Genomic DNA, 144179 nt, shown 5'->3' with positions numbered 1-144179 from the left:
TTCTTCAGTCAGCTTGGTTCTCTATTGGCTATCATTCTTTCCCACGTGACTGCGTCATCGGCTCTCCTTTTAATATTTACCATTGTTCAGCCAGATGGACTTCCGAGCCAATCTGGGGGATGTAAAAAACACTCTTAACGTACCTCACATCACAGGAGTATCTGGAAAGATGATCTTTAGAACCATCAAAAACTCAGGGCTTTGCTGACGAATGTCGGGAGGGGGGACTTCTTGTTTTTCCTTCCGCTCCGCACTCAGAGCGGAAGGCAAAAGAAGAATTTCATTGTGCAGGAAAGCTTCTTTTAACCGTGTATATGACAATAAACACTTTGACTTTGACCTGACTAGCTGGCTACTTTCTCCTACAGACTGGCTACTCCTTATCCTTGTGGAAAGCCCTGATAATCACAGTGGAGTAAACCATTTTGCAACGCCACTTTGAAGGAGGTATTTATCATGTTTCCTCTCTCTTAAACTACCGTTATTCCCTCTTACTCATGTGTGTGATCGGTTGTGGTTGGCCGGGACGATTTCTTTGTCCCAGTCCACCCCTGCTTGAGTGTTTCCATTGTATGTTACTTTATACTCCAATACTTTCACCACAATGAGGCTTTTTAGCAGACGCAGTCATAGTAGGAAAAGCCCAGGTAGTAATAATTACATTTACGATGATCTATTCAAGTGTCTCAGTCAGCCGTGAGCCAGCATGAACAATAACAGGACCCTGACACTGAAGCAGCCAAATTGAATTCAGCTTTTACAAATTTTATTATTTACACATACACTTTTATTAATGTGACCTCTATGAAAAGGTCTATTACGTTGGTATGTGAATAAAAGATGTCAGAAAGAGCAAACCAGGACAGCGGCCTTGGAACATACCAGGAATAATAGATACCCCTCGCTGTGAGCTCCGTCCAGGGGGTCCAGGATTTCTACCAGTATCTGGAAATAGCTCAAGATTAGAATTCTGTACGGCAAAATGTATAGGTTCAAACAGATGTGAAGTGGTAAAATCCCCCCCCCCTAAATGACAGAAGTTGCTGCAAAAGAGATGATCCAATTACAAAAAAAAAAAAAGTTGAGGCACAGCAAAGCGCGAAGACAACATATGGAACGGTGAGGCGTCTTCTTTGTTGGACCAAATACTTTCCTCTGGAGTATGAATCAGCGGATGGTGTGTGTGTGAAGGCAGAGATGAAGCAACTGGCATAGAGATGTAGAAGAGAGAGGCGAGGTAGTGTCAGGATATGGGGTGGGTGAGGAAGGAGGGAGTTTGCACACAAGAAAGGCAGGAGTAGGTGAGAGAAAGAAGGAGCGCAGGTAAAAAAGGAACGACAGGTGGACGCGGAGAGATGTTGGCAAAAGCACCAAGGCTCTCAGAGGAGGGAAGATTTCTCACACCTTTTTTTCATTTTTTGAAACACCCCCTCTGTCAGCCAACGCTATCACGAATCCTTACGCAGAGGAGCCATTTAAAAGGCGAGCAGGTGTGAGCTGCGATGTCGGACCACACAGACAACATTTTGATTACTTCTCTCGGTAACTAATCAGCCTTTAGGAGGGCTGCCAAGCACTCTTGATACTGTGTGGAAACAGTTTACAGAGCTCAGATCAGTAGCTGACCGTGAACGTCTCTGTGTGTCAGTGAATGTGTCCCAGCAGACTCAGCTGGACTAGCTCCGACAACGACGGGTGGTTTTATCCCACGGGTTGTAATTTCCATTTCATAAAAGAAACGCAGGTGATAAAGAGCGCTTTGTGAAATACCCCCCTGGTGCCCGCCCTGGCATAATGAAAAGCAGAAATCAATGGGGGAAAGACTGTTCATTGCTCATTGGCTGTGTGAGTGTGTGCAAAGCGTACAGCGCATGCATTTTGCAGAAATCCCAATTAAAAGCAGAATCAAAAGGGAACGGGAATCCATAAATAAACGCTATTTCGGTAATGCTGCCTCTGTGCTGTTGAAGGCAGCAGCATCTGGTGTAAGCCACTGAAAGTGGTTGTGATCGTAATCAATCTGTGCACTCAGAGTTGCCAGGTTAATTTTGATCCTACTGCATTCTTCTAGCCAGAGGGAAAAGAAAAGCAGTGATAATAACTTTTTTTTTTTTTTAAATGAAGAGAACATGAAAAACACCGTCTCCGTAGTGCGATGATAAAAAAATGTCCCCATTGTTTCCCAGAATGCTGATGGCTTCTAATTGCTTCTTATCATTTCCTTTATGGTAGAGCTACTTATTCTGCATTTTGCTTAATGCTTCCCAAGGTGGAGCTCCCAACACTCAAAGTGTTCACTTGACTGGTAGGACAGTATTTGGAAGCTGCAAGCCTGACATATTGAGGAAAATCTGATTCTAAATTGCATTCTTCTCTTAACACATTTGCTTTATCAACTGCTCAAGAAAGGTCATATAAACATATATTTATTAAAGGAACAGCCGAAATGGAATATAATGTTAACCCACTGAGACCCGCCAGCGATCCCGACTGACTTTACCGTCTTTCAGAGGCTGTAGAAAGTTCACTTTTAGAGCTATATTAAAGGTTTGTTGGGAAGGAGGCTAAATAACGCTCCAAGGTTAGACTAAATTTTGGCGAGGAGAAACTGGCAGTGGGGTCCCTTGACCTCTGACCACCCACGAGTGTCCCCTTTACAGACATGCCCACTTTATGCTTATACCGTGCAGTTTTCTGCATGCAGTATACATTTTATTTTTTGCTATTTTCGCCTATTTTGAAAATGATGTGTTCGAATATTTCTGCATACTGGGGTCCCTAAACAGTCTTGGAATTACATGAATTGGGTATCACTGTAAAGCTGAGACTCTTGTGGATCCAATGAGCCCAATTGTATTCATGTGTGATGATGTTAGTCCCCAAAGTAGACATTTCATTGTATTATTTTTTTTAAGTATCAGGACTTTCAACAAGAAGACCAGTGTTCGTGTCCCAGAGTTTTGTTGTGTTATTTTGAAGTTACGTTAGAGACGTGTTTCTGTCACAACATTGGGCCAGAATGTCCTTAAGATGTTGTGCTATTTATATGCCATCTGAGATCAGGCTGCAGATGTGCTGTGAGTTTAGTGATAATAAGCAAATGTAAGAATGCTAACATGCTAAACTAAGATGTCGAACACGGCTGCAACTGCTAAAACACCAGCACTGCTGTGCTTATATGCACCACGTAACAGAGCAGCGGTTAGTATTAGTTAGTATAAATCCAGTTTAGTTCAACTTGTGTCGTATTTTTGTAGTTCTCTCGGTTATGTACTCACCAAAGTATTGTTGGGATCTGAGTTCTAACTAAAAGAAATCCAAGTTATAACAAACCTGAATTATATTTCAAAGCAATACTTTAAATTTTAAAATGTTTTTTTTAGCGTATTCTAATGTAATGTTGAACAAACTATTATAGGATGGTTAGGTGTCATCTTGCTTGTGTAGATGTGTGGCGTGAATGTGCAAAATATCAGAGCTATTTAGTCTTCATGAAGTGCACGATTCAGGTGAATAGTCGTACACCTTATAGTGAAATAATAAAGGAGTGGATGCAGACAAACGGGCACATGTTTGAAAGATGAATGTGGGCTTGCGTTCAGCACACAGAGGGGACAAATGCACTCCACACGCCCCATAGACTCAACGTCAGGTGAAATACAATCTAATATTTTGCACATGCTTGCACATATAGCCACTGACAGTCGTACACACACACACATGTAAAACACGCAGTACACCTCTCCTATAGCCAATTTCCCGTAGCACCAAACCTATACATATGCTCAACACCATACATGAATCAATTTAATGTAACTTCATGTTTGAGTGGTCACATGCCACCAAAAGCCCGGCCGGCAATCAGGCACGTGGCAGCCGAGCGATCGCGTCGCCATAGAGATCCGACATCCCATGAGCTCAGTCTCTGAACATCTGAGGGAGCCATCAGCGTGCTGAGCGTAGATGTAGTCTTCCCTCACCTGAGTTGGTTGGAGGCCATTTGCCACTGATGAGCCCCTCAGGCGCAGCGCACACACAGCGAAAGAGACATTCATTCCATGTATGTGGTTTCTCCATCGGATGGAGGCTGCGGATGTTTGACTCTGTGACTGTTCAGCTTTTGTAGCAGAGGTAGAAAAGACAGTCTGTTCATTCACCTCAACTGCATCATATATTACTATATTACAACTTCACATTATATATTATCCAATCCAGGAGCTCCATGGCTCGACATTCTCAGTGGAATCCAACCCAGCCTTGTGATTTCAAAAGTCATAACATCAATCATAATATCAGCTCTTTTATGTTCAGTTTTTCCATTTTCTAAAGCAAAGCTGAATTGCTGTTATATCAGTGATGCATCTTCTTTTCTTTAAAAATCATGCTTTACAATGATCTAGAGAGTGCTTCTGTATACTGTTATGTACGTGTACTGCATTGTAGACTTATAACGTTCTGCTATTTTATAACTACAACGCACTTTGTTATGCTCTACCCAGCACATGCAAAAAAAAAAATCTGAAACTGCACAGTGGAGCCTCAGACTTGTATTTTAAAACACAGAGCAAGCTCATTTGAGCAGCTGGTGCTGAAATGCTTTGCTCGGTGAAGCAGTGACTCCTTCAGATATGGATGAATCAGGAATAACCTCGGCTCTCACGCTGGATTCTTTCACAGTCGGCTATTGAAACTAAGTTAACCAGGCAACTTTCCCGTCTCTTCACACTTACACAAATGATTCTCATCACTTTGATATGAAATAAACAGAAAAGAAATGCTGCTCTGGTTTGCCGGCAGATATAAAACAGCAGTGTTGCCGTCTACAGTATAGGCCATATTTAGTTCATGCGTTTTTAATTTTTAATAATAAATAATATCTGGAGGGTAATATAACATAATATTTGACTACGGTCACTTTAACAGAATAATAACACTTTATAATGACAACCAGCATTTATAACTGGTAAATTAATAGTTAATTACCATGTATTTAATAGTTATTTTACTGTGAACAAACCATGAAATTATAATTAATAATGTTTGCTAATTATTATTATTATTATTATTATTATTATTATTATTATTATTATTAATATTATTATTATTATTATTATTATTATTATTGTTATTTTAACAGTTTACTGTTGCGCACATTATAACACTTTATATACTATATTAATTATTTATTAGTGATTACCAAATGATTTGTAAACCTTTAAGAAATTGTTATAACATCCATAAATATTATTAATTATAATTCCATTGTGTGTTAACAGTAAAATAACTATTAACTACGTTTAATTAATTCTCAATTTACCATTTATAAATGATGGTTATTATAAAGTGTGACTGAATACGGTAATTAATGCATTTAAAAAAGAGAAAGAAAAAACAAAATAAAGCAATTTGTCATTAAACATTTGAGATTATCATCTATCGAGAAAAAAGGAACACTGTTTTCACAAAGAGATACATAATATTGTTAACAATAATAATCTACAGATTGATGCTGTAATGAGCAGATGAATAAAATATCACTGAAATCAGACACTGAAAATGTAAATGAAGACACACTGAATGGATGATGAATGTGTAGATGGATGGATGGATATCTTCTGAATCACACTGAACCTGAATACAACCAAACAGGCTAAGAGATTCTATAGACAATCATATTATATGTGGAGCATTAAACTCAATCCCATTTCCAAATGATCTTCAGCATATAAAACATAGATTTATACACATAATGCATCGACTCAGTTTTAGAAGCATGTGACACGAGGTGTAAAAGCTCATCTAATGATGGTGTCAGGCCATGACGAGCTTTGTTTTTCATTATCTACGCAGTGACGGACACTTTTTTTTTTTTTTAAAGCAGCCATTACTCCACGTGCCGTTGTGCCACACTGTATTTCAGTCTATTACAAATGGGGCTGTTTGAGAGTGTCTGACAGTAAACACTGAGCACGATGAAAGCGTAATTGCCAAAGCACCCGTGATGCGATGTTGTGACAACATCGGCGCTGACGGCGGATGAGAGGAATCACTTGTGTGTTAAAATTGCCATTCAAACTTGGTCAATCAATCGTAGCAGCCATTTAAATGTTAATGGTTAAAAATGAACTGCCGCATTGTTGGTGGAGGAGTATAGCGCTCCGCAGCCAGTGCAGTGTTTATTCTTTTAATTGCTGACAAGGGCATGTACCTTCCAGCAAAGCGACTACGGAACAAGAGACATTGACAGCTATTTTTTCAGCTGAGAAATCACTGAATAGAAAAAAAAGAAAAATCAATCTAGCTTAGAGAAGTCCTTTCATTTATCATTGTATGACAGAGATGTATGTCACAAATGGGAACGGTGCACATAAAGCTCATTATCATATGTCACGTCAGGCATGGAGCGTGAGTGCAGTTTCGATCTGATGAAACATATCACAGCGTGATCTCTAATACACAGTGTTTAAAATGCCACAAACTGCTGCTTGTGAATTACACACCCATACAGTATGTCAGAGCCAATCGAGATCATACAGTCCCAACAACAAAAGCATTTCATATTAACGGTCATTTCATATTAGAAGCGACCACTGTTACTTTGAGGCAGCGAGTCGTGACGGGTGTCCAGAGTTTTCAATATAAGCTGCGGTGGACGGGGATGTGTTTCAGACAGGATGAGGGCTGAACAAGAGAAATCCATTAGCTTCCCCCTCTAAGAAGACTGTCATATTTATATTTTGTACCATAACTCTATATCTCATCGCTCTCCCTTTTGCCCGCACACCACTTTTACTTTTATACCACCTCTTTCAACTTCCAACCACCCACATTTTCTCACCTTTCTCCCTAATCTCACATCCTTCTTCCCCCATCCCCTCCTACTTCTTAAGGAAGAATTCAGACTCTGTTCCCACCCAGGTTGTACCTTCACCTCCTGTGTCCTACTTCCATTTTGCCATTCTTTGCGTATACTTTGGGTCACATCACTACATGATTTAGTAGTGTAGCGTGCAGCTCAAAGTAAAATTTTACTGAAATGGTTAACTCGGAAATACTCTAGTAAAGTACAAGTATGTCAAAACTGTAAAGTACAGTACTGGAGGAGAAGTACTTTGTTACATTCCACCACTGTCCTAAACCCAACCTAGTAGTTTTGTTGCGCAAGTAAACCTAAAAACCTGTATGCTAGCCGAAACGGTACGCTTCCTGTGAACACTGGCATTTATTTTGCAAAGACACCGTATGCATGTAACTAGTCGAAACTATATGCTTCCTGTGAACACGGAAATTTATTTTGAAAATCCATCGTATGCATGCAACTAGCCCAAACTGCATGTTTCCTGCAAACACGTACATTTATTTTGAAAAGACACTGTATGCATGCAACTAGCCAAAACTGCACGCTTCATGTGAACACTGCCATTTATTTTGAAAAGACATCGTATGCATGTAACGAGCTGAAACTGTATGTTTCCTGTGAACACAGACATTTATTTTGAAAAGACACTTTAGGCATGAACTGTAACTAGCCAAAACTTTACATTTCCTAAAAACACTGACGGAAATTTATTTTGAAAAGACACTATTCATGTAACAACGGGAAACTGACACCTCCAAAACTGACACTAGAGGGTTACCTAGAGCGTCATAGTTTGAAGCGTAGGGCCACTGACAAAGCGTTGAAATTTGTTGAGTTGTGAATTGAGAAGGTGTTGCAATGGCACTACTACCAGAGAGGGTATTTTAGTCATCTGCAGCTGTTAAATACAAATACAATATTTAATGTTTCAGGAATCTACCCCCTCAATCCTCTACGGCCTCCCCCGTTTTCCTCACTCCCCCTCCATGTCCCAGCTCTTTGACAGGCCTGTCTGCTTTGCATGTTGTCCTTAGCTTCACCGACACCGTGGGAAAAGAGGGCTAAGCTGAGACAAATAGGTGGGTGGAGGATGAGAGAGAGAGAGAGAGAGAGAGAGAGAGAGAGAGAGAGAAACTTTATTTTGAAACGTTTGACTGCAGAGGACTGCTGCTGTGGCCACCCATGTACTGTATGTAGATTTGTTCCATTCTCAACGCTGCATTTATCTTCAATGCCATAAGCCACTTTAGATTGAAGGAAGGATTGTTCGGAATGCGATTACTTGTGTTTATGGCACAGAAAACAGAGCAACTTGCCACGTTTTTGTGTAGGATGGCAGAAAATAGACATAGCGATGCTTTTCTCCAGGACACGATTACAGCAGTCAGGCTATGCAATAGGATGCAACATGCACACAAAGAAGAGCCCGCGCTCACGTCAGGGAACGAAAAGGGTTAACTTCACAGTAAACAAGCTGTAATGAAAGAGGTGGATTGCCAAGACGGAGAGAAGAGATGGAGAGAAAGGGAGGTAGAGAAAAGGAAGAAGGGGCAGGAAGGATGTTCAAAGGGTTTGTTGTAGCATGTGAAAGGGGAATTTACAACAGGCAGGCGAGCAACACACAACAGCGGGGCTTTGAAGTGTCTGGCTATGTGTGGAGATGCCGGTGCTTACATGCCTTGATTAGCCGGAGTGAGTTTTACACCCCCTGCTGCACATGTTGCTGCTGTGATACTCTCACCAAGCAGGGGATGTGCTGATAGTCAGGGGCTCAGCTGGAGCTGTCTTCATAGGTGTGTGTGTGTGTGGAGATGTGCCTATAAATGTCTGCAACGCGAGTATATGTGTGTGCATGAGCAACTCATGTGGGTGGAGTGTCGCTCCCTCAGAGCAGCGGCGGAGAGTGTACGTACTATATGTGTGCGTTCACGGGCCAGACTGTCGGCATGATTGGATTGACAGCTCCCACTGTGAAGGGTGCAGCGGAGTCAACTGGTGTGTGTTCCTAGAGAGCTCCCCCGATGCCCTCTCCTCCCTTCCTCCACCCCCTCCTCGTTCCTGTTCTCCTCTTCCCTCCCACCTCCTTCTGCTCTGATCCTAATCGGGAGAGAAAGGCCGGCTAAGGAGCTTCGGCTCGTGGTCGCTGGGCATCTTCCTCCCGTGGAAACAGAAATAAGACGGCGGATGAGAGACTTTGAGTGTTTATGCAGATATCTTTCAAATGGAATGTTTATTTGAGATGTGATTTATATGGAAAATATAAAGTTATATCAACTATGAGATTAGGGCGTTAGGGTGGATCTTGATTTAATTGTTTAATTTCTATTAAACTAGTCTGACGATTTCTGACTGTCTGACCACTCACGTCACATCCTTTGCCCTGTTGGACTTGGATGTCCGATGTCCAGATTACCAATATGAATGATAGCCCAAACTAAAACAAACCTTGCTACATGTACAACATGTTGTTCGACTACGTCAGAAGGCAAAAGTGTTTATAGTTGTTCCAAAACGCCACATTTGTGGCTGAGTGAAAACGCCATCCGTCAAAAAAAGCGGTAAGTTGTGATAATCGTTTAAATATGCGGCGATAATGGCGCACATTTTAAGACAGTCTTTTCTGGAAGAGAAGAAGACAGTGGTGCACTTGATTGTTAACACAAAAAGTGACGTAAAAAGGGAGCTTGAGAGAGAAGTTCAATGCAGAAGTGCCTTTAACTTGCATTCTTTCAAATGGCCAGCAGGGGGCGACTCCTCTGGTCGCAAAAAGAAGACTGATTGTATAGAAGTCTATGAGAAAATGAGCCTACTTCTCACTTGATTTATTACCTCAGTAAACATTGTAAACATGAGTTTATGGTCTCAATCACTAGTTCCAAGTCTTCTTCAATACAACATGATGTTCATTTAGTAAATGATGGTCCCATTTAGAGTCAAATACACCATAAAGCAGGGGATGTTTTAGGGCGTGGCTACATTGTGATTGTTTGTTGGGTGACAAATGAAGATGACGTGATGTCGACGATATCAGATGAAGTCCAGCTACAGTCTTGTGCCATTCTGTGAGCATGTATGTATTTCTATCTGGTGCTGAGGTCACCAGTCAGCTAATAGTTGTGCATTATCCCAGCTGGATCTCCAGGGAGCAGGGTCAGCATGTTGAGAGGCAGCAGCTGAGGAAGACATGGGAGGAGAGTGGGGGTAAAAGGCTCTGCGATGATGGACTACATGATATACTCGGACCATGTGGTGAAGGGTGTTTCGTGACAAGACTTCTACAGCTGTGGTTGAATGGAGAGGGACTGAAAGTGTGTTGTGACCGCTCTATCGATTATCATGAGAACTCAGTGTCTTACCACCCCTCGACTGAAATGCGTATTCTTCCTCCGACCCTTGTTACTCTCTGCCCCACCATGCTGATGCTGTTAAGGACACTGTCATACTGGAAGTGGAGCTGTGGGACGCTAGTTAGCCACTCTGCGTGTGACTGATGTTCGGGGCCTAACAAGAGCCATGGGTGATCGAGACTGATGGTGGGAAGATGGGACTTCAAATCCCTTTACTGTTGCGTTTCATCCCTACTTGTCAGGGCCTGCCAGTTCCTGCCAATTGAGCGTCACATTTCTCTCTGCGCTTGTTTGCTTGCGAGGGGTCTTTGTTTGTCACTATTCTCTGCATCTCTTTCACTCTCTCACTGCTTCTTTTGCTTTTCCCTCCTCCCGAGTAATGCTGTCAACATTTCCCCATCTAGTCTTGTCCCGATCTCTGACTCCTTCATTTGTGGAGTATCTGACACCAAGACCTATACCTCTAAAGTTTGCTAAGTCATTCACACTCTTCTGACAAGTTCCAACACAGCTGTGATAGGGGCAGACCTGTTGTTACCAGCATATAAAAAAACATCTGTAGATTGTACTTGACCTCTTGAATGCACCATTGTTTTTATGATACTGGTATAAATTCAGTGACAGCTGTTTGTTGCCCTGTGGCTTTGGCAGTGGTCCAATCCAAAAAGGATGCGCACCAAAACCTTAAAGAGATAGTTCAGGTGTTTTGAAGTGGGGTTGTATGAGGTACTTATCCATAGTCAGAGTATTATCTACAGTAGAGGATGGTCAGCGCATCCCCAGCTTGGAGAAACAGACAGGAGTACCGACACCGAAGCAAAGCAATACAGTGTAGTGGATGGGGGCAGCAGCAAAACTTATTTTAGCCACCTAAAAAATCAATATCCGTTTAAGTTTATGCTATCTTTAGAATATTTTCTGACGGCAAATTGAATTGAACTGAACTGGCTTTGGAGAGAGCATAGATAAATTTCACTTTCAGTTCAGTTTCCCGTGGGAAAGCAGAAGGAAAGGGCAGTCTGACGGCAAGATAAAGCGGTGAAAATATGATAAATATAGCGTACACTTAAACTAGTGTTCATTTTGGCAGCTGTTTCAGATTTAGTCTTAGCCTAAACCGCCAACTTTATGCATTATAGTAGCACAATTGTCAGGACTAAGGTGTGAGACAAGAAAGACAGAGAAGGACAGAGAAGGACTGAGCGCCGTCGGTAAAGTTTGATGTCGTCACCATTAGCGTTTAATGACGTCAGTGTCGTCTCGTCATCGTCTCGTCTTAGTCATGGACAAAAAGGTCATTGACGAACATATTTCTTCATAGTTTTTGTTGACAAAATTAACACCGACTTAAACAGATATATATTTTTTTAGGTGAGCCTTTCTTTAGGGTGCCGTCCCCGTCCACAGAGCTGTATTGCTTTGCTCTGGTGTCTTTGCTCCTGCCTGTTTCTCCAAACTGGGGAGGCGCTGACCGTCATCTACTGTAAGTAATACACTGACTATGGATAAGTACCTCATACAACCCGACTTCAAAACACCCAAACTATCCCTTTAATCTCTGCTCAGGCACTTGTGCAGTTATCTTGCACCATGACTGGAGATTTTTTTAAGTAGGTGTTCCTTTCATACTTGCATCCTCCACAGTTGTGGTATGCAATATACTGTATATCCAGAACAAAGTAATGTTGAAACGTTGGTAGAAAAGGATAAAGATCTTGCAGGGTTATTTGAAGATATATCAGTATACAGCAGCAAGTCTGTTAGAAAGCAGCAATGGCTACATGTTTAGATCTAAGTGGCCTGTCAGTGATGTGAGTGTTCTCCATTTACGAGATAAAAAAAATAAGTCACCAATACATTTTTGGTCGGGAGGAGTAAAGATATAGCACACAGTTGTCACTGTCATCAGCTTACTCATAATGGCTCGGCTGTCCCCCAACTGTCCCTTCCACACAGTCAGTCTGTGTGTGTGGTGCTTATTATGTTCCTCTCTCATGCTCTCTCTCTGACAGCCTAATTACTACTTTCAGCGATACACTGACACACAGATCGAAAACTGCAAATGGGAATGCGGCACGTTTTTGACAGCATGGTGGTTTATGAGATGTTTGTGTGGGAGGAGATTTTTTCCCCCTGTTTTTGTTTTTCACTCTCACTACTATAGGTAATTATTTACATTGCTGGTGTCACTGAGAAAAAAATGGGACTGATAAGGCAGGGAACGAGAAAGAAGGCGACTTTAGCGAGTCACTCTCAGCGTTTGTACTGCAAACAACTTTGGTTGATGGATTGATCTATTCTCAGCCGTGGTGGCAGGTGTTCCTTTTAATAACATTTTGATGAGGTAACATTGCAAGTGAGGGATAATTAGGTGAAATTAAATAGTGAAAGAAAAGAAAACGACTTTCCAGCAGTCTCTTGAACATTTGTCCCTGTGTCTTTTCCAATAAAAGTAAACAACTGGCAAGACTAGAATATTCTGTGGATACAGTTCAGTGGCAGCCATCTTTGGCTGAAAAGATGTGTTGACTACTTCAGCTCTATACTTGAATAGATCATTGATTTGATGCGGTGTGAAGACACAGCAAGGGATTCACACTGTAGGCTTCTTGTTATGAAATGTGGTAGTGCCACATTCTCAAATAGTTTGTCTTGCCAAAATTTGATTTAATATTTTGCTATTCTTTTTGCTTCACCCGATTAAATAGCCGTTATCAATCGCTAATCACACCATAGATGTGGGTCAATAGAGGCCTACTACATTGTAAAAGTGAATGAAACGTTAGGTTTTGAAAACAAACAAAAAGGTTTCTTTAGGTTTAGGAAAAAAACAAAAAACAGGTTTAGACAACGAAACTGCAACTTCTTTAGGTGTAGACAATAAAACTACATCTTATTTAGGTATAGACAATAAAACTACAACTTATTTAGGTTTAGACAATAAAACTGCAACTTCTTTAGGGTTAGACAATAAAACTACAACTTCTTTAGGTTTAGACAATAAAACTACAACTTCTTTAGGTTTAGACAATAAAACTACAACTTCTTTAGGGTTAGACAATAAAACTACAACTTCTTTAGGTTTAGACAATAAAACTACAACTTCTTTAGGGTTAGACAATAAAACTACAACTTCTTTAGGTTTAGACAATAAAACTACTACCTCTTTAGGGTTAGACAATAAAACTACATCTTATTTAGGTATAGACAATAAAACTACATCTTATTTAGGTATAGACAATAAAACTACAACTTATTTAGGTTTAGACAATGAAACTACAACTTCTTTAGGTTTAGACAATAAAACTACTACTTCTTTAGGTTTAGACAATGAAACTACAACTTCTTTAGGTTTAGACAACAAAACTACAACTTCTTTAGGTTTAGACAATAAAACTACTACCTCTTAAGGTTTAGACAACAAAACTACAACTTCTTTAGGTTGAGACAATAAAACTGCATCTTCTTTAGGTTTAGACAATAAAACTACAACTTCTTTAGGGTTAGACAATAAAACTACAACTTCTTTAGGTTTAGACAATAAAACTACAACTTATTTAGGTTTAGACAAAAAAAATACATCTTCTTTAGGTTTAAGCAAACAAAAAAAAAATTAAGTTTAGGGAAAATACCATGCTTTGGGTTGAGATAGCTACCAACACAAAGACAACTACACCTAGTTAGTTTCACACAGGAAGCAAACTCCGGTCTCCTGGATGAAAGCCCTGTGTTTTATGAAGTTTCACACTGTCTATACTACAGCACCTGACTTCTTCTTCTGCTCCTGTCATACTACGGTCGCTAGAGGTCGCTGTTTTGTTCTTTTATACCTTCTTTCAGTGATCTACCATGTGAATAGATGATAAAAACCTACTTCTGGGTGTAGTAGGGCCCTATATTTACCAACATCTATGGGGCTTATAGCTACTGATAACATCTATTTAATAGCCTGACAAGAGAGGCTGTAGAACAGTAAGCACTGGCTTTCAGTTTTCAGTTTTATTAAAGCAAGTACAAAAGCACAGTAATGCACAACATTAAATTAATACTTACAGAGGAAAAGTTTTTAGAATGCACTTCAGGGCAGCAATATTTTAGCACTGTTGTTGTAATCCCAAACTTTCACAACTTAAGTTGAGTCTCTCTTTATTACCGGTTGCAAGCGATGCCCAGCCACACTGCTGCAATTTTTTACCAGCCTAAAATGTGCAGGACAACTGACAGTGGGAATGGAAAAAAAAAAATCAATGAGTGGATGGGTCGAATTTCTCTTTCTGGCTCTGAGTGGCTGAAGGTGTTTCAGTGGTATCAAGATGAGTTTTTGCCTCAATTGACGAACTTAAACAGGGACTGTGGCCACCCAAAAATTGAATGAAAGGACTTGTAGCTATCAGCTCAATACACAGAACAAAAGAGAGTGAGTTACTGTGAATCAGGGGAACAAGAATAGCCTATACAAACTACTATATAGTGGAAGGATAAGATGAGGCAGCTGTTTAAATGAAGCACTCTAACGCCAGCTGCTGAATAACATGGCTTTTAAACAGAATGACTGGCGGAGGAGAGCAAAACCTACACGCAGGTGCGGTGGCAAAATCAAATTAAGTATGTTTTTTAATCAGACGTTTGTGATAATATTAGAATATAAATAACTGCATGCAAAATTGAACCCAGTTGACCCAGTCTTATGCCAAAAGTAAAAAAAAAAGTTTTTGCATGACTACCTAGTAATTTTATGTACATAAACAGAAAGATGTGTTATGAACAGATACCAATATAGTTTAACATGTGTTAACATATGTGTGTACATTATACATGCTAGCATGCTTACATAACTAGGGCTGCAAAGGTCAATAGATTTCCATTTCCAAGGGAACTTAAGCTTGGGAATATGGGGAATTTCGCAATATAAATTGCATCTTATGTCATGCTTTGGTTAAATGTATGCCCATTTAATTGAACTGTAACTCGTGCTCGGTGATATAGATGAAAAATGTATCACCATAAAATGTTTAATTTCAGTCAATATTGATAATTAATCGATCGACAATTTTTAATGACCTATTTTGTAATAACTACCAGGAGAGAAAAAAGGTTGAATTTAACCACTTTATTTTGAAATTATTTGAATATGTCAGTTTTATGATTAAAAAGTTATTTTTATTATTGAAATTAAAAGTGTAAGGACTTAAGAAACTGTCTGCGGATGACTATGAAACTAAAGAAATGGCAACACTACTCAGCAGTAGCTGAATGCAAGCAGTGGCCAAAACATTGCAGGCGAGTCTAGTTATTAAGTGAAATGGCTTTCACTATATTCGCCCCGCTGTCTGCGGTGACGCACACCTGGTTGTTTTCATTCAGACCCCATGAGACCAGTGCATCAGTCTGGCCTTATTCAATCAATTCCCCCATGTGGTCCTCTGGAAAATATGCTGTTTCCAAGCATTTACTCTTCAGACCACATTCGCCTCCTATGAAATGAACATTCAATATAACTAATATACGGCTCACATGTGCGACTCCACCAGATGTTGGAGGTTGCACTCATTTTCTCACTCCAAGCTGTTTCTGTTGTTGTGTCACATGTCGATGGAGCAACCGAACAGCGGGTCCCAGCTGGGTGAAGGTGGGGTATACCCTGGATGGGTTGTAATCTATTTACATACATTTCACATTGTATGTCTTTGATAAATTAATGTATTTATTTGATAACTTAATGTATTTATTTGGCAAAATTAATGGATTATTTCTGCTTATGATATGGTAAATGGTTAGTTTCTTTCTGCATACGACATGGTAAATACAGCCTGAGCAAATAACCCCTATATTACCATTTTATTCCCTCTATTTCCCATTAATTCCTATGGAAGGTTTCCACCTTGAATATTCACAGAATGTTGCAACCCTATACATAACACAATACACATGCCAATGCTGAACACCACAGTCAATCTGCTTGCTCTCTAGCTGAATCACTTTGACCTGTATTTAACATGGAGCTCAGTTCCAGCTCATACATCATTAATCCAAATTAACCTGTGTACTTTTCCTCATGAACTAACTACTCCAACTACAGTCTCTCATGTCTGAATTAACATACCGCACCACTTAAGGCCATATTTGAGATATTTGCATTGATTCACCCGGGAGACATTGCAGGAATGTGATGTGTCATGAATCAGTTTGACTGAATATAATAACCGAACCACGGAAATAACCACGGGAAATTATTCTGATTCTGTCACTATATGGAGATCATTTCATGTTCATCACTGCAAGTAGATTTTAAGTCATCTCATATTGTAAGGATAAGATCTGAAAAATCTTTCATTTTGTGTTTTAAAGAGACATTTGATAGAAAATGCCCCAAAGCAATTTCACAAAGTGGTGTTATTTCTCTACTTTGCCTGCGTTTACTTTATATTGTCGGAAGTAGACTTTCCAGAGCAAGTTCAAGCCGGGTTCCACGGTTCAGCAGCAGCAAGCTATTTTCAAAAGCAGATACATGGACCTCCTCACCTGAGTTGCAAAGGTTATTTTGGCATAAAAGGGTTTAAGTTCAAAATAAAGTCAAGATTCCACACTGTAAAGAATTCGTTCGACTCACAAAGTCACTGCTAATGGAAACGTAATTGAACCAACAAAGAACCTTTTCAAGACCTATAGACGAGGAGGATGCAGTGTCTCAGGGCTATTTGCCACATGCTATGCAGTGCTTTATATAAGGTGACTGAGTGTCCTTGCAGTTATTACCTATGTTTAAAGCGACTGTTTGTAACTTTTTACAAACAGTCGCAATCATTTTTTTAATTGCCAATGTGTGAACAGGTTGTAACATAAAAACTGAGACCTTTCGCGACTTTCTTGGTTTCCTTCATCAGCCTTTAGATTGCTTTTAACGTGAAGAATGCGGGCTGTTTTTTTCTGGGAAAATCCAACAGATTTGATTGTCATGCGCGCTTGCATGTGCCTTATTTTATAGCTAATGCCAACAAATGACCAGCCCCCACCACAACTCAGATTCCAGCACAAAATAACACAAAGTTATGTCTAGTGAAGCAAAAAAAGGAATGTGTCTCCAGCAGCGTAACATAATTGTGGTTGACCCCAGTGCAAATTCTTTTCTTGGGCCCTTGCCGCAAACACAAGCGTACACTCTTGCAGACAATTGCCACCATGGAGAGGCTCCCCATGCAACTCCCATACTGCAAACCAGCCTCAGATCAGCTCCACGGACAGCAGCCGGAGTGACAAATGTTTCAATGCTAAATTAATTTAAATGTTTTCACAGACACAGATTTCAGTAGGTGCACATTTTCCAACATATGAAAAGTAACAATTACAGTGTTATTAGAAGCCCATTAGAAGTTTATCCTACAGGTCTTGTGCTCCGCAAAGTCATTAAACAACACTGCTTAAGAACCATGTCCTTTTTTATTGGAATGTCCTGTCCGTGAGCGACGCAGCGTGACGTTTTGAGCTGAACTTTTGTCAGACGCCCAGCTGTTTCTACCTATTCCTGTCGCTCGCTTTGAAATCGCCTCAATGGACCTGGAGCTGCTGATTGGTGAAGTTGAAATGAGGAATTATCTATACGATAGCGCACAGCTGACAGGTAGCCCACGTGTTTTGTTTACATGACGTAACAGATGTGCATATAATGGATTCAGTTTGGACACGGTGTAGAAAGGTGATTTTTAGGCCCCGGACAACTTCTGGTACCGGTTTTACCGTGATATTCATGCCACTGGGTGTCTCCCCTGTGCCTTTTGACGACGGTTGGGAGGCTGTAGCAGGAAAGTTAACACTAGGATCAACATTGATTCATGGAGGGACCTTCATTTGGCAAGCTAACATTACTGCCAGGCATGTGAAATATAGTGATATTGTGGTTTTAGCTGGCCGATGTTGAGAACTTTAATCAACATGATGCCTGTCAATCATCAGTCGTGTGTGTGTCGCATCTCTGTTTTGACCGATGCTCGTTCGCATCTAGTAGTACGAGCAAAAGTGCGAGCAACAGGACGCTGGCTGACGTTGACTTAACGGCCACATGTGCCACTGTTAACAAGCAATTTCTCATTCTTATATTGAGTCCCTTTAAAAAAACAACATTCATGTAGTGATGACAATTTCATGGTAAATTTCACTGTATGTTTTATGTTACATATGATTTCCCATCAGATAATTGCTTTCCTCTGAGTCAGTGTTCAGACAGAAAAAAAAAAAAAAAACAGTCTGTGAGTCATCAGTATGAATAATGACACCTTGGGCTGACTGTTTGTTCACAGTTCCCCAAAAGAACGTCAATTTAAAGAAGGCAAAGTGAAGGACGGCCTGCTCCTCGCCTCGAGTGTTTGAAGGGTGGCGGGCGGCGACAATACACACACACTGATCAGGAAAGTAATATGTGCTGTGGGTGGAAATATATACTTGGAGGGTGCCTGTGTCCTCAACTGGATTAGAAAGTTAAGAGAGAGAAAACACAACGCCGCTCCCTGCAGAGACTTACTATTTTAACCAGGCGAAGCAGATTTACACATATCTCACTGTTTATGACTGTACGTCTGTGCTGCTGTGCACCGATTCATAAACATGTTTCAGTATGTGTGTCTGTTTGTGTTCATCTCAGCACCACCTGCATCTCAGTCACCTCTCTGCGGCAGATTTTCCACTTAACATGATAGAAATGCCTTTGGCCATGAATAACACATTTACTCTCTACTGTACCTCGGGCGAAAGCATTACATGATCGGTTTCCTCTGCTGGAATATGTTAAATATGGAAAAAGCCGGCGTTCGTTTGCAGGAAGCAGAAGCTAGGGAAGCGGCGTGATTTTAAGGATTGAGGAGAAAAAAAAAGTGCTGGAAGACACAGAAAAACAGGGAAGATCAACAAAAAAAGGAAAACAGCTGCAGCAGTCAGCAATGATTTGCGTCCCCTCTAGAATTACTGGGAAGGGGAGGGGAGATGGTAGTGTGCATGTGTGTGTCTGAAGGCTAAGTGTGGAGGGGCTAATGGAGTGTTGATTGCCTGGCGGTAAGCAGGCATCAGTGGGTAATTGCAGCTCTACGGTGTAACAGCTCTGAAATGAAGACGCGTTTCACATTTGATCACTGAGCCTGCAGTATGGATGCATGTGGTGGTGGGTGATGGAGGGTTAGAGTGTGCATGTTGTCCTATAACTAGCCTATGGAGCCAGATTTAACAATTGGCAGAGTGATACTGAGCAGCAGGCCATGTGCAAAATGACACTGACAACTTGCCTGCCTGGCTCGGCGCTCATATGAGTGTAATTGCGAGCTGTTTCCAACATGCCGCCGAACTGAGGGTTCAGAACGGGCTTAGCCAGATTTTAAGAGAGTGAAAAAAGGCGTTAGAGCTACGCCGGAGAAAAGGTGGAGAGCTAGAGGTGGAGCTAATGCGTCCTGCCCTTTGTTTTTCCTTCTGTTTTCTCTCCCTTCGTGCCTGGTTGAAGTCTCCCCTTGGTGAACCTCACTCTTGTTGCCAGGCGACAAGGTTGCCTGGGAGCAGGGCTTTGATGAACAGTCACAGAGTAATGGAGGTAGCCCTGCCAACACGCCGAACACGGGGACGGACAGGCGGGCAACACACATGCGTGTGTGCAAACATCATGCCAGAGTGTGGCATGTGTGTGCAGCCGGAGCAGACAGGGCACAAATGCACCCAGCGGAGCCATGTCTGGGTTTTTTTAACTGCAGCTTTGGCTCACATTTCTACAGTATTCAGTGCAAATTTATTCTCAAGAAATCTTAATAATTGGTTATTATTATCTATTTCACAGTTTCTTTTTAATTAATGCCTGTGATGAATAGAATGTAGTTATGACAGTCCTCCTGAAATCCTTGTGTTTTCAAAAATCTATTAACGCTGCAGTGGCTAGAATTGGAGCAAATATGATTTTAAAAAGTCATTTTTATAAAACGGTCGCTATATCTTAACAGTATAGTGCATGAGACAGGTAATCTGAACAAAATCTGTGTCCTTCGGTGCTCCTAACGGCATCTGCAAGATTTCACAAACCGGAGGAAAACAACCAGTCAGAGCCAAGCTGGAGCCTTGCCGTCTATCTTGCGTCTTGCCATCGCAATCAAATATGAATCAATATTCTGTTGCATTAATGAGAAAGGTTGTGACCCGGCACAACAGATCTGTTGAGGAAATACCAAGCACGGCCCACCAGCTGGAGCATACATTCTGATTTTACAGCTAAACAGTACACTACAAGATGTTTCTGAAAACATTTTATGCAAGAAATAGGCATTACAGTAACAGAATATTGATTCATATTTGATCAGCGCTGTCTAGTATGACCGTTTGATCAGAGTTCGCGAGTGATTGACAGCTGCCTCCGTTGATTGAACAGCCAATAGGAACGCGCTCTCTCTCTGAAATGACCTGTGATTGGCCAAAGTCTGAAAACGGAGCCATGAGGAGGTGCAGAAGTGGAGTTTTCTCTCATAACACTTGAATTACAATTTTTGCCCAATGATGCCCAAAACATACTGACTACTGAAGCTTTAACACATTTCACAGAAACATTCTGCTGCCCTGGCAAATGTAATCAATCATTTTAAATGCAAGAGGCAAGTTTTTTTTTTCTGAACCAACATTATGTTGTACGACTTATCTGTCTTTTCGGGGAAAAATAAAGGATTGCAACATCCCTTAACAGCCACAGAATGTGCACCAATGGCTCAATAAACCTCATGTCAAATTCACAGACAACCGATATCACCGCACACAATCTGACAGTAAGATGGATGGAGAACAACATGGTGCAGTGGTCAACACTATAAAAGCTTAGCATCACTGCTTAAGGGAAAGCATACCAATGCATGTGGTAATTAAAGAAACGTTTGATCAACCCAAGTAATGAAGTGTCTAACCCACACACGCCACTGCCTGAAGCTCGCCTGCTAACATGCGGTTTCTGTATCTCTTTGCATTCTTAAAGTAATAGCCTAATCTACCACTTTTTCAAATAATTGCCCACTTTCTTACTCTCACGCTCTCCGTGTCGAGCATGGTAGTGATTCAAACTGTGACTCCGGTTCATAAAAGCTTTTACTCTAGGAAAAGTTCCTCTGGCTCACATAAGAGATGTGTTTTACATTTCCAATGGCTCCAACAGCATTTCAATTATAGCTGCAGGCTCACAGCTCACACAGCCTTTCCAGTCCGCCACATACAAAGATGCACACACCACTGATTGTTATGTTTGGGGGTTATGATAAGGGGCTGCGAGAGAGAGAGAGCCTGCAAACATGTAGCTGGTGGAGGAGAAAGTACTGAACTTGACTTGTAAAAGTATTAGTACGATCCCTGGAATAATGGTGAAGTCATACAGTCAAAGTTTTACTCAATCCTTTGGCAATTTAGGGGCAACAAGCTGTAAACACAACACTGAAACATTATTAGCGTTGAAGTTGATATTGGGAACTTGTTAACTATTAATACATTCAGCAGATATGGAGCTACATTAGCATTCATCTGGAGTCGTGTTTCTGGCCACCCGAAGTCCAATATTCGCTCTGTTTTGGTCTCCACCAGCTTCTGAGGGAAATATTTGACTCTTTAGCTGCTAAATGCTCCACTATGTTCACCAGCTAGTAGCTATTGTTTGGGGCAACACATTCTCTCACGTACAGGGACGCTTGGTCAAGACCCCTTGGCGTCACTTTTTAACTCACTACGTACCTCTTTAGCGTCATTTTTCAACGTACATGGTAGTCCGATAGACTTCAACACATGGTTAATAACGTTGTTAATTCAAACAAAACTACTTGGTTAAGTTTATGCAACAAATCTACTTGGTTAGGTTTAGGAAAAGATCATGGTTTTGGTTAAAGTAAGTAAGTTTGTTACATAACTAAAGTTATGTATAGTAGTTAAGTATATTACGTACATGACGTAAGTTAAGTACGCAACAAAACTAACGTTATCTAACATGCGTAACAATGTTACGTAAAACAACGTCACATAAATCGTTGCGTTAAACAATGCTACATTAAAAAACATTATGTAAAACAGCGCTAAATACAAAAATGCGACGTACAAAAACGCAACGTACAACAATGCGACGTACAACAACGCGACGTACAACAACGCGACGTACAACAACGCTACGTACAACAAAACTATGTATAACAATGCCACATAAAACATGCCACTGATTTCTATAAACACTTAATATGTAACCAATAGTTTGCATAAAATTCCTACATTATTATCTTTCCATACCTCCCTACGTGAACAAAAAGTACTCCATCCATCTGCTATATCAACAAATTGCAAAAGAAAAACACTTCCTATATCAGTATACATTTGTAAAACAGAGAAGACATAACTGTAAATTTGCATTTCTAAACACTAAATAAGGAAAAATTATGTGGCATTGCTTGATTGACAAGTATCATTTATCACACATTAATGAGACAAAGTTACTATTGAATAAAAAAAACTTGAGTATTACCTCTTTATATCCTCAACTGTAATTTCACCAACGCTGCTAAATCTGACAGTCCAGTCATGTTGCAAAATATGTTTAATGCCTATATTAGTGAATAAATTGTCAATCTGGTGCATGCAGATGGATGGGGTGAAGCGGTGTGTGTATTGCTGTAGTGTGGAGTGTGTAGGAACGTCTGTATCCGTCAGTCTAATTGTGATTATGGCATTTAATTAAGCCAGATGATTTCCACTTCTGTGCTAATCATTAGTTATATGTGTGTGTGTCTGTGTGTACATATGTTAGCATTTAGGACTGTGCCATTCCTCTAAAACCACGGATAAAAACTCTCTCACTGTCTGTCTGTCTCACTGCAGGATTAGATCCATGTCATGTTTCCACGAAAAGACAAACTCTGTTGACACTGAAATCCTCATCAAATCATCAAATGTCCTCTTGCTAAAAATAGTCACCTCCCGTCAAGCCGTGAAAACATTCCCTTCTCCTACAGCAGCAACTCAGACAGAAGACAACAGGATAACATGTCACTGTCATCGCTCAGATCCGCTGCATCGCCCACCTCTATAACCACATATAACCTCTGTCAAAGGAGTTTCAGCAATACTGTAATACAACGACAATAGAGTTGTTTGTGAAAGCTTGACTCGCTTCTGGCTTACTAAATGACCTGTGACAGCTGCTATAGAGAAACACAAAGCTGTGATACATATGGAATTTTTACAGGCGTACACTGCTAACTAGCCAACTGTGAATACAACTAATTGGAATAACAGCAATGTAAACATCCCCTCCACATATGGGCTTGTGCATTTGTAGGTGTGATATGCATGAGTGGTGAATTTAATGGAATATTTATTGTCTTGTTCGTCGGTAAATGTGTAAGGGCATTTTTAGGGAGAGCCCGGTATGTCCCACATCATTTATCATCTAACATCACATCTACAGGCATACAGTACTTGACTCACTTTGTTGGCTTTGGTTTTGCAAAGACACAGCATGACATATATTAGCTTAAAAAGTTCAAAAGGTGAAAGTGGACCCCCCTCCAATGAAAGTTTTTAACCTTGTTAACATGTCCATATGGTGTTTTTTTATATGCTACATGAGCAAAATAAGCAGTAAACACCGTGGCTGAGCATTTCAGCCCCGGAACAGCAGTGTGCCACTGACTCAGAAACACAGTCAGACATACCGGCTTAGCATAGAGTGAAATGAAGGGTATCAGAGGAGAAGCCAGGTGTAGCTACGTATTGATATTTTGCAAGCTAAGTAGGGCTGTCAAAGTGAACGTAAATTTGTTTTAACGCCACTAATTTCTTTAATGCAACTTGAGATTTTTAGGTTGAAGCTAGAGTGAAGATACTGGTATCATGTGAAACTACAAAACCAAATGAATCCATTGGTACCAACCATGTCATACTAGCTTGTCACGAAGGAGTCTAAATAATGCTCCAAAGTTACACTAAATTTTGGCGAAGAAAACTGGCATGACCATTTTCAAAAGGGTCCCTTGACCTCTGACCTCCAGATATGTGAATGAAAATGGGTTCTATGGGTACCCACGAGTCTCCCCTTTACAGACATGCCCACTTTATGATAATCACATGCAGTTTGGGGCAAGTCATAGTCAAGTCAGCACACTGACACACTGACAGCTGTTGTTGTCTGTTGAGTTTGAGTTTGCCATGTCATAATTTGAGTATATTTGTATGCTAAATGCAGTACCTGTGAGGGTTTCTGGACAATATGTGTCATTGTTTTGTGTTGTTAATTGATTTCCAATAATAAATATATACATACATTTGCATAAAGCATTCTTGCCCACTTCCATGTTGATAAGAGTATTGAATACTTGACAATTAATTTGCAATTAATCATGATTAACTATGGACAATCATGCCATTAATCGTGATTAGATCTGACAGCCCTAAAGCTAAGTTTCACTATTTTCAAAACAATGGCAAAGTTTCAAAAGGAGAAATGGTGAGCCTTCATGTCTTCATGTATTACCAAAAGATTTGAACAAAAAAAAACAGGTTCAACTGCAAGTTTCAGTTTCAGCCAGACTTATTTGCATATCCATAGCTATGCGCATACTAAATGAGGCAAGGTGTAGAGTTAGATCTAAGACATGAAGGGATTTTTTTCATGGAAAAAACTTCTAAATATTGATGAGTAGAGATGTGCTTTTTTAGGATAAGTGTGCATACAACATACAAATAATAGCTCGCTGAGACTGAAAAATGTCTACAGCAGTTTTTTAAACAACACATCTAGTATACTATAAATGTACTAAAGGTAAAAAACATTTTGTTTCAGTGAACAATGTGCACCCTTTCAGATTATTACCCTTTTATTGTACACTAGGAATTGAGTTGGCATGATTTAATTGGACTTTGTGCGGTCAATGTCAATGTGAAAAGTACATTGTTCTTAATCATTTACGGATATGAGAGTGAAATTAATCATCATGTTTAATTGGTTATGTTGGTAAAATATTTTCTTTTTTCTCATTTGGGATAAAGTTTTTCTCGTTAACAAAGTCATCTTAACCCTCTGAGACCCACAATAGACCCGTTTTTGTCTTTTTTTTAGGGGGGTACAGGAGGTCTTTAGGGGGAGATGACAGGTCAACAGTAGATGTCACATAGAAGTGGTGTACATCATCTGAAAGCTGGGAACCTAAAGATTAATCTGAGATGCAGCTCAGCACTGTGTGTCAAATTGTTCTTGTCATAAATCAAGATTAGAGGAGGAGCAACCTCCTCTGCCTCTACAGACCAGCCTCTACTGTTAAACCTGGCAATGCAAGACTACCTTATGGTACCACGGTCCAAACCAAACATGAAGCCGCTCACACGTCTTACAATTCTTCGGTATATGTTTCTATGTGTCTCCCAGGCCTTGGAGAGCGTGTTACCCCTGAAAACATTTTGTTAGTAAACTCCAAATGAAAAAGAAAAATATCAAATAAACCAGAGGCAGTGGAAGAAGACTGAAACTGACATTTGGCTTCCTTGGCTAGAGGCAGAGACAGAGAGAGTCCAGCCTGAGAATTAGAGAGTACAGCAGTGAGGGGTGAGAGAGGGACACCCTGTGTCTCTCACTCAGCAGTTAGCCCGGCGGTACAGTACAGTACAGTACATTACAGTACAGTATATATGCCAAACTAAATCCAATTTGGCGTGTTGGCAGAGGCTGCTGTTGAATAATGGCACTGCGAGCTGATGCCAGTATACTCACTGCGACTGGAGGTCTGTTTGTTTATCGCCCAGAAATTAAATGTTCCCGTTTCTAGAAAAAAAACATCTGAGTCAAAGTTTAAAGCTTCAGTAGGCAACACTTTTTGGGCATCATTTGGCAAAAAATCCATAATAACCTTTCAGCATTTTGTAATTCAAGTGTTCTGAGAGATAACTACAGTAGCCCAGAACGGACAAACTAAACACTGGCTCTAGATGTGTTCATTCGTTTCATGTTTTCATGTCAGCCACCTGCAACTGCAACCTCACCGCTGGATGCCGCCAGATCGTACACACTGCACCTTTAAATATAAAATGCTTCAGTCAGACGACCTTCAGGACATTTTGGGATTTAAGAGTATGCTTTTGGGTGCTTAAACAAATCCAAGGTGTATGTCTGCAAACATTTTTCACTTCTAATTAAGACCAACTTGTGCAAAGTGACAGCGTTTCTACTTGAATAAGATATTTTGGTCGTCTTCCCAATCAGCGGCGCTGCCCTCCCTAACCCGAACCTCCCTTGTTTTCCTCTGTTTTTCTCTGTCCTGTCGACGTCTGACAGCAACAACAACAGAAGCGGCACTGGCGGCGGCGGTGGTGACAGTGCCAGAGGCCACACAGCGATCTGGCAGTCTGTTGCCTCCCTCCTCCTTCTCCTCCCCCCTCAATTCCTCTCGCCTCCTCCCACATCTCCCTCTCTGTCTCAGCTGATAGACACCTGAACAAGACAAGAGGTCAACCTCGCCACCGTGCATGTTGGCCCACCTCCACCGTTTGATGGAGCGCGTGTGCGGCTGATGCGATGGATGGGTGTTTATATTTGGCAGGCCTTTTGACTTTCTGTCCTCTTTTTATTTTGTAGATATGGCCCTTCTTCAGATCCTGTCCCTCTTATCTACGTTAGGTAAGCTTTGTTCCGCCTATTTTTAGGCACATTTTCAATTTGAAATGCCAGAAATGTAAAAAGAAATGCTAAAAAAAAAGGTTTTAATGCTTGACTGAAGTGGAAAAGGTTGCATATCGAAAAGTAAAGATGTGATGGAAACACATTTTTAGAATACGCCTTGACATTGCGGTACCTGCTCCTGCTTTTTCTGACAAAACATTCATGTCATTGCTGGAACCATAACCTTGGGATTCAAACCAGGGTGCCTCTAGTCACAAGTCTGCATTTCTAATCTGCCGCCCTGCTGCTTCACCACCCTCCCTCTCCCTCTTCCACTCCACACTAGTATTTATTTTCCCTCCCCGGGCCAGACAGATGGGAGTGTTTAGGAATAAAAGCGTCAGTATTTACCATATTATTTACTAGCATCAGTGCTAGCCCCTTTGGCCACGCTGGCCTGAGAAAAAAAACCACCTCCTTTTTCTTCTTCCCCACCGCTCCATCTCCTCCTCGGCTTACCTGGACCACTTAGGATTTATGTGGGACAACTATCCTGTTGGAGCCATTCTGTAGCTTGATCAAAGATGTGTCAGCGCCGGGGATTCACTGCACTGACCCACAGGTTAAGAGTGTATTTCGGCACACTGTGTAGCACATATATCATACTGTGACAGACGAATGGTTCTGTATCTCCGTGGACAACCTGAAACCAAATACGGACACTAATGGATTTGTCTCTGCAGTGTGAGTGTGACAAAGTGAGTGACTGGAATGATATTATAAAGAAATATATTAATCTGGAAGGTTTTATAGTATTTCATGCAAACACACGGGGAGACAAAGTGGACAAATAACTCTTTTTGGTTGGAAGAAGCAGAAATATAAATATGATGCTACAGGCTCAAAATAACCACATATTAGTATGGGTCAATAAACCAACAGAAATATAAAGTTACAACCCGTTTTGGTTTGATTTTTGACCCAATATACAAATTCAAAATAACGTTACATTGGGTAAAAGTAACCACCCTTTTTGGTCTAATTTTTGACCCAACAAAAATGTAAATATGACATTGTTACTGGGTCAAAATAACCACATATTGGTATGGTTGAATAACCCAATAACATATAATACTAATTCTGGGTCAAAATAACCCAGTGTTTTGGTACTGGGTAAACTTTTGGTGCTAGTTTTATCCAGTACTGGGTACCACGGTTGACTCAAACTGGGTTAAAATTGACACAGTATTTCTTAGTGTGTGCAGACATTGTGTCATCAACGAGATAGAAACTTCATACCTGCACACACAGGTTCACCTACACAGGAGCTAATCTGATGGGATTTTGGAGCGCCTTGATGCACATATTTGCATATTTATGAGGGAAAACTGCTTTCCTCTGATCCACTGTAACTTCTAAAGATAGACAATCCAGAGGGCATAGCACCATGACATAAAAGGTGTGACATCATACATGTTGACATAAAGAGCTAATTAGGAGTTTCCGAAATAAACTATGTTCATAAGAAAATATATGAATGTGTTTATAGTAGCATACTTGTTGTGAAAACTGTCCACAAAACCACATATGATTTCAGTTACCATGGTGACAAAGCACAATCAATAACCTTAAGATGAACTATTTTTAAGGCTGAGCAAGGCAGGATGTGTACAAGCACAACTTTGTACGTGTGTGTGTCTGATGCTGGGAGTGTGTAATTATGGGCATATTATGGGAGAGGCGGACGGCATGAAGCAGTCTTTGATGGGATTAAGCACTCAATTAACCAGCTAAATCTCCCCCCCCCCCACCTCTTCCCCCTGTCTCCCTCCCCACAACCAGCTCTCAGGTTCAAACATTTCACACACATGCATACACAAGCTTCAACAAACACCTTTGTGATTGCAGAAAATCACACAGCAGGCAGAATGCTTTCTCTTTTCCTGCAACTAAATGCATGATCCATGCACACACCTTATCCAAAACATCAGTCCAGCTGTTAATGAGTCCATGTGTCTCATTTTGGGTGTGTCAGAAGTTTTCGTATTCCTATAATGATGGGATTTTTAACCAGAGAAGCCATTCTAAGAAGGTTTGTGTCTTCCACAGATTTAAATTGTATAACTATCTAAAAAAAGTTGACTACACACTAGGTGTTGTAGACTCAAATGCTGTGAATAGACTAGTGTCATCTGGGAAATTTACCATTGCAGAGTTTTGGGTAGTGGCTGTGTGCTGCTGATTGGAAGTGGGAAAGTTAACCTGAGAAACGTCAAGCCTTTTCTCTTCCCTTAAAGCATTAAAGAGAACCTATTATGCTTATTTTCAGGTGCATATTTGTATTTTCAGTTTCTACTAGAACATGTTTACATGCTTTAATGTTCAAAAAACGCTTTACTCTTCTCATACCGGCTGTGCTGCAGCACCTCTTTTCACCCTCCGTCTGAAACACGGCTCCTTCCCCGCCCTCCCGAAAAACCTAGTCTGCTCTGATTGGTCAGCTGGCCCAGTGTTGTGATTGGTCTACCGAACCAAACTCTTCGGACTCCACTCCAGCTCCGCTCTAACTAGCTTTGTTTGAGGGCGTGTGCCAAACTAGCTGCTAGGCAGCTATTTTTCCAATGTGTTACTTGGTGACATGACCACGTTACGCAAGAAAAGGCGGGACTTCAATCAAGGCTTTTCAGGCAGTTCAACTTAGTTTTTTTGCTCCAAACCAGTTGATGGAAATGCGTCTAATTTTTCACTTAAAATTCTCTTGATATTGAATGGAAACACGGCTTATGACATGTTAGCAGTTCCAACAATGAATGATTCCCCCTCTAAGCTTCTCTGGTGATTTCATTTGAATAACTCTTTCACACACAAAGAGGTAATATTATATAATATTTGACAAAAAAAGCAAAGATCAGAGAAAAGTAAAAAATTTGTGTAGCAGAAATTTGTAAAGGTATCAATAAAACTCAATCAATAGCTTTACCTGTTGATATAAAATGCATTTTGCATTTAATCTATTGCATTATATGTCAGTTGAAACTCTTTGTTTGGGGTATGAATGTACAACTTCAGCTCACTTGATGATGATCAATGATGCCGGTCTCTTTGCATCTAAAGTGCCATTGAAAACATTCCCCTCTTCAATAATGCTCCTAGAGAGATATCAAGAGGATATCGGCTTCAGTCGCACACATGGGCAAAGCACCAGCCAGCTATGTCTGCAGTATTTTTGAGTGAAATGATGAAATTATCAAGTTCATCAGAGTCTGTGGTGTTCAATAGTGCACTGTGAAATGGATATAATCATGTGAATTGTCTCAGCGGGGAGTCCGGTGTCTGCTCTACAGCAAATGGATTCATAATGTCACGGAAATCTGCAAGGTTATTGTTAAAGCCATCAGCGAGCTGTGACGTTTCTAAATGTGGTCTAATTGAGACCGAGTACAGCATGGTGCCATTATAAAATAGAGTAGTCATACACACACACACCGGTGAACCAAAACCATAGCAACTACATGCAGGGATACTCAATTTCTTTGTATTCTTGTTGAAATCCTAAAGAAAATATTTCACCAACTGAGCTGTTTGGAAGGTTTACAGTAGCAGGCAACACTAATTTCTGCACATAAAGGCTGAATGGTTTGTCTACTTTCAGTTTTCTCATCATGTTGAGTCTTTTTCAATAACAATGCTTTCTACATGCATTGGTTATGGTTATTCTTGAGAGTGGTACAGCGCGCATTCATGACAGAGAGAGAGAGAGAGAGAAAGAGAGAAAGAAAGAAAGATTGCTTGCCAGGCAGGGGTCGTTTAAGGGTGGCCAATCATCCAATTATCTGGATAAAACAGGTGGCACCTCATTGGGAAAGCTCATTAAAATGGCGTTCAATCTTGGCTCTTGGCTGCCTCTGGAAATGAAAGCACATTTCCTGTTTGGCCTGTTCAAATTTTTCAAATAAAGTCAGGCTGGGAAGAGGAGAGGCTTTCCCTGACGCTGAATAATTGGATGTTTGGATCCGAGCCAGTCAAGGTTTACTTGCTATTTCTCTTGTGGAATCCACGCTGGACTGGTCATCATGATAGAGTCTGGTCTCAGGCCTTGGGCTTTGTCAGCAGAGCAAAGCATCCCATCTGTTCTGGGGTCGTCCTTTTAATGCAAGAGCTGTCTTTTCCTCAATCTCACAAGTTCACAATGTCCGCTTGATGGCTATTTATGGTGCGTGAAAGTTCAAATTGAACTTCTGGATAAAGGTACCCATACCGAACACACACACACACACACACGAGCACTGCAAAGGCCTTTTACGGCCATGTATTCTGAGGGCTGTTGGGTTTTTCTTCAATACGCCGCGGTAGTTAGAGGAATCACACTATGACATTTTTTTTACCATATCGCAAATGGTCTATAAAAGCAAAGGTCAGACTTCTTTTTTTTTCTCATAGCGATTGCTCACCAATGTGGAAAAGAGAGGTCGATTGGGGAAAAAGTGGGAATTGGTTTGCAAGCGCCTTCACAGTTACCATGTCAGGGACAATAAGTCTTAACGGCTGTGAGGGGCAAACAGGAGAGAAAAGTGTACAGTACTCACACAGCTTCTTTCCATTTGAAAACAAGCTGTCCAGTTTTTTTGGAAGATTAAAATGAACACTTCATGCATTCATAATTACACACATAGCTTATTTGCTTATACAGTGAAAACTCTACGTCACCCATTGGTTTGTGGACTGCCGTTTGGAAGCCTCGAATTTGGAATTTTGGCTGTCGCTCGTTTGGTTTTTGGTCGCACCATGTTGTTGTTTTTTGCAACCAGAGAGGACACGAGAGGGTGGAGCTAACTACAATGAACTGAAATCATACTTTGAAAGGTTTAAGTTCAAAGAAACTAGCCCACTGGGTGCTATAAACCTCAACAGCTTTGGCGTGTTCACTCGCCTCATTAGCTGCGCAACAAATCTCACCTCAGGACTTGAACCAATGACACCTACAACGTGTCAAATATGACTACATCTCATTATTTAACTCTAAATTACCACCAAGGAATAGACACATCACGCACTGCAATGCAGTATTTGGAAATGAAACAATGGATCTCATCGATAGCAATAACAATGATTTAAATGTATTTAAAATAATGAATATTGCAGGCGTTATATGCAAATTATGCACTTTTTCCTGTAGAAAACCACATGGAATTCAATTCAATTTATCCTCTACAGGAAGCGTATTAGACACTGGGACTTGAGCACATGAATAAATAATAATGGCAGACTAATAGCAGCACTAAACAGTCAAGAATACATCAACCTCCTCCATCACTGGTGTCCAAAGCACAGTGTGCAAGCTGTACCACGACTACAAGCCATCGACGCTTTAGAATATGGCCCGCTTTGGACAGTTTAGTTCTTCAAACCACACTTGTAAGGGGACTTCAGAAGCCTGAGGTGGTTCAGGTTTATGTGGACTGACTCTGTTGTTACACAGGGTGACATTCATTGTTGTTATGGAGTATAGGAAGCAGAAACTTTTTCTTTTATGATGAGGTTTCTACAGTATTTACAGCTGAACCAGGAGTGTTCATCTCACAGTTGTAGAAGGTAATCGATGTTCTGTCCCAGTATCACTTGTCACAATGTCGGCCTCAGTTGTTTTTATTTCACTCCGGCCCCTCGTCTCCAGCCACTTCCCACTTCCCCTGCTCCCTGCATTGCCATTCTCCATCCATCCAGCAGACGACCTCAGACTCTCCCACCTGTCCCAGTCACAGCTCACCTGTTTCCACCTTCCCCTCATCAGCCCTGCAGTATATAAACGGTCCATTTCCACTCATTACCTGCCAGATTGTCAGTGATTCTTGTGCCTCTGCTTTCCAGCCATCTGAACCAGAACTTGAACCTGTACCTGATCTGTTCCTGCTTTTCTTTGTTGCCTGTTTCCGACCTTTGCCTTGAGTGAATGTCCCTTGATCCTACCTGCTTGCCTTAAGTGTATTTATCTGCATTTATCTGCCGGCACTGGTCACCCTCTAAAATAAAATAATAATAATAAAAATGTTTTTTTTTTAAATGCAGTTTGGCACCCTTCCTTATTATCTGCATTGATATAATAAATAAATAAATAAATAAATAAATAAATAAATAAATAAATAAATAAATAAATAAAAATAAATAAATAAATTTACTTTTCACCCATGCGATTAATTTGCGCTTAATTTGCGATTAATCACGATCAACTATGGAATCATGCGATTAATCAAGATCAAATATTTAAATCAATTGACAGCCCTATTACGAACATAAGTTAGCGTACCGTATTATTATGTTGAGCCGACCACTGTGGTATTCAGCTTTCTTCCTGCTCTCCTGTCTGTGTATGAAAACTGTATCCTCTATCTCTATTTCCTGACACTATCAAATTAGTCTTACTTGTCAAAATTAAGCCGACATGAAAGGTAAACCATGTGGTTTCCTCTCTAAGAGACATTGCTATTTGCCACACGATCGATTAGGAAAGAACATCATGTGTATCATCTGGATTCTGTGGAGAAGTCATCTCACACATTACCATATTACTATAGTATGTATGCCCAAAATGGAATCAGCCAGTATGTAAAATTCAAATCTCAAATATCGTGTTTTGACGCCTCTTACAGAAAAAGATTTGCATGTGAAACACACGTTGAGTCCCATTTATTTATTTATATATCTATTCAGCCTCAAGGTATTTGCAGGGAAGACACAATGAGACAGAAGTGAGATCACTCGTCTGCATAATTCTTGCTCTGTTTGCTGTTTTGAGCCATTAAGCAGTCCACAATGTACAGTATAATATAGTGTGAACGGTGGTAGGGGGCTGCTTGTCTTCTTCTGGCACTAGTCTTGTTTGTGTACAGTAATAATGTCTCACATTAGCACGGTAGTTTATTTCAGTTAAAACAAGAGGATGTAGCACCTCCAGTTAGCGCTGCGTTCACACCATTCTCATATGGCTGGCAAAGTAACACAAACGAGCGCTGTGCATTTTTAAAAAAAATACTTTTATTGCAAAATACCCATGAATTATACATCCACAATATGTGCAGTATATATTTGCATTTTTTTATTATATTTAGTACACCCAGAGGTACACACAGAACAGAAGAGTAAGATAGAACAACGTGTGAATGGATAACTGAGAAGAAAAGAAAAAGAAGAAGAACATATATACACACATACATATGTACACATACACATACTGTTTATACATATACACACACACATACACACATATAGTCCATGCATACACATGCAAACATTTATACATATATACATATTATATGCACAAAAAATAGGAAGGGGGGTTGTATTTGTGTCTTCTCCTCCTCTAAGATGTGTATATCGGTTATATTTATTTATTACACAGCTTTGTTGAATACTCGACTCTGATTGGTCAATCACGGCATTCTACAATCTGTTATTTCTTTATAACAGACCGTTGCTATGTATAAAAGGCCGTTGCTATGGCCGCAGTTTGAATGTCTGACTCTGGCGGACCGTTTATGTGTCAAATTATTGATTGTTTTTAAGTAAGTAGCCGTGTTATAAGCGGGATAATGTACAGCTAGCGAGTCATTGTTGTGAAAGAAACCCCTTCCGTTCCGCGTCGAGGTGTGGCATTGCCCTGTCGGGGTTTCTTTCACAACAATGACCGGCTCGCTGTACATTATCCCTCACTTGTTTTCCTAATATCTGCCTCATCTCATTAATAAATCATTCTGTTAATCTGAGTGTAGTTAATTTCGTAACTTAATTGCCGGCCTCATATTTCATCTACTTTAACCAGCGTCTTTTGTACTTCGACTCTTCATTTCTAACTCTATTTAATCTGGGTAATTTCCTACATTAAATCATCGTCTTATATCTCGTTTGACCTCTTATATTCTGTCTCCTCATTTCTGACGCTATAAATTATTCTCTCCATTTCTGAGATGTCCTGTATTGTTTCCTTCCATCTTTGAATTGATGGACTCGTTTTTAATTGTGATTAATCACTTTAAAATATTCATCATAAGTGCATCATTTCCATCGCTCATCGTGTTGTACAAAGTCCACAGTGGCCCATTGTGCCCTGTGATGTGGAGGAGATCCTATAGAAGCCAGGTATGGGGGCCAGGAGGCATCCCCAGTCACCCTGAAGAAGGAGCGCTAATGCTCCCAGACAGCGGGGAACGGCTGCTATCCCGGCCTGTCACAACCACTCTGGGCCCTCACAGCTGAGGCCGTCACACCGAACGCCAGTGCTCCGCAGAGAAGAACAGGACGCGGGGGAGAGGAGGAGGGACAAGGGGGTAGAGGATTTACATGCGTGGCTGTTCTTTTTATGCCACCCAGAGGACTCAGGTGGAGTAGGAGGATTTATGAGACCACCTGAGCGGGTAGAAGGTTGCACTGGGCGTGAAGGATATTCGTAATTTTTTTTTATTATTTTGGCTTTTATATGTGATACACCTTCTGGTCTTCTTGTGTCCTTCTAAGTGCACTTTCAGAAGTTTGTGATTCAGATGACACAGCACTATCTAAGTATCATCTTTGTCATATATTGGACTTGGATATTCCTCAGGCGGCCAAATATAGGGCTCCAATGTGGACGCTAATTTGGTTCTCTATCTGTTGGTTTTATAAGTTCATTCCTATTTGTGTCACACTATGTCCCTCCCTCCAGCCTCTTCCTCAAACCCATTCATTGCCATTCTCTACCTGTCAACCAGATGCCTTCTGACCTTTCCTCCTATCCCAGCCACTCCCTCCTTCCCTCCAATCCCGGTCACCTGACCTTCCCCGCCCACCCGATCAACTGTTCCCACTTCCCCTCATCAGCCCTGCAGGTATCTAACCAGCCATTTTCCACTCACTGATTGCCAGACCATCAAAGTTGCCATATTAGTTTTTTTGTTGCTGCGTGCCTTTGCTTTCAATCCTGTGTTATCTGAGACCTGGAACTTGTTACCAGCTGGTTTTGAACCTCTGCCGGATCTTTTTAGACTTTGGATTTCCTGCCTGCCCCTCTTGCATTTGTTTGTTTGGACTACCTTCCTGGTTCTGACTCTTGCCCGCCTCATTACTTGGTAAGTCTATCCAGTTTTTACAATGAATCTCTGAAATGTATCAGTTTGCCTGCATAGGCCTTTTTCACAGAACACATTTTGACATGTCCCAGTAGGTAAATAAAGATATTAAGTAGGTAGATTAAGAAATGAATGATGGCTGAATTCCATTTAGCTGCTTTGATTTCAGGATCCAGGTATTGTGCACTATGACGAGTCAAAATGTCTTCTGTGAGAAAGGACTATTGTCTATGTATGTTTGGGTCCTATCCATGTTGCCTTGCACTTTTTTTTTTTTGCCTGTGTATTCAAACAAGAGGACTCAATTTGACCCATAACATAATGGATGTAATTTCTTTTCAACATAATAAGAGGGTTAAAAACTTGAGGAAGGCAGAGCCCCAAAACAAAGTTGGACTGCACTACTGATTTAAAGGTCATATTGATAACATTTTTATGTAGACGAATATTTAAAAAATATTTTCTAAAATAATTATGATTGTGACTTAATCATTTAAAAAATGTAGACAGGTCCGAAATGAAAATTTTGTTTATCTCTGTGGAAGATATCTGACATTTGTGGCAGTGGTTGGTGTATTTCTGCAGCGTTCCTGCTTGCTCGCATATATTCTGGGCAACATTGTGGAGCCTCCTCTTTACGTAGCGCTGCATGTCGTTTAGCAGGTGGAGATTGGGCACGCCTCAATCCACTCTTCCATGCAAGTTAACCTTAAATGTGTCCATTGTGTTGCAGGTTTTAGCAGCTAACTTTGTTCCGTATTGGTGGAAGTGATCCCCCCCCTGTGACCCTGTCGCTAAGCAACCATGACACCACATTAGTCATGGTCATGGTCTTTTTAGATGTCATGGCAGTTGTATGTGGATATTATATAATGGCCATGAACGCATCCTATTGCTTGATTTGAGCTACGCGTAATATGCTGTCATTCTGTATATATGAATTTACAGCTTTGTCCCATTTTGGTCTCCTACTGTAGATGCCTCATTCTTATAAGCCATACAGGGAGTGTAGCCATGCTGTTGCAGGCGTGCAATGTGCAACTGTCACTGCACTGAACAGAGTGCAGTGAAAAGCACAAACCATTGGATGAATGGACTTAAGGGTACAGGGGGAGAGTTTTTTTTTTTTGCTCCCTAACACAGCTTACACCCGACCAGTCACATTTGAAATTCCATCACTAGTGGTCTTTTCTATACAAAAAAAGAAGCAGAGTAAAAAGAGAGGATGGGGTTAGAATGGAGAGAGAAAAATAGATCAATATTTAATTTTCTCCCCAGGAGATATGTTCAGGCACTAATCAGCAGCGGCTGGAAAAGATGACACCTGGAATAGCAAGCAGCAGAGCCGAGCTGTCCTCTCCTTCCACCACATCTTTTGCCTCCCGGGGCAGTCTCTCCGTCAGCCCTGCGTTCATCCTTTTGTTCAAGTCAAATCCATCACTCCATCTCTCTCTGTGCTTCCTATTAGCTCTGCAGCTTCTTTCTCTCACTCCTCTCTCTGTCATCCTCTCATTCTCCCTCTGCCCTCCCGTCTCGCTGTCTCTCTTTTCCTTCTGCCACGTCTCTCGCCTTTCGCTCCCTTCCCTCTCTTTCGCCCAATCTCTTCTTTCTCACTTTCAATCTTTTGCTCAATAACTACTTGTCCAGCACGACAGACCAGCAGAGATTGGTCTCGCCGGAGAAAGCAGAGATTCACTTAACAGAACCACTGTATGTGCAGCAGGTATCACTCACACTTGGCTTTCCAGCTGTGCGTGGAATTGGTAATCCTGCATTGTGTGCTCTCTCTTCATTACAAAGCTCACCAACATGCTTCATGCACACGTGCAGCACCTTTTGTTGGAGATACATGGCACTTGAGGATGGAATAAACAGTCACACTCCGGCGATGTTTCCTCGACAGAAGAATTATAACCCAGAACTGAAGTGATTTCACCAGACCAGTTGTGATTTGATTTGCAAGGCTTTCACATTTTCATTTAGTAAAAATGGAACAAGCCATCTGTATTTCAAAAGCATTTCCAATCTGTGTTCCTTCTCTCACTCAGGGTTTAACAAGACCTCAAGCACAATGTGCTTCATTTACAACTTGAACAAATTCATACAAATTGGATCTTATCGCTTCAAATTACTGCTCTGATTTTTGTGCAAGAGATGCCTGCCTGATAGCTATCGTAGCATTGTTTTTAATATAGACCAGTGGAGGAGGAAGTGCTCAGATCACATACTTGACTAAAGCAATGCCACAATGTAAAATGCATTACAAGATAAAGTACTGTATTTAAAACTTTACTTAGTAAGAAAAGGAAAGTGCTTTCAGCTAAATATACAGTGCTTAATGTATAAATGAAAAACTACACATTGTGCAAAAACTAATTTCTGTAATGCATTAACGCAACTTGTGATGTTTAGGTTGTAGTGGTCTTAGTTTTAAATCTAGAGTGAAGATACTGGTATCATATGAAACTAGAAAACCTAAAGAATCCTAGTTTGTCGTGAAGGAGGTTAAATAATGCACCAAACTTATGCTAAATTTTGGCGACGAAAAACTGTCATGGCCATTTTCAAAGGGGTCTCTTGACCTCTGACCTCAAGATATGTGAATGTAAATGGGTTCTTTGGGTACCCACGAGTCTCCCCTTTACAGACATGCCCACTTTATGATAATCAAATGCAGTTTGGGGCAAGTCATAGTCAAGTCAGCACACTGACACACTGACAGCTGTTGTTGCCTGTTGCGCTGCAGTTTGCCATGTTTAGCATATATTTTATGCTAAATGCAGTACCTGTGAGGGTTTCTGGACAATATTTGTCTTCTTATTAATTGTTTTCCAATGATAAATATATACATACATTTGCAAAAAGCAGCATATTTGCGCACTCCCATGTTGATAAGAGTATTAAATACTTTACAAATCTCCCTTTAAGGTACATTTTGAACAGATTAATCGATTGACAGCCCAAACGAAAGCACAAAATGTTTTTTGAGCACATTTTTAATATGCATAGTATATAAAGAATTCTATCAATAGTATTAATGTTGTCAGCAATGCGGGTAAACACTAAATGCGGTCCTGCTATGGAAATGTAACAGCTGCTGGAGCGCTGACTCCTCGCTGCTCGATGATGTCTCATGAAGGTAGTCTGACCTAAAGGTAGACGCTCACAGAACGCAGCGAGGCCACCAGGAACCGCCCACGCTCTGCCACCTGTCATCAGACCAAGCCTGCTGTCAATCTAAATGCAGTTTCCAGACAGTGTTGTTGCTGTATAGACTCATGATACAGATAATGATACACATTGGTGCAGGAGCTGCGTGTGGTACTGTAGGAGTGTTATTTCAGGGATACACAGCTGCCACTTTCATTTATTTACAATAAATTTACAACTAATATCAGGTGTGACTGGTAATCACACTACCATTTTGCACAGCTTCCAGGTCACAGTTCATTTATCCCAAATGAATAGTGTGTTTTCATCCTCCAAACCCAGCCCAGTGTTGCCAGCTCTTTTCCAATGAATGTAGCTAGCAGCACTAGATACACAAGCCCTGAAATCCAGCCGATTAGACTGTTGTCAGGATATTTAATAGGCGTTATCCTATAAGCCCCATAGATGTGGGTCAATAGGGGCCTACTACACCCACTAGTAGGCTTTATCATCTATTCACATGGTAGACCACCGAAAGAAGGTATAGAAGAACATGACAGCAACCTCTAGTGACCGTAGTAATTATGACAGGAGCAGAAAACGCAGTGTTTTCAGACAGGTTTTTTTATTGTCTAAACCTAAAGAAGCCTTTTTGTTTCATTCAGTTTTACGTCATGTTAGAACATGTTGCTTTCAAGTTTCACTTTCACTTTCACAACATAGTAGGACCCTAAAGACCCACATTTATGGTGCTTGTAGCGACTGATAACACCCATTCAATGGCCTGATAACAGTCACATTGGGTAACAAAGTTGCCAAGCCTGCAACACTGACAGTCCGTCCTTTCAGACCTCCCTCCAAAGCTACTCCCCCAGAATGATCATTATGATCATAAACATATCATAATGAATGTAAACAATGAACATGGCTATTGTTAGTACTACCACCCCTACCCCCACCCCAAGCAGCCACCCAATAGGGGGAACACTGGTAGTACTTTTCAAGCCGAAGCCCTTCTGCAGTACCTCTCTGCTCAGTTTTTTCACTGCAGTGAACGAGTGAATGAGATAAGAGCTTTTGGCGGTAAGTGGACCTTATCAAGTGGACGGAAAGGTTCTTCAAGGTTGATCTGTTGTGGGCGATTCTGACATCGGACAGCTAGCTAATCAAGCTGTCCTGCAGATAGCCAGAAAGCACGCACACACACACACACATACACACACACACACACATAACCAGAGCGAAACAGAAACTCAAGAGACAGAATTACCATACTCGACTTCCCTTTCAATATTTCACTTTACAGTGTATTTCTACTGACACTCCGACAACCATCTGCGGCCTGTTGGTGGGCATAGTATTGGTCTCCGATGGAGGAAGAGTATTTATATGTGTGTGTGTGTGTGTGTGTGAGACGGAGGTCTCTACTGTTGACACAAGGCCTCTGGGGGAGAAGAAAGAGAGGCAAAGAGACAGAGAGAGAGAGAAAGAGAGAGAGAGGCAGGACCCCTTGGCCCCAATGGGAAGTCCCAATACAGCTGCTGCCTGCCTGCCTGACTCTTTCTCTCCGACTCCCTGCATGCACTGTCAACCTGTCTGCCAACACACACACGCACACACACACACACACACACATACACACACACACAATACAATGAAAACAGACAACTGTGTGTGATAAAGGGAAAGTGCAGTCACAACTCAGAAATAGTCGATTTCATACTTAAACCCTCTGCTCGGCCCATGAGACAGAAGGTGACTGATCTCTTTCTCACTCTCTCACACACACACACACACACACACACACACACAGCTTCTCCCCTAGTGGGAGCCAACGTGTTTAATTAATACCGACACCATACTCATAGCAGGAAACTGCACGTGTGTGTTGGTGTGTGTGTGTGTGTGTGATTCTATATCTGTATGTGTGCGAGCCCAGTAGTCGCTCCAGCTCCACTATATGGAGCATGAATGGCCATTAAATATTATGTAAAGCTCATTCCCACACATTGTGGAGCCAATCTCCCTCTCAATGTCACCTACAAAGTCCTAAGAAGCCCTCAATTAACTTATTAGCGATTCTGCAGAGCTTAACATGGGCGCTAATGAAGGGAAGTGTGGAAAGGAAATGAACTTAATGGTAGGAAATAGGAATCTGGGGCAGTGCATTTTGCAGTGCTCTAACTCATTTTGGATGAGTGGTCAAGAGCTATACGTTGTTTATCTTTTGAAATGTTTGCTGGCATATTTCAAGCTAAAGCAATAAGACTTGTGTTGTATCGGACGTCAGCGCGGGTGAATTCACTTGTAGCAGCGGAACTCTGTGCCGTCTCAGCATCTCACGGAAAGTGAAAAGTCAACCTCTCTTTCTTTTTATTTATTTGTCTCCCATGTCCTACCACCACATTACCCTCCTCTTCTCTTATCATTTGTCCAACGCCGTCTCCATGTTGCTCCAGTTTGGTGATAATGGCCACTGCGGCAGTGTGTGTGTGTGTGTGTGTGTGTGTGTGTGTTCTCCTGTTGGTGCTGGTCTGGGTGTGTGTCGATCTTGATGCGGGTTTGATATGAATATTCAGTAACACTTCATTTTACAGGTCCGCAAATTTCATGGTAATTAGATGATGATTAGCAAGTAACCTATTTGAAATTTCTTTGGAATTACTACCAAATTACCTCAAAATTTACCTCAAAATTTATAGAAAATTACTTAATTATAAACATGATTTAATAATTATATGCAAAAATAGCATATAATGGTTAAAATGGGGCCCTTAGGCTTGAGAAGCGGCTCTTCATCAGAGGTGGAAAACTAATAGAAGATCCTTCTGATCAGGCACAAATCTCACCATTGTGTGACTTATTGTCTACACAAATGTATCCTGGTAGCTGATGTCATGATTCATTCCTGGAAATGTATTAAATAAATTACCAGCTATTTGGAAATACCAGACTATAGTTATTAAATAATGTTTATAATAAAGTAATTTTTGATCAATTTTGAGGTAAATATTGGGGTAATTCAAAAGAAATTTCAAATAGGTTACTGAAATTTGCGGAACTGTAAAATGAAGTGTTACCGAATATTCTTTCTACACACAGTCCACCTTTTAGTGGACTTTCTCGCTTGTTGAACTCGTTATTATACCAGCTAACGTTCATACACGTAATTTAAATAACGGCTTCTCGATATACGTTGTTGTACTACATCACTTGCCCTGACCGACTGCAAAAAACGTCTACATTCAACGTGTCCGTGGTTTGCAGAAACGTACAATGCCAACTTTCTCTCCAGGCAACTGGGCTGAAATGATCCTGTAATCAATAGAAAGTATTAGTAAAACCAAGATTGTAAAAAAACTGAATTATCCTTTATGTAATCCTGCCCTCCCTCCTTCACTTTTTGTCATCTCCTCCTGCACTTCTTTCCTTCTCTCTCTAAACTGTTTGTCAGCTCCTCCTCGCTCTCTTTCTGCGTCTTCACTCTCTCCATCCATTCTTCTCGTCCTTTCTCACAATTTGTTCCCCTCCTTCTTCTCCCCCCCCCCTGCAGGCGGTAACCGTCTTGCACAAAGTGACGCAATGGTTGTAATTGGCTGCCCTCTGCCACAAATCAGATCACAGCTGGCGCTGGGAGTGCTCTGGCGATTACCCATAACCCCCCTCCCACCCAACAGATCAGGGGCTAACTCCAGAGAGAGGCGGAAGACAGGCAAGAGGGAAAGGGTTAGAGACTAATTCTGTTCATCTACTGTGGTTTCTCCTCTCGTCAGCGCCCCACCACCCGCCATTTCACCGCAGTAATAGTGGTCATCTATCGATTGAAGGTATTACAAACAACAGCTCTTTCTTAAGTGGCTCCTTTTCAGATTAGCCCCGAGCTGATGAGACGGAGCATTGAGAGGGCGAATGATGATAAAGACCTATTCTGTTTCTAAAACATCGGCTGTCAGTTACCTTTCTCCTCCCTCTTCTGCCTCTTTTTCTCATTCCCTCTCCCATCGCTTTCTTTCTGTAAAGAGAAAAGAAGCTGATGAGATCTTTGGGCCTGTGAGCAATTGACTTGAGATTGCATGGTCCTCTCAGACACTCCATCGACCCTCCATTCTCAGCGAGGGGTCACGCTTGATGTGGTCCTTTTATTAGCTCAAATTAGGCCTATGTGTCTCCAAGAAGGGAACATCCATCTCCTTATTCATTTGTTCGTCTTGTCCCATTTATTTACTTAGTTGGCTAGGCAGCGGGCTGTTTGGACAGAGAGTATTGGTCGCCCCAGGCAGGGACACAAATAACGTCTTATGCACATTAGTTACAAATCACCAATGCAAGGTGAAGGTCAGGAAACGTGGCATATATGAGGCTAAAAGAGGAATAGGAGGATATGAAATGCAGTCCGCAGGAGTACAAAACATTTTGCAATCTTACCCGAGAAAGTGCATTATTTAACACTCTCTATATTTGCCATAGACCGTATGAAAGAAGTGGACATGTAGTCACTGTGACATCACCATTGGTTTGTGGACTACCGTTTTGAAGCCTCAAGATCGTCATATTGGCCGTCATCATCTTGGTTTTGCTATATTTGGACGAAAGGTTGGAGCGATGCCCGGCGGGGTCGGGTATGGTTATCATATTGCATCCGTCATTCATGTTAACTGTGATATTCATTGGGATGCTAATTTTGGCTAACAAAAAAACATGCGTAAAACAAATTGTAGGCTAATTACCTGGGAAAAAAATTAATAGCCGACTGTCTTTTAATGCAACTGAACGTCGTGGTAGCGGCTTGTCAATCACAAGGTAGCCACGCCCTAAAGCATCCCCTGCTTTATGGTCTATTTGACTCTAAATGGGACCATAATTTACTAAATGAACATCATGCTGTATTGAAGAAGACTTGAAACTAACGATTGAGACCATAAACTCATGTTTACAATGTTTACTGAGGTAATAAATCAAGTAAGAAGAAGGCTCATTTTCTCATAGACTTCTATACAATCAGACTTCTTTTTGCAACCAGAGGAGTCGCCCCCTGCTGGATATTAGAAAGAATGCAAGTTTAAGGCATCGCAAATACCATTTGATAACTTTTTAAAGTATTTCTATTCACTTCACTCTGGTATAAATATCCCAGTGAAATGTAGTGATTTGTGCTAAAGTTACCATCATGGTGTGATATTTCAGTTGTGATCAGGGGCCAGTCTGAAAACTGTCCTCGGTGGTGCCGTCAAGGAAGGTTGCTCATCCTTTATTTGAGAGTCAGCAGCAGAAAAGCTTTGCATTTATGAGCAGAAGACGGCACCGGCCTTTCACATAAGTACAAATATAGAAGTTTTCTATGTAGTTTACATAAGTAAAAGTAGTAATACTATTGCATTGTACTTAAAGTATCAAAACTAAAAGTGTGCATTAGACAGCAGAGTGTAATATTATTATTTCATTAGATTATCATCACCGCTGTGTAAACACCATTTTAATGCTCTAGCTGGTTGAGCTAATTTTAACATACTGTTAGAGATTAAACTATATAGAAATGCATCATATCATATTAGATCATATAAAGTAACTATCATCAAGCTTTCAGATAATTGCAGTGAAATAAAAAAGTATATTATTTCCCTTTTGAAATGAGGTAAATTCAAGTAAAGTTGTTTTTATTGTATTAATTTAATCATCATTTACAGAGGTTGCTCTAACATCCCAGCTGTTGGACTGTCCTTTAACACGACAAGTATACAGTTTATGTCTTTTAGTTAATGGGCTTACACATGCAACACCTCAGGTAATGCCTAAAGATGCTTCTCTAAAAGTAATGAAACTCACTCTCCACATATGAGCACCGAAATGAATAGACTCTGCTCTAATTCAAATCCCGCATATACAGTGTTTATTGTTTCCTTTGTTTCTGGCCGAGGGGTATAGAGAACAGATCTTTCATCAACGACTTGCCGTTGCCCATTTCCACAGCTGATTCACGACTCACTTATTGGCTCAATAACTCACCATATCAATTCATAGATTGATAGCTGTGAAAAGCCCAGAGGCGCTGAGGGGATCGGGTTAAAGAAAGCGAGTTAAACGTGAGCAATTTGGTAGATGGCAGAGCATTTCTTTGTAAATGGAGGTTTCAGGTGCCTTGTGGCTTATCTGCATCTATATAGTGAAACAGATGGTAGTGATCGGGTGGGGCAATGCCGCTACAAAGATAGATTTTTATGTGGTGTATTTGTGGAAAGTCTCTGAGTGTAGGTTTTGCATGTCTCAAAGTCATGCAATGCATCAAATAGCATCACACACATAGAAACACGCTTAACAAGCCTCCGAGCTATTCATACTCAACAATGACATGTTTAACCCCCACCCCTTTGATCAGAACGATCGCACCGCTGCAACCGAAATCCCACTCTCTCATCCCATAGAGCCCTTCCTCCGCTAACAGGAGGCAAGATGTCACCCGGCAGACTTTACTCTGGCCTTGCGTCTCTTTCAAGACAGCGGGGGGGATCGAGCCGAGTGATGAAAGGTGAAGAAGAAGTGAACAAGTGTTATTCTATGAGCAGTGATTTTTGCTCGTGGTCAGAGTATACGGTCATCTCCAGAGGCCGGGTCGGTGTTTTCTCCCTCAGCTTTGATTCTTTTAAAGGTCTCTATTTGGATTTGGATGGAGTGAAAGGAGAGGTGGAGGGAGAGCCTGCTAGGGGCTGATGGGAGCAGACAGAGAGCACGGGGGTTACTGTCAGAGAGAGAGCCTCTCTCCTCTGCTTATCTCAAATTCTCTCTCCGTCTGATCACGAATCATAGCCCTGACTCAACTCGAGCAAAGAGGAGAAGAGCCAGACCCCCTCAGCCATCTTCATTGCTTATACCCCCTCTCGTCTCTCTTTCTCCTCTCTGCCTCGCTTCCCAGCCACGCGACTCGGGGCGGCGCGTTGGCCTTTAAAAAGGCAAACTTGTAATCTGATAATTAACAATCTGCTAAATTTCTCAAAAGGAAAACAGTCATGAGAAATGTCTGCCTCATGCCTGTGAGTAGGATGACCTTTTGCCGAGGCTGGAATGGCAGGCGAAGGCGAGGCGACTCACTTAGAAGCATTTAATTAGCTCCGCTCACGGCTGTGTGCGCTGCCAATGGACAGAGAAGGGAGGACGAGATGGAGGAGAGAAGGGAGGAGGAGGAGGAGGAGGAGGGAGATAGTTGGGCTGCGACGGAGGCATGATTAAAGAAAAACACACATTCAGATATCTCCTATTTAATACTTATTATCTTTATGCAGCCAGTATGTGACCTAGTAAGTGTGCTACCCAGTCAGTCGCCAGAAAAATGTTGACATTGTATGTTTCTGCAAACCTAGAGATACGTTGAATGTCATATCAGCCTTGTATAACGCTTGCAGTAACGTGCAATGCCACAACGTTGTGACACAATTGGTTAGGTTTAGGTAACAACACCATTTGGTTAAAGGCAGGGTTGATAAAGATTTTAGAAAAAAAAAAAATGTATTAGTTGAAATAGTCATTACATCCCGACAACAATCAATAAATCAAATGCTCAGACAAAAAAAAAGGAAAAACAAAACGTATCTTGCAGGACTGTAATAAACCTGTCCAATCTTTTCATTCACGTTGAATCATGGTTTGTGTTAAAATAGTAACTTAACAATGTAATTTGTCAACTGTAACGTGACAACCGTAACTAGCGCAAATTTAAAAACAACCACCCTGCGCATACTTTCTCATGTAACGCTATGTAACAAGCACAACAAACGTAACAGCGTTGCATAACAACATTATAAAACAAGTGTAACAACGTTACGTAACAGCGTAACAATGCTACGTAACCAGCGTAACAATGTTACGTAACAACCGTAACAATGTTATATAACTAGTGTAACAAAGTTACCTAACAAGCGTAACAACGTAATGTAACAATGTGACCTGGCAACCGGAACGTAACAATGTAACGTGACAATCATAACAATGTAACTATCATTAATAAATAACAACTGCCCTTATTGGTTATTATTATACAACTTAACTTTCAATAACGGGCGCTCCATATACTACGACACTTGCTCTTATACCAAATTCAAAAACGTCCACATTCAACATATCCGTGGTTTGTTGAAACGTACAATGCCAACATCTTTTCCCTGGAGACTGGTCTGAAGTGTGGAGTGAAGGTAGAAGAGGAGTGGTGGAAAAAGATATCAGGAATGACTACAGCCTCTCTGGGCTCTGTGATAGTTTTCTTCCTGTTGTTGTTGACTCCACAGGGAGTTTTCTGCCTCGAGGTGAGCCTCTGAGGTCATGAAGCATGCCTTTAAAGTGTGACTCCGGAAAAAAAAAAAATGGATCAGGACTCTCACCACTTTCATTTTGTCCTCTTCTTCTTCTTCTGTTGCTCTTTGTCTTTCTACATCCAGGCCTTGACTCTAGCCGGAGCAGCAGAATAGGAACATATCAGCCCTTTGGCATATTCAGTGCTGTTCCCCTTACACGTCAGCGTTCATCCGCTGTAAATAGAACAAAGCAGTAAGAAATGTTTTGGGCTCTTTTGTGGAGACTCTCTCTTCATTTTAAGGAAGCTCTTATTTCATTCTCCATACGCTACACCTACTGTTGGGAGTACAAGTTGATGAACCCCATGTCTCTCTTCTGTTCTTTATATATACTTACACACTGTGTCCTTTCACTATTTGCGCTGTAATAACAATGTTCCCTCAACCGGGATCATTTAACTTTTTTTGCTCCACTGCTTTATTGCTTTATGGGACACAATATGGAAATGTATTTCTTAAATCAAACAGAGCACATTGTCATAATGTCAGACGCAAACTGAAGCTTCCCTGTGATTTATTGGCGGAGGAAAGGAATAATGAAACTCGGAAAATCCATAAACAATACAGCCAGAGGAAACCAATGGAAGTCAATTCAACAAAGTCAATAAAGGATCATTATTCCACCTCATTTCAAGCACACATAGACAAACGGAGAGCGAGATATTAGCACTGAAGCCCCGAGAAGCAGCCAGAGCTAATGCACTTAGAGGGTTAATCACTGCATTTGTATGCAAATATGTATTTAAGTGTGTCTGCCCTTATGGGAGGGTTTAATGAAGGAATTGGGCCCAGGCAGTAGGTGACATTCAGCGCCTGTGTAACCTCAGCGGATAGCTTCCCTCACGCTATTTGTGAATGTTAATTGCTTTTCGGCTGCCGCCGCCTCCCCAGTCTCCACCTGTCCCTCCGTCCCAAGCAACACGGGACTCTCCCTGTCCTTTAAGGCGAAGCTGTTGTTTAAAACAGAGACCAATCCTCCCAGGAATGATGTTTGTTGTGTCGGAGCATCACGCCAAAACTGATGCCTGTATGATAAAGAGTGTCCCAGTGCAGAAGAGAAGGGGGGGGAAGCAGAAACTTCAATTATCGGAAGTATGACCCCTTTGCTGTGTACCTATTGGAAAGGATGGAGTGAAATCTTCCTCCTCTGCTCACTTGCCTTCCTTTCCTTGCACCAGAAGAAAAAGAAAAAGCGGTGTAAGATTTGCATATCCAATTGAACCGAAAGTTAATCTGTCCAAATATAATTTAGTGTGAGATGACCCTGTTTAAAGCTGGAGTAGGCAGATTGGAGCAAATGTGATTTAAAAGAAATATATATATTTATAAAACGGTCACTATATCCTGACAGTAGTGCATGAGACAGGTAATCTGAAAAACATCATGTGTCCTCCGGTGTCCTCTGTCCTTCACAGAGAAGAGGAAAACAACCGGTCAGAGCTGATCTGGAGTCTGCCGTCCAGCTGCCATCTCTGAGCAGCTGTCAGTCACTCGTGAACTCCGATCGAACGGTCAAACTAAGCAGCCATGTTGAGATCAGCTGAGGAAATACCAAGCACCGCCCACCAGCCGGAGCAAACTTGCTCATTTTACAGCTAAACAGTACACTACAAGATGTTTCTGAAAACATTTTAAGAAGAAATAGACATTACAGTAACAGAATATTGATTCATATTTGATCGGCGCTGCCTAGTTTGACCGTTTGATCGGAGTTTGCGAGAGCAGAATGAACAGCCAATAGGAACGCTCTCTCTCTGAAATGACCTGTGATTGGTCAAAGTCTCCCGTCACGGGCTAGATGTTTTTAAAGCCTGAAACCAGAGCCATGAGGAGGTGCAGAAGTCTCTCAAAACACTTGAATTATAATATGCTGAAAGGTTATTATGGAATGTTTGAGCAATGATGCCAAAAATATTCTGCCTACTGCGGCTTTAAGACAAAAAGAGACCGGCCTCTGTATATTAATTCCCACAATTCTTCCAGTCCACAAGTGCACACAACAACACGAGAGAGGAGAGGAGGTGAGACAAGGAGAGAGGAGACGGGGAGTGAAGATAGAGATCTTTCCATTTATGTCAGGGAGCTTTGAATTGAGGTAATCCACAGAACTGTGAAAATTAAAACCTCATCTGTTCAAAAAAAAAAAATGCAAATAGACCTTTTGATTCCGCTGCAGAAGGAAATTTGCCCAAATCAAAAGATTAGCACCAATACTTGTGGATTATGTTTCACTTTTATGCTCCTCACTCCCTCTCTTTCTTATTTCTTTTTTTACTCTTTCTCCCTCATCCCCATCCCCATTCCCGTCAGGGTATTAAGATCTCTCTGTTTCAGAGAGAGAACAAGAATTTGATACAGACTCTGAAATCTACCTGTGATCTAAATATGGCCTTTAACGCTGATATCCGGCACAATCCATAAGTACTTTTTTCCTCAGCCTCTTAGCAGTATTCACATCGGCAAATTAAATATTTGACATGGTAAATCAGGACTCAACATCTTGTCTTAGTCCTATAGAGTAAGGCCCAATCTGCATCTGTCACAGAAAGTATTTGCTCATAAATAAACCGTGCATAAATCCTGAAATTACCCCGGCTTGTGATTGGTTGAAAGTGACACTAAACATTTATGAATGCCATGAATCTGTGTTAGGACACCGAGCATTCAGTGTTGGAGTGGTGTTTAATGGGCTTCGTTAAGTGGACAACATTGCGAAGTCTGTTTCATGGCTATCACCTGCTACGGCTAACAACCTCTCTTTTTTATTTTGTGTCTATTGCTTGCAGGCTCCCTCTTAGCTAGCGATATTCAAGCAAAAGCCATATAAATGCTAACAACGGCCCATTGATTTTCCTGCGCGCGTGTGTGTGTGTGCGTGTGGTCGTATCTGATACATCAATCTCATTAACATTGGGAGCTCAGGGCGAAAGCCTCAGCTCGGAACAATGAAAGACGGAAATTCAAACTGTCTCCGGCACAAAATAATGCAGTGTCGTGAACAGCGGTGTCCACAATCTGCAATAATTTGACCCCATTAAAGCAGTAAACCTAAACAGTAGTAAACAGAGAGAGAGGAGGGGCGGGGGAGCGCGAACGCATCAAGCTTAACAACGTGTGGTAAAAAAGCAGGCCGCTGCAAGTTGTCACCGTGGCATGGTGACATTAGCGAGAAAGGGCACAGGGATCAGTGTGTGTATGTGAAAATAGTGTCCTGCCAACAACCTTTTCACACATTATTGAGCCCAGAGAAGTATGTTGCTCTGGTGGGTTGTCAGGCAGGATGCAGCTCACAACAAAGGAAGGTTAGATAAAGGGACAGGTTCATGAAAACAGTTCCGATAACATTTGTAAACCATGCATCACAGAGCCACATAGCAGTTGTGGAATCCTAAAGGGTTGCTACAAACATGGACTTTACATGTTTTTGTGTACAGTTTTTATACATGAGAATATTCTTTTTTTACCCGACGAACCCATACTGTTTGTTAAAACACTGCTTTTAAAAACATAATGAAATGCTGTGGTGTTTTTTTTCTGAATTGTTTCTAAAAGACGAGGCCTTAACGCTGCTAAAACAACACTCCAAGTGTATTTTGTCCAAATAATGTTTGTTTTGCGATGATTTCAATATTTTAGTTGCAAAATAAACGCACAAGAAATTATATTTTTACTTTATATTGTTGACCGTTTTTATATCGAATGTACATATTTTACTTTGGATTCTTTTTTTGTTATCTTTAGGGAGGCACAATCAAACTTTTTGAGGGTAAATGTCATGGCTCAAAGGCTCCATTGTGTGCACATAGCCTCCTGTAGTGGATATCAATAGTATTTTAGAGCCAGTTCCCTTTCAAGAGGTAGAAAAACCCATTGGGCACACTTTGGGTATCCAAGTGGCCAAATGGAGAGTCGGCCTGGTCCTATCTTCACTAAAACCTTTGTAGAATCTATGTGCTTTGTGTTACTTATATCTGCTTTGGCACAGTTGTAGTAAAGGGGTTGCTGAATGAATTAAGCGGCATCTCTGTGCATGGCTTCATTGCTATAATGGTGTTATCCACTGTCTAATCCTTTTCCTTTAGTTCATCACAATTTACTCAGGCATAGTAACAGTCACAATGCTACTTACACTGGGCGTGAATCATCTGAGGTCTTACCTATCCATAGAGACTAAGATCATGCATATAGACCTGGCAGTTGTGGAGCTTTTTGTGAAGAAGTAACAATGTTGACGTCATGTCAAGACATCTATATTGTGTTGCAGCGATATCTACTGAAATGAGCATGCTAACCAGTAACCCAGTAGTGGAGGTGAAATGCGGACCCCTATTTGTTTGGAGCATGTGGCTACATCTTACACATTGCACCTTTTAACCTAAAACTCATCTTATTGTCAGGATCTTCTGAAAGAGCAGTTGTGGCCGGTCACACCAGAGAGCTGCAGAGCAAAACACATTCACATGTCCTTGTGAAACAGGTGGTAGAGGCTTGATGATGTACTTGCAAGTGAAGCACTGGCTGCTGGTTGTGGCAAAGAGGATACATAGAGGAAAGCTCTGTTGGCAAGGCTTCTCATTCAGCAGAGCAGGGTTATGTAAAATTGGATTTTGCAAACATGGTTTATTTATCAATTTTTCACTCTCTGGTTCTCTGCATTCCCTAATAGTTTGACTTTTACTATCAAGACAGTTTGCGTTTGGTAAACGATGTGAATTGATGTGTAAAGGTTGAACCTCCACGAGCAAATCCACTGAGCGCAGCAGGTAGAAACGCTGCTGCGACCGAGCCCTTAGGCCGCCATGTGACTTAATGTCTCCATTAAAACCTAGACAAATGAGAATTTGTCTAATGCAGATTAAACATTTATTGCACGCCACACTGTGCGAGATGGGAGATGGATCACAATAAAGTCCCAATCTGGGTCAAACTGAACAAAATGATTTTTTTAGGCATGTCAGATGCTATGCTGAATGCCAGATGCATCATAGCGCTACAGTGTAAATAGGAAAAGAAACAGATGCATGTCACAAACTTGCATCATCCATCTGTGCTGGAAAATGTAGGAAAACAATTAACAAGCTTTGGCCTCAGAGCTGGCGCTGCTCTGCATGGAGGGGGAAGTTTTAAGCCGGTTGCAGCCAGGGAAACGGGGGCAAGATGAAATGTAGATATTGGAAAGTGAGTTTGAAGTATTTTTTAGCAGTAGCATTACGCTAGCCCGCCAGTTATTGCCAGCCATTTGTTTATCACCATGGGTCATAGTAACAGTCGCATTGTTCTGACACCGTCCCAATTTTGGATAGCAATAAGATGAATAAATAAGCACCCACTTCGACTGTTATCAGCTCATTAAATGTGCGTTATTGCTAGTTCTAAGCCTCATAGATGGGGGTCAGGAGGGGCCTGCTACACCTACTATGTTGTAAAAGTGAACCTTAAAAGCATTTTATTAAATTCTATGTTTGAAACAACTTGAAAGGTGAAACTTAAGATTGTCAAAACAAAGACAACTACACGTTGGTGTCCCCAACCACAGAGTTTCATGCTGTCTATTTGTCACTTTTGCCCCTGTCATAATTACTACGGTCACTAGAGGTCGCTCTCGTCTTCTTTAATTCCTTGTTTTGGTGATCGCCTATGTGAATCGATGATAAAACCTACTAGTGGGTGTGGCAGGCACCTTCTGATCCACATCTTTTCACAAGCCATAGTTCGTTTGTCTAGTCCGAATCAGAGTGACTTTGATTCGTTTTGGATTTAGTCTGGTTCGGTTTCGCAGTGCAGAAATCAGTGGACCAAATTTATTTTTTTAAATTAGTTGCTGAGAGGCGTATAGGGAGCAAATTTATCTTTTTCATCTCGAGATCTGCCACTTCGAAGCAAGGAATCGGCGAGTTTTTTCACTTTGACTCGGCGCTGATCGACTGAATCACTCGAATCCCTTCTCCTCCAGTTTATGACTTTATAAACGTCACTGTTTTTGCAGACTTTATAGCCTAATCTGTATGTTCTCTTTGGCCCAGATGTCAAGCAAACCTCAGACTTCTGCAGCAGTCCAGGTCCGTCTTCTCACACATGTTAACCTGTCGTTCACCTGTGTACATCTCAACAAACGCCCGCTCAGACAGCCTGCGTTTTGGTCCGACACCGCCTCTCGCAAGCAGTCTCGGCCCGTTTGTTTTGGTCCGATTACTGCATTCACAACCAACCAAACGAACCACACCAGAGGACTAAATGTAGGCTTGTTAAAGTGCCCTATGAGGCTTATGACCACTTATAATGCCCATTTAATGGCCTGATAACGGCCTAATCGGCTATCCCAAAAGTTCTAGTCACTAGAGCTGATATTTTTCTCATGGTGTGCTGCATCTAAGATCCAACAGGTTGTACTGTAAAATCTGAATCTGGAGTTGACTACTGGCTTCATCAGCGTCCTCTCCATCCTCCCCTCCCCCCCTCGTTCCCGCCGAATGTGGAGGACAAACGCGTCACGACGCTCATAAGCCCTTTTTAATCAGCGTGAGAGATGTGCCCACATATCTGTTAACTCTGTCACTAATGGCTATTCTTCCTCATTAGGGAATGCTATCACTCCTCTCCCTCCGCCACATGCAGGCGTGATCAATTCCTCTATCATTTAGGGCCAGATCAATCTCACAGGCCCCTTCTTCCTTTTTAAAGTTCAATATCTCCTCCTTCCATCGTGATGCATTGCAGCATCTAATTAGTCACACAGCCTGGGGAGTGGAAGTGGAGCAGAGGGACAGGTCTGTACATTCAAGGTGGGCTCATGTAGTACAGATAAGTCTTCATTAAAGAAGCTAATCCCATATAGCCACAGCAGATAGTTAGGGAAAGTCTCTTGTTGGGAATTTTACAATATCCAATATTGACACTTTGAGAGATTCAGTTACAGAGTAGTTATATTGTAGCGTTGTATTGTAATTTATTTTGTGCTCCTACTTTCCCTCAACATGCCTCATATTAGTGCTTTAGGTGGTAATTTATTATATGCCATTAATACATAAAAATAAATGAATTAATTGGGAGCCATTTCATTGTAGTGAGATAATTTTTTGAAACTTGACCTCACTGTATAAAATGACCTGTGGTGACCTCTAGGATAATCACAGCCTCATGAAACTTTACAGCCACAAACTAGAGACTTAGAGCATTTAGAGGATGGATGGCTTTCCTAGCTAGATTGACAATAAGGGGGTTTCTGAGCAGTTTACAGAGCAGAAATGCTCGCCATCCAATCGCCGAAAAATGCAATTCTTGTAGAAATCTCCAAATATCAAAAGTTTTTGATCCCAAATCACAGCATGACTTTTTTTCTATAGTGTTCCTCAAGGTCTTGGTGTCTTAATGTGGTATTTTGGAGGGATTATTGATCATTTATCAATTCTCGAGTCTTAAAAAATTAAGCACCAAATCTGTGTAACAAATGGTATCAACCCAAACATTGCTGCAACAACTTATGAAACATAATAGAGCATGGAAATAGAAATCATATACTTCTATCATAATGTTCTAAACCCTTATACACTTTGACAATTCATTTTAAATAATTAATTCATGTTTATTTCTGATTTATGACTAGAACAACTTGACACACAGTGCTGAGCTGCACATCAAATTAATCTTCAGGTTCCCAGCTTTCAGATGATGTACACCACTTCTATGTGACATCTACTGTTGACCTGCTATCTCCCCCTAAAAAAGACAAAAACTGGTCTATTGTGGGTCTCAGAGTTAAAAAAATAGAAGTATGAACCTGAAAATGAGCACGATATGTCCCCTTTGTCTAACTTTACATTACAAGTGTAAGACTAAGTATGGTGATATTATTTCATCTGTTTATTAATACAAATTCATTTGCTTCTAATCTCGTTTTTTTGGTGCAAACATCCGTCTTGTTTCAAGATATTGCTACTCATTTGTACTGGAAACAACAGATTATCTTTTCTCATTGGCATGTAGAAAAAATAACTACAAAAAAAAAAGATATGACAGTTTAAAGGTGGATGTTTCCTTTAAGAGTCAGATAAAGTCTTATCCTTTGTGTAAAAGTGAATGAAACTATGGATGAGCAGGCTTTTAGCAATGGCATTTGGGAACCATTGTTTCCTGAGCGTTTAGCTCTGTTATAAGGTCAATACGGCTATGAAAGCTTTAGAGACACATAACACACTTATAAAGCCTGAGTGTAAAGTCCTGCCTCGCAGCAGAACAACAAAGGAAGAACTCAAAGCTCCGTATAGTAAGAAAAGCCACTGTAAGGTAAGAACAAAGAGCGCGAGACGTATAAAAAGAATGCCTTTGGAATGATAATTAGACATATTGTTTTGATGACGGTTTAGTCAAGCTGACGTGATTATAGCGTTCTCACTTACAGCGCAGAATCTAACAAGTGCCAGCACAAGGTTAAAAAACAATACTCGTCTTTATGATATGCAACAAACAGGGCACTTTGAAATATTACACCTGAAAAGGATGGATTTCATTCTTATGTAGTTCACGGCTAATGTTACTGAATTGACTACAAAAGCGGCAAATGAACAGCAAGCAATTAAAAGAATCCATTATATATTTTTGGATTACACGGTTTGTTGGTTTAACCTGTGTCGCTCTGCCCCCTAACCCTCAGCAGGAGAGTATTGTAGGTTACCGAACGCTGCCGTGCTGCACACCATCCCACTGTAGTGAAGAAAGAGGATAGGGAGGTATTATTTATTAATAGTCGGTCTCCCCAAACCTCTGTAAAACATCCTGTTGAGCTCCCTGAGGTGAGCGCTCGGCTTCAAAGCAATTAAAACTGAGGCTATGAGAGTTGGTGTAGAGAGAGAGAGAGGCCTGGACAGCCACAAGGCCAGTGGGCACAGTCAAATACTGTACATTCAGCTTTTTATGCCTGGGAGGACAGGGGCCCTGAGCGGAATCACCTCCCCATGTCAGGGATTCCTTGTCTGAGTTTAAAGCCCCAGTGAGCCTTGGGACAGGCCGGCACCTCTCTGGAGGATTATGTAACCATAATGTGGTGATCCTCTCCCTTTCTGTCCCTCTGAGTCACGTTAAGGATTTGCAGAGGAAGGGCCGAAGAAGAAATCTTCTTAAAGGGGACATATCATGCTCATGTCCAGGTTCATAGTTGTATTTAGGGTTTCTGCTAGAACATGTTTACGTGCTTTAATGTAAAAAAAACACATTATTTTCCTCATACTGTCTGTCTGATTATACCTGTATTCACCCTCTGTCTGAAACACTCCGTTTTAGCGCCTGTCTCTTTAAGAGCCTTTCCCGAAAAATCCCGGTTTGCTGTGATTGGCTTGCGATGGTGGGCGATATGTTCTAATGAGCCTGCATGTGACGTAGGCCCTGTTCAGATCTGGCATTAACATGAGTGATCGGATCACAAGTGGACAGCTCTAAGTACGTCTGTTCACACCTGGCGTTAGAATACGTCGCCACATGCATCCATAACTTCCTCGCTATAAATGCAAATAAACACGTAGCAAACACACGGCTTATACAGCAGACGTTGTGATGTAATATTACAGGAATGTCAGTGGTAATGTCCTACATATTCAGGAATTCAGGTACATTTTATTAACATCAAAATAAAAGGTTATTGTACCGGCGGTCCCGGGGGACCGCCGTGTTGCCGCCACCGCCACCATTGTCAGGAAACAGCGGGGTACTGAGCCTCAGAGAGCCGGGAGGAGAGCGAACGAGTGGGCGGGCGGGTGTCAGCTCTGTGCAGAACACCGGAACAAAAACACCGACACATCTCCGACAGTATGATAATAATGCACTTCCTCTGCCCAGTCTGAGAGTCTGTAGAGATGTAGCCTATAGATATGATATATTTTAATAAAATATAGTCGTACTGACAGGATGCAGTAGAGCGCAGAAGCCGTTTTCGTGCAGCGAGGCAGACCAGCACTCGCGTCTGTCTGCCCAGACCACCTCTGAATGTGGTCTGAGTGATTGGATCTCAATACGTCTTCAGTGCGTTCACACCTGTACTTAAAGCTGTCCACTTGTGATCCGACCACTCAGGACGCATGTTGATACCAGGTCTGAATACGGCCATAGGAGCCAAATCTGAACGGCTTGTGGAATCACATGTTTTCTGATCTAGACAGTCCACAATAAACTGACTGGGTCGTCTTATTTCACAGTTTGTGGGTTGGTAAGTGAGTTTTTCATGATATGTCTCCTTTTAATGTCTAAGTTTCGGTCAAAAATCCTTCGTACTTTAAAAAGATATTTAAATCAGGTGGATTGGAGATGCTAAACTGCCTTTAGGTGTGAATGTGTATGTTTGATAGACTGGTAACCCCTGCAAGGTGTTTACCTGCCCTCAGCTGCATGCTGGGATACGCTCCAGACTCCAGAATAGGAATGATTGGTGTAATGAAAACAGAGGCGTATCCAACAACACGTTGGCCAAAGGTAGCTACGCACGTCTCGATATACAGTCTCCTTCCGAATCACCTCTCTTACATGCAGGAACAGTCACAAGCTGCCTCACACTGTATCCTTCCCATAAACCATAAACTTCATAAACCAGCATGAAGCAAGGTTATGCCTATAACCATCAGCAAGTGCTGTTAGGCATCATAAAGGCGGCTTAAGTGGTCTTTAATAAAGGCAGGTTTTTACATGCCTCTCAGGCATTTTCTCATAAAAACCTGAAAGGTTTTGGCGAGTCATTCTCTCTCATGAGCTTGTAAAGCATCCTCAGCGTCCTCTTCTGACCACAATGACAATATCCATGTCTCTCTTTTGTTCTTCCAAGAGCCTCATAACCCTTGCGTAATTGCCCTCAGATAGTGCTGTCCTGGTATCCCCTGTCGCCGCTCCATTGTCTTCCCATTTCTCATCACTCGCCATCTATGATTATATGTCATAAGCCTGATTTGATCGGAGCGGGAAAAACAGGAGAAAGAGAGGACCTGTGAATAACTTATGAGCGCTCCCTCCTTGAAATTGAGGCATTATAATACGTATATTAGTTCCACTGCTTTGCCATTCTGCGCCCGTTGTCAAGGTGGGTTATGCAACTGAACAGGCTGAGACAAAGCAACTATTTTGGGCTGAAAGGCGGTGTTTTCCTCAGAGGCACAGAGGAGGAGATGTCTCCAGGACAGGAAAAAATAATAAAAAGACAAAAAAAAGAGCCACCTTTGGACAGGAGGTATTGAAGAATTACTTATATGTAACTGGAGGGGACAGTGAGTACACATCCATCCATCCATTTTCTGTTTATTCGGGTCCAGGTCTCAGCGGCAGCGTGGTTTAGTGAGGTAGCCCAGACTTCCTCCAGCTCTTCCTGGGGGATCCCGAGGGGTTCCCAAGCCAGACAGGAAATGTAATCCCTCCCGTGGGCTCTGAGTCTGCCCCAGGTCTCCTCCCAACTGGACGTGCCTGACCATTCAGGAGGCAGCCCATCATTTGCCAACTTGCAGCAGAGCTCCTTCCAGATATAGGAAGCTCATTTTGCTTTTGGTCATGACCTCATACATGCCAACCTTGAGATCTTGAAAAAGGGAGTATTTCAAAACCAAAGTGGGGGGTCTGAAAAATCAGATTTTCAGAGACTTTCCTGCAATTCACCCTTCTGGCTTCTCCCTTCTCTGGCATAAACTAATATTCATCAGTTTTTTATTCATTCATTAATTTTTTTGCCCCTGCTTGAGTATTTCTTTCCCCTACTTTCCATTTCTCTCTCCGTCTCTCATTCACTGAAGGTCCTTTCAGACAACACGCAACAATGGCATTACTGCGCTGTGAAACACATTATTACCAATGGCTTGCGCCGCGCCACGACGGCTTATCGCTGCGTCCTGTAATGCGTCGCAAACCATAGTCAAAGATAGTCGTGAGCAGCTCTCTTCTACCGGGAAACAACATAAGTGTAGCTGTATTGTCGTCCGGGTGGAAACAGTAGGACTTATACACGCTGCACAGTCTGGAAAATACGGGAGAATTGTAACCCCGGGAGGAAACCGGGAGAGGGCAATGAGTCTCCCAGGAAAATCGTGAGGGTTGGCAAGTGTGCATGACCTACAGCATACACTGTCCTAGACTGCAACCTAGAAAAGGCATTTAAACCATCCACCACTGTCCCCGGAGATTTTTATCTAAACTTCAGTGACCTCTGCCAGAGAGATGGGCGATGTTTCCACCAATCCCTCCATTTCTGCCTCCACACAATGTGTGTGTGAGTCGAGTTAGGAGTTCTTTAAAGTGTTCCTTCCTCCTCCTCAGTCAGTAGAAATCAGCAGTTCCAGGCCCTGCCTCCACTTCCTGAGTCATCTGATTGTTTTCCAAAAAAAAGCCCAGCAAACCTCATCCACATTCAAGTCAATGCTTCCAGAACCACAGACACTGCCGACACATTCTCGCTCCCAGCTCGTCAAATACCGCCGCTTGGTCAGTGCCCTTCGGCATCGGAGACCGACCCACGGGGTACCAACATTTAGTGCAAGTTTGGAGCGTTACTTAGCCTATTTCGGACAAGCAAGTATGACATGGTTGGTACCAATTGTCCTTAGGTTTTCTAGTTTCATGTCATGCCAGTATCTTCACTCGATAAAGAAATCAGTGGTGTTAAAACAAATTTGCGTTCACACGTTATTATCGTGTTAACTTTGACAGCCCTAGTTGCTATATGACAGAGATAATATGTGGGATATTCAAGAATCGCTGCAGTATTATCCACTTGCCGTTCATTTTTAGCCATTTCTTTTGCACATTTTGCAGAGCTCTGCAGTGTCTCTTTGTCTCTGTACATGTGGATCCTTGTATCATTTGAAATGATAGCACTCCTCTCAGATTTTCATGCTATTGTTCTTGGTGTTAATTTGTATTCCAACATAAAACACGCTCAAAGGGTACCAAGGATAGTAAATAAAACTAATTATGTCCTCCAGTCATAAATCAGCAGTGTAACCTCCACCACACGCATAAGCAACATCAAACAAACAAGCAAATGAATGAAGGACACAAGGCTACAAAAGACTAAAAAAAGAAATCCCAGGATTATTGAGGTGCGCCGGACTGAAAGCAGACTATTTGATGCATTCAGTGATGAAATAGAACTCACCTTTCAGAGAGATGATAGCCTGCGTTTAGAGAAGAAGCTCTGTATTACAGTCATTTATGCACGCATACTTTTATAGCCTATCATACCTGTGCTGCTTTCATGAATACCTCAAAGAAGGAGCGTTATATGCACCAAAGCCCTGGTTTAAATCTTCAAATAACCAAAGGAATGAAAGGCAAAGTGACTGAAGAAAGCACAGGGATAAGCTTGTTTTTTGGGTGTTTTTTTTCAGGGAACTCTTGACAACAGTGGCGACCTGGCCATGCAGGTTGTACAAAGATAAGTGTGAGGGTCACAAGATACGATCTGCGGGTCCGTCAGTCAAAACACACATCCCCGCTGCTGAGGTTTACCTCCCTCTCCTCCAGCTTCCTCCACACTTGTCCTGCAGCTTCAGGGATATTAAATATGCAAGCTCTCCCTGCTGCAGATGCGCTGCCATTGATTTTGTGTCGATCCCCCAGGCCGCAGTAACTTGATTTGGTATCAGCGATGGCTAAATGAGACTTCACCAGGACCGGAGAGAATGGGAGAAGTTTCTCACTCTGAATATCACGGGCAGTTTGTGACTTATTCCTATTTATTATTATTTCTTTAAGCATGTTATACTGTGTCAGTCATAATCAGCTGTGGTTTTATTGCTATATTATACTTTGGCTATGCTACGATTATACTTATTATTTACCCATAGTGTTAATAGTTAAAGAGCTTTCCTGTGTTATTTGTAGCCTATAGTAGGGTATAATTCAGGTCCCAGTCAGGATGCTCCTACATATTATGCAGCAGGATAAAGAGACACATTCTGAATTTCTACAGTGAATATAAGATACTAGGAGATATTGGGTTTGGGGGTCCACCCGCAAGAAAATGTGAAGGTTTTTGACTTAAAGCGATACGATTTTACATAATTTTGGACCATTACTATCGCTAGTTAAATGATTATTTTATTATTTACACATATCACAGCCTTTGTCTGAACATTTAATCCTTCTGGAAATTTTTGCCCAAAAAGAGCAGGTTCAGAAAACTTTTAAATAATGTTTCATTAACTCTCTGAGACCCACAATAGACCCGTTTTTGCCTTTTTTAGGGGATAAAAGGGGTCTTTAGGGGGAGATAGCAGGTCAACAGTAGATGTCACATAGAGGTTGTGTACATCATCTGAAAGCTGGAAACCTGAAGATTAATCTGAGATTCAGCTAAGCACTGTGTGTCAAGTTGTTCTAGTCATAAATCAGAAATAAACATGAATTAATTGATTAAATATTAATTGTAAAAGTGTATAAGGGTTTAGAACATTATGATAGACGCAAATGATGGTCATTCTCATGCTCTATTATGTCTCATAAGTTGTTGCAGCAATTGTTGGGGTTGATACCATTTGTTACACAGATTTGGTGCTAAATTTAACCATTTTTTTACCACTCGAGAATTGATAAAAATGATCAATAATCCCTCCAAAATACCACATTAAGACACCAAGACCTTGAGGAACACCGTAGAAAAAGCCATGCTGTGATTTGGTATCAAAAACGTTTGACATTTGGAGATTTCTGCAAGAAATGCATTTTTTAGCGATTGGATGGCGAGCACTTCTGTTGTGTATACTGCTATTTAGCCTCCTTCCCGACATGACATGGTTGGTATCAATGGATTCCATAGGTTTTCTAGTTTCATATGATATCTGTAGCTTCACTCTAGCCCTAAAACTGAACCTACTAGAGCCTCTGAAAGACAGTATATTTGCCTCAATTGAGGGGGCCACAGGACGGTCCAGGCTTAATATTACTGGGGCTCTGGCCCCCTCATAGTAGCGCCCCTGCTGAATATCTTCAGGATAGTATTTATTAATTGCAATGATCCCAGCATGGCTTCACAAAGTGCCTCTACTTGTGCTGTGTGTCCTTCCTCTTAAGACATCAGAGGCTGATTTTACAAGGTCTTTAGTATAAGTATAACACATAGCGTTGGTTACTGTCTCCTCTTTAATTCAGGAAATCATTAAAAAGCCTTATAGTTTTGAAAACCGCAGTATTAAACAGAACGACTGAAGTGCTTCTTTAATTTTTGTAGCATTACACAGTTGAGCTAACAGGTCGGGGCCACATCCTACTGGGTTTCTTTGGCGTAACTTACATTTTCTTAAAGCAATATTCATCTTAACTGATTCTGCTCTAATGAGGATTCCAACCCCCTACAGTGCCGAGTGCTTCGCCAGAGTCAGCAATGAGCTTAATGCAATTAAGGCCGCAGCTCCTTTCCACTTTGTGTGCCGAGCCGCTTCTCAAATGTGGACAAAGCCAGATAAGCAGAGTTTTGAGTGCTCACTGGAGCCTATTTGACTTCTTTCACTTTAACTTTGTTTACGCCGTTTGAATCGGAGGTGTGTATCTGCAGTGATATATATATATTGGAAGGTCTTCCTCGGTTTGTCCCTGGCGTGTGGGCGAATGTAGGAGAACTGTCAGCTTATGAAACACAAGCATGAAGCCATTTGATTTGCAGCCTCTGCTCGTGCATATGCATGGGTTTGATTTTATGGGAGGGAACGTACAAACGCCAGAGAAATGTAGTGCTGTTATCTGCATTGTGATGCTGCATTGTGATTCACCATAAACCCTGACAGGGGGCTCTGTGTGTTTTTGCCATATCACTGGCAGCGTTCCCCACCTCCCTTTGTAGGAATCCTTCCCTCCCGTTTAACAGCTCCACATTGCCACCAAGTGGTAGACAACACCCATGACCCTTCCACTATGTGTGTATATGTGTATGTGTGTGTGTGAGGTTAACAGCTCCAGATGCTTGGAGTCAATGCACCACAAGGGGACGGCATTGCAGACGCAGGTGTCAGCGGTGGGGTTCAAAAAGATGAGCAGACGTCAAATCATAGCAGAGCTTGGCGGCAGTCCCGGTTTTTGATGAGCAGACATCAAATCAATAATCTGTTCATTAGTCTTACAAGAGGAAATCTAAGAGTGATGTGCTGCTCCAACAAATCAATAATGCATGTAGTTACTCATTGTGCCAAATCCTTTTCTCCACCCATGATAACCTTTTATGTGCATCTGTAGCTGCTAAAAATGCTACCTGCCGATATCACAAATGGGTCTCTCGTAGCCATCTCTGTCTAATTGCACAGCTCTATAGACCTGCACCAGCTGTTGAGGGGGCATCTTTGCATTTCAACCCATCAGGCCTAAGATCTTCCCTGTCCTAGCGATCAAGGTCACAGTGTGAGAGTGCTAACAATGAATGAGGTTCTTTCTCCCCCCGTCCTCATTACTGTGTAATTAGCCGCGCCGCTATTCAACTCCACCTCATTTCAGACTTTTTGTCAGATCAATATCACATATAGGCTGCACCGCTAAATGGCTGTGCTGCTAGGAGGGCTTTTCTATAGCTGAATGGGAGGTATCAATCACTGGGCTAAAAGAGACGTTCAATGCTGTAGAAGCAATGACCAGCACTCACAGACACTTTAAGGCGCAATCGTACAGGGCTTTGGAGGAAAAGTGGCAGTGGAGAGATGTGGGTGATATTTCAGAGAGGATATTATGTTGGAGTGTCAGGTTTACGACACGGTCTCTTTTTGTCTAGCCGGTATCGACCGCTATTGAGGTAAAGACACAAATCTGGACTTCATGGCTTGCAGAGACATTGCCTAGAATGTCACCTGATGGAAAGAAGGTCCTTTGTTTGCTTGTCCTTTCTGTGTGGAGTCTGCTTCCTTTGCGTCTCCTTCTTCTTGTGGATTTCTTTTGGTGCTTTAGCATGCAAATCAGCTGTAACATATGGAGGACGGAACCTGCTAAAATAAATGACTCGATAAATAAATAAATGTGTCATTCAATTTTGCAAAAATAATATTAAAAATAAACGTAGCCATTAATTAATTGATAAAAATACAATGATATTTCTATTTTAATTTGCTTCTTTATTTATTTATCTTTGTATTAATTTGCTTATGTATCTATTCTTCTGTTTAATCTTTCCTTTTATTTATTTATGTATTTATTTTTATTTATTTTTAAATGTCTTTATTTATTTTTGCATTTACTTTTTCTTTCTTTATTTATTTTTGCACTTATTTTCATTTGTTTTACATTTATTTTTAAATATATATATTTATTTAGAATATTTATTATTGCACGATTTTCCCTTTACATTTCACCCCTTATTTATTTCTCCAGAGTTATTAATTTCTGTATTTTCTTTATACATTTCCTTACTCTTTCTTTTCACATTTCTTTATGCATTTTTGCCTCATTATGCATGACTATATACTAGCTAACTGTGTCTGCTGCTACTTATCAACTCCAGTCTACATTCCCGGCTTTTTATTTTTAATAATATTGTTGCTAAATTTAATATTTATTTATTTTATTTATTCATTTATTTATTTACTTATTTATTTATTTATTTATCGAGTCATTTATTTATTTATTCATTTCTTTTGTCAGGGTCCGTCCTCCATACTAATACTGTAGTGCCTGAATTGGACCAAAAAGGTGCCAGTACTTTAACTCAACAGTTGCATGACATGACCATCGCATGTATCTTGGATATATTTATATTAATATGTAAATCTTGGTAATATAATCCCACTTGAAATGTATTTTTGTATTCATTTCATTATTAGGCCTACATACGACACACGTACGCAAATGTAATAAACACATTGTATGTAGCTATTGATACAAATCAAATTGTACACAAATATATAAGTTGGGAGTGAGAACGGGTTGTCAGTACTGGCCCATTAAAGGCACTAATTGAAGACACACATGGCCATAAATGTGATTTTCTTTGGTTATTTATCAATGATGGACCAAGTATTTCCTTGCTGGTAGGCAGCTACAGGAAATGAATGAACCACAGTTGCATAATCCTGCGGTTACCACTGAATGCATCTACGTGTGTGACTGTAGACCAAGTTATGAACACATCACCTCTGTAGTTCATCAGCTCATTGTAGAGCATTCATAGGACTGGATGAGATATGAGCCAACTCAGAGGCTGGATATAGCCGGGTCGATGTCCTCCCATTGAATTGAACATACAGAGCGGGAGCCGGGCAATCAGGGGCCCAGCTCTGACTTCATCTCTGAGAGTAATTAGATGTGGCACCGACTGCAAAGGCTCATTCAGGGCTGGTTATTAACGTCTATAAGAGACAGTCAGAGGACACTGGATCATCGTCACATGGAGGAACGGCAGCAGTGCGTGGCGGCAGTTGTAGAATCGATTTCAACATCTGGAATGGTTTGGGAGGGGATGTGGTTAGATGTTGTTGTGTTGCAACTGCTGTTTCTGTTGGAAAGGGTGGAGTCACCAAATGTAGTTGCATCAATAAGTCACAATGTGCCGTGGGCTACTGTTCTAGTAGTATTCTAATGGGCTATTTTCTATTAAATGTGGGAAAACGTTCTGCTGTTAAGCAATATTGCAGTTAAAATGCCAGCTAAATCATCTCACACCTGCCTCCGTGTTGGACCTCTTTGTCTAATGTTTTATTCAACTGAGCTATTTTGAATTGTGCTTTTAGATTCAGGCTGTACAACGATTGCATTATCACTAAGTGAGCCTTATCTCCAAAATGTTACCTATCCAGGATTTGATTTAGTGGTTTTCAGGTTAAGTTTTGAAAAGGTTTTAATAACCTTAAGATTTGTAAGTTTTCCCCCAACCCAGAGATTCATTCTTGCACATTAATTCTTCATGAAAATCAAGCTTTCACCTGGGATTAGCAGTATTAACAGAACTGTATTTATAGATCAAAGCAGCTGCTAAAAGCTGAAAATATCCTCTGCTCAAGTGAAAAAATTTGATTCATATAAGGACAAAAGTGTCCAATTTCAAAGAGACAAAAGACCTTCCTTAATCAGAACACATATTAGAGTGATGCCTGCTGCATTTAATACTGGGGGAATCGTCCGGGAGACCACAAGGGAGTATAGCATGACATCAGTCTGAAAGATTCATTCACAGAATGACAACAAACATCTCTCGTCAGGCGGTAACACAGAAGGGCCGGCAGCTATTTAGCTTATATTTATACAGAAAAATAAATACCAGCAACGTGAGGAGTCTCGTTCAATGACAAACCAGCACTTAACAATATGGCACTCGAAAGTCTGAATTCATCTCTCCACAGGCACAAAGCAACAGAAACATTTCCTCTGTCTGGAATTTCAACACTTCATGTTTCCTAAAATAAATGATAACTCGGCGTGCTACATTTAAAAAAATATCCTCGACAAACGGAGACGTCTGGCCGCAGAGAATATAGAGCCGTGAAGGGAGAAGCATGCGGGATAAAAAACAGCAAAATACAACTTGCATCAAAACAGATTCTCAGGGAAATAATATAAGATTTACACACTGCTGTCAAATGAAAAGCGTCATTACTCCAGTTTCTTTTGTTTTGAGGAATCAGTAGCAAGTTAGCCAGTGTGCCGTCAACATCTTTATTGGATAAAACGAGATCTTCATCTGACAGCAGCGTTTCACTGTTTGTGCTACATTCACTGTACTGCAAGAGGATGGATCATCTATCAGTGCACTGGTACAAGACAGTACTGTATACTGACAACAACACCACAGCAATAACTACAGGACAGTCACTGATATTCAGGTAAACATGACAAAAACATTGTTCAAAGTCCATCCTAATTATAACTGTCCACACAGTCACTTCTTTTGTTGGTAAAAACGGTCGCTTTTTGTCATCATGCTTCAGACGGGCACCACGATTCAACAACATTTTTATCTGACATCAAAATTGGTCCTATTATTGGTCCATTGAAATGTTTGAAATTTCAAAACAAGATGATAAACAATAAAAAAAAAAGAGCATCTCAGACAAAGAGGACTGTCTGGGTGGCAGCTTTACATTCTTGGCAATAATAACAGCACCTCTTTTATGTTTTTAAAGAAAAGAAAAAGTATTCAGCCATTCCAATTTGCAGCAAAGTGCGCTCAAATTATAAACTTCACTTTTACATTCCACCAAGAAAATACAATTTTGTGGATTTTTTTTTAATATATATATATATATATATTTATATATATATAGTAGGTTTTACAGTAAGACTCTTGGCCGACACAGAATCAAAATGCAGTATATATAGAAATCATACAAAGACATTCCATTCACATTGGTCGTCACATTCATGTGAGTTGGTGGAGTTGCTGTTGCGGCATGTGTCCACTGCGTGGCAGCATGTAGGTGTCCTGGCTTGTGTTCAGTGCAATTTTTCTCATCAGTGTTGAGGGTTGTAAAACTGACATACTGAAGCTCGTTCTGTGTCTGGCTCCCGTCCGACAGCCGCTGATCTGATTTGGCCTGTTGCGCACCAACCGTATAGCAGGGACTCTAAAATAGAGAGAGCTGGAGACTGTCACCGGGCCTGTTCGTCAAAATCACACTTTAGTTCAAGCCTCCTGCAAGGATTGTGATACAATGACATCCAGTGATAAATGCACAAGGAAAATGTCTACATGAAAACACATCAGCACTGAGTCAGTTGGTGTGCGGTAATCTGAATAAATTGGTTTGGGAATACAATTAATGTCAACTGAAATGATAAAGGACCTTGAGGTGGCGATCATTATCTTATGAGTCTGTGTTAAAATGTAGCTTTAAGACTTTTATTATTTCAGTTGATGCATATTCTTAAAAACATTTGTGCTTAATGAAATTGCCACAAACTAATTGCTCAACGTAACGTTAACTCCATGATGAATATTAATACAATACACACACACTATAGGCACACCAACAACGTCAATAGGAATAGTGTGAGAACAGGAGCAGCCAAAGCGAGCGTCTCTCTCTCACCTGGTTATAGGTGGACATCAAACACTCCTTCCTCCAGTGACTCTATATCCTCTTCAGCAATAACTGATGGAAACACAGAAGGCGAGGGTTTAGTAATGAGGAATTAGATTGGTCAATCAACTGCAAATGCAAAACAGTGGCCGACGCTTAATGAAAAATGCGTGGCCTTCGCCTGTTTACTGTGCCAATTCATTTGTGTGTTCTCGAGCCCGTTGATAAAGCAGGTTCACCGTGATATAAAACAAAGCCAGGCAGGGCACCACTTTCGCTAATGTCTGATGAAAACACCACATTTATGAGTCACTGGCCTCGCTGCGGTGGGCCAATCACATTTCCATTGCAAATGACAGAGAATATCTTCCAAATGTCAGCGCTCCGTATGCCCGGAGGAAGACAAAAGCACCCTTCTAAAAGTGGAGGTGTTGCAGTGGTGACATGAAGCGCTGAAAACAAGTTATAAAAGTTCCTCTAAGCTATACTTTTTCTGAGATGCATTAGACGGTGCTTTGGAAAAGAACATTAGATTTTTCTGCCAGTGTTTTGCACATTTTCAGGATTGTGAGGGTGTATTTCCATGAGTACGATAGGCTATTATATCGTGTATTTCTTAAGAAACTTCATGCTGCATGTATGTCTAAAATATGATTAACAATTATTATTGTATATAAAAAATGATATATATATATATATATATTTATACAGTGTACATAAAACAACCAAAGCAGCACTCACCTGTGTTCTGCAGGCTGGGTGGGGTGTTGGCAGGTGGAGGGAAGCTGTAGGATCGGGCCTGGAGAGCCGGCGGCGTCTCGTGGCTAATGCTCTTCGTCCTCTTCCGGCACTCGACGGCCAGGCGGCTTCGGCAGGCCTTGTGGCAGTTCACCCCGCAGGCTGCAGCCGGAGCGTTCATGTGGCGTGATAAGGACGGCGGCAAAGAGAGGTGGCGGGAGAGTTGGAGATGTCGGTGGGGTCGGATGAGGGGGAGGGAGAGTCGCCGAGACGGGAAGAAGAAAGGGGAAGGCCAGGAGCGAGGGGAAGATGGTGGAGAGAGAGGGACAGGGTCAGACAGTGGGACGGGTGCAAACAGAAACATCGGGGCGAACGGAAGAGCCGGTGGTGACGGGGGAGAGCTTCTACTCGGCATGCAGACACATGAACACTCGCACACACCCACGCTGAGGCCAACTGTGCCTGACAACAACTCTGTCAACCGGGGAGAGTCTAAGAGGATAGGAGCGATGGGTCATTGAGCAAGGCATCACGAGAACATGTGAGTCAAAGAACCTCACACACACAGAGCCAAGATTTCCTTTCTCCTCGACACCCCTGCAAAATATTTTCCTCAACCGTTAAAGTTACTACGAGGAACTTTTAAGTGGTTAGGAAGCAGTCTAATTTAATATGGATGCCTCTATATGACCTGTATGAGTAAACGAGACCATCAGCGAGAAGATTGGCTATTTCATTGGTGCCACCGCGTCCGATTCCGTCGAAACCCGGATGAAATCACGCTGGAGGTGGAGAGCTCCATGTCCGGCAGCAGAGACTCCTCCTCCGGGCGAGGAGCAGAGCTTCGCCTCGCTGCTTCGCCGGTCCCCGCTGGGAGTCAACACCGACGCGCTGCTGGAGGCCCAGGCCGAATTGTTGTGCCCGCTGGACGGGAGGGAGGCACGGGCGAACCAGAACCAGGACTGAGCGGGGAAGACTGTCACGATGCATTTCCACTAGATCCGGCGACAAATGCTTTTCATGCATTTTAAGCAGGAGAAGTGCATGATGGGAGTGTTGCGACGAGTTGGAGAATGTCTGTATTTCCATTAAGTTGAAAAATCTCAACTTATGCAAATGCGCCCGTCCAGCGTGACGCTTACAGCTCAAGATTCAGAAGTGGCATAGCCTATTTCTCACTTAAAATGTTTTCAGAAGTAGATTTCGGTGGATTGTTTAGACGGAATAACAGAAACTTTACGAGCAGAAAACCAGGGACCAATCAGGTGCATTCCACCAGTTGGGTGGAGCAGCGCGTTTCCTAGTGTCCTTGGCGGACCTGTTGGACATGTACCCTCAGACCCTGCTGCAGTAAAATGAGAGGTTTCTAAAAGGACTCTGGTGCACGGAAACACTACCTCTTTTGTCCACAGGGGGCGCCAAAATCGACACAAAAGTTCCTCATAGTAACTTTAAATTTAAGAAACGTTCAACAAAGGTGTTTCCCACGTCATTGCCACCTCTTGACAGTATGATAGTTAAAGAGACGGCATTCCGTTTCTCCTTCAGCCAGGAGGTGTATCACCCTCTTCATTCACGATGAACCGTCAACCTTGAAATTCTGATGTATAGAAGCAATGAAAACCCTCTCTATTCTTTTTCATTTTTTACTGTTCAGTGCACCTTGTTCTCTTGGTTTGTTGCACTGACTTTGCTGTGTTATTATTACCTTTGCAGCCGCCTACTCAGTGGCCATATAACACACCCACCAGAGCTAGAATAAAGCCTAAAAATGTCCACAACAGCGAGGGGGTTTACGCTTACAGGAATAGTTTGACATTTTGGGAAATACACTTACTTGTTTTGTTGAGAAGATCGATACCGCTCTCATTTAAATATCATACTGTAGCTTAGCATAAAGATGTGCAACAGGCTCTGTACAGCAGGTTCATATTTAACAGACAACATATGAAAGTGGTATTGATTATCTCTCAGCAAGACAGCGAATATCCCAAAATATTGAGCTATAGATTTGCTGTGATATCAGAATACTGGCATCGTGACAGCACACCCTCGTATCTAAATATCTACCGCCGCAAAAAAACTCACATCCAACTACACACACACACAAATTCAGAGGTCTCAACACACTCCAGCACTGCGAAGGGTGATTCATTTCAATTATGTGCCTGCCGCTCTCTCTGCCTCCCTGAGTACGGGCTAACAATGGTAATGGGGATGAATGGCTAGGGGGCTCTCTCATTGACTTCCTGTGGTCTCATTAATGCACTGGAACAAGCCAGAACACTCCCAGTCAGACTCGGAGACATGTACTCCTCCAGAGAAGGAGAGGAGATGGGAGAGTGTAGTGTTTTGGGGGTGTTGGTGTGTGTGTGTGTGTGTGTGTGTGTTTGCTCTCTTTTCACCTCCCTGCTGCTATTTTTCTTTTCGTCTCAACAACAGCAGTCCTGTCAGCATGTCTGTCTTTTACTAACTGCGTTCCTAGCACCAGAAAAGCTCAAATTTAAAGATTGAAAAAAACAACAACAACACTTGATTTAAGTAGAACATGCCTTGGTAATTAAGAAATTAGGTGGTGATAGAATAAAATCTCTCCTTAAACACAAAGCGCTGGGTGAACACTGTTAGTGACGGACCACAAGGCTCAAAGGCCTCAAGGGGCATTAATTACTCCAGTTGCTATGCAACTCATATGTTTGATGGTAACTTGCAAGCTCTTTAATAAGCGTTAGAAACCCTGAGATGAACCTGATTGCATGGGGAAGCACTTAAAGGGATAGTTCAGGTGTTTTGTAGTGGGGCTGTATGAGGTATTTATCCATATTGGTGTATTACCTACAGTATAGATGGCGGTCAGCATGCCCCCTACTGCTGTGGACGGGGGCAGCAGCAAAACATATTTTAGACATCTGAAAAAATCAATATCAGTTTAAATGTAAGGAATATTTCGAATATTTTCACCGCTTTAATTTGCCGTCAGACAACTCTTTCTGACGGGGAACTGAAGCTGTTATCTATCCTCTCTTCAAAGCCACCAGACTCCATTGACAAAAACAGTAATTTTACCTCACAGAACACAGGAGTTGCTGGTCTTTCGCTGCCTCGATCAGTTAGTTAGTTTGTGTTATTGTGTGACTATGGTGAATCCGAACTAACCCTTTAAAACCCCAAAGTCACACAATAACACAAACAAACTCGAGGCAGCGGCAGACTAGCAACTCCTGTGTTGCTGCAATTGCTGTTTTTGTCAATGGAGTCTGGTGGCTTTGAAGAGAGCGTAGATAACGGATTCAGTTCTCCATCGGAAAGGGCTGTCTGACAGCAAGGTAAAGCAGTGGATATAATCTAAATATAGCGTACACTTAAACTGATATTGATTATTTTTAGGTGGCTAAAAGATGTTTTGCTGCAAGCAAATAACTGAACAAAGGGAGCAGGGACACAAACAGATGGACATCTTTAAACAGCAATTGAAACTAATTTGTTGAACAATTGACACCGCAATGAAATCCTGCCTTTGAAATATCTGCCCACTCTAACTTCTAACCATTCATAAATCAGCTCACTGTAATCAATCACTCCAGCAGATGGAAACTTGCAGTATTTGCATTTTAGATTTGGCATCATTTCCTAAGTTCTTCGCTTGACATCTGGGTGGAAACATATGCAGTGTACGTTATTTAGTGCGCTGAACGTCTGCAGATTATCACTACTTAATCTTTAGCATCACATCCATAGAGGGAAAAGAAGCAATCTGTTTGAGTGTGTGTGTTTTTGAAGCTGATGAGGAGAGAACGGAGGGTGTTGGAGGTTGCCTGTGTGTATGTACATTTGTGAAATGAACCAGCTTCTTTAAACACGGGCCTACTGGGAGCCTTTGAAGGGCAAATAATAGTGCATTGTGTGCAGTGTGGTCTCAGCTGATGGAGTTTATCAGGCTGTTAGTGAACAGAGCTTTATGTGTGGACATACATTTAAAGAGTGCAATTTATTTGCTGTGGTTTCTGTGTTGATGACATTTACTCAGCACTTCAACTCTGTGGATCTTTATCGACAGAGGATGTGTGTGTGTGTGTGTGATGGCTGGGAATCGATGGCGTCAAAAAGAATCGCTAATTCTTTGAAGGCTTCATCCTTCTGGGTGGAACAAACACACATCCGTGCAGCAGACATATAGAGTCAGATATAAATGCAGTGCTCTCTTACCTTTACACTTGTAGCCTTGCTTGTAGAAGCCCCATATCTGTAAAAAGATACAGGGGAATAAAAGGGCAGTGGGGTTAGGTGTTAATTAGGATGTATTTTCATCTCCATCAGGCTGATGCTGCAATTACAGAGAGATCTGAGCTGACAAGGTGTTGAAGGTCCACCATCGTAGGAGTTCAAATGCTCTCCTTTTCAAATTTCTACCACAATAATTACATTTTTAGCAACTGCACTTTCAAAAATCCAAACATCTTGTAGTTGTAAGTATACTTTGGAAATGATATTTAACTGTTAGCAGCAACGCAAAGAATAATAAATATAGCTAGTAAAAATATAGGGAACTGAGAAATATTAATTGGTATCACTTCATTTTACAGGTCTGCAAATTTCATGGTGATTAGGTGATAATTATCAAGACACTTATTTGAAATTTCTTTGGAATTACTGCCAAATTAGCCCAATAATTACCTCAAAATTTATCGAAAATGACTTTATTGTTTAAATGCTGCCGTCTTGGCTGCTTGTCTCTTGCAAAAGAGATTCTTAATCTCAATGACCAGGTTAAATAAAGGTTAAATACAGAAAATAAATATCCTTTAATTAGTTGTGTAACCGGTGAAAGTGGCCCACTGTTATAGGTTTATTAATGCAAAACATTTAACAGTGTTCCCGCTGTGTACCTGAGTTTCATAACCTCTGGTTTTGTGGACGTATAGAACACGTGAGGGAGTGCGTGCTTGTGTGCATAACAGGTGACACTATGTAGACGAGCGCCTGAGCCTCTCTGTCATTAGTTGAATTCTTTCATGACACATGATGATAATGTGAAGGTGGCCCAGTGTTATAGGTTTATTAAATGCAAGCACGTGTATGTGTGCATGCTCGCTTGTGTGCATAAGTGAAAGTATGTATACGCCTCTCTGTCATAGTTTTGTTCTTTCATGAAACATGATCATGTTAATTATACACTTAATAACGGCTATGCGAGGTGAAAAAATGTTAATTGCCCGTCTGTTCCTAATGCTCTGGTGCCGAACCCTGTCTCTTTACAATGTACATGCTGTGCATATGCTTTTTTGTTTGAATGCACCACCAAGTCTCTAAGCCGTGAAGTGTATTAATGGAAACCAATAACTGCCCTAAGGGAAGGAAATGTGTCTAAAAGCGTGTGCTTTGGGGAAGTGGTTGGCAGTAAAGAGAGAGTATATACAGTCAGCAGTTAATGATCTAAAACATGTTAAAACACCCGTATAGTTCACATCTTGATATACCCCATTGATGCTGAGGCACCGAGCGAAGGTTGAAAAAAAAGCGGATGAAGAAAGAGGGCACAATGGAACAGAGAGAGAGAGAGAGACGGAGGTAAAGAAAGAGAGGAGGTTGGCGGGACAGAGGGGGCGGAGGGGGAACGAGATCAAGCGGGATACAGGGAGCGCTCAGACGGTGGGGGGAACAATGACATGAAAGAGCCGAGCTGGAGATCACACACTGCCCTGGCACATCTGAGGAGGCACAAAATATCCTGACCTCTTCTCAACACACACATGAGTGCATCCAAACGCACACACACTCGTCGATACACACATACATACACACAAACAGCGCGGCGGGAAACCACGAGCGCAGCCAGAGGCTCTACAACAAAGAGAAGTCAGTTACGAGCTGAACATCTAAACACAACCATCATCACAGATCTACCTACACTGACTGACCTTTACTCCGTCTGTGGACTGAAAAACACAATGCGCTCCAAACAAGAGCTGGAAAACACACCGACTGCTGCTGCGTTTCTTTTGACGATTTACTGTTCGCTTTTAGGAAAATGTACTTCCAATTTGCTGCTTTTCACTGGCAGCAGATACATATTTAATATTAAAAATGCACTCTGAGAGATATTTATGTTTATGTTTTTGGCATTCAAATGAGGGAAACAGGTTTTTTTCTCTGAAGGAAATAACTTATGTGTTGCTGTTAGAGCTACAAAAAGTCAAGTGCCTTCTATCTTCTCATACCAGACTTTAAGAGTGCCAACAATCACACGTCCTTCTGTTCCTGCTTTCCTGAATTCTTTGAAAGCGAGAGCAGGCCGATAAACACACACACACACACACAGTGAGGAGAGTGTCCACTTGACATTTGTTCAATTCACGTTAACATTTTTGGCATTCAGCTAAGATCCTTTGTATAGTGATTTAAAATGTGTGAATAGGTAAGGTTTGATAGCTTCCATTCTACAGGAGATATAACATTATCTAGATGGGCTTGAGTGCATATCTTGCTCTGCCTCTTTCTGTCTTTTTTGGCATTTTTGGTTGATCATAATTACCTGTTTCTATCCCCATCAGAAGTCTGTTCATCTCTATAACACAATAGCTAACCACATTTTTGCATTTATAAAACACTTTCTTTCAGGCCTGTTGGTGTAATGAATTTATAAAGTAAATGCTATTTATCTATTCATCTGTTAAATATGAAGCTACAGTTTAGCTTAACATAAAGACTTGAAAAAGACGGCTAGGCTGATGCTGTCTAAAAGACCTGACACACCAAGCCAACGGTCGGCCGTCGGACAGTTTGGAGCCGTCTGTGAGCGTCTGTCGGCCTAGTTTTTGCAGCTCTAGCCTGCCCTCGTCAGAGTTTTTTCGGCCATTTCAGCATGTTGAATCGGCGGCGGAGTTTTGCCTCTTTGCTTCTATACTCTTTGCCCCCGGTAAAACCACAAGGTCTCGTCACTTTCAATTTCTGTAAAACATATAACGTGTTAATTAGAGAGCATTAGAGGTGCATGTAGCTTCATCTCTAATGGACAGGGGCTTGTGACATTTGAAGACCCTCTTTGCTTCAAATCCCTCCTTCACACACTGCATGCATGGCACAAACAGGACTGAACAGATCCAGTGTGGAAACTGAGGACTTAGTGTACATGTTTCTAACAAATAGCCAACAAATGATCAACCTGACGAGCTGTCTGAGTTCTTTACAGCTCTCATACAGTTTGTGTTTTCAACTGGTTTGCACATCAAAGGATGTGTTGAGCTGAAGTTACAGGAAGTGGAAACAGATTTGTTTATGGCACAACCGTCTCCCAGTCTGGAACCCAGCAGGATAAGGTCACTGGAACAGGTTCATGAAAGGTCTGTTTTTACAAGTGCTGGTTTGCAGTATGAAGCTAAATGCACCAAATATACATAAAAGGAAGCTTTTAAATGAATCTGTAGGTGTGATCACATAAAAGAACAATAAATGTGCCTGGTTTTATTGCTTTATTTTAGGTCGCCTAGATTTCCCAGAGAGATAATTTTCAAATACTAAATACATTTCAGTCAGGTTGAAGAGATTTTGATTCTTATTCTGATTCCTTCAAACGTTTAATTTCACAGTTTGTTGGTCTTATTTCTCTGGCAACCCCTTCTCTCCACATTAAAGAGGGATGGATTAAGAGTACTGGTGAGGGAGTTTTGGATGAGTAATGTGTGAAAGGTTTAGAAAGGATCAAAGCATGTTCTATCAGTGCTAAACTTCAACTCATTCGGTTTAACGTCATCCATCGGCTGCACTTTTCCAAGATCAAACTGAACAGAATCTTTCTTTCTGTCCCTGCTGATGGGACCCTGTAGGTAATTTATTCTGGTCTTACCCCTAGCTCAAGAGTTTTTGGGATGACATTTTTCATTTGTACAGCGACGTATACAGTAGACAGCTAATCCTTAATGGGTTGCTCCAACTACTCTTTGACTCTTCCCAAGCAGCATTACAACAAGCCCTCATGTCTGCTGTATACTAAAAAGGGTTATCCTGAAAGAGTAGGAAGCAGTTTCCCCTCCTTGCTTTAAAAAAAATGGCTAAATGACATGGTTTCTTGGTTATACCTTGAAGAAGTTTGGTACACCCTCACTCTGTTTAATGCCCATCAAGTTTCTTAAGATCCGGGGACCCTTTATTGAACATATTAGGAGGGAGAGGTGTCTAATTGTATTGGACTTTATGGTGTTGCATTGTGCTTGGATACGCCAGGATTGCAGTTTTCTAGCCTTTTCTCTTGGGCCTTCCTCGACCTCACTTGGTCTTAGACTCTATTTCTGATCCTCAATCCATTTTTGTCAGAGTGTGAGCTGGTAGCTTGTTTGTTTGTATATCTTATTTTTTCTTTTTCTGTGTTGTAAAAAAGTAAGAATTTCATAAATAAGACATGTTTTTTAAAAAGTGCTCTGAGCCTCCAGCTAAAAACTTGCTGTACTCTCCCGAGATGCAAAAAAACAACAACCTTGCACTCTGTGATGTGTCTTCTCGCTTTGTGCATTTAGCAAAACGCATCTGTGTGTAATTAATTAGGATGTAAGGCCAAGAGGGGGCTTCAGGCGGAACAGCATAAGATTAGGAGAGATTCATGTGAGACACTGGAGGTGAGTGAACTCTGCAGTGTTTACAGGAGGACCGGCTTGGCTTTTCTCTTTTTTTCGAGACAAGTGCTGAAAAATGAGCTGCGACAAAAATATTGTTTTTGCACCGGAGCCAAGAGGAAAGCACAACACAGGCACAAGAGGAAGTGGCTAGTGTATCTACCTCTGCCACACACACATATTCAAAGGAAGAAGCGCGCTGCCAGAGTCCTTATCTTTCCCCTCATGATGGTTTGAAAATGCTCGAGCTTCCCCTGGAGAACGTGTGTGTGTGTGTGTGTGTGTAAATGTGCGCTCCTCTGAGTGATAACGAAAGTCTGTACATTTAATCTATGGCAGACTAGAGCATTCTCTCTCCAGCTTCTCTATATGCACTATACGCAAATGAACGGGATGTCATCTCGGTGTCTGCAGTTCAATACGAGGGCCATATTCCTGTTCTCATTACCGCTGAGCGCTGACTCACTGTCTGTGTCTAAACAACAGAGAGCTCCTTGGGGGACTTTGGGGAATGTTAAGGGCCAGAGGACACGTACGCACACACACAGATGTAACACTGCCACGGAGGAGGGTTATCATCTCGCCCAATTACCTTCCTCCCATATTTCCCAGAATGCAACTTCAGCAGCGCGCTGCCGTAACTCAAAGTAATTGGCATTGCCCTGACCTGACAGGAGGGGCCTCTGAGAGATGGAGCTATCACGCGCCGCCGGTGACTGCCGAGACAAATAATGCGGTCCTACGAGGGGTGAGCACCTCCGACCTTTGACCTCTTTTTAAAAACTACGACACGTGTTGTTGATTGGGTCAGTGAAGAAATCGATGCATTTGAAAACTAAAACAAAAAAAGATCAATACTTGTTGAAGGGTTTGTAAATCATACAGTATTGAAATGATTCGAAGTATTGCACATGTGTAATTTTTGCGTATTGACTGCGGTTATAAGTGAAGTAATACACAAGCTCAAAACATGATGAGTAGTCGGTGTTTACTCACAAAGCCGGCGCAGTGCTCGCAGAACGTGGGCTTGACGTAGGTGGCCTCAGTAAACGTGTGGATGAAACCCATCTTGCAGTTAAGCAGAGAGCTGGCTTTCATGAAGTAGTCTATCATCTCCTCTCTGCTGATCTTCCCGTCTCTGTGAGAGAGAGAGAGAGAGAGAGAGAGAAACAAAGAGAAGGGTGAGGTTGTGGTAAGCTGCGTGGATATTTACAAAAAGTGAATACATCAGCGAAAATGCTCACTGGTTCTTGTCCAGTTCTCCAAACTTGCTGAGGTATGGGAAGTTGTTCCTGATGGCTTCAAACTCATCCTGGGAGATGTGGCCGTCGCCGTCCGAGTCGAAGTTCTTGAAGACGGACTGTGAACGTGAAGGTTGCTGAACGTTAGTTTCAGTGTGGATTCTGAGTCACAGACATGAAACTAGACAAGTAAGGTATTTGTTTTCTTGTCGGTGCTCGATTTTTCCCAATACAGACAATCTGTCATGGCATCGAGGAAGTTGATTTTGACTTTACGTTGAGATTTTATGTTTGCGATTTTGAGATCTTGAATAAAATAAGAAGCAATACGTTTCACAATAAACTCTAAATTAAGCCCTGAAGGCCTAGAGGGCCCTATAATGATTCCCCAATGTTAATCACAATATGAATCAATAAGGACGGTCAATCGATTAAAATACTGAATTGCGATTAATCGCACAATATCCATAGTTAATTGCGATTAATTGCAAATTTTTTATCGTTTCAAGATGTACCTTAAAGGGAGATTTGTCAAGTATCAACACTCTTATCAACATGGCATGTAGTTACTTACGATTTTTAAATTGTTAGAAAAGGATCGTGTTAATTGTTCTTCCAAAAGTTCCAAAGTTTCACTTTAAGGCTATCTGCTTGAATTGCTCTATATCATTTTGAAACTTATACAAAAAATGAATGCTTCTGCTGTTGTCAGATACAAAAGATACACATTTGAAAGTATAAGGGGCCTCCCCAGTAGCTGAATGGTTCATACCATATACTGTAACCACGACATCTGCAGTTCCATCTCTCTCTGCTCATTTCATTTCTGCCTCTTTACTATCAACTGTCCAAAAATCCCCCAAAAAAGAATCCCAATAGCAGCCGTGCATTATAGAAATGAACCCATTAGTTTTAAGATTATTCTCAACCCACAGGGAAATATATAAACTTTCAATTCCAGGCAAAATACCTCGTAAAATATCCCCAAAAATGGAGTTGCAGGATTTCCAAATGACCCTCCCAGCCTTGGTAATTATTGTAAAAGATTACTATCCATTTGGCCAAAGAGCCAAGAGCACTTGGCAGTTATCATGTCAAGATGGTGGTGGAGTGGATAACAACAGTGTCCTTCAGGGTACAGTCTGAGAGAGGGGGGATGTGAGACACTCACCTCCACCATCTTCTCTATGTGTTTCTTGATGATCGTCGGGTCGGCGCTGGGCTTCACCGACACAGCCCAGTCATCGATCATGGTGGGCTTGGGGTCAGGCGTGGGGGCGGGGCTGGAGTTCTGCTACAACCAATGAGAAACCAGAGGCAGAAGCTGTCATCTTACAAAGAATAGACAGCTGCTGTACAGAGCAGTAGTCAAGGGTTACTAGAGAGGATCAAAATGTCACGAGGGAAGGGAAAGAAAAACAGTTCTAATATCTAATATATTTGTGGACCATCCATCATATCAAGACAGGAGCAGAGGGGGGTATATCACTGTCAGGCCAGTACGAGACCCATCAGTGTGCTGCTCACCGCTGCTGGCTTGCGAGGTTCTCTCTGCAGAGACATCTGGTAGATCTCCTCCTCCATGTGGTACTGGTCCAGAGACACCTGCACAGAATAGGACATGGGAGACCAGTGTGACATTCCTGCACAGAGTCCAGGCAAAAGCAGCATTTTAGAGGCGTAGTGTGACTGTTTCCACACCTCGTTCTTTATTTTCTCGGTACCCTCTCACACACTAACCTGTCCTTTGTAGGACATGTTAAGTACAGACATCTTTTACTTTAAAACAGCCGCTATGGCAACAGATGTGAAGGCAGCATCTATTCTTTCCTCCAGCTAACATGTTGCAGCCAACTGATGCATGTAAGCATCCACTGGATCCATTGTTCCTCCGATTCTTTTTCTTTTCTCTCACTGTAATTGTGTTTTTCTGGATTTTATTGAGTTGAAGTGGAAGGAAAAAAATATCTTTTCTTCTTGTTTGGCCTTCTGATTTAGCGGAGCTTACAGAGAGGTTAACTGTGACTTGTTCAACACATCTGAGATGATGTAATTTATTTGAAAAGGCTGATGAATACGACTCAAAAAGGAGCAAAGTAGTATTTTAAACTTGTGTGGTTTGCAGGCATGCATGTGTGGAGTTTATTTTGAAGGATTTATTGACTTTCTTTCCACCTCCTCGCTCTCCTCCCCTCGGATTCGAGATAGATCAACTCCAATAAGCACATGGCATAAGATAATTGGGTATTGACTCTGTCCAGCAAACTTCCCCGGTGCCCCTCAGCTGCAAAACCTGTCAAGTTGTTTTCTTTCAAAAAAAGGGGAGCCAGCTGCAATCTCACACGAACACCTGCAGCCGGATCGAGTGATTAGTCTCTCGGGATTGTTTTTTAAATACAGAAAGCTTCTCAAATTCAGGAAACTCTTATCTGCATCTGCCAAAAATATACTAACACACACACTCAGGGGGGGTTAGTGTGAAGTGTGAAAACACCGCCCCGGCTTCCATGCTGAAGTGCAGGCAGCAACAAACCTGAGATCAGTCTCGCTCAGTGTTCCCAGTTTAAGAGCTCTCACTAAACATAAATTGTAGCTGCACTAAACTGTTTGCTCATAACATGGATAACTCTCACTCTGAATATGAAAAGGGTTCAAGTTATGCCTTTTCCCACATCGTTTCACATGTATTTTATAGGGCAACAATGGATTTTGGGCGGATTATGTCCTTGTGGAGGCCTCCGTTTCTTCTTGTTGGTGTTTGGTGATTGATAGGAGTGTAATATAAGGCCTTATATGGGAGAAAAAGGACCCCCTCATAATCAAAACACCAATTAAGCATAATGTTTACTACCATTTGTACTCTTATATGCCACTGTATTCTAAAACTTTTCAACCTAAATACTTCAGACCAGTTTGATAGTGATATAGAGATGCATATTTCAATTTGAATCATGTTAACACAACTTTTTTTGCCCTGATATTCTGGGTAGTTTGTGATCAGATGTCGCTTTAGCTTGGCTGGATTCATATGGCTCCGTTCGCTAGCACCTGAAGACACATGACGAATTTTGGTCTACCGTCGCTGTTCTCAATAAAACCAAACTCAATATAACTGATGTCAAATTTTCTCAATTTAGATAGTTTAGCGTCTCTTGACAATGTGGAATGATTCATATTTTTCCATAGCTGGCTAATAAGCTAAGCAGCAGCAGCAGGAACGGTTCGTTGCACCCTGAGTGAAATGACTGTGAAACATCTGTCATGAATCAATCATATCAGAGTTTCTATTGGCCCAAAGCTAGCGTGGATGGGAGTAATTGGATACAATATGCTTGTTTTTTTGGCGCAAATGGTCCCCACCTGTAGATATGTGCTTTTTAATGATACAGCACACTTTTATAACTTCCATCCATCCATCTGCAACCGCTTATCCCGTTAGGGGTCGCGGGGGGGCTGGAGCCGATCCCAGCCGACATTGGGCGAAGGCAGGGTACACCCTGGACAGGTCGCCAGTCCATCACAGGGCTGACACATAGAGACAGACAACCATTCACACTCACATTCACACCTACGGGCAATTTAGAGTCAACAATTAACTTAACCTGCATGTCTTTGGACTGTGGGAGGAAACCGGAGTATCCGGAGAAAACCCACGCTAACACGGGGAGAACATGCAAACTCCACACAGAAGGGCCCCAAGCCAGATTTGAACCTGCAACCCTCTAGCTGTGAGGCGCCAGTGCTAACCACTGCACCACCGTGCACTTTTATAACTTATAGCAAATTATTTCGTGGACCCCCTGGGTGAGTACCACGGTCCCATGGGGGTCCCCGCACCCCACTTTGAGAATCATAAGGAGAGGGAGAAGAACAGTCTGTGGAAGAAGTTGCAAAATGACTGTCGCTGAATGTTTCACTTTTACAATTTAATAGTACTGTGATGACACAATCTAGTAATGTGATCTCTTATCATAAAAGGCTTTCCTGCAAAAGTGCTGAGATATAAAAAGGAGATACTGACACTGAGGTTCTCTTTTAGGTCATTTCAAAGCCAAAGCGCTCCGACAGCAAAAGCCCTTTAGTCTTAAATCAGGATACAGACACGAGGTTTCAGCACGGGTTAACAATTTAAAGTTCAGTGAAGTTCAATAGAGACGAGTCTTTGTCCTGGATAAAAGCATAATTCTAAAAAATTGAATTTGGCAACCAGATAACAGGTAAAGAAATTTCAAATAGGTTACTTGCTAATTGAACATGAAATCTGCGGACCTGTAAAATGAAGTGTTACCAAGCTTTACTTACTTACATATAATCTCTGGCCTTTGTCTGCAGACAGATTTTGTCCCAGCTGGCTACAGTCTGTCTGACCACGAGCCAATCAAATCACAGCAGAGCAAATTCTATGTATCAAACAGACAGCCTGTTATGCAGGCTGGACACAACGTGTTTCATCCTTCTCAAAGTTTCCCCTCCTACTTCACTGCTGTCTGAGTGGTTAACGAGTGCTTTCAAATTCTGCACTTCATGATGACTAACAAACTCACTGCACCTGATTCGGGACCTGCGTTTACCCCGGTACAAGCTGTTCTTCGCAGGTACATTTTTAAACACGCTGTACATACACACTATGTCCACACTTTGCACTCACCGTGAGCAGGTTGAGCAGGTCTGTGTTGGCATCCACGTGAGGCGGCGTGGTCTGGATGAGCGCCAGCTCTTGCAGGATGGCGTACAGCTGTTGAGCCTTAGCCAGGTTGACCCGCGTTTTCTCTTTGTCAGCCCAGTCTGGCAGCGCTACGTGCACGGCTATCAGGTCCTTCAGGTGCACGCCGAGGATGGGGAATCGGAAGCCCGAGCACTCGGAGAAGCGCTTGCGGTATTGACTGTAGTTCCCGCATGACGTCACCAGTTCGATGAGATTGTTGAAAACCTGCAGGTTGAGTGAATGCATTGGGGATTTAAGGATGGACAACATGGAAGAGGATGAGATGAGAGTTGGCAGCAAACAGAAAGTCTCAAGAGGGATTTGTTTAGAAGAATCAAAAACATTCTGGAAAACTTTGCTCCAGATGGACTTACATAACTGACGAGACTGTTACTCCCCCAACAACATTCAACTTTCCAGTTACGTGGCTCAAATTCTTAGTTCTAAAAAGCCACTGTGTAGGAGTAGTGGGCACAGATAAGGAGCTTGGCAGCTCACACAGACGAGATGTGGATTACTGAATCAAGATTTAATATCACTCGCTCGCTAAGTGCATCGACATGCAGCGAACATTGAATTCGTCTGGTGGCGTTTTGGCTGTGGATGCCAGAAAAAGAGATCAGCGATGGCTGGGAGGGTGGTAGCAGCTACTGCACCTTGTTGGTCTCCGCGCTGATGTGGGTCTGCGTGTCTTTGAGGCGAGAGATGGAGCTGTTGCTGAGGCCGCCCACCACGGCCATCAGCGTGTTGAAGTTCTGCAACTGCAGCAGCTTCTGTCGACGAGAAGGAGGACATATTAGGAGCGAGGGGTGACAGAGGAGGGAATGAATGTGTGAGCGAAAGAGAGAAGGTGGAAGAGGTTAAAAAAAGATGCAGGGGAGAAAACTAGCCCACATGCACATCCACACATAACCTAATCTGAGTATTCCAAGATATTACTGACTGCTCTAACCTGTCTGTGTCTAACTTAAGCTAACACTTTGTGAATGGCACTCCGCAGGGCTCCCCGCTGCCCTTCAGCCTGCGTGGCATCTACACAGAAAATCAATGGGGTCACAGCTGTGTGGGAGGACTGCCAGAGGGGATCATTTGATTCAGCTCAAACACCCTTTGGAATCAATTGGCAAAGCAGTGTGGAAGGCAGCCCAGCATTCGTTTCGGGCTAAACTGCACGTGCGCGTGACCGCCGGCGAGGCCCGAGAAAGGTTTCATTGTCAACATGAGAAGTGTTGCATTGTCAACATGCCAGGGCTTTTTCCACTGGGTGTAGAGTAAATGCTGTGTGTGTGATAGCGCCGGGAGACGGATTCATCCTCTTGTCAACCAATTATCACACAGCCGATTGGTGATGTGGCTGTTTATCAAAGCCAGAAGGCACCGACGCGTACACAAACAACATATTGTGAAATGAATTGGAATGGAGATTTTCAATGAGTAAGAAAGGGACGTTTTTTTTTTTTTGCATTTTAAATTATAACGCAAGTCAAGAGAGACTAATGAGCAGGAGTCAGTTGTGAGCTGAAATGGGACACAACCAGCGCACCCTGAGGGAAGCTCTGGGAAATGTCAAGTATGTCGAGGCTACCTTCTGTGCCGCTTCTGAATACATTTGAAATCAGCTTGAGCATAATTTCCGTCCCTGCGTGTGCTCGCACTGGGCGACATGTCTGAATACCAAAGTTTGAGGCATTTCAAATTGGCGACGGGCATTTCCAGCTGGGATGGTCGGCCTCTGACGAATCTGCCCAAATGTTCACCCATTCTGTATGAATGGCAGAAACCCAAATGACCTCTGGGCACTACATTCAAAGTGGGAAACACTGGTTATCTTTGTGTGGACACATTACCCACTGTTTAAACTGCCAGTAGAGTAATGTGAAAAGTTATGAATATGAACTTGCGGTGTATGGACAGACAATGCCTTCTTGTAACAAGCACTAGCAGTTAGATATGTGAGGCTGTCCCATAAGGATGGACGACATGACAGCTCCCTAAAAGTGAAGCCAAACCTCTCCATCGCCCCCTGGTGGCTGGCTGCAGTATAGGTCATAAATCCCACCTCCTCCATGTTACCAGATGGGACATGAGCCAAACTAAAAAGTCAAATTGCATGTCAAATACATTTTAGGTCATTTTAGGTGGTTCTCATCACACTGATGTATGTTCAAGTGTTCATCGGCTCGCAATTTTTTGGACGGGTGACCTCGATATCACTACTGCGCAGACTCTGGCTCCAAATGAAGTCAAAATCTCGCAGATGGCAGCTCCCATCTGGGATATTTTGGCATTTTAACAAGCTGATGTTTAGCAGATATAATATTTAACATGTTCATTATCTTACTTTAGCATGTTTGCATGCTGACATATGCTAATAAGCATTAACGTTAGGGACAGGTAATGTTAAGAAACTAGCAGCTAGATTTTAAAAAGTATCCAACCGAAAAACCCAGCCCAGTGTTGCCAACTCTTTTCCAATGAAAGTAGCTAGCAGCTGTAGCTCCGAAAGTCGCTAAATCTCTTTTTTTAAACCTTTATTTAACCAGGCAAGTCAATTTAGATCAAATTCTTATTTACAATGGCAGCCTGACTAGCGAGAAAGTCGCAATCCGTTCAGGCCTCCCTCCAAAGCCACTCCCCCAAAAGTAAACAACGAACATTGTTAGTACTCACAGCTGTCAAGCCAGCAGCTTCTGGAAGACTCTTGTGACGCACAACGAGCTTATTACAGTCCTGCGACACCCACATATACAAGATTTCTTTCTATTTTATGTCAGAGCATTTGATTTATTGCTTGCTGTCGGGATGTATTTTATGAAAATATATAAAAAAAATGTTTTTGAAGGAGATTACCAACCCTATCTTTAAACTACTTAAAATAATCTGAAAGAGTGGTGATATTTGAAAAGGAATATATATAAAAAAGAGATCGGGAGGAGGGAGACCAGAGGAGGTAACTCTTTCTGCAGCTGATCTGTCATTCATCCCCCACACATCAAGCCTGCTCACAATCAGCATCTGTCTTCACCACTACGCTGTCAAAGCTTCACGAAAACACTGGAAAAAGTCCAAGTGTTCAATATCAAGGAGAGCGAGACAAGAGCTGTGCTGACGTGTTGGAGTGCTGGTGTATAAAGACAGACGGTGGTATTAAAACCTACTGAGACCCCGCTAAATAAATGATGAGAGACACAAGTTTGCTTTACAGCTGAAGAGGATTGGATGGAAAACGGGTATCAATGCAGGAGTAGACTATAGCAATGAGTAACGAGGATGCATTCACAAAAACACTGCAGGCTATTATGGATTAAAATTATTTTTCTGCATTGTCTATTGACGACTGAAGCTCCCTCGCACAGCGGAGATGAGTGAATTGTCACATAGAGGGAAAACCAAGCCCATCTGGCAGACCAAATGATAACATCAAACTGAAACGATATAAATTACAGTGAAGCCCAGGACGGCGTTTTAAGGGACGTCTTTGTAGTGGAAGGATGACAGTCTGTAGGCATTATGGGAAGGGAACCATATAAGGTAGCGAGCTGGAGACTGTGTTTGGGAGTTGGTGGGTAGAAACCAGATGAAGTTAAGATTAGGATTAGAGCCATCTTGACCTGTAGATGACCCTAGATGATTTCAGTTTATCAGGCCAATGTGCAAACAACTACTCTCTGAACTTGCAGGAAAAAGATGATTATCCATGGTAGCAGCATGGCTCCAGGGATGGCAATTATGGTACAATATCTCAGCAACTATTGGATGGACTGCCATGGCATTTAAGAATCCAAGAATCCAAGAAAATGAATCCTGACTTTGGTGAAATTCGTTGCAGATATTCAAGATCCCAAGAGGATGAATCCTAAATTCAATCCTTTCCCTTTCCTTGGCTTCTAGACACCCACAGTAACGTTAACATTGCCGTTGCTTAGCAGCGGCGTTCTCATAACTTAACCACTTCTAACGCCAATCCTATCGTGTATTCCCATGTTGTAAACACAAGCTCATTTGAAGGCACCATCAGTGTGTTTTTATGTTACCCAAAATGCACCACAGTTTCCCCTACCACCTTTTATTCCTCTCTGTACCTTATATATATTTTACATGCAGCTGTGAGTAATGCCACCTGCCTTACTGTACACTGATTCTTCTACTGTAGGATGCATCACTGAATTATTTATAACCAACAAGAATTAACTGATGACACACTATGTCTTAATTTCATATTCCACTCTCTTTTGGGAATTATGACATTTTATTTTCCAATTGTAAAAAATCTTGCATCTCAAATTTAGGTGATTTTCATTCTTTCAAATCAATTTTGACATGCTGCGCCATTGTTTGAGAGAATTTTACAACCCCTCTGGCCCGTAAAAGCCTTTGGATAATGCCAAAAATGCATCATTACCCAGCGAAAAACAAGAGCGTCTTAATGGAGATGCTTTCCCCTGACAACAGCATTATCTTAACGAGCTCTCAGTCGGCATCTTAACATGCTAATACCTCTAAAGCCTTTTAAAATTAAATTCACTTTTTCTCACAATTTGTGCCGCTGAATGGGAAATGATGGTGTCTTATGTGTGTAGCCATGACTTTTCCCCCTGCTCTCCATATCTCTTGGTTTAATCTCTAATTTTCTTTCCTCTTTCTCCGCGGCTCCAGGCAATCATCTCCTCTCAGTCTGCTTCCACATGGACCCTGAACACTACAACCCCCGCCCCATCTCTGTCTTAAAACCTGTGCAGTAAACAATCTTAATGGGCCCCGCGGACAGACCTGTGCCACTCTGATGAAGTGGGAGATGACGGCGGCCCTCTGCGGGGCGGTTGGCTTGCTGAGCACCATGAGCTGGATCCACTGGGAGACGCTGTTGAAAAGCGTGATGAAACGCTCCAGGATGGGGTTATCCACTGTGCAGCCGTGCATCACGAAGCTGTGGTAGTCCTGAAACTAAAAGGAGTAAGTAGCATTACACGTTTTATTTCATTTATTTAAATCAAATTACAACATGCTTACATCCTGGTATTTTCAAATTTAAAAAATCCAGACGATTACTGTATATCCTCAGAAATTTAGGTGTAAAAGGTCTAACAGGAAAGGTCTGATAAAAGACACTATTGTTGAGTTGTGTTTTTGGGAAATGTAGGATTCGACTGGCATTGACCTGTACTTGAGACTAAAAGTCAGGATATCTCAGGCGTCGCTGCTTTCATTTTGACTAGTGCTGTCAATCAATTACAACATTTTTTATCTGTTCAAAATGTACCTAAAAGGGAGATTTGTCAAGTATTTAATACTCTTATCAACATGGGAGTGGGCAAATATGCTGCTTTATGCAAATGTATGTATATGTTTTATTATTGGAAATCAATTAACAACACAAAACAATGACAAATATTGTCCAGAAACCCTCACAGGTACTGCATTAGCATAGAAAATATGCTCAAATCATAACATGGCAAACTGCAGCCCAACAGGCAACAACAGCTGTCAGTGTGCTGACTTGACTATGACCCCAAACTGCATGTTATTATCCCTTTTTCATCCACATATCTTGAGGTCAGAGGTCAAGGGACACCTTTGAAAATGGACATGCCAGTTTTTCCTCGCCAAAATTCAGCGCAAGTTTGGAGCGTTGGTCTCCTGTATGTCCCCCAGCTTTATGGAAGTGAAACACTAAATCACTGTTTTGAGTGCCCCTTTAAAGGCATAGTTTGACATTTTGGGAAATATGCTTATTTGCTTTCCTGACGAGAAATAGATGAGAAGATTAATACCGCTTTCGTGTCTGTATGGGAAATATGCAGCTGGTTGGTTTAGCTTACCATAAAGGGGGGATTAACAAGCCTGGCTCTGTCCAAAGGTAACAAAATCCACCATCCAGTTCCTCTAAAGCTCACTAATTAACATGTTTTATATGTACAGACAAGTGTAAAACCAACTTTTACAGGGAGTTATGTCCAAAACTTCTTTTTTTTCACGTAGTCTAAATGCAGAAAGGTATCATTACTGCCCATTTAGACCAGTAGGCTACATGCTCTATTTTTAATTTAGCTATATTTTGAGCCAGAATCTCTTTTAGAAGATACACAAAGACAAAGCCAAGCCCGTCTCGCCACCAACACCATCACACTTGAATACATTATCTAAAGACATCTACCATTTAAATCGGCACACACCCAGTCCTTTGCCTTTGCTTCCCAAAATAACAAAATGTTTCCAAAAAACAAATATAATTAGTGCCAGTAAAAGTCGATTTTTAACCTCTATTGCTTAGCAACTACAACGAGCCTGCAGCATGTGACATTACTAAAGAATTCAAAAGAATTTTAAGAGCTGTAAACATCACGCTGTATGAGCAGCAAACTGACCAGGATCTTGCAGAAGGATTTGTACTCCAGGTAGGTCAGGTGTTCAGCCAGCTCGCAGGAGTCAAGATGGTCAAACAGCAGGGACATTTTCCTCTTTTTGGACACTGATGGGACACGCTGAGTCACCTGCCGCTTCCATTTATATGACGGCCTGAGAGGGACGTAAAGAATATTTTATGAAATGTTCTCTCTTATTTGGTCTTTTGGATAAAAAAAAAACTATCAAACATGTTCTATAAATGCAGAATGTATTTCTGGAAGGACATTCGGTAACACTTCATTTTACAAGTCCGCAAATTTCATGGTAATTAGGTGATAATTAGCAAGTAACCTATTTGAAATTTCTTTGGAATTACTACCAAATTACCCCAATATTTACCTCAAAATGTATCGAAAATTACTTTATTATGAACACAATTATATGCTAAAATAGCATATAATTCCAGCAGATATGGATATAAAGCATATCAATTAACTTTATATTCTTTTCCTGGAAATATATTAAATAAATTACCAGCTATTTATTAAAGTTTTTTGGGAAATAGCGGAATATAATTCTTAAATAATGTTTATAATAAATATAAAATAATTATAATAAAAGTCCAGAGTCAAGTCCCAAGGCAAGACAGCCAAACAAAGTAATTTTTGATAAATAATTTTGAGGTAAATATTGGGGTAATATCAAAGAAATCTCAAATACTTGCTAATTATCACCTACTTACCATGAAATTTGCTGACTTGTAAAATGTGTTACCCTCATAAAATCTGCTCCACAAAGCCTGCTCCTCATGGAGCACTCAAGGGAAGTCGAGGTCACACAGATATTGCTTTTATGGGAAAAGGAGAAGTCACTGACCCAGCACAGCTCAGCTCAGCAAAGTCTGAGAGCAGGCAATAAAAGGGCACGCTGACATAAACACCCACAGACAGACAGAGACATTCATTCACACTGTCAACAGCACGCTCGGCTTTCGGCAACCCAATTCACTCACACACTGTCGAGGTCAATGAGCTTGCTCTGGCGCTCGTTGCCCTCGGTGCTCAGGAGGTCTTTAAAGTCTTTGATCTGGTCGGCCAGCTCCGGGCTCAGATTGAACTCTGCTGGAAACTCAGAGATCCAGTACCTGGACGGAAGAACAAAGGGATGAAAAGAGAGAACGATGAGGGGAAAAAATACTGGAGGATAGACTTGTTTACATCTACACAATAATGTCACACTAAGTTTAAGGTCTTTCCATGATTAAATTAGTTTACATGATGTTAAAAAGTGACTTTTTTAAAATAAAATTACAGTCAATATTCAATTGTAAACTCACAAATCCAGAAATGAATCATCAGACTAAAGGTCAGAGAGGAATAACACGAGAAGAGATAAAAAAAAATGAATGACAGTTTATTACTTGACAAGGTGGCATATTCGTGTGCGGCGCTCAGCAGTGCAGCTCTCCTCTTGAGATCTTATCTAAAAGTCAAGGTTTAACTTTGCTGCAAATTTCCATTAAAACTCTCTTAAAGAGGACCTATTGTGCTTATTTTCAGGTGCCTACTTGTATTTTGGGTTTCTACTAGAACATGTTTACACAACCCGTTTTCACTCCCAACTTTTCAAATACCGCCATTTGGTAAGCGCCCCTCGGCATTGGAAACCGACGCACGGTGGCACCCTTTAGCGACGGTATGTGATGAAACGGGCTTTGAATTAACTCCAATGTAAACCGACCTGCCGTGTTATTCGACGGTTGGAGCAACTGACGTAGTATTAATAGCGTTGAGAGTCCGCTAAGGACGGACGGGAGTGGTGGTGGATGGGTCAAACAAACACTTTCAACCAGGAGTAACATTCAGCTACTTTGTAACGTCAGTCTTTAGTCACGAGATTCGTCGATATTGTCAGTCCCGTGAGTGGCTAGTCAGTGATGTTAATGACAACCATGACCGTTTCCTAACCCTACCTAAGTGGCTGTGTTGTCTAAACCTAACTTCCTAAGGACACTATGCATGTAACGAGTGTATATTGACGCCATCCCTGGTCCGTCCAAAAGTAACGCAAGAGGGGTACCCCGTGCGTCAGTCTCCGATGCCGGGGGGCACTGACCAAACGGCGGTATTTGATGAGTTGGGGGTGAGAATGTGTTGGTTTACATGCTTTAATGTTCAAAAAATTCTTTACTTTTCTCATACCGGCTGTGCTGCAGCACCTCTTATCATCCTCTGAAACGCTCCGTTTGAGCTCCTGCAGCCCCCCCTTGTGATTGGTCAACCGAATCAAACCGACTCCGCTTCAGCTTCGCTTTAACTAGCTTTGTTTGAGGGTGTGCCAAACTAGTCAATAGGCAGGTATTAAGCAAAGGTGTTTACTTGGTGACATCAACACGTTACGGAAGAAAAGGCAGGACTTCAAGCGAGGCGTTTTAGGGCAGTTCAGGGGCAGTGTTTCTGTGGGGGAGAATAACTCCCTTAGGCGTGGACTTTGTAACTTTGCAGACCTTTTACATGCACAAAAAACGATATAACAACCATAAAAGCATAATAGGTCCTCTTTAAAATCTCATTAAGCTTTAGGAGATAGACAAGATCTGGCTTTGATTCCATTTTCCTGTCAGCAGCGTGTGAAGTGGTATTTGTAGACGAACACCAAATCCCTGAAGTAGCAGAAAACAAAGGTGAAGGATACTTGAACACTAGCTTCTTCGCCATGTCAATTGAAGGGATGTACCAAGGGTGCATCATGAGAAACATGCGAACCACGGACGCATCCTTCAAAGTGCCCTTCTCATCTAGAAGAAGAAAATGGGATGTCAGTCATCATAAGGAGGATTTACTCACAGGACAAGCATCACCTGCTAATAATTGGTCTGCATCTATGTTTGCACAACATGTCAAACAAACAGTGTTTCCAATGACCAACCGAAGGCTTGGATGCACGCTTCCACCAGCTCGTCCACTGCGGCCGACTGCTCCGTCATCGTGGACTCCATCGTTCCTTTCCTCTCTGTTTGTTCCCTCGTTTCTTTCTCTCTCTGGTTCGACTCTGCTGCCTCTCACTGAACACAAAAGAAGATGAAATGAAAGGATCAAAGGCGAGCAAAAGAAAAAGGGAGTAATTACTATTTAAGCAAAGAGAGGAAATTAAATTTGTAGAGGCCGCTGCTGCATGTTTGGAATAGTTGTGTGGTCGGTTATTTTGCATGCCGCTCCACACTGTGAGGGAATCAGTGACTGTTTACGCAACATTTAGGGCTGGAGAATTTAATGGGGATATCTGCCGCTCAATGTCATCTTCCCCTGTTGACATGATGGTTTGATTTGAGCCGACAAATTCAAGGTGTCAATCTGCAAAACTTGCACTGAAACTCGTTCAGCTTGAAGGAGAACGATATAATTGGTCAGCAGAGAGTTTAAATGTCTGAAGTGATGAAAATAAATACCGTTTTGGCTCCCCTACATTAACACAATTGAACAATTGGAAACGTTATGACTAGCAAAATAAGATATGACTTAAAGAATATGTAAACAAGAATGGACAGTGTGTGCAATGCTATACATTTTGGCCATTGAGATTCAATATCCAGCCCAAAAGTTGACGTGAAAATGTTTCATTAACAGGAATTATGCAACAGTTTTGCTGCATGACGACTCGTTTTACTGTTGAGAAGTACATTTTGCTAATCATTTCTTATTCTAAGAATAGAATAGAATAAACTTTATTGTCCAGCCAAGGCAGGAAAATGATCTTTGGTCTCAAAGGATAAAAAAAACATCACATAAAACAGAACAAAGATGTCTCCATGTTACAACAGTCATTGCATTCACATCCATGGTGTACAGCCGACCCTCTCATATTTTCACTGGATAATAGCTACTGTGCGTTTTTGCTTTGCAGTGTTCATATTTAAGTTAGCTGTTGTGGCATTTGGGATAAAAGAACCTTTTGTAGATGTTGTTCTTTGCCAGGGCTATTCTCTATAGTGTCGCCCTGAGGGGAGCGACTCAGACTCAGGATGGAGGGGAAGTGTTTTGTCGATGATGATTGACCGGGGTTTCCTGTGTACGGCTGTGCTGGAGAGGTCATCTATTGGCTTTTGTTGGCGGTCTACTATGTTCCCTGCTGTCTTAACAGTCCTGGTCAGTTTGTTTCTGTATAGTCAAGTGCCCATACCAAAGAGAGATGTTAAAAATAAGGGTGCTCTCTATCAGGCTTACACGTTGTCTACCCCCAAACCCTTCAGTCTCCTAATTTAAAAGCTTTCTTACATATAAAATCAACATTGTCTGTAAAACTCAGTTTGTCATCTATGTGTGTTTCCCACAGTTTCAACAGTTTGGTCACACAGTATCGGTATCTATCCAACAGTATCTAATGGCTTCTTCCATCACTGATGAAAACACCATCTAAAAAACTGACTGGCAGTTTAAGTGATATTATTAACACTAGGGCTGTCAAAGTTAACGCGATAATAACGTGTTATGGCATATTCGTTTTAACACCACTAATTTCTTTAACGCATTAACGCAATTTTTAGGCTGTAGCGGGCTCAGCTGTAAAGCTAGAAGATGAAGATACTGGCATCATATGAAACTAAAAAACCTCAGGAATCCATCGGTACCAACCATGTCATACTAGCTTGTCAAGAATGAGGCTAAATAACACTCCAAACTAAATTTTGGAGAGGAAAAGCTGGCATAGCCATTGTCAAAGGGGTCCCTTGACCTCTGACCTCAAGATATGTGAATGAAAATGGGTTCTATTGGTACCCACGAGTCTCCCCTTTACAGACATGACCACTTTATGATAATCACATGCAGTTTGGGGCAAGTCATAGTCAAGTCAGCACACTGACACACTGACAGCTGTTGTTGCCTGTTGGGCTGCAGTTTGCCATGTTATGATTTGAGCATATTTTTATGCTAAATGCAGTACCTGTGAGGGTTTCTGGACTATATTTGTTATTGTTTTGTGTTGTAAACTGATTTTCAGTAATAAATATAAACATTTATTTTCATAAAGCAGCATATTTGTCCACTCCCATGTTGATAAGAGTATTGAATAATTGTAAAATCTCCCTTTAAGGTACATTTTGAACAGATTTTTTCTTCGACAGCCCTAATTATTATCCATATAGGTCATTCACAGTGTCTGTAGACTAATTTGCATTTATACACTGAGAAAGGTATGGTTAACATAATGCAATTTAGCACACAAACAGGTCATTTTGATGGTAAAATATGACTTATGTAGACAGTTCAGCTTGCTTTGACCTCAATGTGGCTTGTTAGAAAAACTAATAGAAAGCCACAAACACAATCAACAGGAAACCACAATTAATGAAGCTCCGATGCAGTCTGTTGTATAGAACACAATGCAAGCACAGTGTTAGTCAGTGCACAAGTGTTAAAAGATGATGGCGTTTTGTTTTACCGTACATGTGCTGTGGAAATAAGTTAAGAAAGACATGCATATTGAATAAGTCCTCGCAGCAGGGAACCATGGCAACCGCATCTTACTGCCCAGCCACTTTCACAACACACACCTCTGCACACAACGCACAAAATACATGTTTGTATCCAGAGAAGTGTGGTATGAGAGGCAGAGTAACCTGAGGGAATGCTATAATCCTGGCTGCGTTTATTGTGTCTGAAGAAGTAAAACACACTAATCTTCTATACAGGTTACGACTCGATCTGGTGGTGAAATAGGAGATAAAGGAAGTCACTGGATATTTTTGCTTCGTTGCTGATAAAGGTAACGCTGAGGTTACGCTCGAGTGACAAAGTTAGCAATCCGCAGCATGCTGGTTCTACTAATGGCTCTTCAATGTTGTGGTTCTGTGGCAGGGTGTGATGATTGTGTGTACGTATCTATTGTGCCTGACACAATGAAGCCTTCCACCACGCTGTCTCTGCTGCAACGCGGTGGGCGGACACACTCAATTACAGGCTTCACGAGCTGTCTCAGCCACACACGTTTCTGCAGGGATGGAGGGAAAAGAAAAGGATCACCCTAAAGCTTCAGTCATGCAGTGAGAGTGAGTGAGGAGTGAAATAGTGGCTAACACTTCATTTTACAGGTCCGTAAATTTCATGGTAATTAGGTGATAATTAGCAAGTAACCTAGTGGAAATTTCTTTGGAATTACTGCCAAATTACCCCAATATTGACCTCAAAATGTATCGAAAATTACTTTATTATATACTTTATTTAAGAATTATATGCTAAAATAGCATATAATGGTTAAAATAGGGAAGCGGCTGTGCGCTGCACTTCATCGGAGTCGGAAAACTAATAGAAGACACTTCTGATCAGACACAAATCTCACCATTGTGACTTATTGTCTACACAACCTGGTAGCTAATGTGATGATTCAGGGAGTTTTTAAAGACATTTCAAAGAAGTTATTTACTAATTATTATCTATTTATCAGCAGACATGGAAATAAAGCATATCAATTAACTTTTTGAGGTAAATATTGGGGTAATTTGGCAGTAATTCCAAAGAAATTTCAAATAGGTTACTCGCTTATTATCACCCTAATTACCATGAAATTTGCCGACCTGTAAAATGAAGTGTTACCAAATAGTGAACCTCAAATCTGTTCCTTTTTTGTAAAGGACGTGATCAGATTATGGAGAGATAAAGTGTTAAATAACAGACTGCCGGACCACAATCAGAATGATGTGCTGTTGCTATAGATAGACATGAAAGTTCCTGTGAGGATGCTAAGGTCACCACAGGAAATACATCTGTGCCATAGAGAGGTGCCGTAGCTTAGAGTCTAAAAAACCTCAAAGAAAAAACGCCTGTGACATCAACAGACACTACTGCTCACATCTCATGAATCTAATCAGAAGGAAAGTGGCCTTGGAGTCTATTATTGCCACACAACAAGAGTCATTATCGATGAGAGTCGTCGAGACCTGGGCTGAAATGGATTTCTCTGTGACAAAGTGGGCATCTGTTTCGCTTCTGCATTTTTTACCATTCGCTTCAGAACAGCCTGTCCTCAACTACTTTCTCTGCAGATGCATCCATCCCTCAGAGGCCGTAAAACTGGAAAAAAAAAACGTGCCACCTGTTCAAAGGGTGAACCTGCTTTTAACTGAGTCTAGTCTGGCACTGCGGCACAGGCTGTGCCCGTCTTAATAGCGATACCATCTTGCTCTCCATTCATCATCCCGCTGACGGGAGCTCTTTGTCGCGACCCAATTCTCTTTGTGCTTTCAGGAGGATTCAGAGACTGATATGTCCTCGACAGCTCCCCCCCCCCTTCTAGCCTTTCTTGCAATTCTTTAAGTATAATCCCCACATGATTTCTGCACAGACTGCGGGAGCTTTGGTGTCATCCTTGGTTGCCTGGTGACGATGATCCAGGGCCATCGATCAGGTAGATTAGGGGTGGGCCGGAGGGCGCAGCGGGGATAAAGGGAAGTTGACGGGTGCCTGGTCAATCCTGGCCACGTGAAACCAGTAGTGTGCTGCTGGTTTAGTGGGCACTGAAAATGTCACATCCTCCGGCCTGAGACACCGTCTCACTGCTCCCCTTCTCATTCCCACTATTACAGCCATAAAACAACATGAAAGCTGGTGCATGTCCACACATTTCTTTCTTCGAATTTAATGCTTGATCTATAAATTCTTAAAGGGGACATATTATGAAAAACTTTTTCAGTTCTTGTGCACATACATTTGGGTATCTGGAGTAACCCACAAACTGTGAAATGAGCAGCCCGTTCGCAAGAAAAGGTGTATAAATGTCACGATAATGCACAAGGTGTAAGAAGCGTTCAATAAGTACGCCTTTCTTGATTTCCATGCATCGTTTGTACGCCATGTACGGTAGGAGTTAGTGACGTAGTATAAAAAGCGAGAAAGACCACTTATCGTGTGCGGGTAGGGAGGTGGACGGGCCCAACAAACAGCAGACTTTTGACCAGGTGACCCGTGTTCAAGACCGTTGTAGACTGGTGTTTTGTTTTAGTAAGTTACGTTAGTGACGTTTGTCACATGTTTCCATAGTTGTTTCTGTATGTGTTTTACTTAGTTTACTTACTTGCAGGCTCATTGGAATATATCGCCCTTAAAGAGACAGGTGCTAAAACGGAGCGTTTCAGACAGAGGGTGAATACAGGTATATTCAGACAGACAGCATGAGAAAAAATAATGTGTTTTTTGAACATTAAAGCATGTAAACATGTTCTAGTAGAAACCCAAAATACAAGTATGAACCTGAAAAAGAGCATGATATGTCCCCTTTAAATACTTGTGTAAAGTGAGTATATATTTTCTATCCAATGGAGTAAATTATGTTGCGCATACATACCCTTTTCCTGCCTAAATCACATCAGACTATGCTAAGTATGCCTTCTTACAAAGCCCACACATGAGAATGAAACTGGCTGCATAAATCTTCAACACCTTTCCATGTCTTCAAATTGACACTATAGCACTGATTGATGATAAGACACTGACAGACGCACGGGTAATGACATCCATCCTGCTATTGATATTCCCATAATGGGCTCATTTCCATGCTGGTAAATACCCCGAGCTAGATGCACAGTCGCCATACAGACATTGATTTAGTTTTATTCCCTCCCCACTGGCATTTGGGTGAAACATGTTTGATTGATGTTTTCATGGATAATGGGGATGAGCTAAAAGATGGGGACGCATTGATTCACTCTGATTAGGCAGGAAGTTCATTCTGCCTCACACAGACATGTTAAAAGGTTCAATCTCCAGCATTTTAGCCACAGTAGTGGCGGTGCTCCAAGGATGGCAGTGTTGGTTGGCTGGTCAGTCCATCACGTCGACCAGAGTGATGGACTTACTTTAGTCATTAGGATATAATGTCTAGAGTTGCAGGTCAAAACAACTCACCCAATAAATCAGACTGTTCTCATACTCTGTTCGTAGCTATACCTACAAAAAGTAATGCACTATAATTCGGATACAGTATCCCACAAAATCAATTTGTATGTAATCCACGTAATTGTGAACAAGGAAGTATAAAAAAACAACAAACGGCACTTAGGGAGGAGGTCCGGGGTGGGTCAAAAGACATCTGACTTTCGCCCAGGAGAACGGTGTTCTTGTCCCGTTTGAAACAAGGAGTCAACGTTGATTTATTTGTCACATAACTTCCGTATGTAAGTTAACTTAACCACGGTCTTTTCTTAAGCCTAACTAAGTAGTTTTGTTGCCTAAACCTAACCAAGTTGGTATTTTTCTAAACCTAACTATGTAGTTTTGTTGCCTAAACCTAACCAAGTTGGTATTTTCCAAAACCTAACTAAGGGGTTTTGTTGCCTAAACCTACCAAAGTTGTTTGCTGTGAAGACAGAAGTTTATTTTAAAAAGACTAAAGCAGAAATTGACGAAAAATCTTCAATAAACTTTTCGTAGGATATCATACGAACCGTTGTATGACAATTCGTTGAATAATTTTGTGTATGATGGTGAACATGATAAACATATTACTTGCTAAACAGGAGCATGATAGCATTGTCACTGTGAGCGTTTACTGTTTACCTGTAGCTCAAATGCACCAATGGGCCAAAATTTTAGCTTTAGATATTCAACAAATCCAACCTGATGGCACACAGTGTGAATGTAGTTTGAAGCTGGTAGAGGCAGACAAGCTTGTTTGCATGTGGTAACTATATAAATGATATCTCACATCAATGTGGTAATTTATTGACTGTAATTCTGACCCCAAAGTGAGGACAAGTAATTTGCACTTTATCTCATCTTTCTGTCCGTGTGAGGTCATGGTGGTTAGAATTACATGACTGCAAAAACACATACAAATCTTCATGTTAATACACACACCACCCGTATCTCTTACCCAACACCCCGTGGTTTGTTTCAGGAAGTTGTAGCTAGGGTGTCGCATGACGGGACAGATATAGTTCTCCAGAGAGGCCTACAGAGCGGCTGGTGACAGGCTCTATTTACAGACTGCAGGGTACCGAGAGCAGGAAGGGAAACGTTTCCTTTTCCCTGGACATGCAGAATGCCACATCGGTGGGGGCGCACCGGCTGCGAACGGAGATTAGCGGCTACAGTTGCTCCTCTGGGATGGAGGGGTGGGGAGGCGGTGGAATGGGAGATAAAGAGAGAGACTGGGAGGCAGGAAGAGAGCGTACTCAACCTTGCTTCAGCCCAGTCAAACATGGAAACAGATTGTTGCTAAAGAAGGGAAAGTATCAACTAGGGACGGATAGTAATGTTGGAAAACAAAACAGCTTGAATCTGTCTCAAAAGCAAAACTAATACTGTATATGTGAAAGAGGCAAGCAGCATTTTTTCATAACCTTGAAATAACAGAAGATTAAGGAGAAAAATATGCACATTTCACAATGTGTTGCTGGAACATAGCAGCTGCTAGAGTGTAATGTATTATTACGTCCTCCAAAAAAATGTCACGCATCCTGTTCCACATCTGGCACACTCTCATATCTCACATCTCAACCTTCTGACTCAACAAATGAAAAGTGTAATGTGAGACAGAAAGGGCATTGCTGCAGCTCCCATGCGCTGTTATAATATCTTCCTCCTCCTCCGTCCTAAACACAACAATGTATCATTGTGTCACATTGTTTTTGCTGCTTTGTTTTCAGGCTTCCTGCTCAAACTTCTGTCCTTTTTACCAGATGTGAAAGTTTGCTTCATAACAAATACCGGAAGGGTGTGTGTTGGTATGCGTGTGTGACATGTGGCGACTGTATGTGCATTTTCAACTTGAACAATCTCATACACAGAGGCTTTTTCTTAGTGTAATGAATACTCTTAGTTACGTTTTTCTCTCTACATTAGAAGTTTTTCTTACTCTGTCACTTATTTCACTGACACACACATAACTTCCTTCTCTCGCTGTGTGATGAGTGAAAGGCGGAGGCAGCATGAATTATTGTGTAAAAGAGCAAACGTGATGCATCGTCTTTTGCAATGGAACGTTAGAGTTTGTTTCTCGCGGTTAACACCCAGACCGCTCCTGCCAACCGTCTAATAATTTCAGAGCGGGAGGCATTTTCTGCTTTTATGCAATGCTGATGTCAGGAATCTCACTTCCTATTGTTTCATCTCGGGTGAATAAATTCCATGTAACTGAAAATATCGTGTTTACGAGAAGAATGGATTTACCACATAGCAGATTTATCGGAAATAAATATGATTTATGGAAAAAAAAAATATGAATTGTTGGACAATTTCTGCTTCCACAAATTAAAGGTGCAGTGTGTAGGATTTAGTGGCATCTAGCGGTAGCTGAAACTTCTCCCGTGTGCCAAGTGTGTAGAAGAACTACAGTAGCCAACGCAAAAACGTGAATGACTCTGTCTAGAGTACAGTAAATATGAAGCACAGCCAGCAGCAGGTTAGCTTAATGTATTTTATTATCTTTGACCAGAGCTATGCTCGCTGTTTCCAGCCTTCAAGTTCGATATTTTGGGAAATAGGTACGCTTATTTGCTTTCCTGCCAAGCTAGATGAGAGGATTGATACCACTCACATGCCTGAGAGAGGTATCGATCTTCTCACCAATCTTTTGGCAAGAAAGTAAATAAGCATATTTCCCACCATGTAAAACTATTCCTTAACAGCGAGCTTCAACTCCATTGCCCGGAGGCACCAGAGGCCCACCCTCCATGCAGAAACACTGTGTAGCTGCAGGAAAACATCCACCCATAAACAGCCGTTGGTTGGGCTCAGGCACCAAGTGATGCTGACACTTCTATTTTTGCAATTTGTGTTTTCTAAGAAACGTGTGGTTTGCACAACAGGGCACATACAGTACAAGTGGAGACTAATGTCTTCTTTGCATTGTTTATCTGCTTCATTTCCTCCTGCCTGTCAGAGCCGCGCTCAGGGTGGTTTTATGTAACACTCATTCTGAACTAGTTTCATGTATGCTAGGAGTCAGAGTTTCAGATTCACCCAGCCAGCCAGTCAGCCTCCTCATTACCCCTGCAGGCTTTTTAAACAACATTAGTACTGACTAGTTCCTGTTTATGTATTCCTCCCTAAAGCAGCTTGCATCCCTGAGCAGACCACAAACCCCACAATATCCTGCAGTCATAATACACCATTCATTGTGTGCATTCAGATAAAGAGCGTGAGAGATTACAGACTGCAAACACTCTCCAAGTGAAGAATGCACTTTTTTGATTGCAGATGCAGGATACCACAGGCGTTGTGTACAATTTTTTCGATTCCCTTTCTGAAAGTGAGGCACGCCTAACACCTGTAGCACAGAATGATGCCAGTCAACTGAAACCAGAAACTAATCAGCCATGCGATCTCCATCACTGCTAATTCACTGCTTTAAGTAATCACTACACTATGTTAGATACAGCCAGTGAGTTTCGATCCGCCCTCCCACCAGGCTCATCCACTACTGTGTTCCCCCCTGACTGATTTAATTCCAGACACAGCTTGATTTATAGCTTGAACACTTTCCCTCAACAGCTACCTTCCCCTCCTATGTCTCCCTCTCTTCTGCGTCCATGCCTTTAAAGGTGAGGAGAGCATTGACATATGAGATTTCACAGGGTCTCTGCCCTTTCATGGGAGCAGATGAGGTGACGCAGGGACAGAGACAGAGTATAGAGGACTACTTATTCTGGACTGAACCAATGGGGGAAGTTTAGAAGTGACCCGGTTCGCATTAAGACAAATCACATCCACTCACAATTAGATCATTTATTTACATAGTTTTAGGATCACTGTTGTCCTGCCAAGCTAGTGGGAGTCAAACCAAATATGATTCCAGCTGCCTATGCTGCATGTCTTTAAATTCTCGTGTTTAAAGGGGACCTATTATGCTTTTGTGCTTTTTCCCTTCCCGTTAGTGTGTTGTATAGTTTTTTGAGCATGTAGTTCTGCAAAGTTTCAAAGCCCAAAGTCAACGCCAAACGGAGTTACTCTGTTCCCCACAGAAACACAGCTCCTGAACTGCCTCGCTTAAAGTCCCGCCTTTTCTTCTGTAACGTGGTGATGTCACTGAGTAACACATTTGCATAATATCTGCCTAGCGACTAGTTTGACACCCCCTCAAACAAAGATAGTTAGAGCGGAGCTGGAGCGGAATCCGAAGAGTTTGGTTCAGTTGACCAATCATAACAGTGGGCCAGCTCAGGGCTGGCTTAAAGCATAGGCCATAGGCGGTCGCCTAGGGTGCCACCTTCTGAAAAAAATTAATGAATAAATTAAAAATAAATACAAAAAAATGCTGGTGAGCGCCCTTCCTCATTTTATGTTCTGAGGTAACAAATTAACAAATAAAGAAATAAAGAAAGGGAGCTCACCTCCATGTTTCTACAGTAGCCCAGAACGGACAAACCAAACTCTGTCAACTTTTCCTGCTTGGGCCAGAGCTGATAACGTTACGCGCGCCTGTCGCCGCCGCTCTCTCTCTCTTGCTTCAACACTCACTTCCCACATACACACACACACACTCTACGCACTGGCTCTGCCCCAAATGGCTCCAGAGAGGGCCATTCGCATTTTTGCGTCAGCCACCGTAGCTCTCCAACACACTTGGTACACAGGAAAGGCTTCAAAGGTTGGTTGCAATCTCCTCACCTCACCGCTAGATACCGCCAGATCCTACACACTGGAGCTATAAATGCAGTTATTTGGGTACCACTGTCCATGATCTAAAGGAGTAAGCACTCCCCAGTCTGGCTTCGAACATGCTTGGTGTGAATTCAGCCTAGCAGGTAAAGTTGGTACAGGTAATTAGGAGTGTAGCACAGAGGCTGTGGACGAATAGATGGGATTAGCTGATGAAAAGTGAGATATGGAAGGCAGCGGCCAGAGGCAGAAAGTGCACTGGACCGTTACACCCCAATGATGGCGAACATCCAGCACACGTGTCTGGCTGAGCTGAGGCTCCTGTCTGCTCTCTGTAATTATTTTCTTCTTTGTTTGATTTTTCTCTTGTGTTGATTGAGTGTTGTTTCCCTCTTCCTCGCTATGTCCCTCTGCTCTGCATTAGTTTTATTCCTCCCTCTCCTCCTCCTCTCATATTTGTTGCTTGTTGGTCCGTTGGCATAAAGCAACAGCCCTGCACAATAGATCCAATTATGGCTGGCTTTCATGACAAGTGCAACACCGCTGCAGGTTGAGGTGGAGGAGGTGGCTGGAAGTGATGCTAAATATCAAGGGTGGCCGCTCCAGAGGCCTGAAGTAATTGCACTGCGGCAGCGGAGGAGAGAAAGGAGAAATAGAGATGCAGAGGCTTGTTTTTTAAATCTCTTGTACTTGATTTTACCACTACGCTGAAGGCACTTTTAATCCTTGAAATCCTTTCTATTTAAAGTCCTATATCTTTCTAGTCAAGCACTACTTCACTTGTTGGCAATGTGAGATCACAGAGAACATTGGGTAACTGCTGATCAAATAATTTACGGTCTGATAAAATTAACTTCAGACTTATTGTTTTATTGATTTGTGCTTTGGTGACAGCTAGGGCTGCCCCCTCTTAGTCGATTAGTTGACTAATCGGTTGTTTTGGTCTTAGTCGACAAAGTTTTCGTTAATCGATTAGTAATTTTTTATGCTTTTTTCATGCTGAATGACTTATTTCTAAGAAACTAATGAGCACATCGCTGGTAAACACAAGATTTAAAGAGCACATTGTGCTTATTTTTAGGTGTATACTTGTATTTTGGGTTTCTACTAGAATGTGTTTACATGCTTTAATGTTCAAAAAACACTTTACGCTTTACCAAGTCTGCTCTGATTGGTCAGCTGGTCCACTCTGTTGTGATCTGTCAACCAAACCAAACTCATCGGACTCCGCTCCAGCTCTGCTCTAACTAGCTTTGTTTGAGGGCGTGCAAAACTAGCCGCTAGCCAGGTATTATGCAAATGTGTTACTTGGTGACATCACCACGTTACGGAAGAAAAGGCGGGACTTCAAGCGAGGCGTTTCAGGCAGTTTAGTAGCAGTGTTTTTGTGGGGGAAAGTAACTCCCTTTGGCGTGGACTTTGGGTTTTGTCACTTTGCAGACCTTTTACATGCACAATAACTATATAACACACTAAAGGAAAAGCACAAAAGCATATTAGGTCCCTTTTTTAAAGTGGTGTTATTCTTTGTGGAGAAACTCAGTGTCACAGATCTGTCGTTTAAATCAACTACTCAACAAAATCATGAGTACTAGTCGACTATTTCTTTGGTTGAAGACAGCCCCAGTTATGTCAATGGCTGCCACATTTGCATGCTCGGAATCAAATACTGATCTCGATGACCAAGTGCACAAAGCCAGCTTGTCCGATATTCAAAATAGGTGCAGTTAATCAGCAACATGCAGTTCCGGGCCAAATGCATTGAAAAACACCGAAGTGACTTTTCTGTGTCCCATAAGGGCGTGATGAGCTGCAAAACTAAACTACAGCTGCTAAGACTTCCGAATGCCCAGACACGCAGCCGGTCTCGGCTTACAAGTAAAATCCCACCGCTCTGACATCAAAACGTGGGCGGCTAAGGGCAGGGGTGAAGTATAAGCGAAGTTGTTGTAGAGCAAGTAATCAGCAACCCCCGGCTCTCGAAGATGCCTCCTAATCCCTGCTGGCTTTGAGGGCGGCGGGAGAGAAAAAAAAAATCACCTTGAATCACTGCAGTCTGCAGCCTGTATAAGAGAACATGTAATGAGGGGGCTTATTGAAGGAAGAGAGCAAGGTTGGTCTGACCTGCTTGTTTAATTCAGCAGCCAAGGCTGACTCACAATGAGCTGGGATGTGGCCTCCAGTCACGGAGAATTCTCATCAGCACACAGGTGTTTATTGGTTATTAGCTGCGAGCCGCCAGGGGTCTTGAAAGTTATCATCAGTGCCATTTGATGGATACCTCACCTCCCTCTCTACCTTCCCAGATGGGTCAAGCCATGACTTTGCATGCCATCAGACTTTTGTTTACCATCATTCTCACCACCAGTCACAGCAGGATAAAGACCCTGCCACTCCCTCAATCTAATTTTAGCAGTAGGCGTTCCTGCATCCTCCTCTACTCTGCTCACTCAGTCCTCCTCTTGAAAATAACCGTGCACTGACCCTTTAGTTCCATTAGTTCAACTAGTAGATATAAAAGACATCTGTATGGTGCAACCCATGTATTCTGCAAGTCTTAGCACAACAGCTGTGACTACTTCTTTCCAACACAAAGTACATTTATGACTCCCAAATGAGTCAACATGGTAATTCTGACATTGCTGTGGCTGATGCTGCAAGAAGACAAGTCCTTCCATGTTCCAACAATCAACTGTTGCTACACAACAATGCACTGATATTATTATTTTTTAATTTATTTAACCTTTATTTAACCAGGTTAGTCCCATTGAGATTAAGAACCTCTTTTCCAAGGGAGACCTGGCCAAGACGGTCAGCAGCAAGAACACAAAGTTGCAGCCACAAATAGAGATTCTGACATTGCTGTGGCTGATGCTGCAAGAAGACAAGTCCTTGCATGAGCTTATCAACTGTGTGCAACACAAAAATGCACTGATATATCAAGGAGTGCACTGTAAGACAGGCACATAGCATTACACTGTGGTGGGTTTCTTCTAAATAGAAGTGTCTGAGCATGCAGAGAAAGAACAGACATCTGAAATGTCTCAGCATGGAAGTTATGACACATTTCTTACCTTTTTAGAGTTTGAAGGGTCCCATGCTCTGGGTGAGGAGGTGATGACAGTTTGTGGAGTTGAGCACCGAGATGAGAAGCGTTACATCACCAGCACCAGCACCAGCAGCAGCATCGATGATCGATGATCGAAACCCAAGAAGTCCTCAGAGGAGACGCACTCTGGAGGAGTTGATGCAGGCGCGTCTCTGCAGGTGTGTGTGTGTTTCTTCACAGCACATTAACCCTATACCAGTGCACACAAGTCCTCTCCTGCTCTATATTGGATGTGATGCATCAGAAGCTCTCCAGTCCTCTCTGCTCGCAGCTGGAACCCGCGTGCCAGCCCTCTGCTCGTGCTCCAGCTGTGCAGCTCAGCTCACTATCACACTGCAGAAGAGAAGAGAGACAGTCCCTCCTATCGGCAGCAGCACAGCAACACCACGGTCACACAGGCTGCACATGCTTGTTGTGCACGTTGATGCTATTACGCATCATTACGCACCATATAAACAATCCATGTTGAGCTGCTCTGCAGTATCAATGCGAAATGTCAATCCAAAATAATCCTTTGATAATCTCAGACACATGTCTACACTTCCAAAGGCGTGCTGCCTTCAAATGCACCTCATATATTTTGACATTTTATCTAGTGTTTAGCCTATTTTTATTTTTATTTTTAGTAAAAAAGGCTGGTAAAATGGTGAGTTTGTTTAATGTTTTTACTTAAATTACTATTATTTATTTATTTATTTATTTATATTAACCCCTGGCATGTTTTCTGTTTTTTTGTTACTTTTTTTAATTTATTTAGCCTATTTTATTTTTATGTTTGTTTGTTTTTATTTATCCATTTATTTCCTTAATTTGTATTGTTTATGTGTTGATTTAATTGTTCTTTGTATTGTTTACTAATTTAAAATAGTCTATTGGAAAAACAAATTACATGTTGCAAATATTACATTGGGGAATCTGCTAGGAAAGACATCTAGGAAAGTACACAGTCTTCTAATTAATTATTTAAGGGCAACAGGAATAATGGAGAGAATTTATTTATTTATTTATTTATTTATTTATTTATTTATATTAACCCCTGGCATGTTTTGTGTTTTTATGTTACTTTTTTATTTATTTATTTATTTTAATGTTTGTTTTTATTTATCCCTTTATTTCCTTTATATGTATTGTTTACCTATGTGTTGATTTAATTGTGCTTTGTATTGTTTACAAATTTAAAATAAAGTCTATTGAAGAAAACAAATTAAATGATGGAAATATTACATCTGCTAGGAAAGTACACAGTCTAATAATTAATTATTTAAGGGCAACAGGAATAATGGAGATAATTATTTATTTATTTATTTATTTATTTATTTCCTGCCAATCTACTTCTACACACTCTAGTCCAGTAGATGGAGATAATGCACATTTAAGCTGGTTTGCTAACCGCCAATAAACACCAAAGAAGGAGAAGAAGTAGTACCAGTAATAATCACACTTGTAATCACTGAAGAGTGAAAGGAATCGTGCAACAAGCGCTCTCAATTTGGAGTTGCGATATTTCCGACAGCATATGAAGGCATCAGTTTAAAGTCCTGCCCAACCAGGAAGAAGAAGAGGAGAACCTGGAGACAACAGCAACAGTAGGTGTTTGTTTAATTGCTTTAATTACTGTTTATGACAGTCATGTTTCATCAGTGAGACATCATAGTAAAAGAAACTCTTGTCTGCTAAGCTTCACGTTTGTTTTTAAATGTGACAACATACTGTAAACAACAATAACTTCCTCTCCTGTTTAGGTGTGTGTGTAGATTTGTTTTGTTCTGTGTGTGTGTGTGTGTGTGTGTTTATTATTGAACAAATTCAAATTTACAAACAACATGGCTCATAGATCATTGCATTAGAGTAAAGGGACAAAGTGCATACAGAACGAGAACAAATAAAATCTGTAAAATTATACATGAAAATAATAATAAATGTACCTGTAATTCATAATATTCTATTATACTAAGAAGTTTCAATGCATTTTTGTTTTGCATGACTTTAAGGGCTTTTATGTAAGAAAGAAACTCAGAATGAAACTCATTAAACCTTGGTTTCACTTTCATATACTTGGATTTGTGCAAATAAAATTTCCCAAGAATGTTATTCAGCAGTAAGTCATCTTTGTTATTGTCCATGACAAGACCACAAACAATGTCCTTTTGAGAGAAGTATCCCAGATGAGAAACTTTTGGGAAACTTCAGTTGGAAGTTGACCTATGAAGTGGCCTATGAACTTCCTCTCAGTCTACACCTGAGAGGATAACTTCCACAAATGTGTGTACATAATAGCTTTATGACAAGTATAAAGTTATTTTCATAATATATCCTGACAGTAGTGCATGAGACAGGTTATCTGAAAAAAAAAAAGCATGTGTCTCTGGTGTCCTCCGGTGCTCCTAATGGCATCTGCAAGATTTCACAGACCGGAGGAAAGCAACCAATCAGAGCCGAGCTGGAGCCTTACCTTCTCTGAGCAGCTGTCAATCACTCACAAACTCCGATCAAGTGGTCAAACTAGACAGTGCTGATCAAATATGAATCAATAGATATATATATATATATATCTATTGATTCATATTTGAATATACTTTCAGCATATTGTAATTCAAGTGTTCTGAGAGAAAACTAGACTTCTGCACCTCATCATGGCTCTGTTTTCAGGCTTTAAAAAATCTGTGACAGGAGACTTTGGCCAAGGTCAGGCTAAGGTCATTTCAGAAAGAGAGCGTTCCTATTGTCTGTTCATTCAACGGAGGCAGCTGTTAATCACTTGCGAACTCCGATCAGACAATCAAACTAGGCAGCGCTGATCAAACCGCTGACCTGATGGTGCAATCCTTTCTCAACAGCAGTCTGGTCATTCCACGGGAACCCCCCCTTCTTGAATCACTTTAATACAGGAACAGGGGTGAAGAGGCCAAGAAACGGGGAACTCCATCCATCCCAGGCAACACTAAACACTATGGACAGCCAGGAGGTGGGGGATTTACTGGAGGGGTGCTTCAGAGCAGTGGCAGCAGCTCCGAAGTCCACCCAGCCCACGGAAGAACAGAGGCTGGACTACTGTAGCTGCAGAGGTCAGACACCAGATGGTGCTATTTGTTCAGTTTTCATTTGGGCATGGGAGGAAGTCAGATTGGGATTTGAGTAAAGAGATTTGGTGGTGGAATTACGCTTACGTAAGATCCACACACATATGGTTTGTGTTGAGAATCAGGGACAAAGGCATCAGTGAATCCAACATGGAGTTGGTTTGAATTTGAGGGGATTTCCTTTTGTTTAGCTGATGCTTTTCAGTAGCACAAACTGGGGCAGTTCTCATTATGTACCTCTCCCTAAACTCAGTATGACCCAGTCCCAGTCCACATAGCCTATAACAGGGGTAGTCAACATTTTGTACCTTGAGGCCCACTTCTGATTGTTTAAAAATTTCTGAGGACCGACTTCCCAAATAAATGAGAAACTGGCTTGACTTATGAAATACCACTTATTTCCCGTAGACTCGCTGTGTGCAGAGCTGGCCTCTCTCCTGCAGGAGGCGATGGAGATGAAGTGGCCCTTTGTGCCGGAGAAGTGGCAGTATAAACAGTCAGTCAGTGCCACTGACAAGACCAACCTCAGTGACCTCATCAGCAAACACCTATCTCAGCTACTGGTAATAATGACACGGCTACGTAATGGTTCTCTGTGTGGTGTCACTGAAAACAAATTACTTACGTATATTTATGTTTTCTGTGTTTCCAGGCTGTTCTAAAGGCTTCCATCGCGGCTCGGGAGGCAAGCACGGCGCTGGCCGTGGTCTTCCTTGTCGACCGCTTCCTCTACTGGACAGACGAGTCCAGCCGGCTGCTGAAGATCACCAAGCTGCTCCACAGACGCCACCATGACAGCCCTGTGGCCCCCCAGCTGGTCATACGACAGGCCAGAGTCTACTTGAACTCTGGTACAGTGCAAAAAGTCAAAGCCGCGCCCCCTTTTGGGGGATAGAAAAACTGAAGATCCCATAGACTTTAATGCAATTTGACGTATGTTTGGATTGTAATTTTGACAAGTTCATATGCATTCATCTCTTGCCTGAACCCGAGCGTTCACGATACCTAAATAACTTAAGGTTGATCGCCACCAGGTCCCTTCAGTCTTCCCCCATCCAACACAGTGGCTGAATATTGCTTATACAGACATCTCTACATATTTGATTGAATCACGTCAGGCAAAGGGTTTTGTGTAAATAACCAACGTGTTAATAGCCAACTGTTTAGTTTATTTAGTTGCCATGCTGGTCTAGTCTATAGCTTGGAGCCATAAAGCCATGCTGGTCTAGTCTATAGCTTGGAGCCATAAAGCCATGCTGGTCTAGTCTATAGCTTGGAGCCATAAAGCCCCTCTATTACATCTTTTTTAGGACATGGTAGAGGAACAAATCAGAGATCAGCGTTTTTGGATTTATTGGTGGTGCAACCAACTACACAGCAACTCTTCAGCATAGCGTTATAACTTATCGGTTTGTTTAAAGTAGAAGTTTGGAGACATGTTTCAACTTCTTCTGTTGACTCTGTTACCGTCTACGAAGGAAACGGGATTGTTTTCACACAGGATTGGCGTGATCATGCGAGCCTACTGCAGATGACGTATTGCCGATCTGATGTATACTTCAATCTTAGTTTTGTAGGGAGCCACTGGCACTAAATATATGTGACTGCATGAGTAACACTTCATACATCATCCCAATTATTGTTTTGGGAAATAATATGCAAACTCATGACGTGGAAATGTGAAAAGTCTTTATCATCATTACACATAGTCTTTATAGAGTTATTTGATGTTTGGTTTAGTTATACAGAGCTGGTTAAAAATGACAATCATATCCCCCACAGGCAAACTACAGAAGGCAGAATACATACTGAGCAGTCTGATTAACAAGAGCGGGGCCACAGGTAGGTGCTGGGTTATTCTATCTGCCTTTAATGATGTATTATGATGTTTTTTTGACAAGTTAAATAAAAGGCAAATCTTCGTTTTCTTATACAGGATGTTGGGTGTACCACTCTGAAAGTGACCGGGCTCTTGTCCAGGCTGTTAGTGTTCAAGTACGTGGGATGGTTTTGCAAAAGCTAGGTAAGATATTCATCCTGATTGAAAGAAAATAGTTCACTCCGCTGATACGTTGATGTCACGGCTGTTTTGTTCTCCGTTTCAGGCCTGTGGCTAGAGGCTGCGGAGCTAATCTGGGCCTCTCTGGTCGGCTACTACGCACTTCCTCAACCTGATAAAAAGGTCAGAGACACAACCACAATATTGCCATCACAGCTGCCATGTTATGAGCTTGCACAACATGCAAAACATGCACAAACATCCACATATAAACCTCTGCTCTGCATGTCTGTATATGTTAAAGGGCATTGGAACCTCTCTTGGCATACTGGCCAACATATTGGTGTCTATGAATGATGAGGACTTCCACGCTTTTAGGACTAATCCAAATAATGATTTGGTAAGTTTATCTGATATAATGATGTTTTTTAAGGGGATAAAATATGTTTAAATATGCAAATGAGGTATTGGCTTATTAAATATGTGCTAATTTGCATACATTTCCAGAAAAGAAATCTGAATATTGGATAAAACCAGGTTCAAAATTATTCTTTCATTTTGTTGACATATTAGAGTCAAAGGTTTTTACTGAGGGTATTTTGGATATCTCTTTTTATCATTTCATCCTTTTTATACCATTAATCAGAAAATACTGTCAACAGCCATGTCATGACTTAAAAATCAGGCTATGAATGATATATGAACAAACCCCTCGGTAAAAACCTGCAGAATATAGATAGAAATAAAACTGGAAAGTTTGATTTATGTTAGTGCTACTGACGTGGAGATTTCTGAATAAAGATATGTATTGTAAAATTCCATACATTTTGCAAGACACTACAAATGAAGAGGGTAAAACATTTTAACTAATAGATATCACCATGAAACATCCCCAGTTGATTATTTATATTAAGACAAAAAAAATGTTTGTATTACAATATTTTATTTAATGTTTAAATATGCAAATGAGGCATTATCTAATGCTAACTTTTGGTGAATTTAAGAGAAATCTGCAGACGCAAATAGACAAAGTTCCACTAGTCTGAAAGAAGACATGTTATGGAAGCAGAATAGCCCAAAATATCAAAATTGACCAGTGCATGAAAAACAATGTTTGTGCCTGGGATGTCTCCCGTTAATATCGTTGGCTTTGTATAATTTCTTGTCTACATCTGTCTGATTGTTTGGAGCAGTCTTTACTTGGGGACAGGAGTCATCGTCTTCTTTCAGCAGCCCAGGCAGCTAAGATGGCGGTGGTATACAGCCAGTACACTTCACTCTATGTGTTGACCAATGTGGTAAGTTGTTCCACAACAGTTACTTGACATAAATCATGATTTCTCAAAAATCTGACACTTCTGAAGAGGTTAAATCTTAGTTACTGCTGCTTTAATTCTTCCTCTTCTTCTCTCTGACCATCTTTAGGCAACTCAAGGGACCTGCTTGTTATCGTACAGTTTCTCAGTGGAGTGCCCTGCCTCTCAAACGCAGTCTTTCCTCCTGCAGGCCAGAGAGGCATTTGCAATCGGCCTGCTCACCAAAGCAGAGGGCGAGCTGGTCACCAGCAAGCAGGAGCTTCACACCTTCCTTAAAGCCGCCTATTCTCTCAACGTCACTCACAAATGGCTCGGCACTCCTCCGGAGGTTGTGGCGCAGGCAACTCAAGCTTGCCAAAAAGCTTTAGCACATTTCTATGATTACTGCAATGCAGATACTCAAGACAAAGACGGCCTCTGTGCTGAAATCATGCAACTGGTCGCTCAAGTCAAACGTCTGTTGCGAGTGGAGCCTTTCCTTAATTCAGACAAGGGGTCTTTCATCCCTGACAGCTACAGAAACGTCAAAGACACATCTGTAAATTTCACTCTGGAGGGTTTCGCCAAGGTGATGCAGAGATTCAAAAAGTATCATGCGTCACTGTGCGAGACAACCAGCACAAACTGTAAGGGCACCAAAGACGAGATAGATGGGGCGTGTTCTGGTGGGATATGTATTTCTGCACTGGGGACGACCATTTGTACACTGAACACAGATTGTAGCACTGAAGCCTGCAAAGTGTCAGAGCCACAACAGAGAGGTTCAGATTCATCTCATGTGCACCCACCTCAAAAGCCTGACATGTGTCCCACACTAGAAAGCACTGATAACCTTGGATCTTCATGGCAGAACTTCTCCCTGAGCAGTTCAGGGTCTCCAAGGCCCAGCGGCTTCACAGGAAGTAGTGCCGTTGAACGTGAAGCAAATGCACGTAATCAGAGCTGTCTGACCACTGAGGATGATGATGATGGGTCAGACAGCATGCTACAACCTGCTGATGAAAACAAGAAGCAAAACTTCCAGAGTCGTAACTCTGGTGTCGGTTCCCAAACAGTCCTGAGATCTCCAGTACCTGCCACTTCCTCCTCCAATTCCAGCGGTGATTCAGAGAAGTTTGAAGTGATACAAGCTGGAATAGAGACGCAGGGCACCGATGAGGCTCGGATGACCGACGTTGGCGTTGCGCTGAAACCGTCGGCAGCTGAGGGAGCAGCGCTATCCTTATCCCAGCTGGCCCTCAGGACAACCTCCAGCTCACTCGGTGACAGTTTCGGTTCCCACTCGTCGTGGGAGAAAATTTCAGCCGACCTGATCTCCGCCACAAACGGAAAACCTCAGCCAAGCAGCCTGTCAAAAGCAGGAAGCAGCAAGTCACCAGAGTCTGATGGGAGCTTCTTCCTCTTGGAAACCCTCGATTCTGAAACCAGTGATTCAGCTCATGATCCCACACACAAATACCACACATCTGGATGGGAGTTCAGACCTCCGGAGAGCCTTAATGTTGACCCAAATGAGGACACTGAAGTTGACTCAGTATCTGTAAAACCTACCAAGAACTCTTCAGCAACCCCACACCCAAACCTGTCCCAGTGTGCTTCCACTGAAACCTCCACAAAGAGTTCATTTGAGATGCTGGAGGAGCATCAAAGTGGGCCGCCACACAGTGAAGTTACCTCTTCAGAAAAAGTAAATGTCCCTCAGATGAAGAACCCCTTGTGCTACAGCTGCCTCAAGCACAGCATTGTAGCTGGTGTTGTCCCCGAGAGTCAGTATTTGTTGTCCCAGCAGGATTACCAAGCCCTACTGGCTGGGGTTTGCCATGAATGTCTGCTGAAGAGACTTCAGAGTGACAAGACAAAATTCAAACTCAAGGACCACAGAGCTGCCTACAGTAAGTTTGAATTCCCATTGTTGTTTAAATTTATCTATTTCATCAGTACATCTCTTTAGCCCCACTTGCAGTGTGGCTCTAGGGATGGCAGTGTCGGTCTGTTGGTCCACCACTTTGGTCCAGACTGATATATCTCAACAACTAATGCATGGATTGCCATGAATTGTAATCACAGACTGACAATTGAGTGTGAAAAGTGTCCATCGTTCCACACTCAACGATCTGACCGTTTTGAGTACAACATCTGGGTTCTTTGAGTGCACTGCATTTTGCCATACTTCACAATGTGAACGTACTTATGCACTCAAAATAGTAAGTGTAAGTACGGAAGTACGAGGACGGGAACACACTGTATGATTGCAACTGTCTGCTAATCTCTTTTAGGTGCTCTTCATTTAAAGTTCTCCAAAGCCACAGGACTATGGACAGCCAGGGAGACCTGTGCTTACATCGGGGAGCTGATGGGGATGGAGGGCAAGCAGAGGATGGCAATATGGGTGCAGTTTTTACACCAGGAGGAACGGTTAAGCAGGTATGCAGCTGCACGTTCTAGGCACAATTTGAACACAAAAGTCTCACTTCGTCTGTGTATTTATGTCCGTGTAGTTATGTGGGGAAAGATTACTTGAAGCCAAAGGAGATCCAGTTTCACCTGAAAGATGTGGAGAGACAGATGACAGCCCAGTACTATGTGACTGAATTCAACAAGAGTCTTTACGACAAGGAAGTGATGGCTCAGATCTTCTTCATTCCCTCGGAAGCACTATTGGTGAGGCCAAACATAAAAATAAATGCATAAAGGTTTACTTAATTTAGGGAGAAAACAATTATCAGTTGCTGCATTAGAATTAAAATCCCTTCATTCATAAATACCACTTTAATAGGACCCCCTACACAAATATATAACTTCAGACGCAGCAGAGTGCCGAATAGCCCGCAGCAGCCTTCGAGCAGTGTTGGTTGAAATTCAAAATGTAATACCCCAGTCCACCCTCCAGTTGTCAATTTACAGCTAGATATGTACTCTCAAGCCAGTAGTAGAGCCGGTACTTTGTTAGTTATCAGTCTAGAATGTACTATGAGCTGTTAAAAAGGGAAAACAGGAAATTATAATAAATAATAGTAAATGATTGCTCAATGGGTGAGTTATCTTTATTGTCTTAGCACTTCCCTAAAACACACAAAAAAAAGAACTTGTATTCTGGATTAAATGTACCATTTTGGCCTAAATACCTCTTGTGCAACGCTTCCACTTTGAGTAGTGACAGAACACTCAACACCACATGTAATTTACCTGTAGAGACACAATAAAGCCGTTGGCTTACAGAAGGAAATTATACTGCAAAGCCATGTTAAAGACGGGCTTTAAAGGCACAATTAGTAACATTCAGATGATAGATGTTGCATCCTCCCTCCCCGGTTTCATTGCATTTACTTCACAACAAGTCGTTGCCAGGCACTTACCGTCAATCTCAGCCATTTATCCGTTTTTTCCACACTAACTGACGACCCAGAGAAGTATCATTTTACTATTGGCTCACAAGCCTTGCTAGAAGTGGGAACCAAATGTCAGATATCTTCCGCAGAGATAAACAAAACATTCATTTTGGACCCGCCAGGATTTTTTAAAATTATTAATTCACAATGTATATTTTTTCAATATTCGTCTACATAAAAATGTTATCAATAAGACCTTTAAATATTTCCTAATTTGTTTTCTGTACTTGTGAACAGATTCTGAATGGAAACGAGATTGCGGGCTGCGTAACAGTGGAGCCCTACATGCTTGGAGACTTTGTCAAACTGACCAACAACACTGGAAAGAAGGAAGAGAAGTTCAAGGCTACAGAATATGGCCTTGCCTTTGGACACTTTACCTACCTGCTCTCTGACCGCCAGGAAGTTGTTGTAGACCTGCAAGGTATGTCATCCACAGACCTATGGTGTATTCTTGTCATATGGGAAAGATAAAGTTATACATATGTATATATATATATATATAAAAGTTCTTCATTCTCCTTCCTTTTTTTCACAGGGTGGGTGACAGCCAATGGCAAAGGGCTGACCTACCTCACTGACCCCCAGATTCACTCCACCAAGACCCCCAGATGCCCCTCCAACTTTGCTGCCAGAGGCCTCAGGTACTTCCTGGACGAGCAGCATGGGCCAGACTGCAATGTCATTTGCCAGCTGCTCAAACTACCTCCAATGGTCAGACAGACACATGTTCTGCCTTAGAATCTTGGAGGTGTTACCGATGTGGAGCGTTTGTGTTCCCAGTTAAAGCAGCAGGGGGTAGAAATGGAGCAAATATGATTAGAAAAAAGTTATTTTTATAAAACGGTCGCTATATTCTGACAGTAGTGCATGAGACAGGTAATCTGAAAGAAATCATGTGCCTCTGTGTCCTCCGGTGTCCTCCGGTGTCCTCCGGTGCTCCTTAAAATCGCGTCCCACACAACATCCTCATACTGCATAATGTTTGTGTTTGTCACTTCAGTTGGAAGTTGACCTATCAAGAAGCCTATGAACTTCCTCTCAGTCTACACCTGAGAGGAAGTTCATAGGCTACACCAAGTCTAGTTTTCTCTCAGAACACTTTAATTACAATATGCTGATGAAGGTTATTATGGAATGTTTGCCCAATAATGCCAAAAACATGTTTCCTACTGAAGCTTTAAAGGCAGAATCAGTCAGATTTGTCGATTGTTAAGGCCCAGACACACCAACCCAACATCAACGAACTTCGCGTTTTCTCACGTCGCCGCTGTCTTGGCCTAAAATTTGCACTCAAACACACTGCAAAGACTAATAACTCTCCCTTCCAGCAGGTCGCGGTAGTCTGTATTCGTCATTCAAAAAAGGGAAACAGAAAGACCGTTGTTATGATACATACATGAAACAAAGCGGCGTTGGACGACCACTTTCACACCACTCTCACTCACCACTTAGCTTCATTCCAGATGTCGCTGGGAAAATATCCGTGTATTGGAATGATCAGATGAGATGAAGATGAAAAATGAGAAGAGCCTTCTGTGTTTTTCCGCTTGACTTTACTTGTTAGCTTGCTTTCCCCATGTCCTTTTTCTCTTCTCGTGCACTGATTCGTTTCAGCTGAACAGCCAATCAGAGTCTTTCATCGACGAGCGCCTTCGCCGATTCAACATGCTGAATCGGCCGAAAAAACTAGGCCGACGGCCGACGTTATGTTTTTGTAATCAATCACTGTCTCTTCACTGTGTGACTGGATTGCTGTCTAACTGGTTTGACAGTACAGTTATCACATGTGACCTGACTGACTTACATAATCTTTATTGTTAAGCTCGTGCTTCATGAAAAGTTTCCATCATCAGCACTGTGGAGATCTGATCCTACATCGCCCCAATTCACACCCTCACATTGGCTGTTCAGCTTTGTTGCAAAATCAACATTTCAAATAAAATAATAATATATATATATATATATATATAATACACAATTGTTGGATTTTTTTCAACTGCAGATAAAAAAAAACTTGTAGACAACATGAGTAGTGACTTTCAAAATGTATGTAAGCAGGTTACAAATGAATAAGAGGTATTATTTGAACTTAATTGAGGGGGTGTGATTGAATACACAGCCTCAATATGAATACTGTAGTTCAGCCAGTCAGGTGACCGTTGTACACCGTTAAGGTCAGCCAGTCTTTTTAATGTTTATTTGTCGCTGACAAACATTTGTTCAACATTTCCGATTATGTAACTATATATTATGATAACAAAGTATTGTTCTTCTGCTCTTTTCTCCTTCAAACCTATCACGCTGGTGCATGAGTCAGAAAACGCCCAGATTAATGCAGCCAGTGTTGATAATAATAATAATAATAATAATGAAGGAGAAAATGTTATAAATATAGTAAAACTGCATGATTGACCTCAACTTTTATTGTGTAAAAGTCAAATGCATATGTTTGCAAATGCAAATAATGTATGTACTCGATGGAGTAATAACAGCAGTTCATCATATGACCTGCACCTGCACATCATATGACAGTGATGTCATTCATGGAGCAATAAGCACACGTGAGCCTCCTCTCCACTCAGCAAAAATCCACTTCTGGGTTTATTAGCCTCCATCTTTTGTAACACAAACAACATTCTTTACCCCTGACCCACTGTGCACAGCGACACTACATGCACTTACTGAAAACCTATCTGCATATTGCACTGAGCTCAGCAAAATAGACTGTATTACGTATTTTAGGTAAATATGTTCAAACATTTGTATAGATTTGATATTCATTAACAATTCTACACACAATCTTTTGTACAGTTTCCCCTCCATGAAAAACATTAACCACATAAAGAGGAACAGACGTCATTTATAGGGAGAGATACTGGCTCTTACAGCCTTTTATCTTGATGTGAGTCGGAGGACAGGTGATCGGCTTTCATAGGGTTGAAAATAAACCCTGGAGGCAGGACTTCCCTCCCCTTGAGCCTCAGTGTCTGTATTTATAAGGAAGTGACTCGAGCACCAGAGTGTTTGTTGGTTGCCTCTCAACGAGAACGTGGAATCCAAAATGATGAGACTCTTGGTGGTATTAATGTGCTTTCTGGCAGGCTGCCTGTCTCAGAGGCCTCGTCCATGCTGTAAGTAAAATACATTTCTCAGTTTATTATTATTCCTTATGCATGCTTTGTCAATACTTAAGAATACTGTCTTGTCAATGTGTTCCATTGTTGACTTACACTGTGATCAAGCTTATTTAATGCTGTGTCAAAATGTGTGCTTTTGTTAAATAATGCATTGTTATTTAATTTCATCTTCTTCAGCAAGTCCTCCTCTAATGAGCGGAGCCTTCACTGTGGTGAGTGTTACATGAGCATCATAAAGCAGCACCTAACCTGAGCATGATGACTAAGCACAATTTACAATATGTGAAAGAGAGAGATGTAAACTAACTCACATGATGATGTTTTCTCCAGACCACACAGAATGAAAAGTTGTGGCTTTACTCCAAATACCTGTACGATGCAATGGGAAAACGGATGCGGGTCATGGAGCTGGGCTCCTACGAGAACAAGTCATTCACCTATGATGCTCTTCTGCTCTACAGAGAGGTGACCAAAGCAATGACATGAACATGCCAAATGTTTATTTTAGAGTGCAGTCGCTCCAGATCAGAAATGAAAAGTACAAGGAAAATCATTTTATTGAAGTCGAAGCACAGAGATCCGCTTTGAAAGATTACTCCAGCTGGAGTGTGCTTAAAGTCTGTACTCAATGTCTAATATTTGAACAATCTCAGGAGTGAATAATTCAAATTCTGATTCAGAATATTGTTTTTAATTTCAATGAAAAGTTGTCTTTATTATGGGTTCAACAAAAAAGGATCCAGACAAAAAGACAACATCTCAGAAATACAACACATAGGACACATAATGGTATGGAAGCCCTTAGCTAACTTTATTAAAATGATAGTAAACTTGAAATTGTAATTCCACAATAGCGTTTTAATTTTCCACATATGTACGTGTTATTTGAGTAAAAAAATAAAATGCAATAATCCAATTTTCATTTCAAACGCACGTCAAATTGTAAATGCGGTATTTACCTTTATATAGAGAGGCCCTTCCCTTCAGGTGGACCAAAGGGGACCTTATTTTTGATAAAATATGAACGGTATATAACGGGGAGAGACAAATAATTGTTCGATCACATTTGAATTTAAAACATAATTTAGCAAGTCAAAAAAGTCGCAGTTTGTCGCATTTAGTTTTGTGTCAAACTGCTCAATGAACTACATCTCAAATGCAAATTTAATTATTGCATTTTTATTTTATTTTTTACTCAAATAACACATACATATGTGGAAAATGACAATGCTATTGTTGAATTACATTTTCTTTTTCAAGTTTATATTATCATTGTAATGAAGTCCTCTATGGGCTTCCATATACTAAGAGTTGCTGTTCAGAGGTGCAGTGACTCTTAAATTGTTATGGGAGTATAAATTTTATGTGGACCTTGCAAATGATTTACAGGAGGACCAAACATCTTTAATGTTCATGTGTTAGAGTTCACAATAACTACATTTATCTGTCTGGGTCAAAATATAAAACATAAATCCAAGTGTGTATGTACAGATTTAAGTGCATAAAGAGTCAATGTTACATGACATTTGCAGATTTTAGAGATATTGTAATATTTAATTTCAACTTGTTTTACAGTAATTGAACAGTGCTTTATTAAAACCTTTTTTTTTTGTACATAAATTTACATGCAAAATCATAAGTAAGATGAGGCAGCACAACCAGAGAAGCAGGTTTGCAAACATAACATACGATTAGACAAAAGAAATCACAGACAGTCATGTGCTACAGTACACCACATGACTGTCTTTACCTGGTTCCTCCCTCTCACTCTGAATGAATTAGATAACATATACACAGGAAATTATAATAGGAATAATAGTCATCCTCATCCCACAACTTTCATCCATCAGGCTGCCATGTATGAGATTAACGAACATGACCGCACGTGCACGAAAAAGCCTCTGAAGACAGACTTCCACCCGATGGAAATCCCAAAAGATGCGTCTCTGCTGGGCCAGGTTGTTCTGGGCAGCTCGTCTGGACCTGGAGAAGGACTCCTGGTCAACACTTGGGCCGGAGATCTGCCAGATAAATCAGGTTAGAGAGCATATACAGTAATGGTTGCCTTAACTGTCTATTTATCCATCCCAGTATATTAATACATTCATTTTCATCTCTGACCTTACAGGGAAGTACATGAGCACAGTCACTGAATTCGGTTGCATTCCTGTCAGCAATGTGTACCACACTGACAAGTATGGATGGGTGATGATAAGGTTAGTTTAACACTGTAAAAATCACTGTATAGGGCAGAAAGGACAGTGATGTGACAGGCCAGAGAGTGACACTTGAAAATCAGAAATATTTGCATCCGGCCAATTGATCGTTATGTCACCATCTTTCTGTTTTCCAGCCTCTTTAACAACGTCGTAGGGCTCGAGGACCCCGGTCAGCTCAACCCTCCAGACTTCTGCACGGGAGTGGAGATGAAGGCTGACAGTGAAGAGGAGCCAGCAGACTTCCTCAGCTTGTTCCTTCACAAGCATTGAGGGCCTCAAATGGAGGCAAACAAGTGGAGCTACTGAATCAGAGCTTTGTTATGTGGTATACATCGCATTAACTCCTTACTAAGAACATGTGTAATTTCAAGCATCTTGAGCAACTCAGAAAAATATTCTGCAGGATTTGACATTTTCATTTATTTTTTTTAAATCATATTTCTGTCTAGAACTTAAAGCTGCACTGAATGAATGTTTTCATACTGACAATGGATTAAAAAAAAACTCCCTCTTTCTAACACATGCTGATGTATGACCACTTGTCTTTTTTTTTATCAATACTAATATGAGAATAAAAAACAAATGCATATATTTCTACTTGTCTGTGTGTAATGACAACTTGCAATATACAGCACTGTGATATTAGGGCACAACTGATGCATGACTGGAAGTTAAGGGCTTAGTGATAACATTTTTATGTAGAAGAATATTAAAAAAAAAAAAAAAAAGCCTTTAGAAAAGTTGCCAAATAAAGGTTTGGCTTTTCCTAAAAAAAAATCTTATGATTGTGAATTAATCATTTAAAGGTGTAGTACCTCTAAATCCGAGGCCATGGTTCTTAGCAGGAAACCGATGGATTGCCTACTCCGGGTAGGGAATGAGTCCTTACCCTAAGTGAAGGAGTTCAAGTACCTCGGGGTCTTGTTCGCGAGTGAGGGGACGATGGAACGTGAGATTGGTCGGAGCAGCGGGGGCGGTATTGCATTCGCTTTACCGCACCGTTGTGACGAAAAGAGAGCTGAGCCGGAAGGCAAACCTCTCGATATACCGGTCAATCTTCGTTCCTACTAACACCTATGGTCATGAGGGTTGGGTCATGACCGAAAGAACGAGATCGCGGGTACAAGCGGCCGAAATGGGTTTCCTTAGGAGGGTGGCTGGCGTCTCCCTTAGAGATAGGGTGAGAAGCTCAATCATCCGTGAGGGACTCGGAGTAGAGCCGCTGCTCCTTTGCGTTGAAAGGAGCCAGTTGAGGTGGTTCGGGCATCTAGCACGGATGCCCCCTGGGCGCCTCCATAGGGAGGTGTTCCAGGCACGACCAGCTGGGAGGAGACCACGGGGAAGACCCAGGACTAGGTGGAGAGATTATATCTCCACTCTGGCCTGGGAACGCCTCGAGATCCCCCAGTCAGAGCTGGTTAATGTGGCCCGGGTAAGGGAAGTTTGGGGTCCCCTGCTGGAGCTGTTGCCCCCGCGACCCGATCCCGGATAAGCGGTTGAAGATGGATGGATGGAGGTTTTGGCGGGTCCAAAATGAATGTTTTGTTTATCTCTATGGAAGATATCTAACATTTTGGTTCAGGTATAACGGCGTTGGTTTCACGTGGTATCTCTGGGTCGTCACTTAGTGTGGAAAAAAAACAGATAAATGTCTGAGATTGACGGTAAGTGCCTGGCAACGACTTGTAGTTAAGTAAATGCAATGGATTACTAATGGTGTCTGTTTTATCAGGACCGAGGACTCAAAGAAAGCCTGGCAGTGGAGGCAGACTGGGAGCCTCACCAGCTTGTTTATAAGGAAGAGAGCGCTCTGAAGCAGCAGCATATTCACATCTCTGTGCATCTGAGTATAACAACAGATGTTGAGTTCATTTGTTTATCTAGTTTTCCTCTGAATGATGATGACACATGCTGATTGTGCTGTTCTGTTTTTTGCTTCAGCAGTTATGAGGAAATATCATGACTGCGTTGCAAGCTGTGATGTAAATGCTCCATTTATAACAAAACGCTTGTTTCATTTTAACAGCTTCCCAACCAATGCTGACTGGGACCCTCGATGTGGTAAGTTTTTTAATCTCCTTACACATGTAATTATGCACCAAACTTCCTGACAATACGTTAAAAGTATTGTATTCTCCAGCTCACCCCTCCACCTTTCTGTGAGGAAAAGGTTGATGATGGTTCAGTGAACTTCTTCAGCTTGTTTTAAAATAGAATATTTGCAGAAATGGACTGAATCACTGTGATGATGACTGCTGTATATGACTCTTTGCACTGTATTATTTCTCTCTTTTTTAGCAGCAGTCATCGCTGTAGTAGCATAAGTGAGCAAGTTTCTGCAAAATTCCTGATTTTGTTCTCTAACATGTAGCCTACAAACATTACAAGTAAGTAAGTATAAGACTCAGCCACAAATCAAAGGTTATAGCCTCTGCTTTAATTGAATTAAACATTGTATTTTGTTGAACATTTCCATCTCTAGTAGAATTAAATAAAAAAATCAAAGAGAAAAAGACAAAATTCAACATCCTTATCCTTAATCTGTGTGTTCTACCAATACCTGCTAGCTAACAAATAGATATATAGCATTAGAGCGACCACAAAGTTTTCACGTTGGAGACAACTGAAAAAAAAAGCAAAACAAAAAGGAGCAGGAACAAAGTAAAATACTATGCATTTACTTGTTCAATTAATCAATTAATGTATGTATATACAGTATATATCCCTCAATTCCTAGATAAAGTTTTTAAAGACAATATACTCGTGCAAACACAAGAGGGCAATGTTGCACTTTAATTCCCTCACAGGTACTTTGGGAGCTCAGTTTACCTGCAATTTCAAATAAGGTATGTGTTCATACAGTCATTCATCATTCAAAAAGATACAATAACACGGTGATGACTATGTATATGGATATTTTTGTCATTCAGGAAAACTCTTTACTGATGATAAAAGTTTCTGCAACATGACTACCTGCATCACACGCATTTTTAAAAATATTCTCCACGTAGTCTCACAAGTGACATCAATTTATAGGCTTCATCGTTAACTAAATATAGATTATACAAAATGGTCAGTGGTTAAAAATGTTGTATATTTTGCATTCAGGAGAAGATTAAGTTCATTTAAATATTTCACACAGCAGGCTGTTAAAATGCAAAAGCCTTTTATGGCAGTCTACAGGACGTGTTCAACCTATTAGCAGATAGAGAATCACCATTCACCGGAGAAACAGAAGTAAACTACACTTCAATTTCAGAGCTCTGTATTTTTGACTAGTTTCTTCTGTGAAGGTTTTCCCTCCTTGTGGAAGACTTTCCCGTCGGGCTGCTCTCTCCACTTCAGGGTGACTCCACTCACTCCTTTCTCCTTCAGGCTGGCCTGGAGCTGCATGGGAAACACAAATGGTAGACATTTGGAAACATCAATCTACATTGTTTGTCGGAAGCTAGCTTCCTTTTGGCCCGCTATCTACAGGGACACAAGAAGAGAGGACACATTCAAACAGAAACAAGGGAAGATTAGGGCTGTCAAAGTTAACGCAATAATAACGTATTAGCGCAAATTTGTTTTAACGCAACTCGTTTCTTTAACGCAATCGATCATTCGGAGGTTGTAGCAGGCTCAGTTTTAAAGATATTGGCATCATATAAAACTAGAAAACTGAAGGAATCCATTTGTACCAACCATGTCATACTAGCTCATCACGAAGGAGGCTAAATAACGCTCCAAACTTATGCAAAATTTCGGCGAGGAAAACTGTCAGGGCCATTTTCAAAGGGGTCCCTTGACCTCTGACCTCCAGATATGTGAATGTAAATGGGTTCTATGGGTACCCACGAGTCTCCCCTTTACAGACACGCCCACTTTATGATAATCACATGCAGTTTGGGGCAAGTCATAGTCAAGTCAGCACACTGACACACTGACAGCTGTTGTTGCCTGTTGGGCTGCAGTTTGCCATGTTATGATGGGAGCATATTTGTTATACTAAATGCAGTACCTGTGAGGGTTTCTGGACAAAATTTGTCATTGTTTTGTGTTGTTAATTGATTTCTAATAATAAATATATACATACATTTGCAAAAGCAAGCATATTTGCCCACTCCCATGTTGATAAGAGTGTTAAATACTTGACAAATCTCCCTTTAAGGTACATTTTGAACAGATAAAAAATTTACAATTAATTTGCTATTAACTGGATAATCGTGATTAATCGCGATTAAATATTTTAATTGATTGACAGCCCTAATATATATTTTTAATTAAAGTGTGGATTTTAGAGACTTGCCTTTTTCAGGATGTCTGCTTTCACAGCATCATCATTCATATCCACAGAGGCGTCCTCCGGCTTTATCCTCAGCTTTACTATCTGCCTCATCACTGGTGCTTTGACACAGAGAAAAAAAAAATACTTGGAATTACCTTTGTGACGCCAAACTCACAAATAAATTAAATTCATACACGTTTGAGTAACATTCTGATGTCATCTCTCTCTTTACACTGGAGGACAGTAAACCACTCACGAGGTGGAGGGACGCTGTAGCAGACAAATGGTAATGTAGTCTCACAGGGCCATATCTTCCACTTTCCTGATGCCATATCTGCAAGACCACATATGACGCTCATCGAGCCAATTACGTTCCCACCTGTGGACCAGTAGCTGGTTGTGAAGCTGCTCCCATCAGACCAGTACATGTGAGGATCTCTGAACAAACCTATCCATGCCCATTCTCCACTCGGAATCAAGCTCCAGATCTCTTGGTTCTCGGTGTCGTTCCTCACAGTGGCCAGGTCTTTGAAGTTCTCTCTGCAGTACGTCTGAGCACTGCGCCAATTCATTTTTTCTCTCACCGGAACAAATTCAGGATCCAGCTGTGTTCCTGCAGTTCGGAGAAAAAAGTCCACATATTGAATTTCAAAATTTCCAAGATTGAAATATGCCTTGATACTGTATATCCTTACCATTGTTACAGATAAATGCGTAGTTCGACATGCAATCATCATCCCACCACCCTCTATTGTGTACAATGTTCACGCAGAACTGTTGATATGAGTAAAAGTCTGGTTCATCGTCACTCTTGGTTTCCCAGTTCCTATATTCAGCTCCAGTCCCTTTGTAGCCGTCTGACCACCTCCAGTCGATTCTAGTGTACGCGCCGATCCACACCCAAGAGTTGTAGCCAGAAGATGAAACTGTGCTGATGAGTTGGTTCATATCTGAAGACTTTGCGATGGTGGCCAGGTCGGTGTATGTCTCTCTGCAGTAAGTCTGCGCTTCAGTCCAAGTCTTTCTATCAGCAACATAGTGGTACTGGAGGAGAAGGCATGTGGAGATGTTCCAGCCTGTGAGGAGAACATGTGTTTGTCACATCTTTTAACCTTGTAAGTGGACTTAGCCTCAACCTCTCAGGCCACACCTGAACTGATAAGAGGCCTTGATTAGGCCCTGCTCCCTTCGTTGGGCTGCATGTGATATTCACTGGGATATCTTCTCCAGTTGACAGCACACCAGATGCACTATTTAAGTAAGTTATGAATATTTTCTATGGCTTTTTTTTCGACATACTATACTATGACTTTTTTTTTTCTTTTTTCAACATGCTATACTATGACTTCTTTTATGTTTATCGACATACTGTACTATGGCTTTTTTTTTTTTTTTTTTTTACATTCTTTACTATACTATGACTTAAAAAAAAAAATCCGTCAAACTATACTAGACTTTTATTTTTTTGACTTAATGGCTTTTTTTCAACATAATATACTAGGGCTTTTTTTCTTTGCTCAATAGTGAATGTGTGCTTTGATTTGATTAAGATATTAGAAATACATTTGTTTAATGATTATTGTTTTAATTTTCCTTTTAGTTTTTAAATCATAAAAAAGTCATAGTATAGTATGTTGAAAAAAGACATAGTATAGTGTGTTAAAAAGTCATAGTATAGTATGATGAAAAAAAGACATAGTATAGTGTGTTAAAAAAAAAGACATAGTATAGAATGTCGAAAAAGAAAAAAAAGTCAAGGTATAATATGTTGAAAAAAATTAAAAAAAGTCATAGTATAGTATGTCGAAAAACATAAAAGAAGTCATAGTATGTATGTTGAAAAATATAAAAAAAACAGTAATAGTATAGTATGTGCATATTCGTGCTCATGGGACCCGAGTGTAGTTCGTTTATAGCCTAACATTAGCTTTTTACTTTTGCCAATTGCATTTATGCTTAAAAAAAAATCATTAAAGTGGTGTTGATTTGTTAAGAGTATCTTGCTGAACAAAACGTGTAAGTATCCATCCTTCCATCATAGTGTTCTAAGCCCTAATACACAATTTATTTCAATTCATTCATTTCTTTTTTTATTTATCACTAGAACAATTTGACACACAGTGCTGAGCTGCATCTCAAATTAAGAGATGTGTACCCTACTTCTATGTGACATCTACTGCTGAGCTGCCATCTCCCCCTAATCATTTTTTAAGTCTTTAAACTCTCCATCAGTAAAAAAATACATATTTTAAGTATTGTGTCAAACTAACCAGGACAAGACATGTGACTTTATTTATTGCAGCATTAGATTATTATAAAACAATATCAAAGAATTGACTGACCTGAGAGATACAAGACAACCAGCCAGATCCTTTCCATCATGATGCTGCTCTGTGAACTGTTTGTGTCAGTGCATGGTAATGAAAGGAAACTCTACCATTATCAGTGTCTTAGGCAAATCTAGGGAAAGTCAACACTGGCTCCTCTTTACTTGGAAGGACAACATTGCGCTCTTTATGCAAAAAGCATTGTGTTGGATGACGTCAGGAAAATTTGGGTAGTGATGGTGATCAAAGTTCAGATGAAAACAGAACTGTGAGCTGGCATTGAGCTTCAGTGAGGTAACCTTCTGGAAATCACAAGAATAATTGTCCGTTTTTCTCTGAATATTCAACATATATCCCCATCAAGACAGCAGAGGAGGTTTATTATTTTATATCCATGTCACTGACCCTTATGTCGAAATTTTTTTTAAAAATGAAGTCATTGTCGTATGTATGTCGAAAAAATGTCATAGTATAGTATGTCGAAAAATGTTATAGTATAGTATGTTGAATAAAAGAAAAAGAGTGATAGTATAGTATGTCAAATGAAAGCCATAGTATAGTATGTTGAAAAAATAAAGTAATTTTATAGTATGTCGAAAAAAAAGTCATATTATAGTATAAAATATAGTAAAAAGTGATAGTATAGAATATTTTAATTTTTTTGGACATACTATACTATGACTTTTTGGACGTACTATGCTATGACTTTTTGGACGTACTATGCTATGACTTTTTTTTTTTCAACATACTATACTATAACTTATTTAAAAAAAAAAAAAGTCTCATACTATACTATGACTTCTTTTATTCTTTTGACTTAATATATTATGGCTTTTCTTCAACATACTATACTATGGCTTTTTTTCGACATACTATACCGTGACTTTTTTTTTTTTTGACATAATATACTACGACTTTTTTTTCTTTCAACATACTATGCTATGGCTTTTTTTCGACATACTATACTATGACTTTTTTAAATTTTTTCGACACACTATACTATGGCTGTTTTTTCGACATAGTATGCTATGACTTTTTTTCCCCCGACATACTATACCGTGACTTTTTTTTTTTTTTTTTTTGACATACTATGCTATGGCTTTTTTTTTATTTTTTCGACATACTATACTATGACTTTTTTTTATTTTTTCAACATACTATACTATGACTTTTTTTTATTTTTTCAACATACTATACTATGACTTTTTTGTTTTCGACATACTATACTATACTATGACATTTTTTTTTTTTGGACATACTATATGACTTTTTTTTTTTTTTGGACATATTACTTTCTTTTTTTTTTCAACATACTATGCTATGGCTTTTTTTTAATTTTTTCGAGATACTATACTATGACTTTTTTTTTTTTCTTACATACTATACTATGACTTTTTTTTATGTTTTTCGACATGCTATACTATGACTTTTTTTTTATGTTTTTCGACATGCTATACTATGACTTTTTAAAAAAAAATTCGACATACTATACCTTGACTTTTTTTTTTTTTTGGACATATGACTTTTTTTTTTTTCAACATACTATGCTATGGCTTTTTAAAAAGAAATTCGTCATACCAGACTATGACTTCTTTTATTTTTTTTACTTAATATATTATGGCTTTTTTTCAACATTTTATAACTTTTTTATTTTTCGACATACTATACTATATTTTTTTTTTCTACATAATATGCTATGACTTTCTTCTTTTTTTACATGTAAAAAAATTTCATAGTAGCATGTTGAAAAAAAGTACAGTATGCATTAAAAACTTAAATCAGATGAAATTGTTGGATTGACTTTGTCATTGTACAAAGCACAGGTACTGAGACAAAGAAATGCACTATGTACAGTGTATATACAGAATCAAATTTTATGTGAAATAAACAGTAAGGGTTATGAATACAATAGATATGTACAATATGAGCAGTATTAACAGTGTGTGTATGATTGCTGTTGCCAGGGTGCAGAGTTCAGCAAGGTGTCAGCTGAGGGGAGAAAGCTGTTCCTGAATCTGCTGGTCCTGGAACGGAGAGTCCTGTATCATCTTCGAGAGCAGGAGAGCAAACCATCTGTGGCCGGGGTGAGTTGTTTTATTAATGTCACAGTATAGTTTGTCATAAAAAAAATTAAGAATATGGCATGCTTTATGAAGTTTATAAAAATTCATAGTGTAGTATGCCATGAAAGTATAGTATATTATGTCGAACCAAAAACAATAAAAAGGTCATAGTATACAATGTCTAAAAAATGTTTAGAAAGTCAATGTATACTATGTCGAAAACATAAAAAGTCATAGTATACTGTGTTGAAAAAAATATATATATAAAAGTATGTTGAATTTTTTTTTTTTAAATGCCCATAGTTTAGTATGTCAAAAAAAAAATTCATGGTACAGTATATCAAAAACAAATTTAAAAAGTCATAGTCTAGTATGTCCTTAAAAAATAAAGTCATAGTATAGTATGCCAAAAAATCATTTTAAGTCATAGTACAGTATGTTGAAAAAAGTCATATTATAGTAGGTTGAAAAAATAAAAAATAAATAGTATGTCGAAAAAATAAAATCATAGTATAGTATGTCGAAATAAAAAAATGTCATAGTTCAATATGGCAGAAAAAAAGTCTGTATATGTCGAAAAAATAAAAGTCATAATATATTATATCGAGAAAATAAAAGTTGTAGTATAGTATGTCGATAAAGTCGATGGATAGTATATCTAATAAAAAGTCATAGTGTAGTATGTTGAAAAAATAAAATCATAGCATAAAATGTCGAAAAAAACTAAAAGAAGTCAGTATATTATGTCGAGAAAAGAAAATGTCAGAAAATAATTTCTAAGTATAGTATGTTGAAAAAAGTATATTATGTCGAGAAAATAAAAAAATCACAGTATAGTAAGCCAAAAATTAAAGTCATATGTTGAAAAAACACAAAAAAAAGTCATAGTATAGTACGTCGTAAAAATCAAAAAGTATGTCGAAAAAAGCCAGAAAATATAAAAAGTCAACTATTACTACACCTACTACTACTAGTTGATTTGATAGTTACCAAATGTTTGTTCTATGCGCTCCAGTTCTCGTCTCCTCCAGGCCCTTCAAGTCTCTTAGTTCATTCAGCAGGCTGGACAGAACACAGACATTTACACCAATATTTACAAAACATATTAAGTCCATCAGTTTACATGTAAGATAGATCAAAACCTTGTACAACACATTACACATCAGGGCTCAACAATTAGGTTTACTTGTTTGCCCGGGGCAAGTAAAATGCCATGTCAGGCTTTTAAATCTCAGGCAAGTGAGTTGCTGGTGGTTAAATGTCTGTTTACCTTTTTGTCATTCATAAGGTAAACAGACAATCATGTTCAATAATTTACTAATTTAATATTCTCACCATCCATCCAGGGCGAGGAGTCACTTGGTAGCAGTAGTAAGACATTCCTCTTAGCTCTCCAACCTCATGCACCCCAACATCTGCTGCCATCACCCCCGGCTGCTGTGCCTCAGTCTCCAGCCACACCAGTCTGGCATCAGGGTCTTCATCGGAGAACTGGAGCAGAGATCCTGAGTTCCGCAACACCTTCAAACACTGCTTCAGCACCAGACCGGCCTTCCCTTTCCCTTCCTTAGACCTCAACAAGGCGTCTGTGGTGCCCTTATCAACTATAAGGTCCACACTGCTACAACCATAGTGCTTGTGAAGCTGTGTGCAGTCCAGCTCTACGAACTCAAGCTGAGAAGAAAGATTGTGAGGTTGAATGGCTTTGGCTTGGACGTGTTCCTGCATTAGTCGCACAGCTATGGGGGAAATGTCTGCACAAGTGACCCGGACAGGGAGAGGAGAGTGTCTGTAAATACAGGGCCCTAGGGCAGAAGTGCCACAGCCCATATCCAGGACTCGGAGCAGAGCATCAGGGTGGGGCTTGGTCTGCAAGAGGGGCATAATGAAGTCCCGGACAGCATCGAAGCCAAAGAACCACTCAAAGTTTTTGAAGGTGGTTGTCCTGCTGCTGCTCTCAGTGTAGAAGCGGTCCCAGGTTGCTTTCTTGTCCATGTTTTCAATCAGTTCAGCTAGAAAGAAACACAGATGGCATTATATCACAAGAGTTAGTTAGTGAACATTAGCAGTAAAACACAGATACAACTAACCTTAGTGCCTGCATGTTTCTGTCTTATATATTCATGGACTCTATGCCAAACTTAATCTGCCAATTTAATGTGTCCTTGGTTTTCTTTGGTCCTTAGAAGCCACTAAACTCTGCATGAAGAAAATCTACCGAGCTGACACTTTAAATGTGATTTCATGAAAAATAATATCTCATGAAAATAAATAAAAGCAGCATACACCCAGTTGCCAGTTTATCAGGTAAACACCTCATCAATCACAGCAATTAATCTAATTTTAGATATATTCATTTAGTCCCATATGCATATACTGTAGCTCTATGTACATCACCTCTCTGTGCATTGATATAAATAGTTCTAAATATAACTACACCAATAATAATCTTTTATACAATATTTCATCAGTATGCAACTTATACTTAACTCTTATTCATGTCGATCCTTTGCAACTTAACTACAATCTGTATATATGTATATTGCCTATGTACATACACCACATATATCCTCATTTGTATATATTGTCTTAATCAGCACTGTATTAGTTTGCACTCTGGTTAGATGCAAAACTGCATTTAGTTGTACTTGTACTATGTGCAATCACAATAAAGTTGAATCTAATCTAAACAAAGATACAAATTAAGATAAAATAAGATTAGTCCCACAGTGGGGAAATGTGCAGTGTACAGCAGCAAAGGGGATTGTGCAAAAACACAAGATGCATCAGCTAACACAGAAACAAAAAAAGATCTAAACAAAGTGTAACAAAGTATAAAAATAGGTGCAGTATATACAGTATTGACAATAAAACAGACTATTAACAAAACAAAATTGCACAAGTGGAAAATGTTATTGCACAGTGAGAATGAATGAATGAATGAATGAAATTCCACCTGTAAATATCAGGTTATTGTCAGCTTTTGGTGTGTAAGTGTAAAGAGATAAAATTACTGCATTCTCATAACAGTTCTGCAATAAAATCCTACCTTTGAGAAGATTAATAATGTTCAGTATTTGTAGTTTAAATTGTTTTAGAGGTGTGTTGATGTATCCAGGCTGTGTTGCATTAGCTTCAGCTGGGTGTAGCATAAGTGTGACGTCAGTGCACAACTTTGATGCTAACTCAGCTAACTATCCAAATTAAAGCTCTTGAATGAATTTATAGCTGACCTATCAGTGTCAAAACAACAATACACAAACCTGCACACGATTGCAACTCACTTTAAGTGACATGAGCACTTCCTAAAATCAATTAAACTAACGTTAGTCACACATAACCTTATAGCTAACACATGCTAACTAGCTGACATGTGTTACCTAGGTTACTGCTGCAACACCGATACAGAAACACTCACTACAGCTATCTAAACTTAGATAATACAGTTTGAACTTACTTGTAAGAGAGGAGTGATTCCGTACAACACAAGCTGACACTATTCTCCTGCCTGACATTGTCAGTGACTTTATAAACGGAGACATTGTCCTTCAGGTTGTCCTCACTCTTGTCCAACTATAGAGGTCTCACTCTGCTCGTATTTCTTGGTACCAGAAACAGAGAGCCGAAGCCACGCCCCTTCCGGTGGACCCGATAACTAGTGATGGGAATTCCGGCTCTTTTTAGTGATCCAGATCATTTGGCTCAGCTCACCAAGAAGAGTCGGCTCTTTCGGCTCCAAAAACGGATCTTCGTTTTACCACTTCTGCCTTTTTATCATTCAGCCAAATTTAGCGCTGTTTTGTAGTGATGGCGAGCTGAAGCTTCATGAAGCATTGAAGCTTTCCAGCAAATTGGTTCGGAAAAGGGTTCATTTCTCGAAGCTTCATGTGCACGAAACCACCTCAAAGAGTGTAAAACAGGCAGATATGATCTTAACCATGTGATCTGTGATAGCCAGCAACCTTAAAACCAGTCTGGAAAATGAAACACCTTTTATACACGTCGAGTGTCAGCCGATGGACGGATTGAAAACTGAACCTACAGTAGATGCAGTGCAATCTAATGTAATGCGGTGTTAATGATTTTTAAGTATGCATTTGATACTCTCGATTCTGTCTTCTAATTCCACTGAATCAAGTAACTGATTTGAAAGAGCTGTATTGTAGTAACAATGTTTTGGCCAGTAAAGGCTGTTGGGAATGACTATAAACAATGAAAAAAAATATATTACCATGTAATCCATTTATATCTATATAATATGTCTATTTTTAGTAAGTATATTATGAGTGTATAACATACATGTATAATAAACTGTAATTGTTTTGTGAGGAATGCATCTTATGTGTGTAAACCAACAATTTTCCACATTTCTCAAAAAAAGTAAGTGATTAATTGATAATCTAAGTAATCATTGTTTTAGTCCTAAATTCAACCTGACTACTTAGAAAAAAAAAAAAAACACAAGAAATAAGATGTAAATCCCTTTAATAAAACTCAATGAAACGCAGTGTAACAAAGGAAAAGAATCCAACATAAAGCAAGTAGATAACATTTACAACCACAAAAGAAAAAAAAAACCTGTACAACTCTAAATGCCTGGAGTCACTTCTATTTTTCCAAAGATTTTTTTAATTAACCATTTTGTGATGACTGAGGATAAACTCGGGTAGGTTGGGGCGAGACGGGTAAAGGAGGCATGTAATGTGATTTTATCTTTTATTTTTATTTTTTTTCAAATACATGAGTGTAATCTCATACACAGATGTATGCTTCATCAACGTGGCTGCTGAAGTTATTTTTTTTTTTTTAACCCACTGCTGTATCGTACAGCAGGAGGAGAATGAGGTGTGCTGCGGCCAGGAGTGTTATTTGTACAAGATGTCGTAATGGCCAGGTCTATAGAGGAGGAAGATGCGTGGGTCGCCGCCTTCAGGGAAGACGTGGTGATTGACAGTTCCTCCCTCTCCTCTATCCATGTACTCCACCAGGATGGATACGTTCAAGGCCTGGGCTAAGGCGATGATGTGAATGTGGTCACTTTCTTTAGACATGGGCTCGACCTCCTTGAAAAAGGAAAAAGAACATTAAATGTGGGTTTGTTTTCACAGAACTTAAATGGTTAGATATTGAACATTGTGATTTTTTTCATTTTTATACAACCAAGGATGGCTGACTGTGTACTCTTTTTAACCTTTTGAGACCCACAATAGACCAGTTTTTGCCTTTTTTTAGGAGGGTACAGGGGGTCTTTAGGGGGAGATGGCAGGTCAACAGTAGATGTCACATAGAAGTGGTGTACATCATCTGAAAGCTGGGAACCTGAAGATTAATTTGAGATGCAGCTCGGCACTGTTGTTCTAGTCATAAATCAGGAATAAACATGAATTAATTAACTAATTAAAATAAATTGTGAAAGTGTATAAGCGCTTAGAACATTTTGATTGAAGTACATGATGGCTATTCCCATGCTCACTTATGTCTCATAAGTTGTTGCAGCAATTTTGGGAGTTTATACAATGTTTTTTACAGATTTGGTGCTAAATTTAACCATTTTTTACCACTTGAGAATTGATAAAAAATTATCAATAATCCTTTCAAAATACCACATTAACACACCAAGACCTTGAGGAAACCCATAGAAAAAGCCATGCTGTGATTTGGTATCAAAAACATTTGACATTTCGAGATTTCCGCAAGAATTTCATTTTTCGATGATCGGGTTGCAAGCACTTCTGTTGTGGAAACTGCTCAGAAACCCCCTTATTGTCAATCTAGCTAGGAAAGCCATCCATCCTCTGAATTCTCTAGCTCTCTAGTTTGTGGCTGTAAAGTTTCATGAGGCTATGATTATCCTAGAGGTCACCACAGGTCATTTTATACAGGGAGGTCAAATTATAAAAAATGGTCTCACTATATGAAATGGCTACTATGGGGACTAACATCACACATGAATACAGTTCGACTCATTGGATCCACACGAGTCTCAGCTTTACAGTGATACCCAATTTATGTAATTCCAAGACTGTTTAGGGACCCCAGGATGCAGAAATATTCAAACATCATTTTTAGAATAGGGCGAAAATAATGTTAAAACCCCACCTGCTGACAGAACTCCTTGACCGAGCGTCCTCCCTCTATGAAGTGCTGAAAGAAGCCATACTCCCGCTGCAGGTAGCCCGAGGTGAGGAGCCGCAGGTACACAACCACATAGTCCGACACGTTCTGGTCGTTGAAGGAGTTCAGCAGCTCCTGCAGGCTCGGCTGCTTCTCGCAAAGTTCAATCAGGTCCATGAACTTGAAGGAAAGACATTATTTACATCACTTAGACTGATACGTATGTGTCCAGCTTGCCAAATTACTGTCTAACTGGCCAAATCTAGTGCGTCTGTCTGCTCCAGCGGACCAAATACATCATGTACTTTGGCAGATTACCATTCAAGCTGGCAGGGCAATGAGCAGTTAACAGCATCACACACTTAATCCAACAGAATACAATTGATATACTGTGTTTGCTCTGCAAGACTCACTTACATTTGTTATTTTCGATAAGAAAAAGCCATCAATGAAGTCATTTTTGAAAGCTACTTTGCTACTGAATGCTGCTGTTCACTTCAATAAACATCTCACACTATTTGCTACTTCAGTATACAAGAAAAACGTCTGCATTTAGGATTGTCAATTAGCAATAAACATTAATGTATTTTTTTCTTGTACAAGAAACTCACAGTATTGTGAAAGTCTTCAATGGTAAACTCAGTGAAGCCCTCGTTAACCAGGTCATGTTTACTTTTAGTTGCAACTGCTTTGAACCTGAAGAGACAAAAAACATGCATTCAATAATCATGTGAAAATTAAGAACACTATAGTGTTTGTTAGATTTTAAGTATAACGGAAAACGAGACAAACTGAACTGAGAAAGAGCACTGTGCACACATTTCTTTTTTACCACAATAGAACCCCTAAATGTTAGATGATTGCATTCATAATTATCTATAATTATTATAATTGTATATAATTGTATATAATTGTTATAATAGCAAGGTACTGTTTCTACACCTGACAGATTTGTATAAAACTATAAAAAATAAATATATCAAATTGGTGCAGACATGAGAAGACAAAACTGTGCCAAAACAGACTTTAATGGTCCAAGACGGCAAAAGTGTGAACTTTAGAGACCGACAGCACAAACGGTAACCACTGCGACACTCACTTCTGAAGTTCTTTGCTGTCATCTAGCAGCGACTCGAGATGTGCGAAGCCAAAGGCTCTGTAGAAACAGTTCCCATCTGGCCGCGTCTTACGAATGTACGAGTATTTTTTGTGTAGGTCCTGCAAGAAAACAAGAAAGGAATGATTCAAAATCAGAAGTAACGTACAGTTTTGTTTTGTGGCTCTGGATAAAATGACACCCTGAACTGTGGAGGAAATGCCCCCTGATGTGGGTGCAGTAACCTAAGAGCAGGTGCTGTGGTTTGACCGACCTTGATCTTGAGCTGATAAACTGTGTCATCCTCAGCGTACTCCCTCTGCAGCACCGCCAGCTCCTGTCTGTCCGACACTAAAGGGTTACTGTTGGCTATCTAGACACCAACAAAAACAAAATAATTAATGCATGCACTGTAAGCAACTCAACTCATTAACCAGCTGTGGGCTAGTGCTTGTATTCTGAACAAAGGTTGCAATACAGACAAAAAAATAAATATACATACATATTTACATATACATATTTTTTTGGGCTGGTGAGTGAAGCAAATCTAGCAGCCTCTTGCATATTTTACCAGCATTTGGCTGGTGGTTGGTGCCAATTTAAAACCATATTTATATGTCATAGCTGTGCAGTTTCATAGTTATCTTAACAGTCAAGGTCAATGTTACTGATTACTGGGAACATTCAAAAGGCTGTACTCAAAATTCTCAAAAATTCAGTAGGTCTGGGTCATGAAAAAACATAAAATGTAAATTGAATAAAGGCAAATCATTGGGGAACCTTCTACAGTGTTGACAGCTGTAATATGAATGGTTCACATAAGCTGAATTTTGTGGATGTTTAACTAAGAAATGACTGGAACCTGGAAACTTTTTGATCCTATTCCTCAATTAACAAAAAAGGGATTTCTCACCTCCTGCTGAATTCTGTCCTGCTGAGCAATTATGGCCTCGTCATATGCGAGGCAGTTCACTCCTGTAAGAGAAATTAAGCTTTAGGAGAAAAGACTTCAAAAGGTGATCAATAGGCCACCATGATGGCAGAATTCTGCATTTAAACATCTGCATCAAATTAGGGCCGGTGTTTATGAAGCATATCAGGATAGAAAATTGGTCAGGTTCAAATTTGAGTGGAAGATTAATTATACGCACATCATGTAGAACAGCGTCAGTTAAGAAAAAGGTAACGCCTGCACACTACTCCGTGTCACAATATTTGTATTGACTACATAGCAGGATTGAAACATAGTGAATAAAAATATTGTGGCACCGAGTAGTGTGCAGGCGTTTCCTTTTTCTTTACCTTCTAAAATTTGAGTGGAGACATTGCTATAGTGTTGTAGTGTAAGATCAGTGCTACAGATTTACAACGCAGCAGCAAACACCAGAAAAGTACACTATTAAATAAGGATACAATCGTTAAAGCTAAATAATCTTAGGACGTGTGCACAAAAATAAACCTGCTTGTCTAACAATTGTTGCAGGCGCTACCTGCATACACACTGTAAAGCATGTGTATACAGGTGTTATATGCATGCACCCATGCAATCTAAACAATACAGCTGGATTACACTATCCATACACCTGCAACACGTGTTGCAATGGCAATTTCCATCAAAAACAAGCCACAATTTACCACAGATTGGAAATAACTTGATTTGTGTGCATTTTACACTCTATGAAATTATTCAGGGTCACTTGCTAGCGAAAGAAAAACACCAAAAAGCTGTTGTAAGTGTACGCTGCATGCACAAATAACTCAATATAGAAACAAACAAAGTGGCCGAGCAACATGTAGGCTGCAGAAATAGTGCGAAATTGCTTCCCCGGGGGGCTTTCAGTGACACTTTATTAAAATAATCCTGTTTTTGTTTATCTATTTGTCTATTACTTTCTTTAAAAAGAGACAGCCGAGTTGTGGTGGTTGCTGAAAACAACATTGCACTAAATAAAAAACAATCGGATGGATACGTATATAAAAAATGTAATATAATGAAGACAGCTACATGTTCTCTTACTGTTTTGCATCATATACCACAACCACAGACGCATTCAGCCACAGTCAGCAGTTAAACATGAAAACAACTTATTCAGTGTCACCTGTTAGCGAAAGAAAAACCCCAAAAGCTGTTGTAAGTGAACCTTGCATGCACAAATAACTCAGTATAGAAATAAACTATGTGGCCGAGCAACCTGTAGGCTACAGAAATGGTGCAGCTCACACAGAAAATAGCTTCCCCCGGGGGGGCTTTTCAGTGACACTTTATTAATAATAATTCTGTTTTTGTTTCTCTATTTGTCTATTATTGTCTTTAAAAAAGAGACAGATGAGTTGTTGTGGTTAACAGAGTTATAACATTGCACTCACGTATATAAAAAAACGAATCAGATGGATACGTATAAAAAAATGTAATATAATAATAGTTTATACGATTTCTTTCACAGATTTGGTGCTAAATTTAACAATATTTTACCACTTGAGAATTGCATTTTACACTCTTTTTACACGAAACAATACAGCTGGATTACACTATCCATGCACCTGCAACACATGTTGCAATGGCATTTCCATCAAAAACAAGCAACAATTTATCACAGATTGGAAATAACTTGATTCGTGTGTTTGATCATGCAATTTACACTCTCTGAAATTATTTACTTGTTAGCGAAAGAAAAACCCCAAAAGCTGTTGTAAGTGTACCTTGCATGCACAAATAACTCAGTATACAAACAAACCAGGTGGCTGAGCAACCTGTAGGCTACAGAAAATGGTGCAGAAATTGCTTCCCCCCGGGGGCTTTCAGTGACACTTTATTAAAATAATCGTGTTTTTGTTTATCTATTTGTCTATTATTGTCTTTAAAAAGAGACAAATGAGTTGTTGTGGTTGCTGAAAACAACATTGTACTCACCTAAATAAAAAATCAGATGGATACGTATACAAAAAAATTATATAATAATAGTTTATACGCTTTTTCTTTCACAGATTGGATTTTTTACCACTTGAGAATTGATAAAAATGATCACATTAAGACGCCAAGACCTTGAGGAACACCACAGAAAAAGCCATGCTGTGATTTGGTATCAAAAACGTTTCACATTTTGAGATTTCTGCAAGAATAATCCTGTAAAATCCTGTTTTTGTTGATCTATTTGTCTATTATTGTCTTTAAAAAGAGACAGATGAGTTGTTGTGGTTGCTGAAAAACAACATTGCACTCACTTAAATAAAAAATCAGATGGATACGTATACAAAAAAAATTATATAATAGTTTATACGATTTCTTTCACAGATTTGATTTTTTCACACTTTAAAATTGATAAAAAATTATCAATAATCTTTTCAAAATACCACATTAAGACACCAATACCTTGAGGAACACCATAGAAAAAGCCATGCTGTGATTTGGTATCAAAAACGTTTTCATATTTTGAGATTTCTGCTAAAATAATAGTGTAAAATCCTGTTTTTGTTGATCTATTTGTCTATTATTATCTTTAAAACGAGACAGATGAGTTGTTGTGGTTGCTGAAAACAACATTGCAGACACTAAAATAAAAAAATCAAATATAATATAATAATAGTTTATATGCTTTTTCTTTCACAGATTTGATTTTTTACCACTTGAGAATTAATAAAAAAATGATCAATAATCCTTTCAGAATACCACATTAAGACACCAATACCATGAGGAACACCATAGAAAAAGCCATGCTGTGATTTGGTATCAAAAACGTTTTCACATTTTAAGATTTCTGCAAGAATAATCCTGTAAAATCCTGTTTTTGTTGATCTATTTGTCTATTATTGTCTTTAAAAAGAGAGATGAGTTGTTGTGGTTGCTGAAAACAACATTGCACAAAAAAATATAATAATGTAGACAATAACAAAGCTTTTGCAAAGACAGCTGCATGTTCTCTTGCTGTTTTCCATCATATAACCACAACCGCATTCAGCCACAGTCAGCAGTTAACATGAAAACAACTTAATCCACAACACCAGCTCGCGTCAGGCAGCTCGACCTGGCAGCTAGCTCGAGCTACTGAGCGAAAACAAAACACAATCTAGTCACGACGAATCTGCTGGTTCAGCTACAACAAAGAGAATATCCTGTGTTTAATATGAAGCACATACTCTCAGTGTTAACTCGAGTTAAACCCTGTGGGACTGTCACTACGTGCTGCCATGTCAATAACTAAACGAGCGTTTTCTCTTTGTGTAGCAGAGGGAGCTAACGGTGGCTAACGTTAGCCACTGGCCTCGCTGTTTGTGTGAAACAGCTCTATATCTGAGAGGTCAGCGGCTGAAACGCGGAGCGGACACTCGCACGGATGTGAGGCTTCACTAGAGAAGATAAAAACCCGCGGTGGTAGTTGTATACTTCGTGTTGTGACTGTTTCTCTCACCCTCACCCTCTCCCTGTGATGATTCCTGCTGCTCCTCCGCCATCTTAGCTAGCTGTGAGATCTGTTTCCGCCTTCTGCATGACCTCATTCATGACGCACTTCCGGTAGGGTCTTGTTGTTGTTTATCTTAGTGTTGGTTAGTGAGTTAGTCCATTCATTAATTAGCTAGTCAATTAATTAATTAGTTAGTTAAATAGTCAATTAATGCATTAATTAATTAGCTAGTCAATTAATTAATTAGTTAGTTAAATAGTCAATTAATGCATTAATTAATTAGCTAGTCAATTAATTAGTTAGTTAGTTAGTCGATTCATTAATTAGTTAGTCAATTAATTAGTTAGTTAGTTAGTCGATTCATTAATTAGTTAGTCAATTCATTAGTTAGTTAGTTAGTCGATTCATTAATTAGTTAGTCAATTAATTAGTTAGTTAGTTAGTTAGTCGATTCATTAATTAGTTAGTCAATTAATTAGTTAGTTAGTTAGTTAGTCGATTCATTAATTAGTTAGTCAATTAATTAGTTAGTTAGTCGATTCATTAATTAGTTAGTCAATTAATTAGTTAGTTAGTTAGTCGATTCATTAATTAGTTAGTCAATTAATTAGTTAGTTAGTTAGTTAGTCGATTCATTAATTAGTTAGTCAATTAATTAGTTAGTTAGTTAGTCGATTCATTAATTAGTTAGTCAATTAATTAGTTAGTTAGTTAGTCGATTCATTAATTAGTTAGTCAATTAATTAGTTAGTTAGTTAGTCGATTCATTAATTAGTTAGTCAATTAATTAGTTAGTTAGTTAGTCGATTCATTAATTAGTTAGTCAATTAATTAGTTAGTTAGTTAGTCGATTCATTAATTAGTTAGTCAATTAATTAGTTAGTTAGTCAATTAATGAATTAATTAATTAGCTAGTCAATTAATTAGTTAGTTAGTCGATTCATTAATTGGTTAGTCAATTAGTTAGTTAGTTAGATAGTCAATTAATGCATTAATTAATTAGCTAGTCAATTAATTTGTTTGTTAGTTAGTTAGCTAGCTAGCTAATTCGTTAGTTAGTTAATTAGCTAGCTAACTAGCTAGTTAGTTAGTTAGTTAGTCGATTGATTAATTAATTACGTAGTCAATTAGCTGGTTAGTTAGTTAGTTAGTCAGTCGATTGATTAATTAGCTAGTCAATTAATTAGTTAGTTAGTTAGTTAGTTAGTTAGTTAGTTAGTTAACATGAGGTCCCTAGACTGAGAGCCAGGGCTGGATTACCAACCACGCAAAGTGGGCAACTGCCCGCAGGCCACACTGCATTCACTGTGTGGTAATTGGTTTGTGGTAAATTGATTCATTTGCACGTTTGTTTGGTTGTGGTGTCCTCTGCATTATTAACAATTATTTTAAGGTTTCGTTGAATACTCGATTCTGATTGGTCAATCGCAGCGTTCTACGGTCTGTCATTTCTTTATAGCAGACCATTGCTACGTATAACAGACCGTTGCTATGGACGCAGTTCTAATCTCGGACACTTGTGGACCATTTTTGTGTCAAACTTTTGATTTCTTAAAGGTCCCATATCGTGCTCATTTTCAGGTTCATACTTGTATTATGTGTTTCTATTAGAACACGTTTACATGCTGTAATGTTAAAAAAAAACTTTATTTTCCTCATACTGTCTGCCTGAATATTCCTGTATTTACCCTCCTGTTTGAAACGCTCCGTTTTAGTGGATTTCGACGGAATGGCGACGGAATTGCAACAGGATTGCGTTGCTAGGCAACAGCTTGGGTCCATGTGTACTTCCTGTCAGTTGATTACATTCACATCCACTGCAACCAGGAAAATGCGAAAGGCTCTCTCCAGAGCCAGTGTTTGGTTTGTCCGTTCTGAGCTGCTGTAGAAACATGGCGGACTCTGTGAAGAGGACACAACGATTTTGAGTTTTATACACTAATGAAAAAATATGAATATTATATTCCATTTCTGCTAATAGATCCCTCGAAATGCTACACACTGGACCATTGATACCTTTAACTTTTTTAGTTGATGTTAAGCTTACATGGCGCCTATTCTTGAATTA

General features: G+C 40.7%; 6 protein-coding genes across 13 annotated transcripts; 2 read left to right on the top strand and 4 right to left on the bottom strand.

Annotated features, from left to right (window-relative positions):
- Positions 1-66424: 66424 nt before the first annotated feature.
- Positions 66425-106816, bottom strand: LOC141761406 (RAS guanyl-releasing protein 2-like). 6 transcript variants are annotated; one of them, XM_074624817.1, is made up of 17 exons: positions 106664-106816; positions 92926-93061; positions 92692-92794; positions 91418-91474; positions 91010-91141; positions 90018-90168; positions 88423-88596; positions 84309-84425; positions 83596-83877; positions 80475-80552; positions 80119-80241; positions 78951-79066; positions 78703-78844; positions 73307-73343; positions 69104-69262; positions 68372-68434; positions 66425-67974 (listed from the first exon to the last, which is right to left on the bottom strand). In XM_074624817.1, exons 2-16 carry the CDS (start codon positions 92993-92995, stop codon positions 68376-68378), a joined length of 1800 nt encoding a protein of 599 aa, XP_074480918.1. In that variant the 5' UTR covers positions 92996-93061; positions 106664-106816; the 3' UTR covers positions 66425-67974; positions 68372-68375. The 6 variants fall into 6 exon arrangements, with proteins under 6 accessions (XP_074480918.1, XP_074480917.1, XP_074480919.1 ...); XM_074624816.1 differs by having other exon boundaries at positions 66425-67940; XM_074624818.1 differs by having other exon boundaries at positions 66425-67928.
- A 1344-nt stretch (positions 106817-108160) lies between these two features.
- On the top strand, positions 108161-117387 carry alpk1 (alpha-kinase 1). 2 transcript variants are annotated; one of them, XM_074622843.1, is made up of 14 exons: positions 108161-108284; positions 109536-109763; positions 110187-110341; positions 110431-110629; positions 111561-111620; positions 111715-111801; positions 111884-111960; positions 112082-112177; positions 112971-113075; positions 113203-114985; positions 115370-115517; positions 115592-115754; positions 116720-116906; positions 117021-117387. In XM_074622843.1, exons 2-14 carry the CDS (start codon positions 109649-109651, stop codon positions 117221-117223), a joined length of 3378 nt encoding a protein of 1125 aa, XP_074478944.1. In that variant the 5' UTR covers positions 108161-108284; positions 109536-109648; the 3' UTR covers positions 117224-117387. The 2 variants fall into 2 exon arrangements, with proteins under 2 accessions (XP_074478944.1, XP_074478945.1); XM_074622844.1 differs by having other exon boundaries at positions 108186-108284; positions 109539-109763.
- A 2072-nt stretch (positions 117388-119459) lies between these two features.
- Positions 119460-122363, top strand: epdl1 (ependymin-like 1). Its single transcript, XM_074622845.1, has 6 exons — positions 119460-119616; positions 119800-119834; positions 119953-120087; positions 121473-121659; positions 121751-121838; positions 121976-122363. The coding sequence occupies exons 1-6, from the start codon at positions 119547-119549 to the stop codon at positions 122109-122111; spliced, it is 651 nt and encodes a 216-aa protein (XP_074478946.1). The 5' UTR covers positions 119460-119546; the 3' UTR covers positions 122112-122363.
- Positions 122364-124261: 1898 nt separating this feature from the next.
- On the bottom strand, positions 124262-128957 carry LOC141760197 (macrophage mannose receptor 1-like). Its single transcript, XM_074622798.1, has 5 exons — positions 128454-128957; positions 126807-127187; positions 126368-126724; positions 126133-126230; positions 124262-125228 (listed from the first exon to the last, which is right to left on the bottom strand). The coding sequence occupies exons 1-5, from the start codon at positions 128491-128493 to the stop codon at positions 125097-125099; spliced, it is 1008 nt and encodes a 335-aa protein (XP_074478899.1). The 5' UTR covers positions 128494-128957; the 3' UTR covers positions 124262-125096.
- A 958-nt stretch (positions 128958-129915) lies between these two features.
- Positions 129916-134130, bottom strand: cskmt (citrate synthase lysine methyltransferase). Its single transcript, XM_074622800.1, has 4 exons — positions 133959-134130; positions 131837-132513; positions 131492-131563; positions 129916-130511 (listed from the first exon to the last, which is right to left on the bottom strand). The coding sequence occupies exons 1-3, from the start codon at positions 134041-134043 to the stop codon at positions 131552-131554; spliced, it is 774 nt and encodes a 257-aa protein (XP_074478901.1). The 5' UTR covers positions 134044-134130; the 3' UTR covers positions 129916-130511; positions 131492-131551.
- An 839-nt stretch (positions 134131-134969) lies between these two features.
- LOC141760506 (ubiquitin thioesterase OTUB1-like) lies at positions 134970-142221 on the bottom strand. 2 transcript variants are annotated; one of them, XM_074623361.1, is made up of 7 exons: positions 142118-142221; positions 138625-138686; positions 137986-138084; positions 137715-137833; positions 137227-137311; positions 136601-136795; positions 134970-135564 (listed from the first exon to the last, which is right to left on the bottom strand). In XM_074623361.1, exons 1-7 carry the CDS (start codon positions 142203-142205, stop codon positions 135367-135369), a joined length of 846 nt encoding a protein of 281 aa, XP_074479462.1. In that variant the 5' UTR covers positions 142206-142221; the 3' UTR covers positions 134970-135366. The 2 variants fall into 2 exon arrangements, with proteins under 2 accessions (XP_074479462.1, XP_074479463.1); XM_074623362.1 differs by having other exon boundaries at positions 142124-142219.
- Positions 142222-144179: the final 1958 nt, after the last annotated feature.

Source organism: Sebastes fasciatus, chromosome 22 (genome assembly GCF_043250625.1).
Source record: "Sebastes fasciatus isolate fSebFas1 chromosome 22, fSebFas1.pri, whole genome shotgun sequence".
Classification (NCBI taxonomy): domain Eukaryota; kingdom Metazoa; phylum Chordata; class Actinopteri; order Perciformes; family Sebastidae; genus Sebastes; species Sebastes fasciatus.
Note: the sequence above shows the minus strand (reverse complement) of the source record. Positions and strands in the feature narration are given on the sequence as shown.

What these genes read in the sequence shown, in the direction of transcription:
- LOC141761406 (XM_074624817.1), bottom strand. Translation starts at nt 92,995, where the DNA reads ATGGAGTCCACGATGACGGAGCAGTCGGCCGCAGTGGACGAGCTGGTG. An exon ending in ACCTGCTCAACCTGCTCACG is followed by an intron (nt 80,553 to 83,595) that starts GTGAGTGCAAAG and finishes TATTCTGTGCAG; the next exon opens with GTGTCTCTGGACCAGTACCA. An exon ending in GCGAGCACTGCGCCGGCTTT is followed by an intron (nt 73,344 to 78,702) that starts GTGAGTAAACAC and finishes ATCTTTTTACAG; the next exon opens with ATATGGGGCTTCTACAAGCA.
- alpk1 (XM_074622843.1), top strand. Translation starts at nt 109,649, where the DNA reads ATGGACAGCCAGGAGGTGGGGGATTTACTGGAGGGGTGCTTCAGAGCA. An exon ending in AACACCTATCTCAGCTACTG is followed by an intron (nt 110,342 to 110,430) that starts GTAATAATGACA and finishes CTGTGTTTCCAG; the next exon opens with GCTGTTCTAAAGGCTTCCAT. An exon ending in GGACCACAGAGCTGCCTACA is followed by an intron (nt 114,986 to 115,369) that starts GTAAGTTTGAAT and finishes AATCTCTTTTAG; the next exon opens with GTGCTCTTCATTTAAAGTTC.
- epdl1 (XM_074622845.1), top strand. Translation starts at nt 119,547, where the DNA reads ATGATGAGACTCTTGGTGGTATTAATGTGCTTTCTGGCAGGCTGCCTG. An exon ending in TCAGAGGCCTCGTCCATGCT is followed by an intron (nt 119,617 to 119,799) that starts GTAAGTAAAATA and finishes CATCTTCTTCAG; the next exon opens with CAAGTCCTCCTCTAATGAGC. An exon ending in TATGGATGGGTGATGATAAG is followed by an intron (nt 121,839 to 121,975) that starts GTTAGTTTAACA and finishes TCTGTTTTCCAG; the next exon opens with CCTCTTTAACAACGTCGTAG.
- LOC141760197 (XM_074622798.1), bottom strand. Translation starts at nt 128,493, where the DNA reads ATGATGGAAAGGATCTGGCTGGTTGTCTTGTATCTCTCAG. An exon ending in CGCATTTATCTGTAACAATG is followed by an intron (nt 126,725 to 126,806) that starts GTAAGGATATAC and finishes TCCGAACTGCAG; the next exon opens with GAACACAGCTGGATCCTGAA. An exon ending in CTACAGCGTCCCTCCACCTC is followed by an intron (nt 126,231 to 126,367) that starts GTGAGTGGTTTA and finishes TCTGTGTCAAAG; the next exon opens with CACCAGTGATGAGGCAGATA.
- cskmt (XM_074622800.1), bottom strand. Translation starts at nt 134,043, where the DNA reads ATGTCTCCGTTTATAAAGTCACTGACAATGTCAGGCAGGAGAATAGTG. An exon ending in GAATCACTCCTCTCTTACAA is followed by an intron (nt 132,514 to 133,958) that starts GTAAGTTCAAAC and finishes GTTTCTTTCTAG; the next exon opens with CTGAACTGATTGAAAACATG.
- LOC141760506 (XM_074623361.1), bottom strand. Translation starts at nt 142,205, where the DNA reads ATGAGGTCATGCAGAAGGCGGAAACAGATCTCACAGCTAGCTAAGATG. An exon ending in AGGACAGAATTCAGCAGGAG is followed by an intron (nt 138,085 to 138,624) that starts GTGAGAAATCCC and finishes GTTGGTGTCTAG; the next exon opens with ATAGCCAACAGTAACCCTTT. An exon ending in TTGAAGACTTTCACAATACT is followed by an intron (nt 136,796 to 137,226) that starts GTGAGTTTCTTG and finishes CTTTCCTTCAAG; the next exon opens with TTCATGGACCTGATTGAACT.